The sequence below is a fragment of the Sorex araneus genome, chromosome 3 (genome assembly GCF_027595985.1).
Source record: "Sorex araneus isolate mSorAra2 chromosome 3, mSorAra2.pri, whole genome shotgun sequence".
NCBI lineage: Eukaryota > Metazoa > Chordata > Mammalia > Eulipotyphla > Soricidae > Sorex > Sorex araneus.
The window spans coordinates 217,503,902-217,641,815 of NC_073304.1; the positions used below are offsets into that span (position 1 = coordinate 217,503,902).

Genomic DNA, 137,914 nt, shown 5'->3' on the forward strand with positions numbered 1-137,914 from the left:
GCTCTCCGCTCAGGAATCCCTCTTGGCGGTGCTCAGGGGACCATATAAGATTCTGGTTATTGAACCCAGGTCAGCCACATGCGAGAAAAGAGCCCTACCTGCTGTATGATCCCTCTAGCCCCAGCTCCCCCATTTTTTTTTCTTTTTTGGGTCACACTCGGCGATGCACAGGGGTTACTCCTGGCTCTGCACTCAGGAATTACCCCTGGCGGTGCTCAGAGGAACCATATGGGGTGCTGGGAATTGAACCCAGATCAGCCCCATGCAAGGCAAATGCCCTACCTGCTGTGTTATTGCTCCAGCCCCATCCCACACCCCCCTCAATTTTTATTTTCCCTGTTCATCTCATTTGTTGCTGTTGCTATGGCACAGCCCTGCTGGAGATGCTTGCACACTTGCTTGCAGTGGGACACAGACTGCTTGCTCAGTCGTGGCACCAGGGACTCCAAACAACAAAGCTAAGGGCGATGGAATTGAGGCATGTGGGACTGTGCTGGGGGCTGAGCTGGCAGCCTCAGGCTTGCCAGCAGGTGCTCCGCCTTTGAGCTAGCCCCCCACTCCCAGCCTCCTCACCCAGCTTCCTGTTTGGGAAGTATACTTTATTCTGGCAGTCATGGGGCCTTTCTCCTTGTTTCTCTCTGTGGGGAAGGCCCTGGGCTCAAAGAGCAGACAGCCCTGCAAGGCTCAGCTGCTGTGACCTACATCAACTCTCCGAGGGCCTGGATGTTGACAGCTGAGGTTTCTTTTTCCACGGTCCTTTCGCAGAGCTAGGGATCCAGCCCAAGATCTTGCAGCTGCAAGGTGAGTGCTCTACCACTGAACAACATCCCCTGTCCCAGGGCCATACATTTCAAGTAGGACCTTGGGGATCTGCCAGAGGTCTACAGAAGTGACACCCAGGCATCCCACAGGACTGAGTGCTCCTTTAGTCACTGGGAAGATCAGAAGATTCTCCAAACCCTCAATGTAAACACATTTCTGAGTACTGGTCACTTTGGATCGGTGCCCGAGGAGTCTGACATACCTGCTCTCTCCGTGAGCTTTGGGACTAGCATTGTTTGGGGACCACACCTGGCAGTGCTCAGGATTTACTCCTGACTTTGTGCTCAGGGGGTCACTCTTAGGCTCAGGGGACCGATCATACAGGATGCTGGGGTTGGATGCATCCAAAGCAACTACAACCCTATTTACTTCCCCCCTCCTTTTCCCCCCTTCTGGGCAGCAGCCGGTGGTACTCTGGACTTATTTCTGGCTTTGTTTGTAGGACCGACCGTGTGTGATGCTGCAGATGGAACCTGTTTGACTGCGTGCAAGGCAAGTGCCTTACCCGCTCTCGCCGTGGGACTGGGTTTTGTCCCACTCTCACTGAACCCACTCCAGCCAGGTGCAACTTCTAGAAAAATTTCCTTGATCTTGATATATGTCAGTGAGTTCAGAGTTCAACGGATTTCTTCTAGGAACTCCAAGGCTAAGCAGAGGTGGTCAGATAAGCAGAAAGCTACCCTCACGTTTGGCCATTTAGACACTCACGTCATCTGTTGTGTTTTGCTTTGTGGCCACACTTGGCAGTGCGCAGAGCTTACTGCTGGCTCTGAACTCAAGGATCGCTCTTGGCGGAATGCTCTGGGGACCATATAGGGTGCTGGGGATTGAATTCAGGTTGACTGTGGGAAAGGCAAGCACCCTGTCCTCTGTACTGCCTCTCTGGCCCTCTATCATTTCTTGATCTAAGGGCTCCCTGGAGCAGAGTAGAATTGCAGACCATATATGAACCCCTTATGCTAGCGCCCTCTCCTTCCAGCGCCAGGCCCAATGGAACAGGGAAGGCAGCACTGAAATATGCACTTTCTCTCCGGCTGCAAAACCGCGGTGCCTAGGATGCTTACTACCTCACTGTGGATGTTTTGCCCTGGTAAGGAAATCCTATTAAGGGAGGAGGAAATTAGCCGGTGGTGACAGAGAATGACAGACGAGCGCCCTGCTTAGCCGAGCGAGCAAGCAGGCTAGCTAGCAGGCCTTGGAGTCAGGGTGACTCGGGTCCAAAGGGCTTCCCTTCAGCCAAGCCCCACCCCAAAGCCCAGGAAGCGCAGAGCCTGGCCCCCAGCCAGGGTGAGAGCATTCCTCCAGACTCCCCACCAGCGCGGGAGGGGAGGGCGGCGTTCCCACCACCACCGTGGGGGAGGGGAAGGAAGCGAACCGGGGAGGAAATGACCGCAGAGAGGGGAGAGGGAGAGGCTGAGAGGTGAGGGGCCAGTTCCCAGTGCCACAAGTCCTTTTGAAAAGAGCAAGGGTGAGCTGGGTGCCTTCCCCACGGCCGTGCAAAGGATCTGTAGCTTCAGAGCAGATGGCAGATGACCCTAGGTCACTTCTCTCTTCTGGGTCATCACAGACTGCCCCTAAGAGGTTCTCCCCTTTCTCTCCCCCCTACGTTCCCTTCACCCCCCCAACTTTTTTTTTCCCTGGGGCTGTGGTTGGGCTCGGGAGCCCCCTAGTGGCTGAAATATAGAACTGCAGTTGGGCTGGGGGGAGGAACCTATCGGGTCTCCCTCTCCCAGGGCCCCTCCCGTTCATCCCCAGGGCCAGGACTCTGGAAATAGCACCTGGTAATAGGAGCGCTGACAGATGCTGAGTTATAGGAGAGCAAGTGTTCCTAGTCCTTGACGCTGTAGCTCCAGGGCTTTGGGGCCGTTTCCTTTGAAAAATAGGTGCCAAGGACGCCGTCCCTTCACTTAACACGCCCAGGTGACACTTCACGCTACACCCAGGTCCCTCCCTGGGGGTCCAAGACCGGTAACTACCGTTGGGCTATTTACTGCTTGTGACCTCTGTGATTTTGGAGGGACGAATGGCCCCGTGATATTCTGATGTTAAATTTACCCGTCCTTCTTCCAGCACTGCCTGATGTCCTCTTGCACTCAGCCAGCGCCCAGCCGCGTGTACCTCCCATCACCACAGTTCCTACCCATTCCCTCAATCCCCCGCAGCTCAGGAGGGGTCAGAAGCCCAGGAGAGAATTTTCTCCTGGGAAACCGTTTTCCTCTGGCTTCACTGCAGTCCGTTTCCTAGCTTTTCCTGGTTCGTCCCTTTGTTCAGTGCATTGAGCCTTACCATCAGGCTCATTTTTGCTCCATTCCACTGCCCCCTTCTTCCAACGTCACCTGCTGGGGCCCTTCCCACCCAGGACAAATGTTCCCGAGGGTGAGAGGAGGAGACTCCATTTTGGAAATTAATTAATTGGGATCTGAGCCCTTCCACGGGGGGAAACTGTTTCCATGTTGTTTGGGGGAAGGGGAGGTGGCTGAGGACTCGGCCCGCAGAACCCTGGTTCTACGGGAGGTTGCGTTCCCATTACCCAGTCCGTAATTAGCGGAATTCTTGGCTCTTGTCCGCTCTTCCATTGGGTCTCAGATCTTTGCCAACACCATAAAGAATCGTAAAGGAAATAGAGTTGGAGAGAGGAAACCAATCTGTAGCCGGGGATTACAACTTGACCCAGTGCCACCCCTACAGTGGTTTTTCCTTGATGATACGCCTTGTCTTGAATAGGATCCTTAAGAGCGTCCAGGGAGCTCTTGCAGATGAAGTCATTTTTAGCAGAGGCGGCCACACACACACACACACACACACACGCCCCTCTGGTGCTCACACACACACACACACACACACACTCTGGTGCTCTTTCATCAACTTACACACACACACACACACACACACACACTGGTGCTCTTCCATCAACTTACACACACACTCTGATGCTCTTCCATCAACTTACACACACACACACACACACACACACACACATACACACTCACACACACTCTGGTGCTCTTCCATCAACTTTCCGGTCTGTTCCGCGCTGCTGCCCCACATCCACCCTGAAGGGGGAGCTTTTGATCAGTCACTAGCGGCTGCCAGCAGAGAGGGAGCCCCAGGAAGGAAGCACAACAATTGGTCACGTGGTGGGGCGGGGGGGGGGGGTGGGGATTTCGCAGGGGCTGCTGGGACGGGGAAGGGAGGTCCACGTGGAGTGGGCGGGCCTCGCTGAAAGTTTTGGCGGGGCTGGCCTGGGAGAGGGGGACCCGAGTTTGAGTTGTGCTTTCATTTATTTATTTTTAAAAGGGCTGCAGCGGGGAGGGTGTGAGCAGCCCTCGGAGAGGCCCCCGCTGCTGGGCGTGAGGTTCTTGGCGGGGGGGGGGGGTGGGGGGGCCCTGCCAGGAGGAGCCCCGGGGGCCGGGTGAGGCTTCGCCGGAAGCCTCCGTGGCTCCGTACTGGTTCCCCAGCTCCTAGGGGAAGGTGCCGCCCTCACCCCTTGGTACCACGTAAGTGCCGGGTGGGGCTGGGCCATCGCCAGCCACGCAACCCCGGTCTTTTATTTACTTTTCCAAGAGCCTCGGGAAGCGGCCCAGAGGATTCCTCTCTCCCTGGGGAGAGGCCCAAACAAGTCTCTTTTTACTAGCTAGTTCTGCCCCAAGGTTTGCAGGAAAACCGAGCAGCACGGAGCCTTTGAAGCCAGAAGGGGGTCGTGAAGATGATTATGTCCCATTTTCCTTTCGGCTTCGGGCCAGTTGAAAGGCCTGCTGCATGCCCTTGGCACAGCATGGCATCCACTCCAGAGAACCAAGGACCTAGGAACGGAGCCCCGCAGAAAGTGGGGGGACCATGCTCGTAGCAAGTGGAATGGCCTGTAACCTGGAGTAGTAAAATCCAGAGACTTCACTAAGTTTAGGGACTTACCAAGGTCCTGCTTTTCTAGGATTCCTCAGAGCTCTTTATCTGTTTTTAGGGGTGGGGCTATTCCCTATTATCTTTTTTATTTTCTTTTTGGGGTCACACCCAGCATGGCTCAGGGGTTACTCCTGGTTCATGCACTCAAGAATTACTCCTGGTGGTGCTCGGGGGACCATATGGGATGCTGGGAATCCAACCTGGGTTGGCCGCGTGCAAGGCAAACGCCTTATCCGTATCCACTGTGCTATCGCTCCAGCTCCCCCCACCCCCCAAGATCTTTTGAGCCACTTCTCAACCTTGGGTTTCCTTTTTTATGGTGGGTGGGTGGGGAGGGTGTCTCTTTTTGGAGGACACATCCAGTGGCAGTGCTCAGGGCTTACTCTTGGCCCTGCCTCTCAGGGATCCAACCCAGGTCAGCCTCCTGCAAAGCAAGTGCCATTATACGACAGCTTACTGTCGCCTGGGCTTCCTTTTTTTAGGGGATGGGGGAGTAAGCTAGAGACCCCAACTGCAGTGCTGATAGGGTCCCCTCAGGCCAGCAAGGCAGGTAGCACTCATCACCAAGCCACTTCCCCAGGTCATAAATTATCATATAGGGAGGCAGGGCAGCACATTTTGGTTTGGAGACTGCATAGGTGGTGCTGGGACTAACCCAGTGTGTGATGCTGGGAGTTTCTCCATGTAAAGCACATGCAGTCAAGCCCTTTAAACTATCTCTCCAGCTCTTGTACACATTTTGTTTGCAGTGCCCACTAGAGTCCCACACTGTACTGTGGTATTCATGCACTTAGTGTTGGAGGTGGAACATGGGAGGAAGAGGTTCAGGTTATACCTGAGCAGTGTTCAGGGCTTGGAATCTGGGGTGGCCACATGCAAGTCTTTTTTGTTTTGTTTTGCGTGAAAGGCAAGTCCCCAGCAATGCTCAGGACTTATTCCTGGCTCTGCACTCCTGACTTATTGCTGGCATTGCTTGGGGGAACATAAGGGATGCCAGGGATTGAACCCCACTTAGCCATGTGCAAGGCAAGCACCTTACCTGATGCACTATCTCTCTGGCCTAAGACGAGTCTTAACTCTTCCAATACCTCTCTTGTGCCATCTTAGTTTTTTTTCCTACAGGGATGCAGTGCTGGTATTGAACCCGAGCCTCACCCATGCAAGGCATGTACTCTGCCCAGGCCACAGCCCAGCCCATATTGCTGGAACATTAACTTAGATTTGTTTGGCTATTTTTTCCCCCATGCTCAAGGATTACTCCTGGCTCAGTGCTCAGGGATCACTCCTGACAGGGCTTGGGGGACCATATGGAGTGCCAGGTTCAAACTTGGGTTGGCTGTGTGAAAGGCAACTGCCTCAGCTGCTGCAGATCTTCAGCCCTGATTTTGGACTTTATAGTGGTAGGGTTACAGGGACTGACCAAAAGAAGATTGCTAGGTGTTTTTGTTTTTGCTTTTTTCGACCACACCTGGTGGTGTTCAGGGGTTACTCCTGGCAGTGCTCAAGGGACCATTTTGGGGATGCTGGGGAATTAAACCTGGGTCAGCCATGTGCAAGGCAAGCACCCTACCTGCTATACTATCTCAGCTCCAGATTGCTAGTTTTTTGTTTTGGAAAGTAAGGACAGGACATCTAAAAAATTAGCACGGGGCCCAGGGATGGACTGATGATTAGAATAGAAGTTCCAGGGGTCTAGAGCAATAATACAGTGGGTAGGGAGTTTGCCTTGCATGTGACTGACTTGAATGCTATCCCTAGCATCTCATATGGTCCCCCGGGCACCGCCAGGAGTGTATTACTGAGTATAGAGCCAGGAATAAGCCCTGAGCATTGCCAGGTATGACCCAGAGGGCCAAAAAATAAGTAAAACACCAGCTTTGCAAACATGAGATTATGAGTTTGTTCTCTAGAGCTCCACGTGCACCAAGCAGGGTCTCAGAGGTTCTGCTGTCTGGGATCCCCAACGATGCAAAAGTGTGTGGTCTTTGGCACACAGCTAGGTGTGTGCAAGCGCTACAACTGAAGTATGTGAGTGGGAGCTGGAGCCATAGCACAGTGGGGAGGCGGTTATGCTGCAGGAGCCTGACCTGTGTCTGATGTCCAACATCCCATATGGTCCCCCAAAGCACCACCAGGAGTAATTTCTAAGTGCAGAGCCAGGAGTAACCCCTGAGTATCGCTGGGTGCTTCCCCTTTCCACTCCCCCCCAAACAAAACACGCATAAACTGCAAATAGGCAAGTAGGGAGAGAGCTCAAATGCATACTAGTGTGTGTGCTTTGCATGTAGCAGTCCCAGGTTTGCTCCCATCAATGCAGGTCCCCCAAGTTCCACCAGGAGCAACCCCTGAGCATCAAGCTGGGAGTAGCCCCGAAAACTGAAGATGTTGGTCCCCCCCGGCTCTTGAAAGAAAGGTTCACTCTCCTGAGACCTACAACTGAAAAGGATGCACACGCATTGTGACCTCAAGTGCACCCTCAGTCTGACAAATGTGTGAGCGCCACAGCGACCCCTGGCGAGCAGTACAACCAGAATGTGTGTGAGCCTCCAGAAGGCGACCCGCTAGCAAGCACCACAACCAAACGTGTGTGACAACCAGTTACCACAACAGCAACAAAGGGAAACTTTGATTTAACTTTTGATTTAAACTTTATACCTATTTAAGGCATAGAAGTTATTTTTTATTAAAAAAAATTCATCGCCCTGGTTTATAAATTTTTTTTTGCCACACCTGACAATGCCTGTACTCAGGGATCACTCCTGGGGACCATATGGTGTGCCAGGGACCCAGCCTGGATTGGACACATGCAAAATAAGTGCCCTACCTGCTGTACTATTGCTCCAATTCCTATAATAATAGTATTTCAGGAAAATAGTGTTGGTGCATTATATCCACCATTGAAATACTAGTGTCCCCTTCACCGTGGTCTCTGAAAATACAAGAGCTGGAGAAATAGTACAGTGGGTAGGGCACTTGCCTTGTACGTGGGAGACCCCAATTCCTTCCCTGACATCCCATATGAGCACCTGAGCACTGCCAGGAGTGATTCCTGAAAATTGCCTGGCATAGCCCAAAAACAAAGGGAAAGAAGGAAGGACTGGAGAGATAGTTCAGGGGTTTAGACACGTGCCTGGTGTGTGCTTGACCCTGGTTCTTCCCTTGCACAACACAGTCCTTTGAGCACCACCAAGAGTAATCCCCAAGCACAGAACCAGGAGTAGCCCCTGAGCATTGTGGGGTGTGGCTGTACTCGCCCCTTCCCCCAAAATAAAAATACAAGAAGAAACTACCACTAACTTATTACCACAAAAATTTCACAAAAGCATTTTTTGGGGTCTTGAAGCCACACTCAGCAGTGCTTAGAGATAACTTCTGGTTCTATTCTCAGGATTCACTCCTGGTGGGGCTCAGGGAACCCTACGGGGTGCTGGAGATCGAACCCAGGTCAATTGTTTCAGGCAAGTCTAGTCTAGCTCTCCAGCCTACAAAACCAAATTTTAACACACAAAATAGGAAGTATGTAATCTCAAAATGAATCTGCATTGCTTTAAAGGGGTGCAATGTGGTGTCCCCTTTTTTAAATTTAAATCTTCTTTTTGTAGGTTGACTCTGGTTTGGTTGATTGGTCTTTAAAATTTACAGCCAAGTGCCAAGTCCAGCCCAATGCCTTTTCATATGTGCCATGAGCTAAGTATAAGCTGAGTCTTTAAATAGTTGGAAAACCTAAAATAGTTTTTCATGACACGTGAAATTATATGAAATTCAAATTTCAGTGTCCCTGAATAGTTTTCTAAGATGGCAGAACTGTGATTGTTGCTTGCAAACTTCACACCAGCCTTTGCTCTTAGCCATTGAGTCTCTCAGCCATCAGATTCCCCCTTTATCCACATTTAATGGTTCATCCACAGCCCCACCTTCATTTGCATAGTGTTTTCTGTTTGTTTTTTTTTTTGGTGGGGGGGGACATACCTACCAGTGATGCTTAGAGGGTTTACTCCTGGTTGTGCACAGGAGCTTGATTTTTTTTTTGTACTATGTACTATCACGCCATCGTAGTTTGGGGTTTTTGTTAAGGGGGGGGCGGTCCCAGCAGCCGGTAGTCAGTGGTTACTCCCAGCTTTGGATCATGTGATGCTGGGGATGAACCCTGAGCCTCCAGTAATGCAAAGCATGTGCCTTTGAGCTCTCTCTACCCCTACGCATTGTCTTTTTTTATTAGGCCACACTCTGTGGTGCTCAGGGGTTATTTCTGGCTCTGTGCTTAGGTGTGACCCATAGCAGTGGTGCTGGGGATAAAATATATGGTGCTGAGAATAAAGAGGAGTAGGCTGAGACAAGGTATGTGCCTTGCCGGCTGGCTGTACCATCTCTTTGGCGTCTTAACATTTTCTTTCGCACCAGAACAGCACTGTGTAACAGCAAAGAGACTGATGGCTATGAAAGCCTAAAATATCTGCTACTTGTCTCTTTAAGGGTAGATCAGCTACTGTCTAGTATAGAACTCAAAGTAGTTATTTCAAACTTGAGGTAGTTTAAAAATCACCTTAAACCACAGACTACTGACTTGGGTTCTAGAATTTCTAATTCCTTAGCTCTAGTGAGGGAACCAGTGATGTTCAGGGATTACTCCTGGCTCTGCACTCAGGAATTACTCTTGGCCGTGGTCTGTGGGCCATATGGGACTCTGGGGATGGAACCTGGTTTGCCCGTGTGCAAAGCAAATGCCCTAACTGCTGTACTGTGTTCTGGTCCTGTATTTTTTTGTATATTTTGCTTTGTGTATTTTGGGCCATACTCAGAGGTGTTCAGGGGGTATTGCTGGCTTGGGGAACAAGCTGTGCCAATAATCAAACTGGATTTGTTTTTGGGACACACCTGGTTGTGTGCTCAGGGATCACTCCTAGCAGCACGAAGGGGACCATGTGGACTGCTGTGGATCATATGTTCTCTGTGCTACTTCTCTGGCCCTCAGACCAAGTTTCTTTTTTTTTTTTCTTTTTTGGGTCACACCCAGCAATGCTCAGGGGTTACTCCTGGCTTTGCACTCAGGAATCACCCCTGGCGGTGCTTGGGGGACCATATGGGATGCCGGGGATCGAACCCGGGTTGGCCGCGTGCAAGGCAAACGCCCTACCCGCTGTGCTATCGCTCCGGCCCCGTCAGACCAAGTTTCTTACATGTATAGTATGCACCCTAGCTTATTGAGCTATCTCTCTGGCCCAAACTAAGGTCATTTTGCAGATGTCGAAACAGAGAAAGAATTGAGAATAGCGGTAGAACTACAATTACAAAAAGGGGCAGGAACAATAGTACAGCAGGTAGGGGATTTGCCTTGCATGCAGCCAACCCAAGTTTGATCCTAGACATCCCATATGGTCCCTTGAGCACTGCCAGGATGGTTCCTGAGTGCAGAGCCAGGAGTAACCCCTGAGCATAGCTGGGTGTGACCCAAAAAAAAAACCATGTACAATTGCTTTTTGTAGTCTTACTCCAAAGAAGCCTTTCTTTTTTGGTTTTATCTGTTTGTTTTGGGCCATTCCCAGGTGTGCTCAATACTCACTCCTGGTTTTGCACTCAGAGGTCACACTCCTGGTTGGGGTTTAGGTGACCCTGTGGGGTGCTAATCCAGGTGGGCTGTGTGCAAGCAAATGCCTTTCCTGCTGTACTATCATTCTAGTCCTCTTTCTGCTTATTTATGGTGCCACTGAACCCAGGACTTCACATGCTCAAGGCACATATGACCTCCCACTGAACCACACCCCTAAGCCAGAGCCTTTGCCCTTAACCACGAATTTCCCCGCTGTGTGTCCTCTATATTCCCATACCACTAGGTTCTGAAATTGTTCATAGGAGACACCCACTACTGCTATGGGAGCAAACTTGGGACTGCTACATGCAAAGCATGCACACTAGTATGCATTTGAGCTCTCTCCCTACTTGCCTATTTGCAGTTTATGTGTGTTTTGTTTGGGGGGGGTGGAAAGGGGAAGCACCCAGCAATACTCAGGGGTTACTCCTGGCTCTGCACTTAGAAATTATTCCTGGTGGTGCTTGTAGTTCTACAAGGTTAATGGGCCGGAGTGATAGTACCGTGGGTAGGGCATTTGCCTTGCTTGCGGCTCACCTAGGTTCAATCCCTCCCATTCCTTATGGTCCCCTGACCACTGCCAGCAGTAATTCCTGACTGCAGTCAGAAGTAACTTCCAGGCATCGCCAGATATGACTCCAATCCCCAAAAAAGCCCAACAAAATAAAATGGGAAAATTAAAGAAAATTAAAAATAAAGGTCAATGGGGGCTGGAGTGATAGCACAGTGGGTAGGGCGTTTGCCTTGCACGTGGCCGACTCAGGTCCAATTCCCAGCATCCCATATGGTCCCCTGAGCACCGCCAGGAGTAACCCCTGTGCATCGCCGGGTGTCACCCAAAAAAAGCAAAATTAATTAATTAATTAATTAATTAAGGTCAAGTGTGAATACTTTTGCTTAATATGATAAACAAATAATTTACTCAGTAAAGTCCTTTGTACTAGGTGTGGTCCCCTGTTGAGAATTTAGCAATGAACAAAACCTGATGCTTATATTCTACCGGAAGGGATAATAAGGTCAAAATGCAGATGGGTCATGTTAGGTGCTCATAAGTACAGTGAAGAAAAATGAGGCAGTGAAGGGGAAGAGTTCGGAGGGGATTGTTCTACTTGGAGTAGACCAAGGAAGTCTTATAAAAAGACTTTTAGTGAAGAGCTGAAGGAAGTGAAAGAAGCAGCCATATGATGCCTGAAGGAAGAGGTCCAGGTGCAGGAACAGCAAATGAGAGGATGTGAGTAGGTGTTTGAAGGACAGCAAAAAGGGTCAGATGGTGTTGCGGAGAGAGGGACTGATTGATGGAGGCAGGTCCCGTTAAGCCAAAACAGTGACTCGTGTGTGTGTGTGTGTGTGTGTGTGTGTGTGTGTGTGTGTGTGTGTGTTTATGTGTTTGGGGACCACACAGGGCAGAGCCAGGCTATTCCTGACTCTGTGCTATGGAGTAACGGCTGGTGGAGCCGGAGTCAGAGAAGCAGGTAATCTATGTAGTGCCGGAGACTGGAACCTGGGTCAGTGGCAAGCAAGGCAAGCCAAGCACCTTACACCCTGTTCTCTCTGACCCAGTGATTTTATTTTGATTTCAAGTACACGGGAAAGCATGCTAGCTTTTTTAATGAAAAACATGATCTCACTTTTAGTCTTATCAGGATCGCTAAGGCGACTGTATGGAGAACACTTAAATGAAGGCAAAGGTCTAAAGCGAGAGACTAATTAACAAGGTTACTGCAATAAAAAAAAAAACTGAGAGGCCGCCACTCAGATAGCTCAGGAGGCTGGAGCACATGTTTTACATGTGGGACCCTGGGACTGGATCCCCAGCACCGTATGGCTCCCCTGAGCAGAGCTGGGAGGGACTCTTTTGCCCACTGGGTATGGCCCCCAACCCCTCCCCCTCAACCAACCCCTACACACGTCCAGAGAACCCAGAGAGATTATCACTTAGGGTGGTGTTTCTCCACCTTTTCCTTTCTAATCTTGATTCCTTTTTTTTTTTTTTTTTTTGCCTTTTTGGTTACATCCGGTGATGCTCAGGGGTTACTCTTGTAGGTGCTCAGGGGACCATATGGGATGCTGGGGATCAAATCCGAGTCAGCCGCTTGCAAACACCTCACCCACTATATTATTGCTCTGGCCCCCCTTGTTTTTTTGGGGGGGCACACCTGGCACTGCACTCAGGGATCACTCCTGGCAGTGCTCAGGGACCATATGGAGTGCGTGGGATGCAACCTGGGTTGGCTCCGGGAAAGGCAAGAAACTACTCACTGAAGGACTGACCCAGCCCCTGGCCTTTTTTTTCTTTCTGTGCACTGCCCCCTCCACTCTAGGATGGCCCCTTAGATTTTTACTGTGGCACCCAAGGAGAATCTTGGGGGCCCACAGAAGCCATACAGCCCCCAGTTGGCTTAGACTAAGGTAGGAGTAGTGGCAATGGAGGTGCTGTAAAAGTGTTATTCTGGGGGCCAGAGAGACAGCACAGCAGGCAGGGCGTTTGCTTTGCACCTGGCATAGTAGGGCTGAATCCCTGGCACCCCATACGGTCGGTCCCCTGAGCCTGTCAGGAGTGATCCCTGAGTGCAGAGCCAGAAGCAAGCCCTGAGCAGAGCCGGGTGTGGCCCAAAAACAAACAAAAAAAGGTGTGTTATTCTGGTTAGGTATTTTAAAAAGCATGGCATTGAAAACAGATCAGCTATGGGGTGAGAAAGATAGCATTTGGGTGGAGAAAATTCAGTCTTTTTTTTTTTTTTTTTTGAGTTAGAAGTACCTACTAAACATGCAAGAGCAGTGTGTCTCCTCGGGAGTTGGCAACATGAACTCAGAACTAGGGACTGAGTCCAGGAAGAAGATAGAAAACTTGGGAGTTCTGGGCCTAGAGATGATACTGAAAGTCCTGACACTGGAAGAGATCACCACATTCTCTCTGCCTCCCACCCACACCTCCTTTCTCTGGTAACCCCAATACTTTCCTTGCAGATGGGAGGGGCTGGGGCTCGCTTGGCTTCCCAACATACTCACACCCATTTGTTTAAAATTTCCAGTGCTTCATGCTTTGACTCTACAGGCAGAGACACAATTTTAATGAGAGGTTTTCACACTAGGCCAAAGAATCTTAGTCATCTCTATCTCCAGATGGGTGGAAAAGCAAAAGGAAAAAGAAAAGCAAAACAAAACCACCTCGAAAGAAAAGAAAAACAATCAAAACGATTCCAAAGTTATTCCACGAGGAATTCCGTGGATTGGCTGACTCTAGCTGCCCGCAGATGAAAACCCACACCCACGCGCACACACACACACACACACGCGCGCACACACACGCGTGCGCGCGCAGACACCCGGAACCCGCCGCCGGGGGATCCTCTCCAGCCGTCCCGCTCCCGGGAAAGGCAGGGATCCCTCCGGCGCCGCGGGAAGCGCCCTCGCGGGGACGCGGCTCCGGCGGGCGGCGGCAGCAGGGCCCGCCCTCCCTCGAGGCCCCCGCGGGCCCGCCGCGTCCGCTCCGGATCCCTGAGGGACAAAGAACCTCATTCTCTGCCATGCCAGTGTCGGGGTGCTGGAGGGGGACGGGCGCGCGGGGGGGCGGGGGGGCAGGACACGCGCCCGACAATCCGACCCCCCTGGAATGCCCCCTCGCCCCCCGCCGGGCCCCGGGGACGGGGGGCTGCCGGGGACTCCGGGCCTAGCGACCAGGACCGGGCTTCGTTGCCAAGGCCCCCGGGCCCAGGGCCTCCCGGCCCCGCGGCGCGCTCGCACCCTGCCGGGGGCCCTACGGCCTGCGGCCCCCGGCTCCCGCCGAGCCTCCGCATTCTCCCGCTCCCGGCCGCCGCCCTCGCCCTTTCTTCCCTCCCGGGCTCGCCCCTCCCCCGGCAAGCCCACCTTCACCCCGCTCGTCCGAGGGCTCCTCCGTGCGGGCCCCCCGCCGCCGCCTCCCCGCCCCCTCGAGGGGGCGGCGGCCCCTTTCACAATAGCGCGGCCCGCCTCCCCGCGCGCGGCTCCCGGTGCGCGCTCGCCCGCCCGCCCGCCGTCCGTCCCGCGCATGCGCTCTGCGGGTGGCGGCGGCGGCGGCGGCGGCGGCGGCGGCTCCGTGCGGCTCCGTTTTTTTTAAAGGGAAACGCTGAGGCGCCGGGGGTGACTGTGGGGGAGGGGGTCCCCCGAGCCGCGGAGACCCTCGGGAAGGGGTGGGGGGAGGCGGCCGACCCCCGCCGCCCGCTTCCCGGAGGAGGAGGGCTTGGGGGCGGATCCAGCCCTCCCACCCCCTCCGGAGCCGGAGGGGTGGGGGGAAATGGAGGCTCGGGGCGGCTGAGGCGAGCTCCGGGGCGGGGGGCCGGGGCGGGGAAGGGGGGGTTGTGGGGTGGGGAGACGAGGCGGGCCCGGCCGGGCCGGTGGTGGGGGGGCCGAAGCGAGCTCCGGGGATGAGCTCGGGGGCGGCTGGGTGCGAGCTCCTGCCTGTGAGGCGAAGGCGGCGGCGGCTGCAGCAGAGGCGGCGGCGAGGCCCCCATGGGCCGGCGACGGGCCTCCGCCGCGGCCTCCCCTTCAGCGCACGCCGGCGGGATGGCGCCCGGGCCCCGGCGGAGCCGCTCTAGCCGAGGCCGCCGGCCGCGCTGCTGAGCCGAGCCCGCCAAACTCCCCTCCCCCCCGCCGTCCTCGACCCCCCGCTCCGCGCCCCCTCCCCGCCCCCTCCTCCGTCGCGGTGCCCGGCGCCGCTCCGGACCACTATGACCATGAGATCCGCAGTGTTCAAGGCGGCCGCGGCCCCTGCCGGCGGCAACCCTGAGCAGCGACTGGACTACGAGCGGGCGGCGGCGCTGGGCGGGCCCGAGGACGAGCCCGGGGCGGCCGAAGCCCACTTCCTCCCCCGGCACCGTAAGCTCAAGGAGCCGGGGCCCCCGCTGGCCTCGTCCCAGGGCGGGAGCCCCGCGCCCGCCCCGGCCGGCTGCGGCGCCAAAGGCCGGGGCTTGCTCCTGCCGGCCGGGGCGGCCCCCGGGCAGCAGGAAGAAAGCTGGGGGGGCTCGGTGCCCTTGCCCTGCCCGCCCCCCGCCACCAAGCAGGCCGGCGTGGGGGGAGAGCCCGCGGCCGCCGGCGCCGGCTGCAGCCCCCGGCCCAAGTATCAGGCGGTGCTGCCCATTCAGACGGGTTCGCTCGTGGCGGCGGCCAAAGAGCCGACGCCCTGGGTGGGGGACAAGGGTGGGGCGGCTCCCCCAGCGGCCACCGCCTCGGACCCGACGGGACCCCCCCCACTACCTCTGCCCGGGCCGCCCCCCCTCGCGCCCACCGCCACCGCCGGCAGCCTGGCTGGCAGCGAGGGCCGATGGAAGAGTATGAGGAAGAGCCCGCTCGGGGGCGGCGGCGGCTCGGGGGCCTCCAGCCAGGCCGCCTGCCTCAAACAGATCCTCCTGCTGCAACTGGACCTCATCGAGCAGCAGCAGCAGCAACTGCAGGCCAAGGAGAAGGAGATCGAGGAGCTGAAGTCGGAGCGGGACACGGTACGCCAGGGGTTAATGGGCGTTCGGGGCCCCGGAGCGCGGTGTGCGCATGCTCGGGAGGAAAAGGGGGGGCTCGGGGAGGTTAAGGGCTCCCGGGGTTAGGGGTAAGGTGGTGGCCCACCCGCCCTGCGTGTCACCTGGGGCAGTCAGGTCCCCGGACACGTTGGGACGAAGAAAAGGGTTAAAGGGCAACCGAGCACGGGCGTGGGGTGGGGTGGTGGTGGGGAGTTGTTTCAGGCGCGAAAGAGTTAATTTAAAATGACAGCCCCGGAATGGTGGGAAAGACGTTTGGCCTGGGGAAAAGACTGCCCGCGTGCGGGGTGGGCCGGGAAAGGCGGCCCCACGAGGGTGGCGGCCGGGCGGGAGAGGTCCGGGGTGCCGGTGGGAAGGCGTCCTGCACGGAGCAGCTGTTGCTGCGGCCGGGAGGGAGCATCTTGACCGGCGAGGGCAGTCAGATCCTCCCATTGGCGGCCAGGTAGCGGTGATTTCACCGCGCAGCCCTAGTTCAGGTGTCTGAAAACACCCCAGGAGCACGACCGCCTTTGATGTCAGGCAGTTCTTGATTGGTATCTGAGTTGTAAAACATGACCCACTGACCCTCGTGTAAGCGCAGTGGCGTGGGGGCCGGAAGATAATTTGAGGCGGCAGGGAAAGTTAAGTTTGTTAAGTGGACTGAGTCGACCCTCCTAACCCCCAAGGCCCAATTTCAGTGTCTTAAGGTAGTGGAGAAGGCATCTCTGTTCCTTCACTCCTGAGGAGCGTGGCTCTTCCAGGCATTTTCCTGCAGCAGGAATGAAGAGCTCCTAAAGAGTTAAAACATATTCCTTCAGATGTCAGGAAAGCTGTGGCGGGGTAGTACTGTGCTAGCATACCTTACAGCTGCCTAAAAATAAACATGGTTTCTACAATTGTGTTCAGGCTGCAGCAGTCTCTCTCACACTCTCCACCGCCTCCCCCCCTCCTCTGGCGCTCTGTGCACCACAGCCTGAACAGGGGAACCGCGGGCTATTCATCTATTCATTTTGTCTGCTTTCCCCATGAATGGCATCAGGCAGCACTCTTTCATGAGCCTGCATTCCGTAAGGTGCAATGGGAGCCAGGACAGGTCTCAATAAAATAGCTCCTGGTGTCGATTTGTGGAAGTTACTCAACATGGCACTGCTCAGCCGCTGGACTGCAGTCCAGGGGTGTGATGGTACTGTAATTACAACACTTCACATCCTTACCGGGCTGGGGGGGGGGCGGGCAGTGAAGAAGAAGCCAAAATACCCCACAAGCCTGGGTTAAGTACTGTTAAGGCTGTGAATCAAAACAGAAGGATATGAGATGACAAGTGTGACTGACAGGGGGGCTCTTTGCTGATATTGGAGGTTTCTCCTCAGCTCCTGAGGGGAACGGTCTCTTTGCAGACTTTTCCTAGGCAGTAAGAGTGGGGTGAGTTAAGGATAGAGTGTCAATCTGAACTTGTCGTTCACTGGCTCTGTAGTGTATTGTAGTCTTGATGTTGCTTAAGCTTTTTTTTCTATTATCCCAGTTGTGTGGCTTCTCCTGAAACCTAAGCATCTGAGTGGATGCAAAAAAGACGACCTTAATATTACTTTCTGTCTAATCCAAATAAAATTCTTGTTATAGGACATAAATAACACAGTTGTCACCTTTTCTCAGAATATGTAATGTGATGTTTTAGATGATAATCTCCATTTTCTGTGTGATTATGTAGACCTCCCTTTAGTTAGAATTAAGACTTATAATAATCAGTACTTGGGTATAAGGCATAAACTTTCTGTTATCACAAATGCAAAACAGTGTGCATAGCTCATGATCTTTGCAATTTAAAGTTACCTGGTTTCTTACAAATTGAGTATTCATTGTTTTGGTGGCAGCCCACACCCACGTCCCCAGCACATACACATCCTCTTTAAATAACACTGAATTCCCTAGTGACAGTGTGAAAGTGAACTTTTTATTCCCTTATGCCTTGTGTTTGCCTGTGTACAGTTTTGGAGTAGAAGTGGAGAGGATAGAATTTGAAGAACCTTAGAGCCTCCTGAAAAAAAAAAAATAAAAGCAAGGTTAATTCTGGAAACTCCCAGACTGACTTGGAACCACAAGATTTAGCAGCAGGAGCAGAGTCTATGCCATTTAAAAGGCAGGATGTGGCCCCTCTCAGTACAGAGGATCTTCTTTCAGAGGGATGAACTACTACAAATTTACTCATGCTTTTCCCCATTAAGGATAGTCCCTAAAGTGAAGCAGTGTACTTTGTCTTCTACATTTTAAGGAAAACTTTTGAGATTAGTACCTGCCTATTAGAAGTATGTGAACTTGATTAGTTAAAGAGTGAGACAGAAAACCAAACTGATTTCTGAATGAGGCTGAGTACTTGTGTTTAACATTTTGTTTTAAGTCTGCATTTTGCCACTCTGTCTTTTAGCTTGTTGCTCGGATTGAACGTATGGAAAGGCGGATGCAGCTGGTAAAGAAGGATAACGAGAAGGAAAGGCACAAGCTGTTTCAGGGCTATGAAACTGAAGAGAGAGAGGATACGGAGCTATCTGAGAAAATTAAACTGGAGTGCCAGCAGGAGCTTGAGACCTCCCAGACTCTGCCTCCCAAGCCTTTCTCATGTGGGCGGAGTGGAAAGGGACACAAAAGGTGTGCTGATGTCTTTGTCATGCTGTCTGGATATGAGGAGAACACTTGTGTCCAGTGACCAAGAGTGAAGGATTTGGACGTAGAGATTAGTTTTAATTCAGTCATATCCTGAATTATGATATCTTCTGTTTCTGAGAAGCTCTTATAGAAATTCTGTGTGGTCTATAGAAATCTGTTACAAGCGCCAGAGACAGCAAGTAAGATTCTTCCTTTGCAAACGGCTTACCCAAGTTTGATCCCTGGTACCGAATATGCACCCCACCTCCACCCCACCCCACCCCAGCACAGCTAGGAATGATCCTGAGCACAGTTGTGTATGGCCAGAGAAAAATCTATTACAAATGTTTTGGTCATAGTAGTAATTAGAGAATGCAGAAACCATCCTAAAGAAAACGTCTGCTGGGGCCAGAATGATAGTATCATGGTTAAGGGTATTTGCCTTTCACGCAACTGCTTCTGGGTTCCGCAGACCCTCTTTTGGTCCCCTGAGCACTGCCAGGAGTGATCCTTGAGCTCAGAGCTAGGAATAAGTCTTGCAATTTGCCATATGTGGCCCAAAAGCCCCCAAAGAAGGGGACCGGAAAGGCGCTTGTCTTGTAGGCAGCCAACCCAGAATTGATTCCCAGCAACCCATGTGGTTCCCTGAGCCTTGCCAGGAGTCAGCCCTGAGCACTCTTGGGTGTGGCCTCAAAACAAAAAAGGGCAACTAATGTCACAGTTGTGTTGCTTTTTTTTTTTCTTGCTTTTTGGGTCACACCCAGTGATGCTCAGGGGTTACTCCTGGCTCTGCACTGAGGAATTACTCCTACTTTAAGTTAACTAAGTATAAGCCTCTGGTAGATATAAAAATGTTAAGATCTAGGGCCAGAGATGTGGTTCAATAGAATACTTGCCTTTCATATATGAGGCCCTGGGTAACAAAACAAAAATAACAAAATCTAATCATCCTGTTAAAGATATGATTGTCTAGCTCTAAAGGTGGTATACATTTGAAAATTCAGGATTTGATTGCAATAAAGTAGATTACAATGACATAGGAGTTTTTATTTTATGGTTTTGAAGCCACACCACTGTGCTTAAGGTTTACTCCTAACTCTGCTCAGAGGCCTCAGAGGCATTGCTTAGGGGATGATGTGTGGTGCTACAGTTAAACCTGGGTAGGTCACACACAAGGCAAGTACCTTACGCACCCACTGGACTATCTCTCTGGCCTAAGATATGGGAACTTTGAAAAGTATTCTGAGAGAGAGTAATGAAACTTTAAGGAGACGATTCTTTATAAAGAAGTACAGAATTTAGGATGGTAGAAATAAAAGATAACATTCTAGGAATGTGGGGGAGGGGTGGGAGAGAGCAGATAGATTGCAAGAAAGGATTTTAAGTAATATGGTATAGGATTTGGAGTGGTAGATGGAGATAAGAGACTGGTCTCTGCTTGACAGGAATGAGCTAGAAAAGCCACAGTCATGGCCCCTAATATTAGCTAAAAGGAGTTTGTGTTGTGTTTTGTTTTAGGTTTTGGGTTTTGGGCTACACCTGGTGATGATGCTAAGGTGTTAACTTCTAGCTCTGCACTCAGGAATTGCTCCTGGTGGTACACAGGGAACCATATGGGATGCCCACTGGACTATTGCTCCAGCCCCAAGGAACTTGAGGTTCTATTTATTCATTTATTTATTTATTTATTTATTTATGGCCTTTGGGCCACACCCAGCAGTGCTCAGGGGTTATTCCTGACTCTGTGCTTGGGGATCACTTCTGGCAGTGCTTGGGGAACCATATGGGATGCTGGGGATTGAACCTGGGTTGACCACGTGCAAGGCAAATGCCCTGCCTCCTGTATTATCTCTCCAGCCCCTCCCCCTCTCCCTTTTTTTGCAGGGGGACAGGAGGTCATACTCAGCTGCACTCAGGGCTTACTGCTGGCTGTGCACTTCAGACATCAGTTCTGGCCATGCTCAGTGACCATATGGGTTGCCTGGTATCAAACCTGGGTTAACCACATACAAGGCAAATGCTTTACCTGTTAACTATCTCTGGCCCCAAGCAGCTTGAATAAAACAGGAATCTTTTTTAGATTTACTAGGCAATAGAATGCTATCCAGGATCCTTAAGCATGGAAATTCATTCAGCAGATGTTTACTAAGGATCAAATTCAGATCAGCTATGTGCAAAGCAAGTGCCTTACTCACTGTACTATCTCTTCGGCCCCCAATCATATATATATATATATATTTTTCTTTTTTGGGTCACACCTGGTGATGCACAGGGGTTACTCCTGGCTCTGCACTCAGGAATTACCCCTGGCGGTGCTCAGGGGACCATATGGGATGCTGGGAATTGAACCCAGGTTGGCCACGTGCAAGGCAAACGCCCTACTCGCTGTGCTATTGCTCCAATCCCAATCATATATACTGTTTTTTTTTTTTTTTGGTTTTTGGGTCACACCCAGCAATGCACAGGGGTTACTCCTGGCTTATGCACTCAGGAATTACACCTGGCGGTGCTCGGGGGACCATATGGGATGCTGGGGATTGAACCCAGGTTGGCCACGTGCAAGGCAAACACCCTACCCGCTGTGCTATTGCTCCAGCCCCACCAATCACATATACTCTTTTTTTTTAAAATTTATTTATTTTTGCTTTTTTTGGGTCACACCCAGCAATGCACAGGGGTTACTCCTGGTTCTGTACCCAGGAATTACCCCTGGCGGTGCTCAGGGGACCATATGGGATGCTGGGAATTGAACCTGGGTTGGCCGAGTGCAAGTCAAACGCCCTACCCGCTGTGCTATTGCTCCAGCCCCCAATCATATATACTCTTAAGCATGAGACTATTCCTGCTCATGACTGCTTACGAAAACATTTAGGTATGTAGGTATTGGAAATTTGGGGGCAAGAGAACTACTTTGTTTTCTTGTCCCCAAATGTAATAGTTTAGTTTAAGAGTCAATAAACCTTATATTTTTTTTCCCTATCTAATAGGAAATCGTCATTTGGAAGTACAGAAAGAAAGATTCCTGTAAAAAAGCTGGCTCCTGAATTTTCAAAAGTCAAAACAAAAACTCCTAAGCACTCTCCTGTTAAAGAGGAACCCTGTGGTTCCTTATCTGAAACTGTTTGTAAACGTGAATTGAGGAGCCAAGAAACTCCAGAAAAGCCCCGCTCTTCAGTGGATACCCCACCAAGACTCTCCACTCCCCAGAAGGGACCCAGCACCCATCCGAAGGAGAAAGCCTCAAGTGAGATAGAAGATTTGCCGTACCTTTCCACCACAGAAATGTATTTGTGTCGTTGGCACCAGCCTCCCCCATCACCGTTACCATTACGGGAATCCTCTCCAAAGAAGGAGGAGACTGTAGCAAGTAAGGCATAGAGAACACTTGCTCTTATACCCTAGTGGTGGCGGTCAAGCTAACAAGTGTGAAAATGCCCTTGGCATTTTTTAAAAAGTGCAATCAATAAAGCAGAGTTCTGTCAAGAATGAGTAAGTTAACAGCCAGAGACAGACACTGTGCAGGCATTGCAAATAGATGGAATCACAGCAAAATGTGCTCAATGTATTTGCCTGCTTACAACACTGGGAGATGTGTTTGCCAGTAAGTTGCTCATCACAAGAGCACCAGACTTGGGGGTGTAATCTCCAGCAACTTGCATGCCCTCTGAAAGAAAGGTTTTCTGTGCTGTGAAATGCATAGAACTTATACTTTGCCATACACGACTGTTCTGCAATTGATACTGTGTGAAATCTTGGAGGGTGGTCTTTGGGTAATCTCAGGGGCCAATGGTAATTTTTGGGTTGGGGAGCCAGCTTGGGGTGGGAAATTTCACCTGGGCCTCCGCTCTTTAACTATATAAACATTTATCTGTATCTCTATGTCCCGGTTGGGGGGGGCGGGCAGGAGGAATCTGCCAAAGACCAACAGTCTTACTTATCTTACTATACTTCACAAAGGTTCTAAATGTGAAGAGTTTACTTGGATTGCAGTAGCCCATTGGTTGTTCATATATTTAAATAAAATGGTCTACAAACTATTTTTCAAACAATAAGGACTATCTTGGGATATCTGAGCTGCTTGGGGACGGTGTGGGGGTTATGGGACTTGTTCTTCATTCCCTTTTTTTCTTCATGGCTCCCATACAGAAGCTTCCCTATCTCCTACATCAACCAGTAACTGGAATGTGCCTTCAATCGTGTAATGTTAGTCTATGACAGTCACCTCTGGGTGCTTCGGGTGACTGTGGGAGAAGCTTTCTTGGATAGAACTGAGCTTCCAGTTTCTACCACTATGTCTTGCCCTAGCAAGGATGGGGATGGGCATTCCAATAAGATGAGTATTCTCCAGGCTTTGTTTGGCTGTTCTGGTGACAAAATTATGTGGGGGAAAGATAGATGACTCTTCTAATGATCTAAAATCCATTTGGTCTCACACTTGAGTACACGAGATAGGCCAGGATCCTGGTCTAGGTTTGGGTTCTTTGTCGGTTCAGTCAGTTGAACAGGTTTATCCTTAATGGTTACCCTTCTTGCTGCCATGGCAATGCTGTGTATCAACTTAAGGGAAATGGTGAAGCAACTTCCCATCCGGGATTGGGAAATGGCTTGGTCCAGAGCTCTTCTTGTGACTAGCTGTTTTTGAAAACCTTTTCTGCTTAAGTACAGAAAATAACAAAATACCTCTGAGATTGTTGGCATTTATTGTGGTTCAGAAAAGAGTGATTCGGGGGGAGTCCCAGGCCCTTTGAGGAGCCTAGTTGTAAATAAATGTGTGAATCCTTATTCTTGATGCCCCTATCTCAAGAGGACTTCTCAATGGCTTGTTCTAAGGAAGCCAAAGGCTTTTGTGCATGTTGTTCAGGCTGGACCAGCAAGTTAGTTTGTTTGCAGGGAGGAGGGAGCTGTTGAAGAAGACTACATATGTAAGTTTTGAGAACACTGATCTGTTATTTGAAAAATAGGGTCAACTTTTACTCACCTGCCATGTTCTGAGTTTAAGGTTTGATATCCTTGGCCATCAACTGTTGCAGGGAAACCACCCTAAATAATGAAGAAAAGAAGTCGTCTCAGTGTAAAAAAAAAAGTGGTGGGCTTATTTTCTTTTCTTTTTGTCTGTTGTTCCCTCTTCCCCTCCCCCCAGAAAGAGATTCTCAACAACTCAAAAAAACCAAAATGGCTTCTTAGAGAGAACTTCAGTGATGATCCTTTCCTCCATTTTGGGTACGGGCTTTTTTTCTTTTTACACTGAGATGATTCTTCTTTCCTGCATTATTTAGGGTGTCTGATGCCATCAAGTGTTGCAGGAGAAACTTCAGTCTTGGCTGGTGAGTAGAATAGGAATTGTGTTGGCTGGGCCTGGGGGTGGTGGGAGTGGGTGGGGTGGTGGATGGTTGGGAGCTGCGTTTACCATCAGTTGGATATGGGAGAGAGAGCGAGAGAGAGATTCCTTGGCATTTGATTACACTTTAGACTTCAAAATGACTATAAATTTCAGTTGTTTTTCAGGAACTGCAGTAGCATCCATTATATGAATTGTCAGGTATTGGCTTAGGTTTTCTTGTGATTCTGTGTTTGGCAGATTGCAATGGCATGAGGTTGCTTTCATAGTCTACCATAGTGAGGACACTGAAAATGGCTTCAAGTGAGGCCATAGAACAGATTCCTAACCATTGGTAACTTGATCTTCTCTGGGGAAAACTTCTTGTCCTAGTGAATGGTAGGAGGGTTGTGTGACCTTGGATTTAAGGGTGGTTCCACCCCTCCTCCCTTTCTTTTTCTTTCTTTTTCTTTTCAGTTCCTTCTTGGAGGGACCACTCAGTAGAGCCTCTAAGGGACCCAAATCCTTCAGATCTTTTGGAGGTAGGTACCAGAGAGCCATCAGTTGGAGGGGGTAAGAGACAGAGAAGTGGTTGTATAGTTTGACAATATATCATAATCATTCTGTAAATGAGTTAAATAGAACTTTAAAGCCAGAAGGGAATTTGAGAGAATGTTATAGTCTTTTTTGTTTGTTTTGGACCACATCCTGCAGTGTTCAGGAGTTACTCCTGACTCTGCACTCAGGAATCACTCTTGGCAGACTAGGGGTACCAAATGGGATGTGGAGGGTTAAATCCGGGTTGGTCATGTGCAAGGTAAACATCCTACCTGATGTACTATCTCTCTGGCATGAGAATATTACCTAGTTTAATTCTTTTTATTTTAGATGGAAAAACAGGTCCACAGGTCCAATGTAGTTAGGTGATTTATTAAAAACTATGAATAAGTAAAAAAGTTAGCATATTCTACTCGGCAACAAAACGATATATTCTAAGGTCTTTTGGTTCTTTAGAATTTGATAGTTTAAACTCTTAAAGAGATATGGAGGGACCAGAGAGATAGTACTGTGGTAGAGTATAACCCAAAAAAGAAAGAAAAAAAAGGTATGGAGGTAGGAAAATTTTAAGCATTTCTCAAGATTTGTTTCAGGGCCGAAGAGATGGTTCTGTGTATAGGGCACTTGCCTTACACGCTGCTGTTCCAGCTTCAGTCCCCAACACCCTATATGGTTTGTTTCCCCAAACCTGCCAGGAGTGATTCCTCAATGCAGAGCCAGGAGTAAACCCTGAGTACTGCCACATATGGCCCGAAAAAAAAAAAAGTGTGTGGGAAGGGTTGTTTCAGTTTGATATGATTTTCAACTTGCAAAGTTATGGAATGATTTAGAAATTTGGAAATTCCATGAGGGCAATAGTGGGGAAGAGTGCGTTATTTTAATTTTGAGGTCACACTCGGGGGCGCTCATGGGTTACTCCTGTCTCTGCACTCAGAAATTATTCCTGGCGGTACTCGGGCGGCCATATGGGATGTTGGGGATTCGAACCTGGGTCGGCCACATGCAAGGCAAACATCCCACTTTCTGTATAATCACTCTGGCCCTGACTATGCATTACATTAATTTGGTTATCAGAGATTCCTGTGGATGTTTATAGAACTTACAATTGGGACTGAGGTGAAACTTTTTTGTATTCCTACAAGTTGGGAATGAGTTAATACATATATAACACACGATAGTGTGATAAATAGCTTTCATAGCTGCTGTTCTTTACACAGAACCTGGATGATAGTGTGTTTTCGAAGCGGCATGCAAAACTGGAGCTGGACGAGAAGAGAAGGAAAAGGTAAGGCTAGAAAAGCTCAATCTGAGAACAACAGGCCCTTAGGTTTCTAACCTTTCATTCATGTTTTGGAGAGTTCTTGGATTTTTAAATACTTAAGAAATACAGGCTGCCTAATTGATTTAGTGTTTTTGTTCAAAGTAATAGTTGTTGTAGGTCAGGATGTTTGGCCCCCTTTTTCTTCATGTGTGGTCTTTCTCAGTTGTACTCAGTGGAACATCAGTACATGATCTAAATTTCTATATGTAAACAAACCAAACAGGCATTCTCTTTACCACCTTTTCTGCTCTACCCTGTCAGGAGTTGGCCAAGATCTCTGTAGTGTCTGCATTGTATATGTTGCTTTTATAGAGCAGGTTTTCAGTAATGTTGGGTTTGTTTTGTCTGGTTTGTTTTTTTCCCAGATGGGATATTCAGAGGATCAGGGAACAAAGAATTTTACAGCGACTGCAGCTCAGAATGTATAAAAAGAAAGGAATTCAGGAATCTGAGCCTGAGGTTACCTCATTTTTCCCTGAGCCGGATGATGGTAAGTTTTGTTTGAGAATGCACAGTTTTAAAAGTTAAAGGGGTACAAGGCTACAGGATACAAATTGCTCTGAATGAGTGAACAGCATTTTGGAACAGGTATAGTTGCTAGTCATTTCCTGTCTGTGTCACTAACACAATACTATTTGACTTTCTTCTATAGTTGAAAGTTTGATGATTACCCCCTTCTTGCCTGTTGTAGCATTTGGACGACCATTACCAAAATTAACTCCACAGTAAGTAAAGGCTTTCCCCCTCCTTCCCTTTTAGCTAGCCTGCACTTCACCTCCCTTTCATACTTCATGAGAACCTAGATAAAAGTGGAACAGATGACTAAGCGATAGCCATGGTTCCTTGACAGAAATAAGGCTACCTGGGCAATCAGCCTTTGTAATGATTTTCCTGGCCAGAAACTAGAAGGACTGTATATTTTTGTTTCATTGTTTTTTGGGGATTTTGTTTTTGTTTTTGTTTGGGGGCCACACCCAGTGGTGCTCAGGCTCACTCCTGGCTCTGCACTCAGGAATTATTCTTGGGAATGTTCAGAAGACAACATGGGATGCCAAGGATTGAACCTGGATCAGTTGCATGCAAGACAAATGTCCTATCTGCTATACTATCACTCCAGCCCCAGAAAAAAAATCACTTTACTAGCATACTGTTATTCTGGGTTTTTGTTTTGTGTTTTGGGCTGTGCTCAGGACTTACTACCAGCTCTGCACTCAGGGATCTTTTCTGACAGGCTCAGGGGCCATGTGGGTTGTGGGAATTGAACCCAGGTTGAATGCGTGCAAGGCAGAGGCCTACCTGCTATAGTATCACTCCAGCTCTGTTACTCTGTTTTTTGTTTTTGTTTTTGGGCCACACCTGGTGATTCTCAAGGGTTACTCCTGACTCTGCACTCAGTAATTAACTCCTGTTAGTGCACAGGGAACCATATGGGATGCCAGGGATTGAACCCCTGTCAGGTGCATAAAAGGCAAATGCCCTACCCACTGTAGTATCGCTCCTGCCCCTTGTTGTTCTGGGTTTAAAGCAGAAAGTCACTCCAAACTTGGGACTTGAAAGTAGGAACTGAGGAGCAGTATCTTATTTGGAGTTAATATTATACTTGCACTAAATCCCTTTCAATCTTAAAAGTGTTCTTTTAACTTTTTGTTTTTGTTTTTGTGGGGTGGAGGGAACTACACAAGTTTTTGCTCATGGACTTATTCTTAGCTCTGCACTCATGGATCATTCCTTGAGGGCTCGGGGGACCTTATAAGGTACCAAGATCGAACCCAGGTTGGCTATATGCAGGACGCAGGATAAATGTTCTATCTGCTCTACTATCTCTCTAGCTCCTCCATATTTTTAAAGTCAGAGTGTTTTTAGCCAATATGAGAGATTAGGGAACCTCATGACTCGAAGAAAGGAATTACGCATTCCAGCTTGAGATGCAGGCAATTCCAAGTGGAATGCTGCAAGTTGATTTTCTTGTCCTTTTTTTGACAGGAATTTTGAATTGCCCTGGTTGGATGAACGTAGCCGATGCAGGTTGGAGATCCAGAAAAAGCAGACACCTCACCGGACGTGTAGGAAATAGCTGTGCTGGCAAGAACCGTCTGTCTTCAGATAGTTGTAGCTTGCCATTCCCAGAGGGTGGCAGAGACCTGTATATGTGACCTATGTCCTCATGTATGTTACTGTTCGCTGATAATGCCCTTCCATATGCTCTGATCTTGGTTTTGTTTGCATCACTCTGATTTCACAAAAAACTCTTTTAATGGGCTATTTGTGAATGATAGAGGGTGATTGGGATTTCTTTTTCTTTTTTGGGGAAATGTGCTCCCAAACGATGGCAGATTTGGAAGCATCAGGGTTCTGCTTCTGTACATTTGCCTTTGTTAAAGGGGTCAAAGGGCTCTCTTCATTCAGCCTTGTGGAAGATGAAGCAGCCCCCACCATTAGAGCCGTGCCTGCTTGGCACTCTTCTCACCCTGGTATATCCTTCCTTATGGTTTTCAGTATAATGGTTTTTACCCTAAAACAAAACAAAAAAACCTCACCAAAAACTTAAGGACCAGCTGAGGAATAACGAGTGAAATGATGAAACAAGTCATCTTCACAGGGTAGAAAAGAGATTGGAGAGTTATGTATGAAAAAAGTTTTCCCTTAAAGATTATTCTGTGACATAGCCATGTGGAAAGGGTTGCTTGGCTATCCTTATTTTCTTAGTTAATGGATAACTGAATTTCTTTCCCACTCCTCAAAAAATAAAATTGTTATAAAAGAGAATGGAGATAGTTTGGCTCTAAATGAAAGCAGTTGGCCTTTGGGGATGGCATGCCAGACCTGTATAGATGTCATTGTGTCACATCACTTTTCAAGTATTCCTTAGTCAGGCTTTATCCTTTGAGCTGAGCTCTTGGTGGAGGGATAGAGATTTAGGAGGGTGGGGGGAGGGGTGTATGTGGAAATAAATCCTTCCTTTGGCTGGCAAATGTCTACATCTTCAAACAAACAGATGTACTTAATGAGCTTCTCCATTCACTTTGTAAACATAGATTTGTATGTATAACATCTTGGTCTCCCTTTTCTCCCCCATTTTCTTTAAAAATTTTCAGGACAGCACTCCAGGCCACTTTGGTCTCAGTGTAAGATCCCTTAACTATCTGGAAGGAAAACAGAGCCAAGACCTCTGGTCTTAAATATATAGGAATTGCCTTTCTTTAGTCTTCAGGACTATTGTGTGAAAACAAGTAGGGGCTTAATCTCCTAGAAGGTAGGGGCTTTTATCCTTGAAGAGAGTATGTCCCCAGTTATTAGCACTTTTAGAGGAGAAGCCAAGGTATGTAGGGTGTGTGGCCGGCCCATCCATGGAGCCTGAGAGAACGGGATACCATTGTGGGAAGAAAAGGAATGTTCTTCAGGGGCCTTCCACTGCTGAAGTTTTTTGTGGATGTTGATCTATGCTCCCTGGGTTTGACTTTGAAAGGAATTATTCTGGCAGCACATGTAGTATACTTGGATAATCTTGCTGCTCTTATTTCTGTGTGCGTGCGTGCGTGCGTGCGTGCGTGTGCGTGCGTGCGTGTGTGTGTGTGTGTGTGTGTGTGTGTGTGTGTGTGTGTGTGGCCATGGGTTTTCATTTGTAACTCCATCTGCTTAGGAGAGTGGGCTCTTGGCAAGGGAACCTGCAGTGACTTCACTGCAGTAAGGATGTAGAAAGAATAGGATTTACTCCACTAGGGGCTCTCATCTCACACCTTAAGGAAAGGAAGGAGATTTTTAGAAAATCTGGGCCAAATTTTCTTTGTTCTTTATCTTAATTTGGCAAGCTATTTGGCTTTTCTACCCTGACCTGTGTAATATTCCTTTACCACTTGCCCAAGAAGAAAAAGATCAATCAATATCTTTTTACTTTGTTCCTTGATTCCTCTCAGTTCCTTGATTTTTTTTTTTTTCAGCATTTGTTGGATTCCTAATCTGGATATGGGCTAGAAAATTTAACTTTTGTGCTTGTGCCCTACCCAGGGAACTCCTCAGATTCTGAACTTGAGCTCCACTAAGAGGAATACATGAGGTGCTATCTGGCCAGACATAAATGGATCCTATTTTCTTGGTCCTCCCTCTACATAGGACCTCTTATTTTTTGCCCTTCTTCTAGATCAGTTCTCCTTTGATTTGGGTATGTTGAGGTTTGTTGAAAAGGAGCATGGAGAGCAGATGAGCTGAGCTTCAAGAGGGAGATCACAGTTTGTTAAAGTGTTGGGGAGAAGTCAGTCTAAGTTTTTCCCCACATAGGATACACACTGTGAAAGTCTGTCATCAATGGAAGGCCCTGCAATTCTCCGAAAACATAGTTCTTTGTTTCTTTCTTTAACAAAGTTTAAGCTAGTGTTAATAAATTAAAAAGAGAAGTTGCTTGTCTGTCACTTCAGCTTTGTTTCATGCCCATTTCATATTGTTGTCTGTGTCGTAATTCATACTTTTGATACCATTTCTGATGTGTAAAATTGGTTGTCTTGTAAATATCTTATAAAGAGTTCAATTGTAAATAAACTATTGTGGCTGTTAATTTTTGAACTTCTGCTTCAATTTATTAGTTTATTGGGAAACAGTAAATGATTCTGCTTGAATTTTTTTTTTTTTGGCTTGAGTAATTTGAAAGAATAGAATGGAGCTGGAGATATTGCTCGATGGTCTGGAGCACATTCTTTGTATACAGGTGGCCCAGCTTTGATTTCTGGTACCGCAGATGGTCCTTGTGCCCTCAAACAGTGACCTGTGAGCACTGAGGTGGGAATAGGCCCTCAGCACCTGATTGCCACTGAGTGTGGCCCCAAAGCCAAAGAAGAAAAAGTAAGAAATCTGCTTTCACAAGATAACAAAATACTATTTCCCCCCTTACATAAGATACTTCCATTAATATAAGGGTAAAAGTTGTATTCATCCTCTTTGTCCTGTGTTCTTTCATACACTTAAGTGGCAAATTTAAAAATAGGATTATAGGATATTTGGTGCCTGGGATTTAAATTGATGAAACATAGTTTAAGGGTGCTGGAGAGAGTACAGCAGGTAAGGTGCTTGCCTGGTTTGATCTCTGGCACCAGGTATGGTCCCCTGCACACACCAGAAATGGTGTGCCAGGAGTAAGCCCAGCCAGAAGTAAGAACTGAGTGCCTCTGGGCATAGCCTAAAAACAAAATAAAAACTAACAAAAAACCTGTCATAGCTGGAAGATCATCATCACTGATTTATATTTCACCTTCATTAACTTCATTAACTGGCAAAGAGCCAGGAATAATCATTGAGCACTGCCGGGTGTGGCAAATAAATAACAAAAATTATATCTGTCACATCCTCCACTACCTCCACTACCCAGCCACTGCCACGCTCCAGGCTGCTTTCTGGACACTCGAGCTGAACCTCATGCATGAGTGAAGCCCCACAGAACCAGGTAAAACAGAACTTTGTAACCTTGGACTCTAGGCTCAACGAGACCCTGAAACAGAGATCCTCTGTCTGCCTCCCCCAATCTCTGGTGCCCTACGAATCACACCCAGACAACCTATCCTACTGGCGCCAAATAAATACCTCATCAGCCAACCTCCACTACCTCCACTACCCAGCCACCCCCACGCTCCAGGCCGCTTTCCAGACCGCGCAGCTGCAACATCATAAGACATTTAATACCCATTTTTCTTAATTGCCACACTATATTTGATGGGGTTCAAATATGGTGTGAACCAATGGGAACACTTGTAAAGGCGATTAGACGCCGCCCTAAAAGCCTCCATCCCTCTCAGAGAGCCCGGCAAGCTACTGAGAGTACCCCACCCACACAGCAGAACCTGGCAAGCTACCCATGGTATATTCGATAATGCCAAAAACAGTAACAACAACGGGCCTCGTTTGCATGACACCAGAAAAGCCCCCCAATATGGCAGCATTAAGAAGGATGAGCAAGGGGAGACTGATAAAATCTCAGGGACAAACTAGACTGCCAAAACAGAGAAAGACTAAAATGACTGTACTTTCAATGCACGTATGCTGGCATCGGAAGAATCCATTGAGGACCTGATGGTGCAAGCACAGAAGATCAAGTACATCATTGGTCTGACTGAAATAAGAAGGTATCGATCACATCACGCCATTTTCGACACTGGAGAAGAACTGTTCCTCGGAATGACAATAAAGGCGTTGATGGCGTTGGTGTCCTTGTCAACATGAACTTGGCCATGAGCATTGATTCATTCGGATGCCTAAAAGCCCGATTACGCTTGAATAGAAGTGGTTCACTGCCAGCAGTTTCTATCTTCGTCGTCTATGAACCAACATTCAACTATGATGAAGAAGAAATTGAGAAGTTCTACATGGAGGTGGAAAAGTTCTACAAAGAAGACCACACCTTCTACAAGATCATTGTCGGTGATTTTAATGCCAAGATAGAACCGAGAAGGTGGCTCAAAGAACACATCGGGACCCATGACCTAGAATGGAACGAACAGGGTGAGAGACCGAGTTCATCATCTTGACCAAGAGCATCCATGGTAACTCACAGTTCCAGAAGGCCAAATCTAAACGTTGGACCTGGGAGTCTCCCGGTGGACAGTTCCACAATGAAATTGACCACATCATATTCAACCGATGGTTTTGCCTGACTGATGTCGCTATTGTCCCAAAATTCCAAACAGGATCAGGCCACTGTCTCCTTCGTGCAAAATTCTACTTCACAGAGCAGGGAGAAAGGAGTGCAAAGTTTAAGTTTAAGAAGATAACTCCCAGAATGACCACCAACTGGGAGCTCTTTTAACACTATTGCCGCAATGTGGGAAGATGCCGTTGTTGACAACGTCGATGAGGAATACAATAGACAAAGAATATCTTTGTCAAATAAGACAAAAAGTTAGCCTTGCATGCAGCTGACTGGGGTTCGATTCCCAGCATCCCATATGGTCCCTTGAGCACTGCCACGAGTAAGTCCTGAGTGCAGAGCCAGGAGTAACCCCTGAGCACTGCCAGGTGTGCTCCACCTCCCTTCTACCGCTCAAGGCCCTCCCCCGCCATCAAAAATTTAAAAAACAGAAACAACTACTGAGTTTTAATTGGAGGATATGTATCACTTGTCATCCCGTTGATCTTCAATTTGCTCGAGTGGGCGCCAGTAATATCTCCATTCGTCCCTGGTGCATGCTACTGTAGCACAGTGATATCTGCTCGCTCCAGGAACATGAAAAGTCTCAAACCATTCAGGTTTTTTTTTTGGGGGGGGGGTCACACCTGGCGATGTACAATAAATCCTGGCAGTGTTTTGGGGATCATATGGAATGCCCAGGATTATCTTTTTTTTTTCTTTTTCTTTTTTTTTTTTTTTTGCTTATGCGCTCAGGAATTACTCCTGGCAGTGCTCGGGGGAACATATGGGATGCTGGGAATCCAACCTGGGTTGGCCTTGTGCAGGGCAAACTCCCTATCCGCTGTGCTATCAATCCAGCCCCTGTAATGCCCAGGAGTTAACCTGGGTCATACAAGGCAAGCGCCCCATCTGGACTTGCGAGTGGTCACATTTGGCCACTGGTTTAACCAGCTGAGAAATCTGTTTAAATACTGATTCTATCTCCCAAAGCATCTAGAATAACTTGTTTCTTTTTTTTTTTTTTTTTTTTTTTTGCTTTTTGGGTCACAACCATCGATGGTCAGGGGTCACTCCTGGCTCTGCACTCAGGAATCACCCCTGGCTATGCTCAGGGGACCATATGGGATGCTGGGAATTGAACCCGGGTCAGCCGCGTGCAAGCAAACGCCCTACCCGCTGTGCTATCACTCCAGCCCTAGAATAATTTGTTTCTTATTGTTTAGACATTTGATAGTCTTTGGAATCCCTAACCTTTGTGATAAAAATATTCACAAAGGCTAGGGAGAGGAATCAAAGGTCTGGAGCCCTGTTTGGATCCCTGGCATCACTTGATCTTCCAAGCCCCCCTGCAATGATCCTTGAGCACAAGACGAGGGAGTCCCTGTCCCCCAGCATTGCAGTGTGTGCCCCCCCCAAACAAGAATTTCACTGTTGTTTCATCTAGTCATAGTAGGTGTTTTTTTAGTCTTGAATATGTTTACCATGATCCAAAGAAAATATACTATTTAATTTTTTTTTCTTTTTGGGTCACACCTGATGATGCACAGGGGTCACTCCTGGCTCTGCACTCAGGAATCACCCCTGGCCATGCTCAGGGGACCATATGGGATGTTGGGAATCGAACCTGGGTCAGCCACGTGCAAGGCAAATGCCCTACCCACTATCGTTCCAGCCCCTCCAGCCCCTATTTTTTAAATTTCTGACCAATGTATTACCAAAATCAAAGTATTCCCTTCTCTACTAGTCCTCTGGTAACCTTTAGCAAGAATTAAATCATGTCAGGATATTGAACCCAAAGACCGTTCCTAAGGTCGTCTCTTTGAATGGAAAACAAAAAGGGCTCTAAAATCTTGCTTGATAAGGCTAATTACACCTGCCAGCACTTGGTGAGAGGTGATGGCTGGCGCTGGAAGTCATGAGAGGAAAGAGAAAATTAAAGCTTAGAAAAGATTTTGCATTCCCTACAGATAATGTTTGCTGCAATCGGGATTAGCTTAAATTGGGCTGGTGCGATAAATGTGATGCAGCACAACGTCTTTGGAGCTTTGCATGCTTTTTACCAAGCACACCCATGCAGTAAAATGACAGGCTTCAAAACGTAGGTCGGAAGGAGAAACGGAAACTGAGAACTACGAAACAGCGCCAAAGCCGCAGCGATACAGTGACCCTGTGGCAGGTTGACGCCTTCCCTTCGGGAAAGCTCAAGATGGCCGGGCGGGGAACCGGAGGAGGCTGCCCCAAGCGCAGCGCCCCACGCCCGGGGACCACACCAGGCGAGCGCACCCCTCGGCGCCCCTGCCCGGCACAGGCTTACGTAATGCCGCTCGCCCGCAAACGTGCCGCAGGGCGCAGGCCCCGCCCCGGACCCGCCCCTAGGGGCGGGGCGTTCGGCGCCGGCCGCGAAGCCTGCCGGGATTCGCTCGCGGGCCTCCCGGCAGCCTCTGCGGCGGGCGCGGTACGTCAGGAGCTGGGCGGCGACGGCCGTTCTCCGTAAGATGGCGGACCGGCGGCGGCAGCGGGCTTCGCAGGACACGGAGGACGAAGAATCTGGTGCTTCGGGCTCGGACAGCGGCGGCTCGCCGGCGCGGGGCGGCGGCAGCTGTAGCGGGAGCGCGGGGGGCGGCGGCAGCGGCTCTCTGCCTTCGCAGCGCGGAGGCCGGGCCGGGGCCCTTCACCTGCGGCGGGTGGAGAGCGGGGGTGCCAAGAGCGCCGAGGAGTCGGAGTGTGTGAGTCCGCGCGGGGCGCCCCCGCCGTGAGGGCCGGGAGGGGAGCGGCGCGGGCGGCCCCCGGGGGCGGGGGCGGCGTCGGGAGGTGGCGACGGGGCGAGCGGGCGTTTGTGGAGCGGTTGGGGCCGGGCTGTGGGTGTGTGTGTGTGTGTGTGTTGGGGGTGGGGAGAACCCGGACGCCCCTCGGGGGCTGTTCGACAGGGGGGGACCCCTCCCGCGTGTCTCTGTTCAGCCGTTTGGCGCGGAGTCTGGAGGCCTTCTCCCCGCGCAACCCCGGCGCCGCTAACGCCCGGCGTGTCTGTCTTCTTTCCCTCAGGAGAGTGAGGATGGCATCGAGGGCGACGGTGAGTGAGGAGCTCGCGCGCGGGCTCGGGGCACCCAGTCCCGGGACTTGACATCGGACTGTGAAGGGTCTGGTGGCGGGGAGGAAGCCCCGAGTGGTTCTTGGTTGCCTGGGCTGCGGCGGGCCGGGGAGGGCGGGGGGACACGGCAGCCTCCGCTCCCAGTGGTTGCGGCCCGTTTTCCCATCTGCAAGGGGCGGGGCGGGGGTCTGCGGTAGCAGCTTGTGTGGGTCGAGGAATCAAATGAATGATCCACCGTCGGGAAACGGGGTGATGATTTCTGTTACCTTTTAAAATGTACGTAGAGGCGTAGATGTTTACACCCGCGTGTATATTTCTGTTTTCTTTTCAGCTGTCCTCTCGGATTATGAAAGTGCGGAAGACTCGGAAGTGAGTGCAATTGATTTCTGTTGCGTGTAGGCTGGGGATTGTGTTTCAGAAACGCATGCACGCCTGTGATTCAGGAGTACCCTCACCTGGCGCGGTAGATGGCTCAGCAACGCTTTTTTTTTTTTTTTTTTTCCTTTTTTTGGGTCACACCTGGCGATGCTCAGGGGTTACTCCTGGCTCTGCACTCAGGAATTACTCCTGGCGGTGCTCGGGGGACCATATGGGATGCTGGGAATCGAACGCCCTACCCGCTGTGCTATTGCTCCAGCCCCTCAGCAAGGTTTTTGATTCCTGATGCGTTATGCCCCTCATCACTGCATGTCACCCCTCTGAGCCCGCCCCCCAGCTGGGAATATCCCCAGGCACCACTGGGTGTGCCCCGCCCCTCCCCCCTAGTTCTTGTGAATCATGTGTTTCTGAGAAATCTTTTAGAAAAAAAATTTTTATGCGGTTAGAATGAGAGAAACTTGAGCAAGCCTCAGGTAGCAGTTCAAAATCACCCTTTGTGAACAGTAGGTTCTGAGGGAGATGTGAACTACTTGAAACCCTCCTTCGGGTGTGTTTGATAGTTTATTTCTGTTTGGGGGCCACCTCAGGGATAGTTCATTATATGCTGCCTAAATAGTGAAGCCAGCCAGTTGGATTTTGCCAGACTGGGGTGGCAGTGCTCGGGGGCTGTTTCTTGTGCGTGGGGGTGATTAGGGAATCATGTGGGGGTTGAACCCAGGGCTCCTACATACAAAGCATGGGTGCCTTCTCTTTGAGCCATCTCCCCAGCTCTGGTTTTTTTTTTTTTATTTTTTTATTTATTTTTTTGCTTTTTGGGTCACACCCAGCGATGCTCAGGGGTTACTCCTGGCTTTGCACTCAGGAATTGCTCCTGGCAGTGCTTGGGGGACCATATGGGATGCCGGGGATCGAACCCGGGTCGGCCGCGTGCAAGGCAAACGCCCTACCCGCTGTGCTATCGCTCCGGCCCTCCCCAGCTCTGTTTTTGTCATTTTGGTCTTTGGGCCTCACCTGGCAATGGTCAGGAGTTACTCCTAACTCCTGGGGTTGCTCAAGGAACCTTATGTGGTGCTGGGGATTGAACCCAGGTTGGCCATGTGCCTTGTTGGCTGTACTCTCTCTCTGGCCCCTCCCCAGCTCTGATTGGGATATTTCTCCTCTACCTAGTCTTACTCCCCTTCTACCCCCCCACCTGCCAGTGTATCTAAAGACCTAGAAAGGCATGATTTAAAGTGATGTGTATAAGGTGCTTCCCTTAGCTTTTAGAACGGTTTTCTCTGTTTAGGAGAGTTTCTTTATACCAGCCTTTGGGTTTACTTGTTTATATTGGATAAGCTGCTAAAGATTTTCAGTAGATTTCTGAGTTCAGAATTTTGACTGCTGGGTTATATATGGGAACAGTTGGATTATAAATCAAGAGCCATTTTATAAAGTTTGTATAGTTGTTACATTATATTCTTTCTGTTGAGCCCTGGATATGCATCAGTGAACACTAGGGCTGGAGAGATAAAGACCGCTAAAGCACTTGCCTTATTGAACCTGAAAGGTACCTTACCTGTTGTATTCTCCAGCCTCTAGCCTCTGGGTTTTTTTTTTTTTTTCTTTTTGGGTCATACCTGGTGATGCAAAGGGGTACTCCTGGCTTTGCACTCAGGAATTACTCCTGGCGGTGGTCAGGGGACCATATGGGATGCTGGGAATCGAACCCAGGTCGGCCACATGAAAGGCAAACGTCCAACCTGCTGTGCTGTCGCTCAAGCCCCCTCAGGATTTTTAGCCCCTTCTTTTCCTTAAAATTAATGTGTTGAAGATTATTGTGTGTGTGTGTGTGGTACTGGAGGTTGAACCTATTTCTCCTAAATGCATTTGCCACTGAGCCACATCTTAGGCCTGAAAGATTCTGAATATTTGTTCATTCATGGAACAACTTTACATATTCGCCTCTCCTTTTTTATTTCCAGTCCTAGGGAAGATGTGAACCTGGTATTTTATCTTGAACCAAACCAATGCTTGCCCTTCTTTTTTTTTGCTTTTTGGGTCACACCCGGCGATGCACAGGGGTCACTCCTGGCTCATGCACTCAGGAATCACCTCTGGCGGTGCTCAGGGGACCATATGGGATGCTGGGATTCGAACCCGGGTTGGCCGCATGCAAGGCAAACGCCCTACCTGCTGTGCTATCGCTCCAGCCCCATTGCACTTCTTTTTAAAAGTTATTTGCTGATACTGTTTTTGTGGGTGTGATGTGCTGGGGATGAAAATCAGAATCTCAGGTGGTATGGTTTATCATAGAGCTTCATCCCTCAGAAGTCAACTTGGATGGTTTTTTAAATTTATTTTTTGGATTTGAAGTCACCTCGCAGTGCTCATGGGACCAAGCAGTGGTAGAGATTGAGCCAAGTGGAGGTACTATCGCTCCAACCCCTCTCTGTTTTGAATCTGCATTTTCCCACATATTTTCTTTAAGGTCCAATCATTTCGTTAAACTTTATTTTGGTCATTGGTTAGTGTTCGTTTATATAGAAGTGCTCTATAGTATGGCATAGAACTTGTATATCTTAATATTCTTTACCTATATTCACTATTTAATGCTTTATCTCCCTACTCCATCCCACTCAGTGCTTAGGAAACTTAAGGCCTGTGATACTAGTCGAGCCAGATGGTCTTCTCAGGGCTAAAGCCATTGGTGCGGGGGTGTGGGTAGGGAGGGGGGTGGGTGGAGGGAGTGGTTCATGAAATGTCCAGGTTTGAACTGGGTAACTGCAACCCTAACTCCTGTACTATCCAACCCCTCTTCATTTCCTAATTTTGCACTAGTATATGTGCGCATGTATGTGTGTGGGGGGTGGGGTGGAGGGTGTTGCTAGGCCAAAGCTGGTATTACTGGTGCTATTCCATTTTACTTTTTTTTTTTTTTTTGCCTTTTGGGTCACACCCAGCGGGGTGCTCAGAGGTTACTCCTGGCTTTGCACTTAGGAATTACTCCTGCCAGTGCTTGGGGGACCATATGGGATGCTGGGGATTAAACCCGGGTTGGCCACTTGTAAAGGCAAACGCTCTACACGCTGAACTATTGCTTCGGTCCCCCGTCACACGCAGTGGTGTGCTCATGGCTTATTCCTGACTCTGTGTTCAGGGATCTCTCCTGGTGGGACTCTGGGACTGTGTGTATGCTGAGGCTCAAACCCTGGTCGGCTGTGTGCAAGGCAGGTTCTTTACCTGTTGAACTGTCTGGTCTCAGACTGGCCATACCTCTGTTTAGGGTTGACCCCTGGGGAACACTCAGGCACTATAGATAGTAAAAGAAAATCATCTGAGGTTGGTCTGCCAGGCAGACATCTTACCTCCTGTGTTATCACTCCAGCCCCTAATTCTTAATTTTTGTTTCTTTGAGTTATAAATGGCGGCACTTAGGAAAGCGTGTACTTCAGCCCTTTGCACTATCTTCTGTCCTTTAATTTTTCATAATGCATTGTAAAATAGAAGTTTCAAATTTGACTTGATATATTGATGTTTTTCTGGTTGTTTACTTTGTGAAAAAAAGTTTTGTTTTTTTTTTTTTTTTGGTGTAAGGGATCAAACCCAGGTCTCATGCCTACCAGGTATACCTGTTACCACTGAGTATCCTAATTATATTTTGAAAAATAACTTTTTTTTCTTTTTGCTCTTTGGGTCACACCGGCATTCAGGGGTTACTTCTGGCTCATGCACTCAGGAATTATTCCTGGCGGTGCTCGGGAGACCATATGTGATGCTGGAAATTTAACCCAGGTCAGCCGCATGCAAAGTAAATGCCCTACCCGCTGTGCTATTGCTCCAGCCCCAAAATAACTTTTCTCTTTTGGAGGAGGTCTTTTTGTGAACCATCACACATGATGATGGTTCAGGGGTTACTCCTTGCTCTGCACTCAGAAATTACTCCTGGTGGTGCGCAAGGAACCGTATTGGATGTTGGGGATTCAACCCAGGTTGGTTGCGTGTGGCCAACCAGGTTTAGTCCTAAGCATCCCATATGGTCCCCTGAGCAGAGCCAGGAGTATGCCCTGAGCATAGCTGGGTGTGGCCCCAGGTGGTAAAATCTCAATCCTCACAGTGTATATAAGATCAAGCAATCTTTTTCAAATATGTGAATTTCATAACAGCAGTACATTTCTGGGAACCCAATCCCACAAGCAGAGATCAGAATCCTCAGATGCTGATTAGGAAAGTATGGAAAAGAAGAATTTATTGGTTCATCAGGGAGGAAGACTCAGCTTCTATTTGAAAAAGGGTAGCAATTTTAAAGCAGTAGAGCTTTTTGTTACATCAATGTGTCTCAGTAAGTCTGATCAGATTTCTGTGGATAGCCTAGGGCTGGAGTGCTGAATTCAGAACATGTGACTGACTGAGGAGGAGAGTAAAAGATCAGTCGGTGTACATTATCTGCCGGCCAGCTCTCACTTGGAAATTGGGACTGTACCTTTAAGTCTATTTCTTTGTGTCTTCACAGGTCACTATATTCACTTGCCTATTCTTTTCTCTTTCTCTTTAGGTACAGTTCATAGGAGGACAAGAACATAATTAGGGCTGGAGAAATAGTACAGTGGTTAGTGTTTGCCTTACACACAGCCAACCCTGGTTCAATCTTCTGTATCCCATATGTCTACAGAGCACTTCCGGTTCCTGAATGCAGAGCCAGGAATAAGCCCTGAGCACCACCGGTTGTGACTCCAAAGCCTCCAAAACTATCTTTTTTTTTTTTTTTTTTAAAGGCATTACTCTTCTAAAACCTTTGCAGGAGTCTTAATGAAATAACTCCTTTTCCCTCCGTAGAACTAGCCAACCTTTGTTACTGTTCTGTGGCTAAATCCAATTCTTTTGTTGTTTGGGCCAAACCTGGCAGTGTTTAGGGGCTGCTCCAAGGTTGGTGTGTTCTGGGGTCAATTCTAGCTGTGCTCAGAAAATTATACTGTGCCAGGGATATCAACCTGCTCATAAGGCATGTGAGGCACCTGCTTCAGTTTGTTGTTGGAGCCCACTCAATCTCTCTGGCCCCTTCTTCCAATACTTTCTGTCATAAGCAGCAGTATCAACTTTGCTTCTTTCTGTTTTGGTCTTGGTTTTGGTTTTGGTCCTCGTCCTCTCCTTGCAGTGCGTGGAACCTATTCCTGACTGCTCAGGAGTGATTCTTGGCCATGCTTAGGGTGGTGCTAGGGAATCAAGAGTTGCAGCCACATACAAAGCAAGTGTCTTATCTCCTGTACTATCTCTCTGGTCTCGAGGAAAGGGGGGGTGGGGTGTGTGTGTGTTGGGGGTAGGGCGGGGTGGGGAGGCAAATGACTGTGCTCAGGGCAAGAAGTGGAAAAAGATGGTGAGGGGAGACAGAGAGAGCACTTGGACTTTAAGGTGTGATAATGGTTGTACAAGTTGTTTCCTAATGTGTTCTGGATCAGGACATACTGGCAGCATTTAAATTCCTGTCTTTGCTTCAGGGGTGTCTCTCTCTCTCTATCTCTCTCTCTCTCTCCCTCTCTCTCCCCTGCCCCTCTCTCCCCTTCCCTCCCTCTCTACTATTTCTTCTCTCTCCCCTCCCCCCTCACTTCTCCCCTCCCCCTCCACCCTCTTTCTCCCTCTCCCTCCCTCTCCCCCTTCTGCCCTCCCTCTCCCTCTCTCTTCCCCTTCTCTTCCCTTCTCTCCACTTGGAGGACAAGTGCCCTCTTCTATACTGTCTATCTGACCCCTTAAACCCATTATATTCTTTATACTCTCTGGCCCTCCAAGTAGAATTTTTATAGTTATGTAACTCTAAAATTAGTGGCTGGGGCTGGAGAGATAGCACAGCGGGTAGGGCGTTTGCCTTGCACGCGGCCGACCCGGGTTCAAATCCCAGCATCCCATATGGTCCCCTGAGCACGGCCAGGGGTGATTCCTGAGTGCATAGCCAGGAGTAACCCCTGTGCATCGCCAGGTGTGACCCAAAAAGCAAAAAAAAAAAAAAAAAAAAAAATTAGTGGCTAACAATCTCATACTCCAATTTAGTTGTGGGTTTTTTTTTTTTTTGGGTCACACCTGGTGATGCTCAGGGGTTACTCCTGGATCTGCACTTAGGAATTACTCCTGGCGGTGCTCAGGGAACCATATGGGATGCTGAGAATCGAACCCGGGTCTGGCCGTGTGCAAGGCAAACGCCCTACCCACTGTGCTATTGCTCCAGCCCCTGCAATTTAGTTTTCATATTAGAGATTCAAAACACATAGCCCCTCTTCTAGAGGGTAATAGTGCTTTGGGATTATAGAATTTATTAAAAGGAGTTTAAAATACCAGCTAAACTCTTATTTAAAGACTGAATACAGACTACTTAAAATACTGTTTAAATTAGTGAAGTGTCAAGTAGCAATTGTAGTTCATTTTGTTTCTCAGTGCATACTAAACTACTGTCTCATGGAGATCCATGAAAGCAAATTTCCTTTGAGGAAGGTGTCAACACCCAGTGGTGCTCAAGGATTACCCCTGGCTCTATGATTGGTTCTGGGGATCGAACTAGCATTAGTTGCATGCAAGTGCCTTAACCCCTGTGCTGTCTATCCAGCTCTCCATCAAAATTCTACATATTAAGTGTTCACAGGGTCGGTAAGAGAGTTTGTAGTGCTAGTGCATATGCGTTGTGTGCCATTGGCCTGGATTCAATCCCTGGCAGTACATTGTCCCCAAAGTGAGCCTTGGGAGATACACCTGGAATAGCCCTTGAGTACCATAGGGTAACCCAAAAACCACAAATCTGGGCTGAAATGATAGTATAGTGAATAGGGCATTTGCCTTTCTTGTGACCCATCTGAGTTCGATCCCTGGCATCCCATATGGTTCCCTAAGCACTCTCAGGAGTAATTCTTGAGTGCTGAGCCAGAAGTAACTCCTGAACAATGCTGGGTGTGACCCAAATTCTTAAAAAGGGGACTGCAGCTGGAGATGAGAGTACTGAGATAAGGCACTTATTTTGTATGCAGCTGCAGCAGCCTTGACCAGGACTCTCTGCCAACACTGCCAGAGGTCACTCCTCATAATAGAGCCAGGAATAGCCCTTGAGCAAAGTGACCAGTAGCATCCCCCCGGCCCCCAGAAAAAAAGGGGTCCTGACTGGAGTACAGTCAGTAGGGTACTTGCCTTGTAGGCAGTTGACCTGAGCAATCCTTGGTACTACATATGGTATTCAGAGTCCTACTAGGAGTGTCCCTGAATGCAGAGCCTGGAGTAATTCCTGAGCCTTTTGGAGTGTGTCTCAAACAAAAGCAGTTGGGGAGGAGGTGGGGAGAAATCCACACAATTTTAAAAGGATGGGGATCACTACATTGAGCTGTTTTGAGTTTTTTTATTTTTGGGCCACACCTAGCAGTGCTCAAGTCTTACTCCTGGCTCTGTGCTCAGGGATCACTCCTGGCAGGGTCAGGGGACCATACGGGATACTGGGGATAGAACCTGGATTGGCTACGTGCAAGGCAAACACCCTATCCGCTTTACTATTGCTCTAGCCCCTATCGTGAGCCATTTTGAGATTGGAGAATTCATAACTTGAATGTAGTTAATTAGGTACTGTATGTTTAAGAGAATTCATTAAAAGGGGAGTGATTAATCAACAGTGTGATTAAGCTTCTTTGGTAGACGTTTGTCTCCCTGTCTCGTCATGTAATGCCAATAGGCTCTCACTGCTAACAGTGCTGCATATCTTTTTTTGAAAACACGTGGATCTGTGTAAATGTATATGTGTGACTTTTTTTTTTTTCTTTTTGGGTCACATCCCTACGATGCACAGGGGTTACTCCTGGCTCTGCACTCAGGAATTACTCCTAGCAGTGCTCAGGAGACCATATGGGATGCTGAAATTCGAACCCAGGTTGGCCGTGTGCAAGGCAAACGTCCTGCCTGCTGTGCTATCGCTCACACTATTTCATTTAATTTGTTTTGTTTTTGCCACACCCAGCAATGCTCAGGTTACATCTACTGTGCACTCAGGGATCACTTCTGGTACTCAGGTACCTTACGAGATGCCAGGATAGAACCAGGGTCAGCTGCATGCAAGACAGATGCCTTACCCACTATGTTATCTCTCCTGCCCCTGTGTTGTTTTTGGGGTCATCAAGGCTCTGCTCAGGGAACACCTGGTGGTGCTTGAGGGACTATATGAAGTGCAGGGGATCAAACCTGGGTTGGCTGTGTGCAAGGCAAACACCTTGTCCACTACTATTTCCCTGGCCCCACTTTTTAAAATCCTTACTTAGGGTCCAGAGAGATGGGGGTGGAGGAGAAAGTGTGCAGATCCCTAAGCACCATCAGTGTGGCTAAAAGTAAACTTTCTACACTGTGGGGCTAGAGATAGTACAGGAATTAAGGTACTTGCCTATGTGCTGCTGGCTCCAGATTGATTAACGACACTGCATATGGCTCCCTGAAGCTCTGTCAGGAGTGATCCCTGAGTACAGAGTCAGTAGTAGCCAGGTGTGGCCAAAAATAAATTAATTTTGATGTATTAAAATTTTGTTAGGGGGCTGGAAAGATAGCACAGCGGGTAGGGCGTTTGCTTTGCACGCGGCCGACCCGGGTTCAAATCCCAGCGTCCCATATGGTCCCCTGAGCATGACCAGGGGTAATTCCTGAGTGCAAAGCCAGGAGTAACCCCTGTGCATTGCCAGGTGTGACCCAAAAAGCAAAAAAAAAAAAAAAAAAAAAAATGTTAGAAAATGTTTTCTTGGAGCCAGAGGAATAGCACAGCGGGTAGGGCGTTTGCCTTGCACGCGGCCGACCCAGGTTCAATCCCCGGCATCCCATATGGTCCCCCAAGCACCGCCAGGAGTAATTCCTGAGTGCAAAGCCAGGAGTAACCCCTGAGCATTGCTGGGTGTGACCCAAAAAAGTTTTTAAAAAAAAAAAGTTTTCTTAACCAATTGGAAAATAAAAATGTACCATTAAAATCTTGTCCTCATAGCTGACACGGAAAAGCCTTTCTATTTTTTCTTTTCTCTTTTTTTTTAAGGGTGAAGAGGTGGGGGAGTACAGTGAAGAGGAAAACTCCAAAGTGGAACTGAAGTCAGAAGCCAATGATGCTGCTAATTCTTCAGCAAAGGAAGAGAAAGGCGAAGAAAAGCCTGACACCAAAGGCACTGTGACTGGAGAGAGACAGAGTGGAGATGGACAGGTCAGTGTCCATGGAAGGCCACTGGGGAAGAAAACTGGGATAGGTGATTTCCAGTGACCTTGGAAGAGTAAGGAGCCCCTCCTGTCCTCTAGGAGAGCACAGAGCCTGTGGAGAACAAAGTGGGGAAAAAGGGCCCCAAACATCTGGATGATGATGAAGATCGGAAGAACCCAGCCTACATCCCCCGGAAAGGGCTCTTCTTTGAGCATGATCTTCGGGGGCAAACTCAAGAGGAGGAAGTCAGGTAAGAGCCTCTCATACTGTGTAGTGTGGATGTAGTGCTCAGTGTCGCATCTCCCCTCCATGCTCTCCGTGTATTGTCCCACACACTGCTTACAGCATTGGAAATTAATTGTCATTATCCCTCTGGTACAGATAAGGAAAGCAAAGTTTACAGATTTTGTAATTCTTGGTGAAGGAGCTGGGATCCAGACTACGCTTCCATGCCTGCCATCCCCTATGAAACATGTGCATGGGCAGTGTTACAGGAGAGAAACTCTTAGGTGCTGAGGAGTTTGAAGTCTTTCCTCCTTTCTGTTCCCTTTGCATTGGTGCTACGATACACTCTTGCTTTTGGTAGGTTTTGGAGTTGTGCTGGAAAGATGGGGAGATGACCTGATGTTTCTATTCTCCTGCCTGCCTACCATGAATATTATTTGTGTTGGGTTGGGGGGGAGATGCCAGAGGTAGGATCCAGGGCCTCACATATGCAAGGCATGTACTCTACTACTGAGCTCCCTCTCTAGGCAGTGAACATCTTTACTTGGTAGATGCTGCCAACTGAAGATACTTTTCCTTCTAGACCTAAGGGGCGTCAGCGAAAACTGTGGAAGGATGAGGGTCGCTGGGAACATGACAAGTTTCGGGAAGATGAACAAGCTCCAAAGTCTCGACAGGAGCTCATTGCTCTTTACGGCTATGACATTCGTTCAGCCCATAATCCTGATGACATCAAACCCCGAAGAATCCGGAAACCCAGGTTGAGAAAATTTGGGGCCTAGATTATTTATTTCTTTACTATTTTTGTTTATGCCAAGGATTGAACCCAGGACCTGCTTCATGTGAGGCATGTGCTTTACCACTGAGCCATGTATCTGGCCCCTAAATTTCTTATTTTGGGGCCACACCCAAATGGTGCTTATAGCTTACTCCTGCGCACGCAGAAATTGCTCCTGGTAGGACCACGGTCCACCTGCTGTGTTCTCTTTCTAGATTTTTTTTTTTCCTCCAGCCTCCCAGGCTGTGCCCAGGGCTTGCTTCTAGCTCTGCACTTAGGAGTCACTACTGGCAGTGTTCAGGGAGTCATGGGGATTTAACCTGGGTTAGCTGTGTACAAGGTAAGTGTCCTACCTGCTGTACTATCTCCAGCTACATAGTCCTGATTTTTTTTTTTTTAATGGGGTGGGGGTGTGGACCTGTCACACCAGGCAGTGCTCAGGGATTACTTCTGGCTCTTCTGCTCAGGGATCATTCCTGGTAGGTTCAGGGGACCATATGGGATTCTGGGCATCAAACCTGGGTCAGCTGTGTACAAGTGCCCTATCTTCTGTACTATCATTCAACCCCTTATGTGTGTGTATATATATATATATGTGTATATATATATATATTTTTTTTTAATTTAAAAATTGTGGGAGGAGGGGAGGGCACTTGCCTTGCCCACGACCAATCCCCAGCATCCCATATGGTCCCCCAAACATTGCCAAGAACAAGCCCTTACCATCACTAGTGTGGCTCAAAAGCAAAATATGGGGTAGGGGGGTCACATCTGACAGTGTTGTTTAGGGACTACTCCTGACACTCAGTGCTTAGGGATCATCTCACTAGTGCTCAAGAGACCACGCAATGAAAGGGATTAAACGTGGGCCTCGTGCATGAAAGAATGTATTCCAGCATCTTGAAGCATCTTTCTAGAGTCTTACTGGGTTTTGTTGTTGTGTTTTTCTTTTTGGGTTGCACCCAGCAATACTCAGGGGTTACTCCTGGCTCTGCACTCAGGAATTGCTCCTGGTGGTGCTTGGGGGGATCATATAGGATGCCGGGGATCAAACCCGGTTAGCCGCATGCAAGGCAAATGCCCTACCCGCTGTATTATCACTCTGACCCCAGGTAAGATTCTTTCCCTCCATTTCATTTTTTCCAGGTTTGGAAGTCCTCCACAGAGAGATCCTAACTGGATTGGTGAGCGACCAAACAAGTCTCATCGCCACCAGGGCCCTGGAGGTCCCCTGCCACCAAGGACGTTTATTAACAGGAATGCTGCAGGTACTGGCCGGATGTCTACTCCCAGGAATTACTCTCGATCTGGGGGCTTCAAGGAAGGTCGTGCAGGTTACAGGCCTTTGGAGACTGGTGGGCAGCATGGTGGCCGATCTGGTGAGACTGTTAAGCATGACTCTGGTTACCGATCACGGCGCTTAGAGCAGACTCCTGTGAGGGATCCATCTCCAGAAGCAGATGCTCAAGTGCTTGGCAACACTGAGAAGGAAGAGTCAGCCTCAGAGGTACCCGCTCCTCCTGCTGAAATTGTGCCACCAGCCCCAGACAGACCTGTTGAGAAGAAATCCTATTCACGAGCAAGAAGAACCAGAATCAAAGCTGGAGAGGCGGTCAAGGTTGCTGAGGAGATGCCGCCTCCACCCGAGGGGTTAGCCCCAGTACCCTCTGTCCCTGAGGCCACCCCACCGCCACCTCCTAAGACCGGCAGCTGGGAGCCTCCAGTGGAGTCCACTGCAGGTGGACTTGAGCAGGACATGGCACAGCTAAACATAACGGAACAGAATTGGAGCCCAGGGCAGCCTTCATTTATGCAACCACGTGAGCTTCGAGGTATGTACTTGAAGCATTTTCTCCTTTGTTGGGTTTCTGAGCATGGGACTTGTCTCAGGGATCTACGGTTGCTGACAAATAACTGTTACATTAACTACAGGAAACAGATGGGGTCATAAATATATTCAAAGACCTCCAAGCGGCTGTGACTGTTACCCAAGACTACCCTTTGCCTCCTAGTAATTGCTCAGTCTTGAATTTTGAACATAGATCCTCAAATCTTTTTTGAAAGGGAAGCTTTTCTAATATTCTCTTCTGGGTTTGGAGGCGACAACCTGGGGTTGTTCAGAGGCTATTCTTGGCTCTGTGCTCGATAGTGACCTTGATAGTGACTCCAGGGGCCATTCCATGCCGAGGATCTAACTGCTGTAGGCAACATTGCAAAACAAACACTTTCACCCCTTATACAGTCTCTCTGGCCCCAGATAGGAGTTTTAAATACCCAAAACCTAGTATATCCAAACTACTGGATATTTAGTAGACCCTAAACTGGACCTTGATTGATGTTTGGAGCATATACTCTTAGCAATATCTTATTGCCATTGGAAAGTCATCTTTACATACTCTTTTCCCTCCCCTGAGCTTTTTTTTGGGGGGGTCACACCTGGTAATGCACAGGGGTTATTCCTGGCTCATGTACTCAGGAATTACTCCTCGTGGTGCTTGGGGGACCATATAGGATATGGGAATCGAACCCGGGTCGGCCACGTGCAAGGCAAACGCCCTACCTGCTGTGCTATTGCTCCAGGCCTGCGCTCCCTGCCCCCAGCTTTTTGTTTTACTTTTTTTGAGCTTTTTGTTTTAAACTCTTGTTTTTTGTTTTGTTTTGGAGCCACACTCAACTATAGTCAGGATTTGCTCCTAGCTTTGTGCTCAGAAATTAACTCCCGACAGTGATCAAAGGATCAAAGTGCCAGGTATCAAACTGGACTAGCAAATTTCAAACAAGCACCTTAACCCTTAAATTGTCTTTGTGAACCCTGTACTGAGTTGTTTATAGCCAGAAATGAATCAGTCTCTTTCCAGGAGCCAGAAATGTGGCTCCCTGGCAGGGCATTTGCCTTTTATATATGAGACCCTGGATTTGAGACCCAAGCATTACCAGGAGTAGCCCCTGAGCATGACCAGGTATGGGCCCCCCTTCTCCCTCCCCCCCCAAAAAGTCTCTATCAAATTTCCAACCCAGATTTTTATGACCAGGGATAATCAGATAGATTTACAGACTATACCCTTGTCTATTGTTGCTCAAATTTTGGGGCGAAGATTTCTATTTATTTATTTATTTTTATTTCATAGTGTGAGTCACAGTGAGGGTACAGTTACAGATTAACACGTTTTTGTTCTTGTTTTTCCCTCATGCAATGTTTAAGAGCCCATCCCTCCACCAGTGTCTGTTCTCCACCACCAATGAACCCAGTATCCCTCCCACCCCCCCAGTACCATCCCCCCACCCCACCCCGCCTCTGTGGCGGGGCATTCCAATTTGATATCTCTCTTTGCTTTTGGGTGTTGTGGTTTGAAAGTATATTTGATCATGTAATATGCTGGGTATAATATCCCAGGGACTTTATTCAAGAAAGTACTTCATGGGGGAAATTCTAACTTTAATATTCTCACTGAAAAAAATTAACGTTAAACAGGCTTTTAGGGCCATAGCGATAATACAGGGGTTAAGGCCTTACATAGACTGACCAGAGTTTGATCCCTGACAGATGATATCTCTGAGTACCACCAGGTGTGATCCAAAACTGAAAAAGACTTTGATAGATATATTATGATGGAGAGCAATGGGAACAGGTTGTTTTGTTTTATTTTTAAATGCTGGTATTAACAGGAAGCCAAAATAATTTGTAAGAAATTTTATTTTGGGACAGGAGCAATAGTACAGTAGGTTGGGAATTTGCCTTGCACATGACCGACCTGTGTTCAATCCTGGCATCCTGTATGGTCCCTTGGCACCACCAGCAGAAATCCCTGAGTACAGAGCTGGGAGTAACCCCTGAACATCACGGGGTCTGACCCAACAAACAAACAAACAAATTTTTTTCAAAGCTAGAAAGCAGTGACTGTGTTGGGTCCTTAAATCTGTTGTCATTCCCTTGGTGCTGTCCTTGAATGTCTCCTTCCCTTCAATCTGCTGTGCAGCAGTGACCCTCTCGGTTTATTGCAGGCATGCCCAACCACATACACATGGGAGCAGGACCTCCGCCGCAGTTCAACCGGATGGAAGAAATGGTACAGAGGGGAAGGGAGGTTAGGGAGGGAATTCAGAGTCATTTTTCCCATTTATTACCCATGTTTCTTCTATTTTTTTTAACCACATGTATGGAGTAGAATATAACTTCAAATTGTTTTTCATTGATTACCAACCCCCCACCACCTTTTTTGTAAAATGTAAATACCTGCCGTGCATATGTTGTTTTATAACACCTAAGAGGGAGATCAACTTGATTTGAGAGACAGATTACAGAATTCTCTTTATTTCAGGGTGTCCAGGCTGGGCGAGCTAAACGCTATTCATCCCAGCGCCAGAGACCTGTACCAGAGCCCCCTGCCCCGCCTGTGCATATCAGTATCATGGAAGGACATTACTATGATCCATGTGAGTTTTCCTTCCTGCTGGGTTCCTTTCTTGGCAGACTGCAGTGAACTAAGAAACAAGCCTATTGCTTGCTGAGTTTCCCTTTGTGACCTCTTACAAGTGATTCTCAAACATTGTGTGTAGTTTTCTTCACATAGAAAATTGCAAACATCTTGTAAAGGGTTTGCAGGGACCAGAAGACTTACCTCTGTGGTATGAGGAGTGAAGGTTTATGAGCGTCTTAATGTGATATTTTACAGTGCAGTTCCAGGGACCAATCTATACCCATGGTGACAGCCCTGCCCCGCTGCCTCCTCAGGGCATGATTGTGCAGCCTGAAATGCACCTTCCCCACCCAGGTAAGCCTTGCACTTCTTCCTTTCATGCACCCAGTACTTGAGGCTATATGTTAGAGCCTTCACAAACCCCATTCTTTTTGAGCTTTGTGCTGCCTATGAGGCCGGTCACTCTGGTTGCTGGGGCAGCAAATTCCTTCTGGGACCATCCTGAGTACTTCCATTTGTTTGTTCTGAGCAGTCCAGCCATCCTGTCCCATGGAAATGGTTATATCTTCTGCTTCAATTTTTGTTTTCCTCTCCTTGTCTAGGTTTACATCCCCACCAGACACCGGCACCTCTGCCCAATCCGGGCCTCTATCCCCCACCAGTGTCCATGTCTCCAGGACAGCCACCACCTCAGCAATTGCTTGCTCCTACTTACTTTTCTGCTCCAGGTGTCATGAACTTTGGTAATCCCAGTTACCCTTATGCTCCAGGGGCACTGCCTCCCCCACCACCACCTCATCTATATCCTAATACACAGGTGAGTTGACTAATGAGCAGATGCTAAGTGCTCAAATCATACAGGAATGTGGTATGAGGGCACTGTTCAAGGAATTAAGAGTATTTCAATACAGCTTGTGGTGCTAGGATGCCCCATGGTGGTCAGAAACTGGAAATGCAGCTTATGTAATGCCCATCATTTGTTCTCTCCAGGTTTTTTAATGATTTTTTTTTCCCTGGGGATCATGTGTTGCTAGAGCCTGGCAAGCTATCCATGGCATACTCAATATGCCAAAAACAGTAACAATGACAGTCCTCATTCCCCTGACCCTGAAAGAGCCCCCAATGCGCCATCGGGCTACACTAGCACGTGACAGGGACAAATGGAGACATTACTGGCATCCGCTCGAGCAAATTGATGAACAATGGGATGACAGTGATACAGTATAATGATGTGTTGCTACGGATGAACCCAGGACTCTCACATGCAAAGCACATACTCCCAGCAGCCCTTTGAGCAATCTCCCCTGCTTAATAATATTTCGCTCTAGTACTTTGATACATCTTAGATGACCATGTCACTATTTATTCAACTGCATAAGACTGTATTCTACTTACCAGCCCTACCCCTCCTGTACTGCTTAACTCCCAACAGGTTGACACCATCTGATATCTGGAGTGTCACCACTGTGTTCAGCCTCTTCCACTTATCAGCTGATGGTAGGAATTAGAGAAAGCTGGGGAGTATTTTGAAGAAATAGGAACCAGAATATAAATAGGGAAAATTAAGACAGAATTTGTTACTTTCTTTAAAGGGGGGGCATCTTAGAAATTTAAAAAATAAAACATTTGTTAGTACTCTATTTTTGTGACTGTTTTCATTTCATCGTGCTTTAGATGAATTAATTTCTTTTTCTCCTGACTTATTGGGGGTCATAGGCCCCATCACAGGTGTATGGAGGAGTGACCTACTATAACCCTGCCCAGCAACAGGTGCAGCCAAAGCCCTCCCCACCCCGCAGGACTCCCCAGCCAGTCACCATCAAGCCCCCACCCCCTGAGGTAGGAGCCGGCCTTCCCAAGCTGGGGACCCCTGTTAGCTGCTGTGGTCTTTTCTTTTCCCAGAGACGTTCCCGCCTTTCCTGCATGTGTGGAAAAGAACGTATTTTTTTGTTGTTGTTTTGTTTTGTTTTTTAAGGTCTGATAACTAATTCCAGCTTGATTATTTCAGGTTGTAAGCAGGGGTTCCAGTTAATACAAGTTCTGAATATTTTTGATGTAACATCATATAAAAAGTAAGTGTTATAACTTACTGAGACCTATAACATTTTAAACTCACGCTTTCTTGCTTAACAAACAAAAATCACTTAATTAGTACTTTGCGATATAATTATGGGGTACCTTGTAGGGGAAGCTTTAAAGGTGTCTCAGAATTTGCGAGTTTATTTTGTGAATGCATTAGCAGGATTGGAGTAGAAACCATTGTCTTTTGTTGTTATTTTGATTTGGGGGGGTCATACCCAGCAGTGCTTAGGGTTTACTCCTGGCTCTGCTTTCAGGAATCACCCCTAGAGGGTTATGAAAATTGTGTCAGGAGCTTTACCTGCTGTACTATCTCTTTGGCCCCCAGAAAAACTATGGTTAACTTGGCAGAATTTTATTTGGGGAGCTGTAAGAGAAAAATATATGGAAGGATAGTATTCTTTATTGAGGAAAGTGGAAGTTTTTAATTTGAGGTATTAAGCAGAACCAATTTTAAATGTCACTGAGGAGAAAGACCATGGGTGTTTTATTGCTTTGCTTTGTTAGGGGTATTAAAACACATAATTTAGAAATGTGACTTTTTGAAAATAGCTTGTACGTGGCCAAATGGTCCACTAACTCTGGTGGTTTTTCCTTTTCCCCCCACCCCTGTCAACACAGCAAAGGGGAGAGCCTGGGAGAGAAGAGAAATACAAATGGCTGCCCAGTACCCGGAGGGCCTCAGAGATCCAGGGTGGCTCCTGCCAGCAGGCAGCTGACTGAGGCGCCCTTCTTCCTCTGAGGACAGGCTCTGTTGGAGAAAAGCAGCCCCAGTGGACCTGCTCCCTCTCCCTTTTTGACTTGAGTTGACTGTGCTCTGGGGAGCAGAGACCCGGACAGCCTAAGCTTCGGAGCCCGCAGCTGGAAGCCCGGGTCTTTGTGTGCTCTGCTTTCACCTGGGAACTTCTAGCCAGCTCCCAGGGATGCTCCTTTCTGTTTGTTTTGTTTTCTAAGTTGTTCATTTTTAAAGCCTGGCTTACTATCCTTAACATTTTTTTTCTTGTTTCTTTCTATTCCTCTCTGCTTTTAAATGAACAAGTTTGTCTTGGTTTCCTAGCTTCTCGGGGCTCCCTTTTGACTCTCCCTACATCCCAGTTATTGACAGTGTACCAGTGTCCCCCTGCCGAGTCTACCAAGAGCTGACCTTTTCTTTGTGGTTGACCTTAGCTGTTGTATTCTTGGATTCTCTTACTGCCTCTTCTCCTCTGGAAACACAGCTAATCTGCACAGAGTGTCACAGACCCATCCTCTACACTGCATGCACATTGTGGAGAAATGCTCCAAGAGGGTAGTGGTTTTTCTTGACGACTTCATGTTTCAGGAGCCTGAGCTGCCTTTCATCTCTACTCTGCCAGACTTCGATCTTTACTGAGGGAAGTCTTTACAGTGGAGTGAGATGGCAAGCCATGTGCTTTTGTGACAGAGTAGGATTGGGTTCCATCTATGGCATCCCAAAAAGGGAGACAGAGTAAGGGTCTTTATGATTTAGGGGTATATATACACACAGTCTTTGAGGTTCTGTTTCCAGCCCTCCTGCTACACACCTTCTTTCCAGTTGCTGTGGACCAATAATGCATTGATAGAGGCAGATATTACCTAGCAAGCGATTTAACCTGTCCTTTGCACTTGCTCTTGGTGTCTTTTGTACTGCTAGTGTTGTAGATACCTTTTTCCCTAAATTCTACTCTCGTCTTTGCAAATGGAAGAAAATACCACACTTGAGCTTAAGGCCTAAGGAAGCCCCTCAGATTGGGGGCAGGGCCTTCATCCTTTTCATCCTCACTTCTGGCGCTAAACCACTTCCCTCCTGCCCCTGGGTAAGCAATTCCTACTGCTGCAGCACTGAGGTCTGCCAGGGGCAACTTGGCCACTCTCCCTGTCCTCTTGCAGAAACAGAGGGAGAAGGTGGGGGCTGTATCTCACCCCCAGTAATGTTGTCTATTTCTATTCCTTCACTTCGGCAGCTCGCTTAACCACTCTGAGTCACAGGTGTGGGGTGGGGAGAGGGGAGAGGCACTCAAGCTGTAACCCCCAAGGAGGAAATACTGAAGATTCTTCCATGGGCGGTTGGTGGTTGTGCCTTTTGTAGGCTGTTCCCTTTGCCTTAAACCTGAAGCCGTCTCCTCGGGTCTGCAGGCAGCATGCCCAGGTTCCCAGACCCAAAGACACTGTGACAGTTGTCTCTGTTGGTTTGCTGTGTTTTGTTGCAAGAATTTCTCCATGTGTGTTGATTTTTGTTACTGTTTTTAAAGGTGCACATTTGTGATCTGCGTTGTGACTTGGAGATAATAAAATTGAGACTGTAAACTTGGCCTCCTTGCGAGTTCTTTGTACAAGAATTGATTTGAGAGGGAGGAAATGGGGGGTTTCCTGATTGTCATTCACCACTACAACCAGCTCAGACTTGTGAAACGAGCCCAGAGAGATGAAGTGCCTTATGAAGCCCTTATTATGTCTGCTCTCCCCATCACTGTCCCACCTCACTACATTGCCCCATGGATGCCAAGATGTCATGCAGCCTTGTATTGATGATCTTTATTTGGGGTCAAGCCAGGCAATGAATGGAGGTTACTCCTGACTTTGTGCTTGAGGTTTGTTCCTTGCAGCATGAGGCATCTTACAGTGAAGGATCACAGATCACTCATATGCAGAATGTCAGTCTTTATGTGGGGGAGGGAGGTTGTGGCATGATTTTGGGCCACACCTGGCAATGCTCGGAGGCTACTCCTGGCAGTGCTGGGAATTTGCTAGGGTTAGGTAAACACCTTCCCTCCTAAATTAGCTTTTCATGCAGTTTTTAATATTAAGTGGGAGTGGGGGACACACACCCTACAGTGCTCAGGGGCTATTACTGGCTCTGTTCAAGTGTGACACCTGGCAATTGTTGGTTGGGGATTTGAACCAGAGTCAGCCACATACAAGGCCAGCTCCTCACACAGTCTTAGACTTGAAGTCTCAGGACAGGAAAACCAGTGAGCTGCTGCTCACTCATGAACATCTATTATTCCTCATACAAGTTTCCCAGGATAATGAACCAAAAGTCAGTAACCCTGTAATGTCCAGTGGGGGGGGGGGGGCAGCCCGGCAGCTAGCTTCTTACAAAGTGGGTTTACACAGGCATTGAAGAACCTCCAGTCACCACTATTCTGTGCTGCTCCCCTCCAGCAAGATGGCCTCCGGTGAGTATAGGACAGTCCTGAATTCTGAGCTGTTTTCCTGCTCGACTGAGTGGGATGAGATTTTCTTCAGAGGCTGTTCCCAATGTGGGAGAGGAATTTGGAGCTTGCAGCATCTGTTCCTGGTTTCCACAGATCCCTGTACGTGAGAGCATGGGCATTAAGGTGCATCTTAAAGTGACATCTGTTGGGATTCCGTATACTTTAGGCAGGGGCAGGGGGCAGTGCTGGGGATCAAATCCAGGGCCTCACATATGCAAGGCACATGCTCTGTCATTGAGCCACATCCCTGGCTGCATATACCTCACATTGGAACTGCTAGAGCTGGAGACTGACTTCACACCCATCCCTTAAATCCCTTAAAATCTTGTCCCTTGGGGCTGGAGCAATAGCACAGCGGCGGGTAGGCTGTTTGCCTTGCACTCGGCCGACCCGGGTTCAATTCCCAACATCCCATATGGTCCCCCAAGCACTGCCATGAGTAATTCCTGAGTGCGTGAGCCAGGAGTAACCCCTGTGCGTCGCCGGGTGTGACCCAAAAAGAAAAAAAAAAATCTTGTCCCTTGTTGCCCTTCTCCCCAACAGGGTGATGGGTAACTATGGACCCTGCTTGGGGTCATGTAAAGAATGTCAGTTGGCTTTGGGGGGTGGGTTGCTGGCAGGAAGAATGAGCATATTAAAATGTTCCCTCACCCCTGCCTCTTCCCGGTCCTGCAGTTAGATACCATTGCTCTCTCTGTTGCCCTGGTAACCAGCTCAGCAAGAAGAACTCAAGCTCAGCAAAGCCCCCAGGTTCTGTCTTCCCAGCCTGCTTCTCGATGGGCAGGAAGGAGGAGGGGGGAGTGTAACGGGCACTCAGGGTAGACAGCACAGATCAGCTTGCCGCCCATTCTCCTAGAAGTTCCCAGGGTACCCTTGAAGTTGTTTGCCTGCCTCTTCAGAGTCAGTCTCCCTCTTCCTCTTTTTTCCATGATGGTGAGGTACCAGCCATCCTCCCCAAAGTCAGTTCATCCCAGGGCTGAAGCGATAGTACAGCGGGTAGGGTGTTTGCCTTGCACATAGCCGAACCGGGTTCAATTCCCAGCATCCCATACGGTCCCCTGAGCACTGCCAGGAGTAATTCCTGAGTGCTGAGCCAGGAGTAACCCCTGAGCATCGCCGGGTGTGACCCAAAAGGAAAAAAAAAGCCCATCCCTACCATGTGGGTGACAATATGAAGGACTTAGAATCCCTGAATCATCTTCCAATCTCTACGGCCCATTTGGGTAGAGTTTCCCGACCATCCCCCCCCCCGCCCGCCACACACACACCAAGAGTTTTTTTTTTTTTTTTAATTTTTGGGCCACACCTGGCAATGCTCAGGGGTTACTCTTTTTTTTTTTATATTGATTTTTTTTTAATTTTTTATTGAGTCACCATGTGGAAAGTTACAAAGTTTTCAGGTTTAAATCTCAGTTATACAATGCTCGAATACCCATCCCTTCACCAGTGCTCATATTCCACCACCAAGAATCCCAGTATAGCTCCACCCCGCCCCCTCACACCCCAAACCCCCCCACGCCCCTAGCTCCCCCACCCTAAGCCCCCCCCCCGCCTGTGTAACTAATAAATTTCACTTTACTTTCACTTTGATTGCATACAATATTTCAACAAAACTCACTATTATTGTTTGGAGAGTCTCTCCTCAGGGGTTACTCTTGACTCTGCACTCAGTAATCACTCCTTGCAGTGCTTGGGGACCATACAGGATGCTGGGACAGAATCCAGGTCAGCTATATGCAAGGCGAACACATTACATGCTGTGCTGTCTCTCTGGCCCCAGTTATTTTCAACTGTGACTTAAAGATTTATGTTGGGGCTGGAGTGATAGCACAGTGGGTAGGGCGTTTGCCTTGCTCGTGGCCGGCCTGGGTTTGAGTTCCCAGCATCCCATATGGTCCCCTGAGCACCGCCAGGGGTAATTCTTGAGTGCAGAGCCAGGAATAACCCTTGTGCATCACCGGGTGTGACTCAAAAAAGAAAAAAAAAAGATTTATGTTGGTTTTTGGGCCATGCCCAGTGGTGCTCAGGGGTTACTCCTGGCTTTGCACTCGGGGATCAGTCCTGGCGGGGCTTGGGGATCATATGGGATGCGAAAGGTCAAATCCAGGTTGGCCACGTGCAAAGCAAGTGCCCTACTCGCTGTACTATCTGGCCCTTCAACTGAATCCCTTTAAGATCTCTTTATTCATCTTGGTATTTTTGGGCTATACCTAGTGGTGCTCAGGGCTTACTCCTGGCTCTACTTAGGGATCACTCCTGGTGGGGCTCAGAGTACCACATAGGGTGCCAGGAATTGAGCCCAGATGGGATCCAAGCACCCTATCCCCTGTACTATCACTCCAACCTTTTTTTTTTTTTTTTTTTTGCTTTTTTTGGGTCAGACCTGGCGATGCACAGGAGTTACTCCTGGCTTTGCAGTCAGGAATTAACTCCTGGCGGTTCTCAGGGGACCATATGGGATCCTGGGAATCGAACCCGGGTCGGCCGCATGCAAAGCAAATGCCCTACCTGATGAACTATCACTCCAGCCCCACTCCAACTCTTTTTAAGAGTACCACAAATTCAGCTAGAGAGATAGTACAGAGCAATAAGGTCATGCAGTCAATCATAGTTCAATTCCCAGCACCTCCAGGAGTGAACCCTGAGACCACTGAGTTGTGGTCTAAATCCCCCCAAGCCCCAGAGAAAAAATATACCGTAAATCTTGGTCCTACCTCAGAAATCTAATGTAATTGATTTGACTTCATCTGGGTGTGGTCAGGATATGAGTTATTCTGAAAAGTTCCGCTGATGGGAACCATTTTCAGCAAGCCTTAACTAGCTACCGGCTTTCACCCATCGCTGAGTCTGTCTGATATCTTGGATCACTTGCTCCAGGTTTCAGTTTCCCAAAGTCTCTGCCCTTTTTATTTCCAGCTCCCTCACCCTCCGCCCTCCCCAGTTCTTTCCCCTTCCCAACCAACAATCCCAAATCCTGCCCAGAGAGGATGTTACCAAGGCAACCAGCTTAATCTGGTAACTGTGGCATGTGCTGGGAGGGGAGCCCTCCCTTCTCCCCATTCGGTTCATAAAATGCCTGGTCGCTCCAAGTCACTTTAGCCAGTTCCCCCTTGTAGCCCCTGGGGTATTGGGGTAGCCAACAGGGAGCCCAGGAAACATCAGTTTGTTTGAACCAACATCCTTGACTGTCTAGTCCGGAGATTTCTTCATCAAATGATGCTCTCCTTTTCATCTGCTCCCCCTGCACATTCACAAACAGATGGGTATGCAACACTCCATCTCTGTGAACACATGTTCTAGCATACATGGGATCAGATATGCACAGTGACATGTGTACAGTCCGCGCCTTGTTCAGTGCCACCGCCACTCTCACAGCCTTTAGCATTCCTGTTCCTGCCTGGTGCCAGTGAATAAACGGTGACACTGGGTCCAAGGAGCCTCACCCAGCCGGAATTTGGTGCCAGTGCGCCCCCTCACTACACTGTGCTTACACTGTGCGGTTCACTAACTTTCACCCCAACACACACACACACACACACACACACACACACACACACACACACTCTGGCGCCCTCTGTAGACAACGAACAGCATGTGCTTGGCATGGGCAGCTGACTCGGTGCAAATTTAGCACTTTTCCCCACTCCTCAGCTGTAGAGCTGGGGGTGCTCTGTGTGGCTGATGTGGGTGGGCCATCCTGGAGATGGAGCGAGGGAGCCGCGAGGGAGCGCGTCTCCAGCGCTATGCTTTCTCCTGCCGCCAACTCTCTTCAAGTGCCCCTGTGCACCCCTCCCCATGGCCTCCTGCTTCTCCTCACCCTAACTAGGCCTGCCACAACCTGCTGCTCCCTGCCTGGCTCCAAGCTGCCTGCCATTACCTGCCCCTCGAGGCCAGGCCCTCACCACCTTTTATGCCCTACCAGAAAGGGCAACTGGGCACCGCCCCTAGCACTCACACCCATTCGCCCAATAAGAAGCCAGCTCTTCTCCCAGAAAGAAGATAAAGACCACGTACTCTCGTGAATATGACCACAGAGCAGGCTGCCAGGGCTGAGAGAGATGGACACCCAATCAGCGATCCTGGGGAGCCCTCACCTGGATACAGGTAGGTAGTTCCGAGCACCCCACCCGGGAGCCCTCACCGGGACACAGGTAGGAGGAGCAGAAGACGGGCCAGGTGGAACAATACTGAGTCCAGGTCAGTCCCCCTCCCCGCACACCCCCGGCAGGGACTCGCCTCCACAGGGCAGTCACTCCCTGCCCGAAACGTCTGCCACCGCCCTGAGCCCGGCCGCACGCTGGCCCACTCGCCGTCAGCCCCCGCGCCCCAGCTCGGCAGTCGCGCGGCCCGGGGGGCGGGCCCGGGCAGGGCGGGGGCGGGGCCTGGCGCTGGGGGCGGGCCCGGGGCGGGGCCTGCGGCGGGGGCGCGGTCTCGGCTCTGCCACCTTCCCCCGCGGCCAGGAGCGCAGCCGCCGCCGCCGCCGCCGCGTCCAACGCCCGCTGCCTCTGTCGCCGCAGCCCGGCCCAGGAGCACAGAGCCGGTGGGGGGGGGGCCCTGGCCCCGCAGCTCCCCACCCTCCGGGCCGCGTGCGAGCTGCCGCCGGCATGGGGGGCTGCTGAGAGCGGCCACTCCTGCCCGCTGGCACCTCCCCCGGCCACTGGCCACTGGACTCAGGCCAGCGAGCCTCGACCACCTCTCGCCCCCCGTCCGGCTCCTGGCACGGCCCCGCGATCGGTCCCCCACCCCCGGCTCTGAGCACCGTGTCCCCGCCCCCCCCGCCCGCGCCTGGGACACCTGGGTCCCCCGGCGGCCCTGGAGGACAGGGGCGGGGTGGGGGGGGCATGAAGCCGCTGGAGAAATTTTTGAAGAAGCAGACGTCGCAGCTGGCGGGGCGAGCGGTGGCGGGGGGTCCCGGCGGGGGTCCGGGTTGCTGCGGCGGGCCCGGAGGGGGCGGGGGCCCCGGCGGGGGCGGCGGGCCGGCGGCGGGAGCGCGGCCGCTGCAGCGGCGTCAGAGCGTGTCTCGCCTGCTGCTCCCAGCTTTCCTCCGGGAGCCCCCCGCAGAGCCGGGGCTGGAGCCGCCCCCCGAGGAGGACGCGGGAGAGCCGGCGGGGGTCGCCGAGGAGCTCGGCAGCGGGGCGCCCTGTTGGCTGCAGCTGGAGGAGGTGCCCGGGCCCGGGCCGCTCGGGGGAGGGGGGCCCCTGCGCTCCCCTTCCTCCTACTCTTCCGACGAGCTGTCCCCCGGCGAGCCCCTGACTTCGCCGCCCTGGGCCCCCCTGGGCGGCCCCGAGCGGCCGGAGCATCTCCTGAACCGGGTCCTGGAGCGGCTGGCCGGAGGGGCCACCCGGGAGAGCGGCGGCGCCTCAGGTAAGGAGCAGGCTCGTGTAGAGTGGCCGGGTGGAGGGTCGTGTGGGAGAATGGGGCCAAGGCAGGCCCGAGCCTCGGGTGTCACCTTGCGTGGTGAAGCTGGGGAGGGGGGGTCCATGCCAGGACCAGAAGGGGAGTGACAGTCCCAGCCTCCTCCCTAGCAGCCTCACCCACTGGACAAGACAAGGCGCTGAGCCCTCTTTCTCTCCGAAACACCCCCTTCTCCCTCCCCCACCCCCGCATATTTCGGCTGCTCCTTCCAGGGCCCCAAATCAGGGCCTAAGGCACAGAGATGGAAGCTGCCACCTGGAGACCTTCCGGGAGCCCCCAATAACAGAAGCTGGGGCTGGCCTCCTTGGGGGCCAGTGACAGGCAGGCCCCGGCCCCCAGCTGCCTCTGGGTTCAGGAGAAGGGTTGCGATGTCCTCAGCAGCTGGGGCAAAGGGGGGCGTTGGAGTTGGGGGCTGGTGCAGAAGGTGTTTGTTGGAGGAGAGGGGCTGGCCAGAGATCATGGGCTTGCAGCCTGCTGGGGTCCTAGCCCCTCCTGGTTCCTGCCCTTCTGGACGAGGGCCTCCGCGCATGGCCTCTTTAAAAAAAAATCATAACCACACCCTGAGAGGCTTAGTCCCAATGCGATGATGCTATTTCACCACTCCCCACCGGCACCCCTGCTAAGGGGAGGTGGAGGAAACCGATGCCCCAAATTGCCAGTTAGTAGCTGAAGTTGAGGTTTCTGGTGTCACTCTGGGCATTGCACTAAGCCCATCAGGGTCTGGGGCTTGGGAGGCAGAAGGCCTTGGAGGGAGGGGGGGGGTTCCTCCTTAGCTTCTGGAGGACCTCTCTGCCACGTGCCCTAATCACGCTGTGTGGAACGGGGCTCCACTCCCTGGCTTCGCGCCAGACCTGGGCCCTCTTTTTTGGCTCTGGCTGGCGTTGCCCTGGGGAGCTGACACCTTTTGGATTTAATTAGAAAAATATCAGACACACGGAGCTCTCCTAACCATAATTTCCCGCCTACACCACACACCCGAGTCTCTGTGACACATTCCCTGGGGAGGCTGTGCCTTGGACCTGTGCCTGCCTCGGAAGAGACAGATGCCAAACGGTAGCCCCCAGAGCAGCGACGCCCCCACTCTGCCCCGGCTCCTTTGCCTCTGGCCTTGGCTCAGCCGTGAGCAGAGCACTGGACGCATGTTGGGTGACCCCTTTCCATGTCCCCATTCCGGAGGAGCTGGCAGTCAGTCCGAGGTGGGCCTCCGAGACTCCCTGTGAGAACCCAGCAGGACGGCCAGGAAAAGAGAAGTAGGGAGAAATGGTCTCCCCTCTGCCATGAGGGCCGGGTGCTTCCGGGGGGGAGACTGCTCAGTCAGCTGACTGCCACCCATATCATCTGGCCAGGCAGGCTAGAGCCCCAGACTAACTGGTTTGGGGAACCCTGCCCCAAACCCATCTCAGAATCTCACAGTGACAGAGAATCAGCCTAAGCGGCCCCACCAACCCTCTCCAAAATAACCAGGCCGCCCCAGGGGGAAGGGTGGGGGAGCAGGGGGCGAGCAGGAGTCAGCCCCAAGCTAAGCCCGAGTCTCCCAAATGTCTGCTCGGCCTCCTCAGACCAGGAGCCTTTGCCCCTGGTGCCCTGCGTGTCTCCCACTGAGTACTGAGCCTCAAGACGAGACTCTTCTTCAAGCCCGAGACAAGTCCTTCCCAGCTCAGGGCCTCAGTTTCCCTCTTGTGAAATGAAGAGTAGAAGTAGAGGATCTCCTGTTGGTTCTCCTCCTCCACCTTCTGGGCTAGAAGTGGGGGCTGGGGAAGAGCCCTCAGAAGCCTGGATTCCGTCTAGGGGCAGTGCCTAGGGACCTAGGCCCTAACCCGTCCCGATGAGGACACCTGGCTCCCTCCCTGGGCCCTGCCCCACCCCAGGGCTGGCTGCAAGTCAGGGCGACCTTGTACCTGGCTGACTGGCTGGGCCAGGCCCCATGGGGGTGTGGAGGGGCAGAGGTGGTGAGAGGAGCCACTCCCCTCCGCCCTTCCATCATTAACCCTTCCAACTCTGGGCATTCGGAGACAGGGCCTCTCTGGGCTTGGGGATCAAAGAGAAGGCAGTCGCTCCCTCTCCTTGGGAGGAGACTGGTTCCCACCTGCCCAGTTGGAGCTCAGAGCTGTTAGGGAGTCCAAAAGGGGGAATAACACACTCAGACAGTCACACTCACAACCACACACACACACACATACACACACTCACTCACACAGCCACACACACATTCATACTATCACACTGTCTCCTGCACAGTCACATACACACTTGGACTTACACACTCAGAGTCACACTCACACAGTCACATACACTTATGCACTCACTTATACACTCACATAATTACATACACACACACATACACACGCTCCTCTGCGTTGGGAAGTTCTCTTGATCTGTAGCACGGTCTACCTCATTTTTTTTTCAGACAGATTTCAATCTTGATGTATTATCTGACCAGCCTCCCACACAGCTAAGAGAAAGTGGGAGTGGCCTTCAAGGGCACCCCCCTCCTTCTCTCCAGCTGCCTTGGCAGCTGCCAACCCCCACCCCCGCAGCGGCTGCCCAGAACCTTCACACACACACACACACACACACACACGCACACACGTGTGTGTGTGTGTGCGTGTGTGTGTATGCGAGAGTGTGTGTGTGCATGTGTGGTATATGTGTGCTTGTGTGCCAAACACGATGGGGCAGGTGTGGCTGGGGCTCTAGCCTGGCTCCTGAGAATGTGTTCTCCCAGGCAAGGCGGAGGGGTGGGGGTGCGGGGGAGGTGGCGAGTGTCCAGCCAGAAGAGGCCTCCTGAGAGCAGTTGGTACCCATTGATCTCCACAGATATCCTGCTGGATGACATCGTCCTCACCCATTCTCTCTTCCTCCCCACGGAGAAGTTCCTGCAGGAGCTACACCAGTAATATCCTTTCTGTGGAGCTAGCCCCGTGGGAAGTCCGGAGGGAGCCACTTCCCCCCACCCCCACCCCAATCCCTGAGGTCAGGGTTTAAGTTCCCCTAGCAAACACTCTCAGGTTTCAGTCCAGCCTTTCTTCTCACTTTTCTTCTCCTTACCAGTCAGTCGTGCGACTCACTCCACTCACTCGAGGCAGCTCCTCAAACCTCCTGGGGCCTCAGTTTCCTCTTCTGTAAAGCAGAGGGAGGTGGCACCTGTCTGCCTGCCTGGGGGCGGCTGTCTGAGGCAGAGGGCAGAGTGCTTTGGAGACTGCAGGGCCCTGTGCTGAGTGTAAGGTGCTATTATTCTATTAAGAGTGCCTCTCTCCCTGCCCAATTACTGCTCTAAACATCTGGTGGCCCAGCGAGTTATTGCCGGTTGTGATGTAAACATCAGGGCACGCCTGGGCCTTTGTCGGGTGGGCTAGAGACAAGCCACTGGCTGGGCTATTCATAGGGTCTCCTGTAAACACAGAGCTTCTCGCTGAGTTATTTTAGGAGCCGATTGTAAATGGCAGCCTGGGAGGACAGTATCACCGCTTCTCTCGGCAACGGCCACACCGGCCCTTGCGAGAAGGGATGGTCAGGTTTGCAGTGAGCACTGTGGTTTCAGCAGCCAATCAGAGGCCAGGTGGGCACAGGCAGGGTATCCTCAAGTAAGATACCAAGATCCGGGAGCTGGATGTTGTGAGGAGGTGCCACCCCCACCTACTCTCAGCAGAACGCTGGGCTGGGTGGGGAGGGGGCGCTGACTCCTTACAGGTTCCCTGTCCCTAGAGGAGATCCGGGAAGGTGATTGAACCTCCCATCGCCTCCCACTTTCCTTCCCAGTCTCCCCAACTCTGTCTGCCCGCTCCCCCTCCCCACCGCCCGGGCTTTTTCTTAACTTCGGGGTCAGCTTTGTTAGGGCAGGAGGCGAGGAGGGCCCAGAGGGCCTGGGAAGGAAGCAGGCCTGCCTCGCCATGCTCCTGCATTTCTTAGACACCTACCAGGGGCTGCTGCAGGAGGAAGAGGGGGCCGGCCGCATCATCAAGGTGGGTGTGGGAAGGGATGGCGGAGAAGCAGGCCGTCCCTTGCGGATCGGGCCCCTTTGGAGGAGCCGGGCTTCTCTCCCTGTCCTAGCTGAGAGCGTCGACGTGGAGCCCCTGTGTTGGTCTGGAGGGCAGGGTGCTGGGGAGGGGCCCCGGGGCCTCACCGCCTTTCTCTCTGCGCACCAGGACCTGTACTTGCTGATCATGAAGGATGAATCCCTGTACCAGGACCTCCGGGAGGACACGCTGAGGCTGCACCAGCTTGTGGAAACGGTGGAGCTGAAGTGAGGAGAGGGCCCGGGAAGGCAGGCCCCGTCCCGGTCCCCACTGTGTTTCTCTGTTACCGGGGCTGCCTCTGGTCTTTGGGCCCCAAGACAGGTTTTTTTGGGCTTTGTTTTGTTTTGTGTGTGTGTGTTGGGTGGGGGAGGAAGCTGCTTACACTTGGCAGAGCTCAGGGATTACTTTTGCCTCCATTATTAAAAATAATCATTCCTTGCAGTGCTCAGGGGACCATAGAGGGTGGCAGGGATCAAACCCAGGTCTGCTACATGCAAGATAAGGGCCCTACCTACTCTAGTCTCCACAGGCCTTGGGGTTTGGTTTTGGTTTTGGATCCAGATGTGCTCAGAGCTGGCTCCTGGCTCTGTGCTCAGGGACACTCTTGGCTGGCTTGGGAGAACCATACTGGGTGCCAGGAACCAAATCTGGGCTGGCCACATGCAAGCAATAGTACAGCACCCTATATCTTTTTTTTTTTTTTCCTTTTTTCTTTTTGGGTCACACCCGGCGATGCACAGGAGTTACTCCTGCATTCAGGAACCACTCCTGGTGGTGCTCAGGGAACCATATGGGATGCTGGGAATCGAACCCGGGTCGGCCGCGTGCAAGGCAAACACCCTACCCGCTGTGCTATCGCTCCAGCCCCAGCACCCTGTGTCATGCCAGCACCATCCCCTCTGTTCTCTCACTCAAGACCCACACCCCCACTCCCGATTACAGAGTTTTTTGTTTTTTTTTTTTTTTTTTTGGTTTTTTTGGGTCACACCCGGCGATGCACAGGGGTTGCTCCTGGCTCTGCACTCAGGAATTACCCCTGGCGGTGCTCAGGGGACCATATGGGATGCTGGGATTAGAACCCGGGTCGGCGGCGTGCAAGGCAAACGCCCTACCCGCTGTGCTATCGCTCCAGCCCTACAGAGTTTTTTTTGTATGTGTTTTGGGTCACACCTGGCGATGTACAGGGGTTACTTCTGGCTTTGTACTCAGGAATTGAGTACAAAGTACAAACTGGTGGTGCTCAGGGGACCATATGGCATGCTGTGAACGAACCCGGGTTGGCCATGTGCAAGCACCCTATCCTCCGCTGTGCTATCACTCCAGCCCCGGCAATTACAGTTTTATTTCAGTCACTTTCTCTCACTGCAGGGTAGCACAAGCTCTGTTTTCAGGCAGGGTTGTTGGTTGGTTTTTTTTTTTTGTTTTTGTTTTTTTTCTTTTTGGGTTCAGGGGATGCCAGGATCAAACTGCTGTACTGTCACTCAGGCTCCTCTGGGCAGTTTTTGCCATTCTCCATCCACTCATTTAGTCCGTTCAACAGTAAATATTTAACCACTAACACTTCCGGGAATAGAGGCCTGATCTGGAACTTCTGCTGATCCACATGGAGTAAGTTCTTTTGCCATTGACTGCTTCCAAGTTACCAACATGGTGTTTCCAAATAGGCAGTTAGGAGAAGGAATAGTCCGTAGCAGGTTCAAGAGCATATATTTTTTAAACTTTTTAATTGAATCACTGTGAGATAGACCATCACAAAGCTGTTCATGATTGGATTTCAGGGGGCTGGAGCGATAGCACAGTGGGTAGGGTATTTGCCTTGCACGCGGCTGACCCGGGTTCTAATCCCAGCATCCCATATGGTCCCCTGAGCACCACCAGGGGTAATTCCTGAGTGAAGAGCCAGGAGTAACCCCTGTGCATTGCCGGGTGTGACCCAAAAACCAAAAAAAAATAAAACATGACTGGATTTCAGTCATACAGTGTTCCAACACCCATCCCTCCACTAGTGTATATTTCCCAGCACCAGGGGCCCCAGGTTCCCTCCCATCACCCCCACCCTCCGCCCCCTGCCTGCCTCTATGGAAGGCTGTCTCTCTCTCTCTCTCTCTCTCTTTCTCTCTCTCTCTCTCTCTCTGTCTCTCTCTCTTCAAGAGCATATTTTTACCAGATAAGTAGGATTGGTATAAATTACCCAAAGAACATAGATATCAGTAAAACAAGAAGGAAACTAATTTTTTGTGTAGTTTGGCTGGACACATATTTCCTTTTTATTTTTTGGGTGTTTGTTTTTTTTTGTGTGTGTGTGTGGCTCACGGACTCGGTGGTACTTGGGGGGCCATGCAGTGTGTGGGGATGGAACCCAGGCTTCTACATGCAAACACATGCTCATGTCCTTTGAGTCATCTACCACACTCGTTTTGTTTGTTTTTTGGGCCACACCTGGCAATACTCAGAGGTTACTCCTGGCTCTGTACGCAAAAATTATTCTTGGTGGTACTTGCGGGGGCCACACGGGGTGCTGGAGATGGAACCCAGGTCATCTGTGTGCAAAGCAAGTGCCCAACCCACTGGATTATCACTCTGGCCCTAAAACCAGAAAATTCTTATTGAGACTTAGGAGGATGTGAGAGGAAAGACTAGAAGTACATAGAAGTACATGTTTAAGGGAGACAGAAAACCTTTTTTTTTTTTTTAATCTTTCTTTCTTTTTAAGGACTGGAGCGATAGCACAGCAGGTAGGGCCCTTGCCTTGCACGCGGCCGACCTGGGTTTGAGTCCTTTGTCCCTCTCAGAGAGCCCGGCAAGCTACTGAGAGTATCCCGCCCGCACGGCAGAGCCTGGCAAGCTACCCGTGGTGTATTCGATATGCCAGAAACAGTTACAAGTCTCACAATGGAGATGTTACTGGTGCCCGCTCGAGCAAATCAATGAACAACGGGACAACAGTGCCACAGTGCTTTCTTTTTAAATGCTTGTGTTTAAAAGTCAGTTGTAGAAACTAGAAGATTAGTACAATGATCAGAGCTCATGCCTAACATGTGCCAACCGGGGTCTGATTTATGGCACCACGTGGTTCCCTGAGCGTTGCCAAGTACAACCCTGAGCACGGCCGGGGTGGCCTGATGACTCATGACACCGAAAGGTCCGAGCAGCACCGAATCCTTAAGTCCTTGCATTGAACTACTGGCCCTGGTGGTGGGGCCCCACTGGTGAAGCCTCTGAGTCTCTTGAGCACTGCTTGGCAGGTATTCCCCACCCCAAGGCCCCAAAGGTGTCAGCTGGCTAGATGACTAGAGGTGTGGCTTAAGCACACGCTTTGCATATTCAAGGGTCTGGGTTTGATGTCTGGCACGACAGTCCCCTGAGCACTGCCAGGTAGGCCCACGTGCATTGACTGATTTTTTTTCAAAGTCATCGGGCCAAATTCTCCCACATTCAGCAGTTGGTTCTCATGAGCTAAAGTAAGCAGATTTCAGAAGACCACTGAATCCATGTGGCCAGCCGCCAGCCGCCAGCCACTGTCCACCACCCACCGTCATCCCTCTGGCCCTTGCAGCGTGTTTCCGCCCCACCCCTCCTCCACAGCCCTCCTGAAGGCCCCTTTATCTCCTCCCTCACCTGCGTGTTGCCACAGTCTCCGCTCTCCGGCTGGAGCTTAGGGCTTGGCGTCCCTCTTAAGATAGCATCAGAAAGGTCTTTCCAACTTGACATCATGCTCCTGTCCCCCAAACAGTCACAGGGCCCCCACTGCCTACGAGGCAGATGCAAAATTGCCTCGACATCCTCACATGGCCTTCAGGGTGCCTTCTGCCCTGTCCTCTGCTTAGCCTTCCCATCGCCGGGGCCCCTCCTGGCCAACACCCCCCACACACACGCCCCCAGCACTCCTGGCCAAACCTGCCTCCCCCTCCCCTTCCCTAGGCTCCTATATACTCCCACCTTTCTGCTGTCACCTGTGTGGGGCCCACTCACAGTGACAGCTTCCCAGTTCTCCTTTGGGGGGCGGGCATCCTCCCTCCTGTACCCCGCCACCCCCAGCCCGGCAGCACGCTCTTTGTGCCTATGCTCTTACCTAACGCTTCCTGCCTGGTGTGAGAAGCCGCTGCGCGCATGTCTGCCTCCTTCCCAGTCTCTGAAGTCTCGTCAGCACATTTCAGCAAACAGCTGATGCCCTACACCTGCCATGTGCCAAGCACTGTGTTCATCTTGCAAGATAGAAAACCGGGGCCGGACTGTTAGTACAGCGGGTGGGGCGCTTGCCTCGCACACAGCCAACTTGGGTTCGATTCCCACCACCCCAGATGGTCTTCTTAGTCTGCCAGGAGTGATCTCTGTGTGCAGAGCCAAGACGAAGCCCTGAGTAATGCCAGGTGTGGCCCCAGCACCCACACCCACCCACCTACCCCACCCCCTGCCAAAAAAACCCTAGTAGGTAGTACAACGGGTAAGGCACTTGCCTTGCAAATGGCTGACCCAGGTTTTATCCCAGGTACTACATACCCAAGTGGGACCAGGAGGGATTCACTGAGCACAGAGTCAGGAGTAAGCCCTGGGTCAGAGAGATAGTACAATTTGTGGGACGCTTGCCTTGCATGCAGCTGACCTGGGTTGGATCCCCAGGATCCCCCAGCACACCAGGAATAATCCCTGAGCGCAGAACCAGGAGTAAGCTCTGAACAATGCTGGGTGTGATCCCCCACTCAAAAAAAAAAAAAAAGGAAAAGAAAAGAAACTCAGGGCTGGAGCAATAGCACAGCAGGTAGGGCATTTGCCTTGCACTCGGCCAACCCAGGTTCAAGTCCCGACATCCCATATGGTCCCCTGAGCACTGCCAGGAGTAATTCCTGAGTGTAGAGCCAGGAGTAACCCTGTGCATCGCCGGGTGTGACCCAAAAAAAAGCAAAAGAAAAGAAAAGAAAAGAAACTCAGTAAGAATTCAGAACGGGCCAGAGAGATAGGACAGCCGGTAGGGCTCTTGCCTTGGCATCCCATATGGTCCCCTGAGCCCACCAGTAGTGAAGTCTGAGTGCAAAGTCAGGAGTAACCCCTGAGGACTGCCAAGTGTGGCCCCCTGACACACACACACACACACACACACACACACACACACACAAACTCACACCCAGTCCTCCAGAGCTCTCAGTCTTATAGATGAGATGCAAATACAAACATTAACTCCTGCAGTTAAGTTATTTATTCATTTATACTAGTTGAGGCAAAAAAAAAAAAAGACCCTTTTGTTGGTGGGGTGAATGTAAGAGGCATTCAAGGAAGAGGTGGCACTTCATCTGGGTGACTTGGACAGTTGTCCCGTTGGTCACTGTCCTCTCTTCTGATCCCCTTCCGTATTCCCTCCACCCGGTCCAAGTGCCTTGGACCCAGTCCCGGTGTCCTTGCTGTCGCCTGCCTGCCTGGTACACCCAGGCCTGGCTGTGCTTCCTGATGCTCCGTGTGCCCCTGCCAGGACCCCAGAGGAGAGCCAGCCGCCCAGCAAGCAGGTGAAGCCCCTCTTCCGCCATTTCCGCCGGATAGACTCGTGCCTGCAGACTCGAGTGGCCTTCCGGGGCTCCGATGAGAGTGAGTGCTGGCCTTGGTGGGGCGGAGCCAGCGAGGGGCTCAGGGGAGGTCGGGCCCAGGGGAGGTAGAACGGGGCCATCCTAGTGGGATATGGGGGGCTGAGGGATGCCGGGGTGCCCAGAGGGGACTGTCCAGCACCGTGCTCTGCCGTCGATGAAAAACCTCCTTTCTGTCTCCGTGCAGTCTTCTGTCGGGTCTACATGCCCGACCACTCCTACGTCACCATCCGCAGCCGCCTCTCGGCCTCTGTGCAGGACATCCTGGGCTCCGTGTCCGAGAAACTGCAGTACTCGGAGGAGCCAGCGGGCCGAGAGGAGTCCCTCATCCTGGTGGCCGTGGCCTCCTCCGGAGGTGAGCGCAGGGCTGGAGTCGGGGCAGGGCAGGAGAGGAAGAGCCTCACAAGCCTTGGGGCAAAGGTCAGGACTGAATTCTAGATCTTGGCCAGAACTACAGGTCCAGCTTCTTGAAGCATGTCCCAGGATGACCACTGCCAAGTGTCACCTGGGAACTTGTTAAAAATGATGCTCATAGGGGCCGGAGCAATAGTACAGCGGGGAGGGCATTTGCATTGCATGTGGCTGACCCGGGTTTGTTCTCCAGCATCCCATATGGTCCCCTGAGCACTGCCAGGAGAAATTCTCCTGAGTGCCGAGCCAGGAGTAACCTCCGAGTATCACTGGGTGTGACCCACAAAGCTAAAATAAATGAATAAATAACAATGATTGTAGGCTGGAGAGATTGTAGAGTGGGGAGGACATTTATCTTGTACGCACCTGTCCAGGGTTTGGTTCCTGGCACCCCAGATGGTCTCCCCAGTCCTGCCAGGAGTGATTTCCGAGCACAGAGTGAGGAGGAAGCCCTGAGCACGACTGGGTGTGTACCCAGAACAAACAAAAGAGCTTTATTTCTGGGGCTGGAGAACTCCCTCAGTGTATATGGGGCTGAGTACACGCCTCTGTGTATCCCCCTCAGGCTTTGCATGTGGGAAGTCAGGGCTGATTCCTGAAGCCCTGAGCACAGCGCTGGGAGTCGGGAATGACCCCCCAAAACAAAGTATTTCTGGATCAGGGAGATAGCCCAAAGGGCTAGAGAGTATGCTTTACACTCGAGAATTCTGGATCCGTTCCACAGCACTGAATGGTGCCCTCAACAGCCCTGGGGGTACCCCCCCCAGCACTGACGGGTGTGGCAGCCCAAAATTAATACAAAAAATAAATCCCAAACCCAAATCAAACAAACCAGCATTTTATCTGAGCTCACTCCAGAACTGTGAATCAAAATGTGCATTTCATTCTTTTTTGTATTGAAAAAATCTGGGGGGAAGCCTGGAGTGATGGTACAGCAGAAAGGCACAGCTCACCCAGGCTCAATTCCCATCATCCTGTATAGTCCTCTGAGCCTGTCAGGAGTGATATCTGAGCACACAGCCAGGAGTAAGCTCTGAGCACCGCTGGGTGTGACTAAAAATCTGAAAATAAATAAAGAGGTTAGAAGGCCAGGACATTTGCTCTCCTCGTAGAATCCCTGGGTTCTACCCTTGCCACTGTCTCCTTCCCCAAGCTCTATCCCAAAACAAATTAAAATGAAGTGATGAAAATCATGAATTTACAAATTCATGAGAGATTATAAGTGACATAAATTCTAATACTTAAAAATTTCAGACAATGGGGCTGGAGCAATAGCACCACCGCGGGGAGGGCGTTTGCCTTGTATGTGGCTGACCCGGGTTCGATTCCCAGCATCCCATATGCTCCCCTGAGAACCACCAGGAGTAATTCCTGAGTGCAAAGCCAGGAGTAGCCCCTGTGCATCACCAGGTGTGACCCAAAAAGAAAAAAAAAATTCAGACAAACACAGCATGAACTGGTGGGAAGCTGAGCCCCCATTAGTCTAGAACAGAGATTCCCAAACTTGGGTCAGAGAGGTAGTGCAGCAGGTAAGGCGGTTGCCCTGCCTGTGACTGACCTAGGTTCAATCCTGGGCATTCCAGGTGGGTCCCCTGAGCAATGTGATCTGTGAGCACAGAGCCGGGAGTAAGTTCTGAGTACAGCTGAGTGTGGCTCTCAAACCAACAACAACAGCAACAAAATACAGAGATTCCCAAACATGTTTCGGCTTCCTATACCTTTTTTTAAAAAAAATTTTAAAAAAATCAGGGGCTGGAGTGATAGCAAAGCAGGTAGGGCATTTGCTTTATACACGGCCGACCTGGGTTCGATTCCCAGCATCCCATATGGTCCCCCGAGCACTGCCAGGAGTAATTCCTGAGTGCATGAGCCAGGAGTAACCCCTGAGCATCACCGGGTGTGACCCCTCCCCCGCCCAAAATTAATTAATCAGCAGCTTCCTGAATATCTACCTTTTTTGCTTTGTTTTGTTCTTGCACCATACAACAGTGCTCAGGGGCCCTTCCTGGCTCCCCCCCATCCTGGAGGTGCTGGGGGACCAAGTGGTGCCAGCGATTAACACACCCCTCACCCTGCCTCTTGTGTGCAAAGCAGGAGACCAGCCCTTGAGCTCTCTTTCCAGCCCCTGGCAGTCTGCCTTCTTCCAGCCAACAAGAGAGTGCTTAGCAATTGCCCTGAGGATGCTACAGCCCCCCTGGTCCTTTCCGGCACTCTCGAAGGAAAAGGCTGGTCTAAAACATGTGGGTTGGGAGTTTGTGGGACCCCTGAGGGGCGGGGTGTCTCTGTGGCAGTGGGGGCAGCCCTGCTTTCCCCTGCAGAGAAGGTCCTCCTGCAGCCCACCGAGGACTGTGTCTTCACCACGCTCGGCATCAACAGCCACCTGTTTGCCTGCACCCGGGCCAGCTACGAGGCCCTGGTAAGAGCTCCTTCGTGCAGCCGCGGCTGGGCACAGGGAGGGGTGGGAGCAGAAACTTCTAGAGTGGCGCTTAGCCCCTGTGTCCTTCCAGGTGCCCCTCCCTGAGGAGATTCAGGTCTCTCCAGGGGACACAGAGATCCACCGAGTCGAGCCAGAGGACGTTGCCAACCACCTTACTGCCTTCCACTGGGAGCTGTTCAGATGTGTGCACGAGGTGGGCACTGGGGCTGGGAGGGGGGTTGTGCAGGGGACACTGCAGAAAGATGTGGCATGTGGAGGGGCACTGGTGCTAAGAACCCGGGCTCACCTGGAAGCCGCCACCCTCTGAAATTGAAGGTGCAGAGGGTGCCCCGCTAGGGGAAGATTCAGGTGCTGCTACCACTAAGCCTGACCCATTTCGGGCACTCTTATATTTATTTGTGTATTCTTTTGGGAGGTCACACACCCAGTAGTGGGCTCAGGGTTTACTCCTGGCTCTGTGCTCAGGGAATCATTTCTGGTGGGCCTGAGACCATATGGAGTGTGCCGGGAATCGAGCCTGGGTTGGTTGGCCAGTGCCTTACCCGTTGAACTCTCTCTCTGGCCCCAGTGCAGTCTTTTAGAAATAGCTGCCGGGGTGGCGGTGGCTCCGGGGCCCTCTCTATGGAGCTGGGCTGGGCACAGGCTTTGTACGCAGAAGGCTTGGAGTCCATCCATCGTACTGCATGTTCCCCTGAGCTCCCCTAGGAATGGCCGCCTGTGTGTGTGTGCGTGCGTGTGTGTGTGTGTGTGTGTGTGTTTGTGTGTGTGAGAGAGAGCTTTATATGGCTGCGTGCAAGGCAAGCCCCTTGCCCCCTGCAGTATCTCCGTGGCCCGTCTATAACCACTTTTAGGACCAACGATGTGGCTCAGGGTAGAGCACATTCCTTGCATATGTGAGGCCCTGGGTTCCAGCCGGAAGAGCTGAAAAACAAAATTAAAAAAAAAAAAAAAAGAAATCTACTCAAAATAAGGCAGTGCCAATCCCGGCTGTCAGATGGCTGTGGTGCGGATTAGTCAGCCTTTGCAAATGCCTCAATAGCTGGTAGAATATTGATGTCGCTTCTCTCTCCGTCCCCCTCTTCTGCTGCATTCTGTCTTCCCCACCCCCCGTTTTTAATTTTTCTTTTGCTTTCCTGTCCCCCCCTTCCCCGTTTTTAAATTTTTTTTCTTTTGCTCTCCTGTCCCCCTCCCTCCCTCCCCCCATTCCCGGCTCTCCCGCCCCCGCCCTCCCGCCTGGCCCTGCGTGTCCCCCGCGCCCCCCCGCGCTGGCTGTCCCCCGGGGGCGCAGCTGGAGTTCGTGGACTACGTGTTCCACGGGGAGCGCGGGCGCCGCGAGACCGCCAACCTGGAGCTGCTGCTGCAGCGCTGCAGCGAGGTCACGCACTGGGTGGCCACCGAGGTGCTGCTCTGCGAGGCCCCGGGCAAGCGCGCGCAGCTGCTGAAGAAGTTCATCAAGATCGCGGCCATGTGAGTGCGGCCCGCCCGGAGGAGGGGGCGGCGGGCGGCGGCGGCCACGGCCACGGCCACGCGCGCGCGGCTCACCCGCCTCCCGCCCCCGCAGCTGCAAGCAGAACCAAGACCTGCTGTCCTTCTACGCCGTGGTCATGGGGCTGGACAACGCCGCCGTTGGCCGCCTGCGGCTCACCTGGGAGGTGAGTCCGGTTGCTCGACGATCTCGCAGGCAGCAGCGGGGCTAGCCCGCCGCCGCCGCCGCCGCCTCCAGGTGCCCGCCAGGTGTGCCCCCGCCGGGGCTTCCAGGTGGCAGGAGGCGCCCTCTTTTGGCACTGTCCTGGACTTCCCCAGGCCCATTCATTCTGCCAGGCGAATTCTAAACCCCCAGGACCCCGTCACCACCCTGCTGGCCAGCCTCTTCGGGCTCCCTGCAAAACTCAGGCCCTCCCCCCACCTGCTGTGGATTGGTCCAAAACCCTCCCCGGAAACCCAAGGAGCCCCACTCCGACATTCCTTCTCCTTCCTTCTCCCGCAGAAGCTGCCAGGGAAATTCAAGAACTTGTTCCGCAAATTTGAGAACCTGACGGTGAGTGGGTTTGGCTCTTGGCACCCACCGGCCTGGGCCAGCAACTCAGTGGCCAAAGACCTTCTTCCTTCGGAGCGTTTTTTTTTCTTTTTTTTTTCTTTTTGGGTCACACCCGGCGATGCACAGGGGTTACTCCTGGCTCTACACTCAGGAATTACTCCTGGTGGTGCCCAGGGGACCATATGGGATGCTGGGAATCGAACCTGGGTTGAACACGTGCAAGGCAAAATGCCCTACTCACTGTGTCATCGCTCCAACCCCTGGAGCATTTTTTGTGCCCCCAGTTCCCTCCCTGCCCCTCCCCTCACCACCACCAGGAGGCGGGGGGTGGGGGGGTGGGGGGGAAGGATTGCTGCCCCGTTTACCTGGAGGAAAGAGGAGAGCTGCCCAGCCCAGCCCCCCTGCTATGTGATGCCCGTTTGACAGGGGCTCTGGGTAGGGTGCAGGGAGTGTGGGGGTTGGAGAATTGCGGGGGGCGGGGGGGACACCGGGCCTAGCAGTGCCCTTCTCCCCAGGACCCCTGCAGGAACCACAAGAGCTACCGAGAGATCATCTCCAAGATGCAGCCTCCCGTCATTCCTTTCGTGCCGCTGATCCTCAAAGGTGAGGCCCCTCTGCAGCCCCGCCCTCCCAGCCCCCCCGCAGGAGCTCCCCCCACATACACACCCCACCGGAGGGGCCTTCGGGAGGCGAGGGGCCCTGGGCTGAAGCCTCCCTCCCTCCCACTCACGTGGGACCCCTGCCCTGTGCCCTAGACCTGACCTTCCTGCATGAGGGGAGCAAGACTCTTGTTGATGGCCTGGTGAACATCGAGAAGCTGGTGAGTGGCAGTGCCAGCTCCGAGTCCCACAAGTGGGGGGCTGGCATGCTCCCCGCAACCCCCTCCGCCTCCTGGCACCTCCCCAGGATCACAGCCTTGCCCCATGGCGCCCAGCTTGCCTGACAGACTCCCGGCTGTCTCCCTGGTAGCATCTCTGTGGCAAGCCACCCACGGGTGGCAGAGCTGGCAGGCAGCTCGGGGGCCACTCTGCCTCCACCCCTCCATGTCACCCCCTCCTTACACCCTCTCCTTTGATTTTTTTTTTTTTTTTGCTTTTCTTGGGTCACACCTGGCGATGCACAAGGGTTACTCCTGGCTCTGCACTCAGGAATCACCCCTGGCAGTGCTCAGGGGACCATATGGGATGCTGGGAATTGAACCCGGGTCGGCCACGTGTAAGGCAAACGCCCTATCCGATGTGCTCCAGGCCCCTCCTTTGATTCTTTAGCGACCCTCCAGACTCGGTCCGGGAGGGGGTGAAGTCGAGGCAATTGGAGGAGGAGGGGGGCGCGTGGGAGAGGGACACATTCCTGTGGCTCATTCTGGGCTCATTCCTTTCCCATCTCCCAGCATTCAGTGGCCGAAAAAGTGAGGACGGTCCGCAAGTACCGGAGCCGGCCCCTGTGTGAGTAACTGCTCTCGAGCACTGCGAGGCCAGGGCCCCCATCCCCCCGCCTCCCCATGCCCCCCCACCCCCAGCGGCACTCCCAGCGGGCGTGGGGCGAGGTGGGGGTGCGGCTGGAAGCCTGAGCCCCTCTCCCTGCTGCCTCCCGCCCCCCAGGCCTGGAGATGGACGCGTCTCCCCATCACCTGCAGATCAAGGCCTACGTGCGCCAGTTCCAGGTCATCGACAACCAGAACCTCCTCTTCGAGCTCTCCTACAAGCTGGAGGCGAACAGTCAGTGAGCTCGGGCTCCGCGCGGCCCCCGGGCTCCAAGGACACCTGGCACTCAAGCACTTTGTACCATGTCCCGGCCCACCTCTGGCCCCTGTCCCCGGACCGACTTCCTGCCCACAGGCAAGAGTTGGGCAGACTTCTCCCTGGCCCTCAGGCCTTGTCCACCCTGCTGAAAGCGCCTGCCCCTTGCTCCCTCAAGTCCGGACCACCAGGGAAGGCGGGCAGGGGGCCTCTCTGTGTGCACCTGCTCGTGCTCTCTGGTTGGAACTGTGGGTGTGTCAGGCAGACTTTCCCCCGACCTGTCCTCCGGCTCCTCCCTAGACAGACTGGGACCCCCCTGGATGTACCCCCTGGAAAGATGGTGTGTGTGTGTACGTGTGTGTGTGCGTGCGCGAGCATGTGCACTTGTGTAAGTGTGTCCGCAGTGATCCTTCTGGTTGGTGCTACCCGTGTCCTCTCTGCCCCGGGGCCAGTGAGGAGGGTGTGTGCTTGCCCCACCCCGTCACTCCCTTGCCCGCCGTCCCAGGCTGGTGGGCGAAGCTGGAGGCAGCAGGTGGGAGGGGTTACCGGGCAGCCCTTGGGGGTCCCCCAGCCGAGCCGCGCCAAGGAGAGGGTGAACGATGCTCAGGGAAACAGGCCTCAGTTGCCTCCAGGACCCTCCCTCTGCAGAGCAGTGGCGTGGGGTGCGGCAGAATCGAGAGCAAAGGGTACCCACAGCCCACACCCCGATTCTGGGGGGGGAGTGTCTCACTGCGCGGAAGGGAATTACCATTTCCCTTCTGGCCCCGGTGAATGACCCCACAACACCATCTCTGCCCTTTTCCCTGTCTTGACTCTCCGTCTGTCCTCCCCATTAGAACCGGGGTGGGGTGAACCCCTGAACCCGGGGCAGGCAGTCCCCCAAAAGTGCAGGGGGGCAGAGGGAGGGATGGCAGAGCCGGTGAAGGTAAAGCTAGCCTCTCGCCAGGCCTGCAGCCCGTCTCCCGCCCGCCCCGGCCTGCAGCAGCGTCCAGGGCAGAAGGGCTGCTGGCGGCTATGGGCGAGGTTCCCCCCGCCTCGGGGACCGCCTCTTTCCCTTCTGAGGAGGCTGCGGTGGCAGCCGCAGCTGTTCCTGCTCTGAGGGTGTATATATTTTTTACCCAAAGCTCTGGAATTGTACATTTATTTTTTAAAACTCGAGGAGGGAGAGAACCTTGTACCATATGTAAACAGTGTATCATAGGTCATGTTGTACAGTCCCTTTTATACAGCCCCTGTCTTGTTCTTGCCCCCCACCCCCACCCCCGCAGAGCCCCCGGCCCTACCCATGCACACACAGGCGCAGCCCGAGACCAGGGCCCCCCTTCCTGTCCCCAGACTCCTCCCTGCAACTGGCCGTGTCCCTCCTGCCGCCTCCCCACGTCCGGCTCCTACAGCCCTCCCGAACGAACGCTGCCACCCCCAGCCCTGCCCCTGCCGCTCCCCACCCCGCACCCCACAGCTTTAACAGAGTGAACCCTGTGTACTGCCCCTCCCAGCTGTCGTTGAAACTACTGGGTGGAGAAGGCGATAAAGTCTCTGAATCAAGACTCCTGCTGTTCTTCCTTCCGTCTTTGCACCGGGAAATGGGGGAAGGACTGTGCTCCAGGTTGAACAGGGTGGTCCTGGGGTGACTTTGAAGTGTCGTAGACGTGTCCCTCAGAGTGTGCACTCAGAAGAGAGGAGGGGGCCCGGAGCGATAGTACAGAGGGGAAAGTTCTTGCCTTGCACAGGGCCAACTCGGGTTCAATCCTTCGCATCCTATAGGGTCCCCTGAGCACAGAGCCAGGAGTAACTCCTGAGCATTGCCAGGTGTGGCCCCATGACAAAACAAACCAAAAAAGTGACTTGTACCATGTCCCGGCCCACCTGGGAGATCTGGGATCCAGTCTGGTTCTCAGCGTGAGGGGATGTGGGCGCAGATGGAACGGTCCCCGCCTGCGGTCCGAGTTACAGGGCCAGTGAGGAGCATGACCGGATCTGCCCACTGTGGACAGTGCCCGCACTTCACACAGCTCTGTGGACCCCAGTGAGCACGGAGCTCTGAGCGCCCTGGACACGCCCTTGTCCTTCCCACACATCCTGCAGTCACCTTTGAGTCTGTGCTCAGGATTATCGCCCTCCTGGGCCTCAAGGCCAAGGTCTGGGCTCGTCCTCCATGCTCCTCCATGCTCCTGGCCTGTCTCCTGCCAGGTAAGTATGTCGGCCCCTTCTAGGTGTCTCCTTCACTCTCTCCCAGCTGTCTCATTGGCCAGTCCTCTGGCCAGTGGCCAGTTCCAGGTCCTGGACAATCCCATTCGCAATGGCTTGTTCATGGGCACAGAGTCCAGAGGCTCTTCTGCCCTGCTGGGTGACCATGCAGCCTTTGGCCTGGCCTCTCGGCTGCCTTTCTCAGATCCACCTGGAACCCCATTCCTTGGTCCTCGATGGGGTCTCACAGGGCTATCTTCCAAATCTGAATCAGATGGGACCTGAAAAGAGGGGTGAAGCTGGGGTGGGGGTGAGCACAGGCCTCAGGGGGTCTGCTTATATGTGAAGACCCCAGTGCAATCCCTAACACAGTGCAGAGCCCCGGAGCACTGCTGGATATAGTCCTTGAAGCCCCCTGAGTATTGCTGGGGTGACCCTGGGGGCCTTTGGTGCCTCAGGGCCCCAGCAACATGGAAGCCCCAGCATCAAACCATTCAAGCCAGTTGACTGGGGGAGCATCAGGAGTGACCCCCAGGAGAATTCTCTCCACTTCTACCATACTCCCTAAAAAAAAAAAAATTGAGGAGGAGGTGGAGTGATAGTACAGTGGGTAGGACGCTTGCCTTGCACATGGCCAAGGTGGGTTCGATCCTCAGCACCCCAGATGGTCCCCAAGCCCTGCCAATAGTGATCCCTGATCAAGAGTCAGGAATAAGGCCTGAGCACTGCCAGGTGTGATCCCAACGTCCCCCCCACAAAAAAGAAAAAAGAAAAAGAAAGTTCAGAGAAAAGGTGGCAAAACCAAGTAGCAGGAGGGTGTGGAGTAACCAGAATCTTGACACACGGCTAATGGGAGTGTGAACTGATGCGGCCACTTTGGTAAGATGTTCAGTGTCTACTAGAAGGAACACCCAAGAGCCGCCGGCGAGATAGTACAGGGGTAGGGCGGTAACATGTGTCTGACCCCAATTCCACCCCCAGTACCAAGAGGGCCCTGAGCATCACCGGAGTGATCCTCATCCACAGAGCCAAAAGTAGCCCCAGCACCATCAGGTTGGTCCAAAAACCAAAGGGGAAAACAATTAGAAAGGAATAGCCCATGGTCCCCGGAGGACATGCCCAACAATGACAACCATTCACTTATGAGGAAGAAACTTTGTAGGGGTTTTGTTTGTTTGGGAGTTTTGATCTTCTTGGGTCACACCTGGCAATGTTCAGGGGTTACCCCTGACTCTGCACTCAGGAATTACTCCTGGCGGTGCACATTAACCATATGGGATGCCGGGGATCGAACCTGTGTCAGCCGCATGCAAGGCAAATGCCCTACCCACCATACTATCACTCTGGCCCCTGATTCTGTTTTTGGTCCATACCCAGTGGTGCACTGGGTTTACTCCTGGTTTTTGTGCTCAGGAATCAGTCCTGACCAGACTCAGGGGGATCCATCTGAGTTGAACCCTGGTTAGTCGCATACTGCTATACTATGGCCTTAATCCTCCTCTGTTTTCTTTCCTTTTTTATTTTTTAATAGTGTAGGAGTACTGCTATTTATTCAGTCATTGATTAAGCTGATTGAATTGGGCATGAATTCCACATTACTTTTTCTATTTTTTATTCAGAATGTTAATTTTATTTTATTATTTTATTATTATTTCTTTCTACCCCCCCCTTTTTTTTGATTCCCCGTGAGATACACTTACAAAGCTTTCATGTTTGATCTTCAGTCATACAATCATCAAACACCCATCGTTTTCTTTCCTTTTTGGAGGAGGTTTGGGCCACACCTAATGGTGCTCAGAGCTTACTCTTGGCTCTGTGCTCAGGGATCACTCCTGGCAGTGATTGGGGAACTATATGTGGTGTTGGGACTTGAACATGGATCAGGCATGTGCAAGGCAAGTGTTTTAACCCTTATACTTTTTTTTTTGCTTTTGCTTTTTGGGTCACACCCGGCGATGCACAGAGGTTACTCCTGGCTCTGCACTCAGGAATTACTCCTGGCGGTGCTCAGGGGTCCATATGGGATGCTGGGAATCGAACCCAGGTCGGCAAACGCCCTACCCGCTGTGCTATTGCTCCAGTCCCATTAATCCTATACTATTTGAATTTTCTTGAAATTTCAAGAAATTTTTACCACCCACTTTTACCAGACATCTTACACACTTTGTGCATCGGCTTCATTCTCAGGCACTCACCAGAATGAGCCCCTGTTCACTGGTGCCTACCGGGTATCTGGCATGGGGAAGGCAGTGCCTAACAAATACATTCAGCCGGTTAAAATAAGAGCCTCAGGGCCGGAGCGTGAGCACAGGGGGTAAAGATGCTTACTTTGTGTGTCCCTGACTGAGGTCCAATTCCCCATATCGCAGATGGTCCCCTGAGCACTGCCAGGTGTGGCTCAAACCTCCCCGTATGCACACACACACACACACACACACACACACCCCTACACACACACCCTCCACACACACACACACACGCACACACACACACACCCTCCACACACACACACACACACACACACACACACAGGAGCCCACAACACCAGAGCAGACACAAGCTGGTAAGTGTTCTAGGAATTAAGCCAAGGAGATTCATCACTGGTCTGTGGAGAGAGGGTGGGGGACCATGAGAGAAAACTGCTGAAAGCTCTTCTTGAGGAGAACATGACGGCCAAGGCGTCGAGTCGTGGATGAGCTTGGGGAAATCTCTCGAGCTCTGCACCGCCCTGTCCTGTGGGACCAGAGACTAGTGGAGCCTTGTGGAGAGGCGGGGCCTGCCCAGCCCTCCTCCAAAGGTGCTGGTCACCCCCTCAAGGACTCTGAGCCCTAGAACAGGGTCCTGGGGCCCAGGCCTTTGGTCCCCGTTCACTCCCCTAGGAGGGCAGAGGAAGTCAGAGTTGTTGCCTCATTCCTGGCTCAGCATCTTCAACCCCTTTTGCAGGTGATGATAATAGTGAGGGTGAAAGAACACAAGCCTTGCAGGGGTGGAGCTCTGGGTGTGATCCCCAACACTCACAATAACAGAAACAAGCAGAAGTTGGTATTCGAGCAGTTTTTTGTTTGGTTTTGTGCTCATTTTCTTCTTCTTCTTCTTCTTCTTATTTCTTCTTCTTCTCCTTCTCCTTCTCCTTCTCCTTCTCCTTCTTCTTCTTCTTCTCCTTCTCCTTCTCCTTCTCCTTCTCCTTCTCCTTCTTCTTCTTCTTCTTCTTCTTCTTCTTCTTCTTCTTCTTCTTCTTCTTCTTCTTCTTCTTCTTCTTCTTCTTCTTCTTCTTCTTCTTCTTCTTCTTCTTCCTCCTCCTCCTCCTCCTCTTCCTCCTCTTCCTCCTCCTCCTCCTCCTCTTCCTCCTCCTCTTCTTCCTCCTCCTCCTCCTCCTCCTCCTCCTTCTTCTTTTTCTTCTTCTTCTTCCAGAGCCCATCTAGGAGTCCCTCAGCCCCATTTCCCAGATGAGAGGTGAGATCTTGACGTTTTCTCCACTAAGCTCGGAGAGGCCAGGATGGAGCCCAGCTACTGGGAGCCAGAGCCCAGGGTCGCAAGCTCTGCATGGTCAGGGCCAGCGCCCAGAGACCCCCGCCAGCTGCCCACCCAGGTGGGGCCTTTCTGTCCTCTCACTCACCTGTGTTCGACCTCCTTGTGCAGACGTTAGCTGAGAGTCAGGGGTGGGGGTCTAAGGGCTCTGCGGAGGGTCGGGGAGATAGTGCAGCCGGGAGGACGCTTGCCTTGCAGCGGCTGATCAGAGATCCTCCCCAGCCCTCCAGACGGCGCCCCAAACCGCCAGGAGTGATCCCTGAGTCCGGTGTGCTCCTCTTCCCCCCCTCCCCAAATAAAAACGGGCTGTGTGGGCTGTGTGGGAGAGAAGGAACGTCCCTAACAGCCTTGCATCTCATCTATGCTGGCCTAGCCCCTAAGGAAAGGGTGGAGACCGGGAGGCGTGGGAAGATCAACTAATAGCAGCCCCCTTCGCGCGGGCGGTGAAGAATGTATGCAGTACCCTCTCTATCCACTAGGTGTCGCCGCCGCAACGACGGTCTCCTCACCCTTGGGGCTGGGAGGAAGCAAATTGCCGCCAGCGGGTGGAGATGTTACTGGGATCACCAGAAATCTCTCTAGAGGTCTCACCGCAGGCAGGAATCAGACACGTGGGAAGATGGACTCTAAGTTTCCATTCTCCCCCTTGTCTGCTGGCCCTTTTCCATTCATGTCGTCTGAGGGGTGTGTGTGCTTGGGCCACACCCTGCTGTGCTCAGGGGTTACTCCTGACTGTGCAATCAGGGATCACTTACGGCAAGAGCTGAAGGGACCTAACATGGTGCCAGGGACCGAGCCCAGGTCACCAGTGTATAAGGCAAATGCTTGCTTGGACTATCTCTCTGGCTCCCCATTTAGCAGTTAAACCGACTATACATACATACATATATGATAGCACAGTCATGTCACTGTCATCCCATTGTTCATCAATTTGCTTGAGCGGACACCAGTAACGTCTCCATTGTGAGACTTGTTACTGTTTTTGGCATATTGAATGCGCCATGGGTAGCTTGCCAGGCTCTGCAGTACAGGTGAGATACTCTCGGTAGCTTGCTGAGCTCTCCGAGAGGGAAGAGGGACAGAGGAATCGAACCCGGGTCGGCCGTGTGCAAGGCAAGTGCAATACCCGCTGTGCTATATTTATTATTATTATTATTATTATTTTATTATTTGGGAAATCAAACCTGGGGCTTCCAAATACAAAACATGCCCACTCATTTATTTTACCATCCACTTCCACTCTCTCTCTTCAGCTCATGGCCATATTTCTTCAAAGACATATATCTACTTACTACTATATTTTTTTTGTGTGTGTGTGTGGCGGGGGAGCGGGGAGGCCCACCACTGGCCATCCTCAGGGCTTGCTCCTGGCTCTGCACCCAGATATCACTACTGGCAGGTCTCAAGGGACCACGAGGGGTGCCAGGGATGGAGGAGGTTTGGGCCTCACCCAGTGATGGGCAGGGCTTACTCCTGGCTCTGTGCTCAGGGACACTCCTGGCAGTGCTTAGGGGATTATATGTAGTGGTGGAACTTGAACATTGAGTCAGCCATGTGCAAGGTAAGTGCCTTAATCCTAACACTATCTCCTTAGGCCCTCCTGAATTGTTTTGTTTTTGTTTTTTGGGCCACATCGGCCAATGCTCAGGGGTCACTGAGCATTGAAACCATTTGTTCCATCGCTGCAGTTCCCCACACAGAAATATAGTGATGAAACCTAAGGCCAGTGGTAAGAGGGGAAAGGATGCTAGGCCAGACCAGGGACTCAGGGGTCACTCCTTGCTCTGCACTCAGGAATCACCCCTGCTGGTGCTCAGGGATGCTGGAGATCAAACCAGAGTCAGCTGTGTGCAAGGCAAACACCCTACCCACTGTGCTCCTGGATTTTCTCGAAGGCAACCACATTATGGGCCATCTTACACACTTTGTGCATCAGCTTCATTCTCAGGCGCTCACCAGAATCAATCCCTGTTCACTGTCTAGTGCCTACTGGGTACCTGGCATCGAGAAAGCAGTGCTGAACCTTCAGCTGGTTAAAATAGGAACCTCGGGGCTGGAGCGATAGCACAACGGGTAGGGCGTTTGCCTTGCACGTGGCCGACCCGGGTTTGATCCCCAGCATCCCATATGGTCCCCTGAGCACCGTCAGGAGTAACTCCTGAGTGCAAAGCCAGGAGTAACCCCTGTGCATCGCCAGGTGAGACCCAGAAAGCAAATAAATAAATAAATAAAATAAAATAAAATAGGAACCTCAGGGCCAGAGCGCTAGCACCGGGAATTGTTCCCATTGGTCCATCGGGGATCCTCTCCGCGGAGGTCCAGCAACCACCTGGTGCCAGGGATGGAACCCGGGTAAGCCCCGGAACCCCTGCACTAGCTCTCTGGTCTCCTCATGGGAAACTCTAATAACTCATGGCTTACCTTCATGGTGCAGGGGTTCAGGGACTTACCCAGGTTTCATCCCTGGCACCACTCTCCAGGGCTGACGCAGGACATGAAACCCAGGTCAGCCGCATGCAGGGCAACCTACTTCTAGTATGTTGGGTTTTGTCGCATGGTGTTTCCCTTTCACTGTCCACCCCAGAGCAGCTGGCTTCCGTCCTTGTTCCTCCCAGAAAGTGTCTCTCTGAGATCACTGACTCCCTCATTCCCAGTTCCGAGGGTCACTGCTCCTCTTCTGTCCTGGCCCTTTCTGCCTATTCCCTCCTTCCTGAACATGCGTCACGGCTTCCCAGACACTCTGCTCCTCGGAGTGCTCTCTGCACCCCCTTTCCTGGCCACGCTGTCCTCCGTTAGGGTGGTTCCACTCAGGAACCACCCCTGGCAGTGCTCAGAGGACCATATGGGATGCTGGAAATCGCACCCAGAGTCCCTGGTCTGGCCTAACATTCTTTCCCCCCTTTCCACTGGCCTTAGGTTTCATCACTATATTTCTGTTTTTTTTTTTTTCTTTTTGGGTCACACCCAGCAATGCACAGGGGTCACTCCTGGCTCTGCACTCAGGAATTACCCCTGGCCGTGCTCAGGGAACCATATGGGATGCTGGGATTTGAACCCAGGTCGGCCGCGTGCAAGGCAAACGCCCTACCCACTGTGCTATTGCTCCAGCCCCTCATCACTATATTTCTGTTTGGGGAACTGCAGTGATGGAACAAATGGTTTCAAATTTGGTGGCGGAAAACAGCTCTTATCTTTCTTTTTTTTCTTTTTGGGTCACATGCAGCGATGCTCAGGGGTTATTCCTGGCTTTGCTCTCAGGACTTACTCCTGGCAATGCTGGGGAGACCAGATGCAATGCCGGGGATTGAACCCGGGTTGACGCCCTACCTGCTGTACTATCGCTCCGGCCCCAGCTCTTACCTTTTCACTCATAATTTTCTGGGCTCAGATGGACAGTTTGATCCTCTCCCAGGATGTATGAGAGGAGGTTCTCCTGTGACTGCAGTTAGAGGGTGCTGGTGGTTGGAGGTTCGAGATGACCGGTTCATATTAGCACACCCTGGTGCAAACAGCTGGCATGCCGGGCTCTCGTGATCATTACAGTTAAATAGCTCAATTCCTTTTTTTTGGGGGGGGTGTCGCACCCAGCGATGCACAGGGGTCACTCTTGGCTCTGCACTCAGGAACCACCCCTGGCAGTGCTCAGAGGACCATATGGGATGCTGGAAATCGAACCCAGGTCGGCTGCGTGCAAGGCAAACGCCCTACCCGCTGTGCTATCACTCCAGCCCCAGTAGCCCAATTCCTACCAGAACGTTCCCAAAGCACACAGAAACTACCAGATTTTCTTCACGCTTGGTTCTGGGCCCAATATAGGCTCCTGCAAACATCATCCCAGATTCTTTGCTTTCCTCCCACTTTTTCTATTTTTGGGGCCACACCTGGTGGGACTCAGTTTATTCCTGGCTCTATGCTCAGCAGTCACTCCTGGCAGGGCTTGGAGAACCATATGGTGTGCCAGGGTCAGAGCCGTACGGGCCTGGGCCAGCTGTGTGCAAGGCAAGCATCCTTCCTGCTATACTCTTTCTCTCTCTGGCCCCTCCCCCGTTTTTATTTTGCTGCTGCTGTTACAGGGAACCAAATGGTACTAGGAACGGAAGCGAAGATTTCACTCGGGGAAAGTGTGTGCTCTATCACTTTTTTGTTTTGTTTTTAAGGCCACACTAGCTATGCTCAGGGGTTACTCCTGGCCCTGTGCTCAGGGGTCACTCCTGGTGGGCCTCAGAGGGCCAAATGGGATACTGGGGATGGGATCAAACCTGGGTTGGCCACGTGAAAGGCAAGAGCCCTACTCACTGCACTATTGTCTGGCCTGTGCTTTACCATTTTAGCCACATCCAAGGTCCCACATACGAAGTACAACAAATCTGAGGAGCCTGGGGCCTTGGGGGAGGCTGTGTTTTGTTTTTGGTGGGGGGCACACCTGGCAGTGCTCAGAGCTTACTCCTGGCTCTATGCTCAGGGACCATTCTTAGCAGGGGTTGGGGGACCCTATGGAATGACGAGGGTGGAACCCAGGTTGGCTGTACGTAAGGCAAGTACCCTACCCTCTGTACTATCTCTCTTGCCCCAGCACATTTATTTATTTATTTGTTTATTTATTTATTTATTTATTTTTGCTTTTTGGGTCACACCTGGCAATGCACAGGGGTTACTCCTAGCTCTGCTCTCAGGAATTACTCCTGGCGGGCGGTGCTCAGGGGACCATATGGGATGCTGGGAATGGAACCCGGGTTGGCCGCATGCAAGGCAAACGCCCTACCCGCTGTGCTATCTCTCCAGCCCCCCACCTCCTCGCCTTTATACCCAGTGAGTATCCAGCTATCCGTGAAGTGCAATCACCCTCTCACTGAATCTTCCTCAGAGGTCTTAGGCATCTCTACCTCCATCCTGGGTGTCCCCCAACTAATCCATTCTTCATGTAACAATCATAGGGATCTTTTCAGAAGGCAAAGTAGGTCAGGGTTCTTCTCTGCTTAATTTTCTCAATGGTTTCCCTTTGGCACTGAGGCTAAACTCTAACGTAGTACAGATAATAAGAGATAATAAAAGTCCTTCACAGTTAACCCCGTCAACTTTGACAGTGGTTTCATGGGGTCATATGAAAAATCGTGGAGGCCCTTTTTTTTCCCACATATTAAAGAAATGTTCCTGGTTTTTGGTACACAAAGGACAGGGACATAATAAAATGCTACAATGTGAGGGATGGATTCACTTAACTTGGAATGATCCTGGGTTCCACATCATTTTCATTTACTTTTTCTGGGGAGAGATCATACCTGGCAGTGATCAGAGATCACTCCTGGTTGTACCTGGGGGGCCAAGTGCAGTGCTGGGAATCAAATAGGGTTCAGCCATCTGCAAGGCAAGAGTCTTCACCCCGGTACTATCTTTCCAGTCCCATATTATGATTAAGTTTGTCTTGGGTTTTGTTTTGGGCCATACCTGGCAGTGTTCAGAGCTTACTCCTGGCACTGCACTCAGGAACCAGTCCTGGCAGTGGTTGGGGGCCCATATGGGGTATTAGGGATTGAAACTGGGTCAGCCACATGCAACACAAGTGCCCGACTTGAGGTACTATCTCTCGGGCTATAAGTAAGTCTTGACCTAATTTTTGTTTGTTGGCCCACTCAGCCTGGCAGCTTGGGGGTTCCTTCTGGTAGTACTCTGGGGTCCATGTGACGCTGAGGATTTATTGCATGTAAAGCAACTATTCCCACCCTTTGATCTATCTCCCTGGACTAATTTTGAGCCACAGTCACACGTGCTCAGGGGTTATTCCTGTCTCTGTGCTCAAGAATCACTCCTGGCGGGGCTTGGAGGACCATAGGGAGTGCCAGGGATCAAACCTGGTTCTGCTTTGTGCAAGACAAATGCCCTACCCATTGTACTGTCACTCTGGTCTCTCCCTAGATTCTTGCACTAATTATTTTTTTTGTGTGTGTGTATGTGTATGTATATATGTACGCACACTGTTAGGCATAAAACCTAGAGCATCACACATGTAAGGCATGTGCTTGACCAGAGAGCTGTATCTGCAGCTCTTGTCCTAATTTCTTACCCTTCGTACATTCTAGCTCTTAACCAGTCAAAATACTTTCAGCTGTTGGAATATGCAACCATTTGTCTGGTTTCACACCCACATACTATTTTTGTGCCCTGAAACGCTGTTCCCTTTCTTCTGCCCTGGACAATTCCTACATACCCATGGGGCTTCCTGGATTTTTTGTTTGTTTTTATTTGGGGGCCACGCCCAGGGGTGTACAGGGCTGACCCAGGAGATCACACCCAGGTCAGCTGCAAGGAGGGCAAGCTCCCTGGTTACTGTGCTATCTCTGTGGCCCCTCTGAATATTACATTTTCTTTTTTGTTTGGGGGAACCTCACATTTTCTTTTTCGTTTGGGGGAAACTTACATCTCGGTGGAATACCCCTGACCTCCCCACCCGGGGGGCTGCCCTTCTCATGGAGTGATGGTATGGAGAATAGGGGGACTGGAGGGCTTACATTAGCCTTGGGGAATGGCCACTGTAGGAGAGACCCTTGAGCTAAGGCCTGCGCTAAATGAGGGAAGGAGAAAGAGGCAGAGAGCACAGCCAGGACAAAGAACCACTTGGCGTGGGGATGGAAAACAGATGTGCGTGGGGTAGAGCGAGTGAGGTGGGAGGAGAGTGGAGATGAGACTGAAGAGCTGGGAGTTCACATCCCCCTGCCTCGCACCCAGTGGCCTTCAGACATGCAGGACTACATACCTCAAAGTCTTTCCCACCCACTGATCCTTCTGCCTGGAATGTGTTCCCGGCCTTCTCTCTTTAGTAAGACTCTTCAACTCATCCTTCAAGGCCTTCAAGTCCTAAACTGTTTACGAAACCTTCTTTCAGTCTTTCACAGGATTAATCATTCTCCTTTCTGACGTCCTACAGCCTAGATGTCCCCATGGCTCTAGTCACCTGCTGACATAGAGCTCAGCTGCTTATTTACATGCCAGTCTGCTCACCAGGTAGAGTTCCCCGAGCGCCTTAGTCACCCCTGGAGTCATATTCTGGTGCCCAGCCCCGTGCCTGGCCCAGAGCAGGCATTTGTAAACGCTGTGACTGTGACTTGGCTAGTGGGTGGTACAGAACACAACTCATGGCAGATCAGAAGAAAAACAATAATAATAATTCTACGCTTATCACGTGCCTTCTCATTCACTCCCTGATTCCAGCCTGCCCACAACTTCAGGAAACAGCAGGGACAGGCCCAGTTAGGCTCTATTATGCATGGGGAGATGAGACCCAAAGGCATCTGGCTGCGAAGCATTAGGAACTTAGACCCTATCTTGTGCCTTCACTTGGGAATCAGTGCAAGCATGTAGGACCCAAGGCACATTCTGAGGCAAGAAGGCGGTGGGTTGGGTTGTAGTGGAAAATACTTCTGTGGGTGGAGAGAGATTCTTAGCTGGGGCTGAGTTGACAAACAGCCCATTGAGGAGTGCACAGGATTCACTGCCCCAGGTGGCTTCATCAGCGGCCCTAGAAACTGAGGAACCCTCCCGGAGCACCAGCCTTTTGAGAAGGTGAGTGTTCACAGCCTCGAGGACAGCAAGTGGCTATGATGACCTCAGCAAGGGAAGGCTCCCTTCTGTTGTTATGCCAACAGGAGCTTGACTATTGGGACCCTTGCAAAACTAGGCTAAGGTGGGTTTTTATCTTGAAATTTGGAGAGGTCATTTGTGGTAGGTGTGTGTGTGTTAGGGTGCGAAATCAAGCCAATAATATATTCAAGACCCTCTTCAGCTCCGTGACCTTCCAAGTCAGCAGATATTAAAAGCCCTAATGCTTATGCTATTATTGCAGATCTATTAAATCAGACTCTCTAGGGCAAGAACTCAGGCATGGGTAGTCAGTGGGCTCCTTCCAGGTGATGCCCATGGCAATCCTCTCTCCCACTCCTCCCCGTCTGCTGGGGCCGTCTAGCGACCTTCCCAAGATGGCGGCGACAGCCCGCTCGCCCGCCCGTCCGTGCGCCGACGGGGGCGGGCTCTCCGGCTGCGCCTGCGCGCAGCGTGCCTCCGCTCCCGGCTCCCTCCTCCGCTTTCCCCCGCCTCCATTTTGTTCGCGGACGCTGGGAACGGTGGGAGCAGATCCATTTCCGGGTTGGCAAAAGGGGCGGCGGCGGCGCAAAAAGGGAGCTTGCTGGGGGCCGAGCAGGAGGGGACGAAGCCCGAGTGGAGGTGGCGGAGGATTCGCTCCCGGAGCAGCCGCGGCCAGGTCAGAACGGGACCGGGGAAAGGCTGGGGTCGCCGCGCCAATGACCTGCGGACCTGAGGGGGCCGGAGGCCCGGGGCGGGGCTTGAGGAGCGAGGGGGCGCCTGGGAGGAGGGGCCTGGAGGGGGTGCGCGAGGGTCCGGGGGGCGGGGCCTGCGGGCAGGGTCCGGGGGCGGGGCCTGCGCGCCTGGCGCCGCGGGGGCGCGGGGGGCGCGAGGGAGGGGGCCGCGCTCGGGGGCTGGGCGGGGGCACGAGCGGCTGGCGGGGCCGGCCGGAAGTGGGGCTCGTGCCGGCCGCGCCGAGGGGAGGGAGCCGGTGGGTGCGCAGGAGCGGGAGCCGGGCGGGAGGACCTGTTGGGAGCCGGCGCTGCGCAGGAGGATGCTGGCGGCCAGGAGGTCGCCGGGACGAGCCGGGGCGGAGCCGCGGGCCGGGGCAGGTGCTCCCGCCCCGGAGCCGGGTTTGAGGAAGAATCCGCCGGGAATGAATGGAAGGTGGGACTGGCCGGAGGCTTCTGGTGTGAAGGGAGGGGGAGATAGAAGTCGCCGGGTTTTAGACGTGGGCAGAGGGATGGGCAGCTTGCAAGAAGCCGGAGTATGCTGGAATGCATGGTTTTTTTTTTTTTTGGAGGGACTGTCAGCTCTTCTGCTGGACCACCTCCTCTTCCCTTTCTGCTATGCTAGGTTGGCCCTAAGGTTTCTCGGTGTTTTGGGTGCCTCTCTCTCTCTCTTTAACAAATCAGTAGGCCCTCAGAGAGTTAAGGATTCTTCTAGCCTCCAGTGGATTTTGCTAAGTGACTTTGAGGCAGTCATTTGAGGCACTTTTGCCTCCGTCCCTGCTCCCGTTTTTGATTTTTTTTTTTTTTTTTTTGCTTTTTGGGTCACACCTGGTGATGCACAGGGGTTACTCCTGGCTCTGCACTCAGGAATCACCCCTGGCGGTGCTCAGGGGACCATATGGGATGCTGGGAATTGAACCCGGATCGCTGTGCTATTGCTCCAGCCCCATGCTCCCGTTTTTGAAATGCAGCTTTGGGCCCATTTGACCTCTGAAAATTGTATTAACCAGGTGGGATAATTCAGAGTGGTAGCAGGTAAGTGATCTCAGAAAACAGGATGGAGAGAATTTAAAGATGTGACTTCTCAGATCTTCTCAGCTCGACTGTGTGTGTGTGTGTGTGTGTGTGTGTGTGTGTGTGTGTGTGTCTTGGGTGAAGCAAGGTAGTTTTTCTTGAGTGAAGCTTAAATGTGAGAGAAGAGAAAGAAGTTGGAGAGAACCCCAGCTTCTCTATAGAGTGGAAAAGCAAGCCAGCAAGCAAAGATACATAGAGACAAGCAAATGAGATACAAGTTCTAGTGAGAAAGCTGGCTTTGAAGAGCAAGCTGTAATTCAGTTTTTAAATTTATGGTAGGATAATTTTAAGTAGCAAACAAAAGTCAGGTGACTGTTACATTGTAATGGCTTCATCAAGATGGGGAGAAGGAGGTTAGAGTTGGGATGAATGAAACTGATTGATGGAGAATATAGTGTTTTCTAGCCACTAGCTTCTTTTCTTTTCTTTTTTTGGTCTTCATGAACTCTTGAGAATTCATCCAAACTAGTATTTTCGATAGTTTATCCTTTTTTTCTTTTTTCCTTTTGGTCACACCTGGCGGTCCTCAGGGCTTACTCCTGGTGCTGCGTTTAGGGATCATTCCCAGAGGGCTGGGGGCCTCTGTGGATACTGAAGAACCAGTCTGGGTCAGCCGCGTTCAAGGCAGGTACTGTACCCACCGTACTATCTCTCTGGCCCCAGTTCAGCCATATTTTGGTATAGTCAGTATCTACCCATTGCTGGTTTGTGAGTACTGATGTGCTTATGGACTATTTTAGCTTTTGAAAACTTATTCCTTCTGATAAAATGTTTCCTTTGGGCATAATACTTTTAAACACTTTGCCCATAAGGTGAACTTGCTTAGAAGACTTCTGGAAGTTTGGTATTTCTTTTTTTTTTTTTTTTCCTTTGCTTCTTGGATCACACCTGGTGATGCACAGGGGTTACTCCTAGCTCTGCACTCAGGAATTACTCCTGGCAGTGCTTAGGGGACCATATGGGATGCTGGGAATCGAACCCGGGTTGGCTGCATGCAAGGCAAACGCTCTACCCGCTGTGCTATCCCTCCAGCCCCAGTTTGGCATTTCTGAGATCTGATGTGGCTTTGCTTAAGAGGACACAGTAAGTCTACCTCACATTTAATCTTAGAGTTTTTTTTTTTTTGCTTTTTTGGGGGGGTCACACCCAGCGATGCACAGGGGTCACTCCTGGCTCTGCACTCAGGAATTACCCCTGGCCGTGCTCAGGGGACCATATGGGATCCTGGGAATCAAACCCAGGTCAGCTGCGTGCAAGGCAAACGCTCTACCCTCCGTGCTATGGCTCCAGCCCCTCACACTTGACCTTAGAGTAGTGTTTATCTTGGTGGGTCCTGATTAGTTAGGTGGTGTCAATACAAAGGTGAAATGCAGGAGAAAGTGACGGTGTGGAGAACTGCGGCGTGGAGAACTGCGGCGTTTTTAAGTCAGCGAGGACTTAGGGAGAGAGGAGGCCTGTTCCTATTGAGGATCAGATTGTCAGATGTTCTTTCTTAGATCTGTTGTACTTAAGTCTGTTTTCCTGTTGCTAATTCTGAAATTTACAGGCTGTTCGCTCAGGCTGTTTCAGCAAACCAGTCTGCACACTGAAATCCAGGAAAAGCTGCCGGTTATGTAGCAGGTTACATAGTGTATATGCTTTCTTGGGGGTGGTCAAGACCTTCATGTCTGCTTCATTTCAACCTACAGTGTGTCCTTTTGACTGGCTATTTTTTGCATTTGGATCACACCTGGTGGTGCTCAGGGTTAATTACTCCTAGCTTACTTTGAGTTTAGGGTTCACTTCTGGGGCGCAGAGGACCATCTGGGGTGCTGAGGATCAAACCAATGTTAGCCACATGCAAGGAGTGCCCTACTCTCTGTACTGTCTCCAATCCTGGTTTGCTTTGGGGAACCATGTGGGGTGCTGAGGGAATTGAACCTGGCTGACCATGTGCATGGCAAGTACCCTTCCCACCATCTGTCTCTCCAGTCCCACCTGGTTTGCTTTCATGAGGACTTTGGAAATAAGTTAGGGCTCAAAGCTCTAGACTTTTGGTGTAACCTTCTTTTTAAGTTTAAAATTTTTTTTTTGATTTTTAGACCACACTTGGCGGTGCTCAGGGTTTGTTCCTGGTGGTGCTCAGGGGACAAGGCCGTATGAGATGGAACCTGGGCCTCTCACATGTTAAGCCTACACTCTAATCCGTCAAGCCTGCGCGCTCTGTCCAGCCCCAGCCCGCCTGCTTCTTTAGCATAATGATCTTGTTTCTCCGCTGCTGTGCTTAAACCAGCGCTAAGTGGGAAACAACAAATTATACCTTTTCCCCCCCTCTTAGTCTCTGGTGGACATCTTGTGTGTGTCACAGTTTGAGACCGCCATATTGAAAGGATTCTCGACTGCTTCAAATGGGGAGAGTGACACCAGCCGAGCTGAGCCCCCTGGGCCAAAGAATGGGCTCAGTCAAGGCAAAGAATAGTGACAGGGACACAGACCGGGACCTTGACACTGTTACTAACATTTTGGCAACTTGCGTCCTTTTGCCAAGTAACTTCTTTTCTTCTGGAGCGTGATTGTTGATCTCCTTCTCAAAGTAGGCTCTTGTTGCCACTGTCTTTCACACAGCTCCCTGGCAGTAGCTGGCAGGGTTCCTGCTGGCGAAACGTCTCTTGGGGGATATGTCCCAGATTAGAGTGGATGGGGTGTTCCATACAAAATGAGGTTCGGTGGGGAGCTGCTCTGCAAGGAAATAGCAGCATCGCTCTTTTTTTTTTTTTTTTTTAATTTATTTATTTTTAATTAGAGAATCACCGTGAGGGTACAGTTACAGATTTATACACTTTTGTGCTTATACTTCCCTCATACAAAGTTTGGAACCCATCCCTTCACCAGTGCCCATTCTCCACCACCCGTAAACCCAGTGTCCCTCCCACCCTCCCCAATCCCATCTCCCCCCCACCCCACCCTGCCACTGTGGCAAGGCATTCCCTTCTGTTTTCTCTCTCTAATTAGCTGTTGTGGTTTGCAATAAAGGTGTTGAGTGGCCGCTGTGCTCAGTCTCTAGCCCTCATTCAGCCCGCAACTCCCTTCCCCCACATGGCCTTAGACTACAATGTAGTTGGTGATCGCTTCTCTGAGTTGACCTTTCCCCGGAACGTGAGGCCAGCCTCGAAGCCATGGAGTCAACCTCCTGGTACTTATTTCTACAGTTCTTGAGTGTTAGTCTCCCACTCTGTTATTCTATATACCATAGATGAGAGCAATCTTTCTATGTCTGTCTCTCTCTTTCTGACTCATTTCACTCAGCATGAAACTTTTCATGCCCATCCACTTGACTACAAAATTCTTGACCTCCTTTTTTCTAACAGCTGCATAGTATTCCATTGTATAGATGTACCAAAGTTTCCTCAACCAGTCATCCGTTCTGGGGCATTCGGGTTTTTTCCAGATTCTGGCTATTGTAAACAGTGCTGCGATGAACATACATGTGCAGATGTTGTTTCGATTGTACTTTTTGCAGCATCGCTCTTGACTCGGTGTTCTTGCCCTCCGTTCTCAGTTCAGATCTGTTCCTCATTCATCTGGCATTTGGATTCTGAATCATTGCCTTGGCCCAGCTTTGAAAGTTTAGGGTACTGAGGAAGAGACTTGCCTGATTCGTACTCAGCCTTTGCGTCTGGGGAGCTAGAACTTCGGGGTATTATTATGGAGGGTACCGAAAGATGCCCAGAACTCCTTGGGTTAGGAAAACTGATTTGAAGCAAAACAGTCTCAGCTCTCAAGATTTTTGTTTGTTTGTGGGCCATGTTTGTTTGTTTGCAATGCTTAGGGGTTACTCCTGGCAGTGCTTGGGGCATGCCATATGGAATTCTGGGGATTGAACCTGGGTGAGGCAAACACCCTACATGCTGTACTACCACCCTGGCCCCTCAGCTTTCAGAGTTTGACTTAACATGTGGAAAGAGGCGCTGTAGTGATAGTACAGTAGGTAGGGCTTTTGCCTTGCAGGTGGACAACTCAGCACCGCATATGGTTCCCCTGTGCACCGCCAGGAGTAATTTCCTGAATACAGAACCAGGAGTAACCCTTGAGCATCACCAGGTGTGACCCAAAAAGCCAAAAAAAAAACCCCCCAAAAAAACCAAAAACCCCAATCATGTGGAAACAGGACTGGCAAGACAGTAGAGGGGTTAAGGTACTTGCTATGCACAGTGCTGACCCTAGTTTGATTCCCTGCACTGCCTACGGTTTCCTGAGGACCACTGGATGTAATCCCTGAGCACAGCTGGCCCAAAAGCCCAAAAACAAAACAAAACAAAAAATAATAATAATAAGGGCTGGAGTGATAGCACAGCGGGTAGGGCGTTTGCCTTGCACGCGGCCGACCCGGGTTCGATCCCCAGCATCCCATATGGTTCCCTGAGCACCGCCAGGAGTGGTTCCTGAATGCATGAGCCAGGAATGACCCCTGTGCATTGCCGGGTGTGACCCAAAAAGCAAAAAAAAAAAAATAATGATAATAATATAATAATAATAATAAGAAGAAGAAGAAGTGAAAAGAGCCAGTGTAGGCAAACAAGTTATCAAAAAGGGAAGCCAGGAATTGGCTTCTAACTTGCCATTTGAGCTTGGCAAGGTTACGACCATTTAATATGACTGTTCTGCATACTTAGTTCTGCTTAGTAAATGCCCTTTCAGTGTGCGCTTACTTAGTAAATAATACCCTTCTGTCTCAGGTGATAATTAGTTGAAGGTAACTGTGTCTTCCATAGATTGTAGGATGGGTTATGAAAACCATTTCTTGTAGTGGAGGGCCCTGGTTTTTGTAAAATTGGAACTAGCTCCCCGATGAACCCTCTTGATTGGTGGTCCTGGTTTCAACTTTCTCCTGCCATCATTTGTCTAGGGTTTTCTGTTCCTGATAATGCAGGTTCAGATCCAAAGAGGTTCTTTTTTTTTTTTTTTTTTTTTTCTGTTGTCAGCGTGGTGCCAGAGGATTGCACTTACTGTGGTGCTGAGATTTGAAGCGGGGGACCGTGTGGTGCTGGGGATTGAACCTGGGACTACAGCATGCAAAGCCTGTGCACCTCCCTTTGAGCCATCTCCGTGATCTGACAAAAGTTTCTTTAAATTATATTTCAGCCACTGTGGTTTATAGTACCATACTGTCAATGGTAGGGCTTCGTGCTACATTCCAGCACCACACCCGCCACGCGAGTGCCTGTTTCCCTGCACTTTTGTCTCAGCTGACATTTTTGAGCTGTGTCTATGTGCCAGGCTCTGTGTTGGGCGCTTTAGAGACTGCACTGAACGAGACCAATCCAGCCGTGCGCCTGGGGCACTGGGGTTGCAGCGGGGAGACATCTCCCAGGGATCCTCGCTGGGGCTGTTAGTGCTCTTGTGACGGTGAGGGGAAGCCTGACGTGGGCCGCTCAGGAGGGTTCCTGAGGACTGACTGGCTCTAGGCATTGAACTCAGAGCCTCATGCATTTGAAGCACTGTATTTTTGTTTGTTTGTTTTTACTTTCTGGGTCACAAACAGCGATGCTCAGGGGTGACTCCTGACTTTGCACTCAGGAATTGCTCCTGGTGGTGCTTGGGAGACCATATGGGATGCTGGGAATCGAACCCTGGTCGGCTTCATGCAAGGCAAACACCCTGCCCACTGTGTTATTGCTCCAGCCCCAGCACTTTTTTTTTAAATCAATTTTTTTATTTTTTTAATTTTTTATTTTTTTGCTTTTTTTTGGGTCACACCCGGCGATGCACAGGGGTTACTCCTGGCTCTGCACTCAGGAATTACTCCTGGCGGTGCTCAGGGGACCATATGGGATGCTGGGAATCGAACCCGGGTCGGCCACGTGCAAGGCAAACGCCCTACCCGCTGTGCTATTGCTCCAGCCCCTAAATCAATTTTTTAAGCACTTACTTCACCATATCCCAGCCCCTAGGCTGTATATCTCAATACAAAGGAGTCAGCAGTTCAAAGGCCATTGTTACTGAATATATGAAAACTTGTGTTGGGGCCACACCATTGGTGTTTGGGGCAACTCCCACTGATACGCAGGTTCAGATCCAAAGGTTTTTTCTGTTGTCGATGTGGTGCTGGAGGATTGCACTTTACTGTGGTGCTGGGACTTGAAGGGGGGACCGTGTGATGCTGAGGTGGGTGGGCGGGGAAACCCTGTGTCTCTGTGGTTGAACCCGGGGCTCAGGTGAGGCAAGTATGCACTCCAGCCCTTTGAAATACCTTCCCATCCCAGAAAGTTTTTGTTTTGTTTTTTGAGCCACACCTGGTTCTGCTCAGGATTTACCCTGGCTCTGTGCTTGGGGATTACTCCTGGCATGGCTTGGGGAACCATATGGGGTACTGGGGGTTGAACCTAGCCTTGTACAAGGCAAATGCCCTACCCACTGCCCTATCGCACTCCAGCCCAGCCATAACAGCACTTTTATCTGCAGGTGTATTGACTCCTTGCGGGGTGGGGCAGATTGAGCCATACCTAGTGGTGCTGCTTCTGGCTTTGTGCTCAAGGGTCACACCTGGGTGGTGGTGGTGGCGGGGTGTGGTCAGGTGACCATATGGAGTGCCAGAGATCAGACCTGAGCTGAGCATGTGCAGTGCAAGCACCTTAACCTCTGGACTCCCTGACCCGAAGTGTATTGGCTTTTATTCTGAAGCAGTCGTAGTCGTCACAGCCCAGATAGGCCTGTGTGATTTAGTACCTTTCTTGTGTAATTGCATTCGCTTGCCCCGTTTTCATAACTTAAAGTAGACTCTTGATTTAGCAGCCTATTGCTAGTGATAAAAGGATGAAAATGTGCAACATTTCCCAGCATTTGAGTAAAGGGCAGCTGTGTTTCTGGTGGCTTAAGGGTACTAGAGAGAGAAGAGAAATTGCCTGACAAGGAAAGTCACAGTTTAGCTATTCCATTATCTGTGGTGAGTTGGGACTTGATCTATGAAAAGAAGCACAGCACTTCTTTCCATGTGGTTTGGACCAACATTTTATAAAGCATCTGCTTCAGTTTTCTTTTTCACCTTTTTTTGGGGAGGGGGTCGTGTGTGTGTGTGTGTGTGTGTGTGTGTGTGTGTGTGTGTGTATGCGCATGCACGCCACATCTACTGGTGTGGGAGCTATTCCTAGTATAGTGCTTGGGGGACCAAACCTGGGGCTTCTACATGCTAAGCCTGTACTCCAGCCCTTTTGACCATCTCCCCATCCCTGAAGCCTTTTCTTTTTCTTTCTTTAAGAAAAAATTTTGTATTGTACCTGGCAATACTCAGGGGTTGCTCCTGGCTCAGCACTCCGGAATTAGTCCTGGCGATGTTGGGGCCATACGTGATTCTGGAACATTTTTTTTTGGGAGGGGGGGGGTCACACCTGGCAATACACAGGGTTGTTCCTGGCTCTGCACTCAGAGCCCTGGCGGTGCTCAGGGGACCATATGGGATGCTGGGAATCGAACCCGGGTCGGCCGCATGCAAGGCAAATGCCCTCCCTGCTGTGCTATCTCTCCAACCCCTGGGGATTGGAACTTTTAAAGATATGTTTGACAACAGATATTGTTTCTGCTTTTTCAGTTAATTCCATAAAATTGAAAAGTCTTAAGAAGCTAACATAATTGACTTTCAGAATTATCCCTATGTTTGCTTTTGGTCAGGTTTCTTTCTCTTTTCTTTTTTTTTGGTTTTGGGCCACACCGGACTCTGTTCAGGGCTTACTTCTGACTCTGCGCTCAGGGATCACTCCTGTGTGCGGGGTTAAACTCTACAGCTGCGTGCAAGACAAGCTTCCTAACTGCATACATGTACTCTGTCTCGGACTCCTTGGTTGAGATTTCTTACCTTGGCTTGAATTTTCTCCACATACGTGACCTGTGGCGGAGTGAGCTCGGGTTGTGAGTGTTGTTTATAACACTTGGCTGTGGCAGACATTTAGGCCATGTTAGGCAATCTGCTGCCATTAGAGTTGAGTCTGGATACAAGTTGTAGCAACAAGCAGAATAACCTTTTAATTACTTCTGTTTGTTCAGGATTTTCTGCATTGGTAACTGCACCATTATTGACAGTGCTAGAAGCTGTGGTCAGTTTGAAACTATTTTGCTTGTCAGTATTAGAATTCATTTGACTTACAGTAGTTCGATGATTTATCAAAGTAGTAAGAGTATGATACTATTTTTATTTGTTTATGGGACCATAGCCAGTGGTTTTCGGGGCTTACTTGTGGTTTAGCACTCAGGGGTTACTCTTGGCAGGGGAACCATATAAGGTGCTGGGGATTGAACCTGGGTTGGCTGTGTGCTATCTTTCTGGCCCAGGTATATATGTAAATATATGATACTATTTTTGAGTCATACCTGGTGGTGCTCAGAGGGCAACTTCTAGCTCATTACTCAAGGGCTGCTTATGGTGGCAATAGAAGTAAAAAGCTCTTTGTTAATGAGTTGTTTATCCAGAACAACTCACTAGAGGGGTGTATATTTTGAGGTCTTGCATGTGCTCAGTGCTAGAGCGAGAGAGAGAGCTCAGCTATGCGGGCTGGGGATGGAACCAGAATTGGCCATGTGCAGGGCTTAGCAGTCTACTTATGTTTTAGCCCCTCCTACATCGCTTCATCCTGTATCGAATGCCTCAACCTTCAACTTTTTTTTTTCTTCTTGGGTCACAGCTGGTGATGCACAGGGGTTACTCCTGGTTCTACACTCAGGAATTACTCCTGGCAGTGCTCGGGGGACCATATGGGATGCTGGGATTCGAACCCGGGTCGGCCGCGTGCAAGACAAACGCCCTACCCGCTGTGCTGTGGCTCCAGACCCCTGCCTCAACCTTCAAGCCTTTTCCAAGATTTTTCTGGTGGGATCTGCTAACTTCTTTCCTCTGCAACATTTTGGCTTTTTCCCTTCTGTGAAATTTTCTCTAGTGCACCTGCTTCTGAGCCTCTAGAATTTTGTTGACATCTCTCACTTTGCTCTTGTCTCCTTTACTATTTATTTTCTTGGTTTCTTAAGATTTGAATTCCCTTTGGCGTAATTTTAATGGTATATTAATGAGAGAACATTGCAGCCAGCGTATTTGAGTTCACGCAGTATATTCTTAGCTCTCCTCTGCACTGTGCATCTGTGCTGATTGACGCCATTGAGGGCAGTGCTATTCCAGACCTCCCTGCCACCAAATGTCAGTTAAGATACCCGTTGAACTTGGACTCCCAGCCTACAAGCACTCTGGTTTTCGAGGCCTGACTGACTGCATGGATGGCACACCATGCAAGCTGAAAGTGTAGAGTTCACCCTCCCCCCAGGGCTCCCCGTGTGTTCACGTGGTCCTGGCAGCCTGCTCTTGAAGCCTGGTGCCGCTGCTGTCCATGATCCTGACCATTGGAGAGATTCCTGGTGGCACAACAGCTGGATATGCATGTACACCATAACTAAAGTAGCATGACTTGCCCGAGTACCGCTAAAGGCTGTGCGGACCGTGGTCAGGAAGTGCCATCCCCAGCCAGCATGTGTGTGGGCACTGGGGCCAAGTATGCAAGTGGCATAGCCAGGGGAACTTGTGACAGCCTTTGACCTATTTTTTTTTTTTTCAGTTTTGGGGCCATACCTGTCTTCCTAGGGTCAATTTTTTTTTTTTTTTTTTGCTTTTTAGATTACACCTGGCGATGCACAGGGGTAACTCCTGGCTCTGCACTCAGAAATCACCCCTGGTGGTGCTCAGGGGACCATATGGGATGCTGGGAATCGAACCCGGGTCGGCCGCATGCAAGGCAAACGCCCTACCCTCTGTGCTGTCACTCCAGCCCCTCCTAGGGTCAATATTTTTTAAATTTCGTTTTTGGATCACACCAGGTGTGCTCAGGTCTTATTCCTCGCTTGTCACTCAGAAATTACTCCTGGTGGTGATACTTGGGGGACCATATAGGTTGCTGGGGATCAAACCCAGGTCAGCTGCCAGGTCATCTGTGTACCAGGCAAGCAGGACCAGCTGTACTATTGTTCTGGCCCTTTTTTTCTTTTTTTTTTAATCACTCAGATACAAAGTTTCAAAGTTGTTTATGATTGTGTTCCAGTCATACAGTGTTCCAGCACCCATCCTTCACCAGTGTGTATTTCCCACCACCAGCCTGGGGTCAGCTTTGAATTTAGTACTCTGGGATTACTCCCAGTGGTGCTTGGGAGACCACGTAGGGCCAGGGTTGAGTCAAGCACGCCCTCCAGAGCCAAGACACAGGGTAGGGTTTAAGGTGCCTGCCTTGCATGTGGCTGACCTGAGTTCGACCCTGGCAGTGCATGGTTCCCTGAGCACTGCTGGGAAGTTGTAACCCTCAATCTGTGGTGTAGCAGGAAATCACCTGTAGGGAGGGGCATAGGCAACAGAACTACCAAACACAAATAGTGAACCTGCCAGGGTAACACTTGGAACATGTGGACTGCACTGGGGATCAGACTCGGGGTCTGAACAAGGCAGGTTTAGCCATGGAGGGAGCCATCTCCTGGATTTCCTTTCTGGTTTCGGTCCAGACCCAGTGGTGCCCAGGTTTGGCTCTGTGCCCTGGGGTTCCTCCAGGTGGTGCTCAGAGAACTCACAGTATTAGGGATTGAACTTGGGCCATGCAAAACACATGTGCTAATACTTTGAACTATCTCGAAGTCCTGCCCCCCAGCATCATGGGGTATGCCCCCAACCTAGTAGAAACCAAAAGCCAACAGTTTTAGAGAATGAAGTCACAGAACAGTGCTAAATCTTTGTTCAGGCTCATTGTTGGCCTCTGTCTCTCTAGGAGATCTCTGTCCAGCCTGCCCAGACTGTCTGCACACCCCACCTGTCCAGTCTTGGTGCTTTCAGGGTGGCCGGAGGGCAGGGGAGCGGGACTGTGCGGGGTGAGGGCTCCTTGACTCTGTTTAGGAAGATTTTCAGACATTTAAAAAAAATTATCTTTTAAGGTTTTTTTTTTTAAATTTTTTTCCCCATTTATTTATTTATTTATTGATTTTTTATTTATTATTTTTTTGGTTTTTGGGTCACACCTGGCGATGCACAGGGGTTACTCCTGGCTCTTCACTCAGGAATTACCCCTGGCGGTGCTCAGGGGACCATATGGGATGCTGGGATTTGAACCCGGGTCGGGTGTGTGCAAGGCAAACGCCCTATCCGCTGTGCTATCGCTCCAGCCCCCCCATTTATTTTTTTGATTCTTAGACATCTTTGTTTAGGAAGATTTTCAGACATTTAAAAAAAATTATCTTTTAAGGTTTTTTTTAAATTTTTTCCCCATTTTTTTTTTTTGATTCTTAGACATTTATAATTTCTTCTGTGTTGGTGCTGGGGATCTAACCAGGGTTTGCTGCGTGCATGACTGGTGCCCCAACCCCCTGTTCTGTCCCCCCAGTCCTGATTTTAAAAATTTTATTTAGGGTTTTAGGGGCCATACCTTATGGTGCTCAGGGGCTATTCCTGCTCTGGGCTCAGGCATTACTCCTGGTAGTGCTTGGGAATCATTTGTGGTGATGGTACCTGGGGTGGGTTGAGTGTAAGGCAAGAACCTCTCCCCCATACTCTGACCTCAGTTTGCTAACGTTTTATTTCATTATTTTTCTTTGTTTGTTTTTGGGCCACACTTGGCAGTGCTCAGGGGTTATTACTCCTGATTCTGCATTCAGGAATCATTTCTGGCAGTGCTCAGGGGACCATATGGGATGCCAGGGATCGAGCCCAGGTTGGATGCGTGCAAGGCAAAGGCCCTCTCCACTGTGCTATCGCTCTGTCCCCGGCATTAGTATGTTTTCCTTGTAGACAGAAGCAAGTTGATGGGGCCCCCTCTCCTGTAATCCCGGGACACAAGGAGGCCTGTTCCGAATTCTGTGTAGTTTTCGGGTAATTGGAAGCACCTGTTTGGCTTTCGCTGTCAGTTTCCTAGACTGGCCTATGCTCTCAGGTAACTCCCTGCTCTTCTCCTGTGTCAGGGACCCGCAGCGCCTGAGCTGGGTGCCGTCATGCCCCTGTGCGCCCGGCCTCCTCGCCCTCCTCCCCCCTTCTCTCCTTTTCAGGAACCAAGTTGATGGGCAGGTGAAGACAGATAGATTACCATCTGGTGACTTTTGACCCTGGAAGGCTTCCAGTTAGTCCCTGTCCCTGCCTACCTGCACTTAAATCCTGTGGGACTGAGATCACTCACTGAACCTCGATTGGCTGTAGGTGTGAAGCTCTTGCTTCACAGACTTTTTTTGTTGTGTTTTTTTTCTAGGCCACACCTGCTGTGCTCAGGGCTTCCTCCTGGCGCTCTGCTTAGGGATTGCTCCTGGTGGGGTGCCCCTTAGCCACTAGACTGTCTCTGGCCTCGTCGAGAGGATGCTCTGTATTATTGGCACGTTGGACGAGAGGGATACCCCCTGGTCTGTAGATTGCATGTTCACTGGCTCTCTTGCTCTTATCTGATTCATGAAGCTTATTCCCCACTCGGGAGTTTTCATTTGCTCTCTGTTAATTCTTTTTGAAAGACTTTACCCAGAGTTTTCATGAAGAGAATTCTTTGGTGAGCCACCCTCCAACGCCCAACCTGCAATCTTACATCAAAACCACTGCTCTACCTACTTTCTTTTTCCTTTTTTTTTTTTCTGTTTTGGGGTCACACCCAGCAATGTTCAGGGGTTACTCTGGATCTGCACTCAGGCATCAACCCTGGTGATGCTTGGGGACCATATGCCGTATGGGATGCTGGGGGTCTGACCTGTGTTGGCTGCATGCAAGGCAGACACCGTATGTGTTGTACCATCACTCCAGCCCCTCCACCCTACTTTCACACTTGCCCTTCATGGCACCCTCTCTCTGTTTTTATCAGTAACTGAGGTGCTGAGATTATGTTTTTTTTCTTTGCTTATATCTTTTCTCGCGGCGAAAGAGAAGAAAGAGAGAAAGAGAAAAGAGCTATAGCACAGCGGGTAGGACGTTTATCTTGCATGCAGACGACCCGGGTTCGATTCCTCTGCTCCTCTTGGAGAGCCCGGCAAGCTATCCAGAGTATCTCGCCTCCGTGGCAGAGCCTGGCAGGCTACCCATGGCGTATTCGATGTGCCAAACAAGTCTCACAGTGGAGTCATTACTGGTGCCCGCTCGAGCAAGTCGATGAGCAACAGGACGACAGTGATACAGTGATAATCTTTTCTGAATTGACCACTTGATCTCTAGTCCCCTGCTTTCAGTGAGTTTGACTGCAGGAGGGTCTGAACCCAGTACTGGTCCCTCTATAACCAAGTAACTGAGCCATATCTTTTCTAGAATTAAGTGTAAGATTGTAGAAATTTGTCTTATTCAGTTTCTGGAGCAGCATTAATCAACCTCAAACTCTTGACTTTTTGCGGGGAAGGAGTCATACCTGCTGATGCTCAGGAGTACTCCTGGCTCTACACTCAGTAATTATGCCTAGCATTGCTTGGGGGACCATTTGGGATGCCAGGCATCTAACCCCACTTGAGTGCATGCAAGGCAAACACCTACTCAGGAATTATTCAGAAAATATTCCTGGCAGTATTTAGGGGACCATATGGAACCCATGCTTGCCACATGCAAGGCAAGTACCCTTGCACGCTGTCCTATTTCTTCAGCCCCTGCTGAGGGTTTTGTTTTGGGGTCACACCTGGCAATGCTCAGGAGTTAACTCCTAGCTCTATGCTTAGAAATAATCCCGGTGAAGGTCCCTGCTTGAGGAACCATATGAGGTGCTGGGGATTGAACCTGGGTTGACCTTATGTCAGGTAAACGCTCCACCTGCTGTATTATTGCTCTAGTCCTTCTCGAGTCCCCCTTTTAAAAAGTTATTGTGGGGGCGACTCCTGAAGGTACTCAGGAGATCATGGGTTGCCAGGGATCAACCCCAGAGCCTTGAATATCTAGGACACATGCTGTCCCACTGGGCCATATTCCTGGCCGACACCCTTGTTTCTGGGTGCCAGTAGTACCTGTAGTAGTGACAGTGTGTGTTCTAGACATTGGCAAACATCTCCTTGGAGGCAAAATCACTCTTGCCGAGAACATAGTTACAGAATAGTGCTTTGACACCTAGTGAATTTATCATCATAATTATTTATTGAATTGATTCAGTGGGGTATATGCTCAGTAAATCTTTTTTTGGATGAATTCAGGGAAGAATGAAGCAGTAAAGTGCTCAGGAGCACTGGGCTGTGCATAGCCTTGTGTTTCTTCCTCCCTCTTATGGTAGGCACCTCCATTCGTCTGTCTGCCCTGCTCCCTGCACCGTGATCCATAGGTCAGTGTTTGCTGCCACCACTTAGACTTGCAAGCTCTTTCAGCCAGTGTAGCTCTTAAATTTACATTATTCAGCTCAACAGGTCACTAGTGAGCATCTCCGCTATGCTGTAAAAGAACAGGAGAGGGCTGGAGAGACCATACGGCTGGTGGAGCGCTTCCCTTGCATGCATCTGACTCTGATTCAATCCCTGATGCCCCACATGGTCCCCCATCAGAGTGATCCCTGGGCACAGAGCCAGGAGTAAGCCCTGAGTACCACTGGATATTGCAAAAAAAAAGAAAAAAAAAAAAAGGAACCCTCCCCCCCTCAAAAAAAAACAAAACAAAACTAGAGACCTATGGGACGTTGTGTAAAGTGGATGTTGCTACAGAAAATGTTTAAAATTTGACTTAGTTCAGCTTGAATTTTTTTTTTTTCTCTTTGGGTCACACCCAGTGATGCTCAGGGGTTACTCCTGGCTCTGCACTCAGAAATTACTCCTGGTGTGCTCTGGGGACCGTAAGGGATGCTGGGAATCAAATCCAGGTTGGCCTCGTGCAAGGCAAATGCCCTCCCCACAGTGCTATCGCTCCAGCCCCTCAGGGTGATGTTTGACTGGTACTTAAGGGCAAACATTAGAGGCTTTGAGTCTTGTTAAGTGCTTATCAGGACGGGGTGAAATTGCATCTGAGTTTGGAATCGTTTTTATTGAAAAACCTTTATTATTTCAAGCTAGAGTAGGGGCTGGAGCGACAGCACAGCGGGTTGTGCATTTGCCTTGCACCCGACTGACCCCGGTTCAATTCCCAGCATTTCATATGGTTCCCCGAGCACTGCCAGGAGTAATTCCTGAGTGCATGAGCCAAGAGTAACCCCTGTGCATCGCTGGGTGTGACCAAAAAGAAAAAAAAAGCTAGATTAAAACTGATAAAATGCCTATTTTTTTGGACAGGAGGTAGGATTTATTTTAATGGGTCGGGAGGAGGGGCGGGCTCTCAGGAGCGCAGTGCCCACCACCTGGCTAGAGTGCTGTACTTAGACGCGTATGTGACCCCACAGCCCTCTGGGGTGTGCCACTTCTCAGTCTTAGAGTCATCTGCGTTAAACACAGTGCAGCCCAAAGGGGCTGAGCAGATAATACAGTGGGCAGGTGCTCGTCTTGTACACGGCCAACCTGAGTTCCATCCCCAGAGTTGGATGGTTGCCTTAGTACCAGGAGTAATTCCTGAGTGCAGAGCCAGGAGTAACCCTTGAGCATTGCTGGGCATGACCCCCAAACAAAACACCCCTCCCCCCAAAACAAAACAAAACCCAAATGTGGTACAGACCCACTTCTTGGATTTGGCACAGCCCTACTTCTGGAGGCTTGGGAACTTGAACTTGGCCCAGAGTAGAGCCTCAGTATTCTGCTCTTTGAGACTTGGTTTGGATGGAATTGGTGACTTGGCTGATGGAGGCCTTCAGCCATCCAAATGCGCCCTCAGCAGTTGGAGCTAAGATAGGAACTGTGTGAGAGTAGCTTTGAATGGCCAACACAAAGGACTGTCCTCAAGGGCCTTAGAGACTGCTACACAAGCCACAATCTGCATTTCCTGCCTCAGGGAGGCTGTCACCAATAAGCCCCTTGGTGGTTTATTTGTTCTGGGGAGGAGGGAGGGAGGGCACACTCCTTGGTGCTCAAGGTTTCCTTTTGGCTCTGTGCCCAGGGGATGATGAGGGACCGTCATGGAGCAGGGGTTCTAACCCAGGTTGGACTTGTGCAGGGTAACCTCCCTCCCTGCTGTACTGCCTCACTGGCCCTGTGTGATACTTACAGGATTAATTAAGGTCCTCCAAACTTTGCTGAGGAAGGCTCCTATTAAGGTCAGGTTGGGTTCTTTTTTTCCCTTGTGGGATTTTCCCTTGTGTACTTTGATATAAAAGCTATAATTCATTCTGTAATCAAAGCTGAAATAAAAAAGAAATGTGTTACCTAATGTCTTTTGCAGGAAAATTGATAGCACAAGATTTAGGGTTGGTTTTATTTAGGTTATTTATTTATTTTGGGTTTGGGGCAACCCCCAATGATGCTCAGGAGTTACTCTTGACTTGATACTCAGGAATTACCCCTGGAGGTGCTGGGAGACCATGTGGGATGGGGGGGTGGTCAACCTGATCGACTGTTTGAAGGGCAAAGGCTCTACCCACTGTACTATTGCTCTGGCCACTAGGTTTGTTTTTTTTTTAAATAATTTGCAGGGGTTGGAGCAATAGCACAATGGGTAGAGTACGTGCGGCCAACCCCGTGTTCAGTTCCCCAGATTCACGCTCTGAACACTGCCAGGGGCAGGGGTGGCCTCTAAATAAAGAGTAAAATAATAGCTCGCAGTTGAAATACAAATTTTTCTAACAGTGGAATGCCATTTGAATGAAGGCCCCAAATTGAGTAGCTAAAGATACCTCATGTACCATTGTAAGTATGTGGAAAAAACATCAACTAAATTGGGTTCTTCCTTTGTCCCATGTAAAAAGCAATAGTTGGTGTCTTTATTCTTTTAAATACAAAGCAAGGCTTGTTGGAAAGTAGACAGGAAAGGAAAGGAAACTCCCCAGATGGGGAGGGACTCAGTATAAAACTAAGTTCTGGTTGGTGTCTTTTACTCAAGAAATTTACTTTTAAAGGGTAGTAATATTTGGAATTAAATGTTTGGAAGCTGAGTAGAAAAAAACGGGAGTTGCGGGGCTGGAGCGATAGCACAGCGGGGAGGGCGTTTGTCTTGCACTCGGCCAACCCGGGTTTGATTCCCAGCATCCTATATGGTCCCCTGAGCACTGCCAGGGGTAATTCCTGAGTGCAGAGCCAGAAGTGATCCCTGTGCATTGCCGGGTGTGACCCAAAAAAGCAAAAATAAATAAATTAATTAAATTAAAATAAATTGGGAATTGCGGGGGACCACACCGGTGATGCTCAGGGGTTACTCCTGGATTTGCAGTCAGTACTCCTGGAAGGGCTCGGGGGACCATGCGGGATGCTGGGATTGAACCTGGTTGAGCCACTTGCATGGCAAGTGCCCTACCTCGCTGTGCTATCTTCCAGCCCCTCGTAGAAAAAATGTTTCTGCATTTTGAGAAAGAGGAAAGCAGTTTGCTTGAATTTTATGACTGATGTGCCTGAATTCTGTGGTAAATTTGGCATTGGGAAGTTTGAAGTAATGCTCTGACATCTTTTTTTCAAAGAAACTGATTCATAAGGCTGTGAAAGCTTATGATATCATGGTCTTTAAGATGGATGAGTTTAAGGGAATGAGAATTACTGTTTCAGAAAAGGAAGAGCTCTGGAAAGTGTATACACAATGAAGTTTCTAGTTCTAATTTATTTATTTTGGTTTTGGGTCTATACCTGTCTGTACTCAGGGGTTGTGCCTGACTCTGAACTCAGGAATCCCTCCTGGCAGCCTTGGCAGACCCATATGGGATGCCAGGAATTGAACCTGAGTCAGCCGTGTGCAAGGCAAATGCCCTCCCTGCTGTACTGTCTCGCCAGCTCAGTGTAGTTCTAATTTTAGTTTAGTTTTTTTTTTTTTTTTTGGCTTTTTGGGTCACCCCAGCGATGCTCAGGGGTTACTCCTGGCTTTGCACTCAGGAATTACTCCTGGCGGTGCTTGGGGGACCATATGGGATGCCGGGGATCAAACTCGGGTCGGCCGCGTGCAAGGCAAACGCCCTACCCGCTGTGCTATCGCTCCAGCCCCAGTTCTAATTTTAATAGATTGGAAAGGAAAGACCTAAGAATCTGTAGGCAGTCTTTTTTTTCACTTTTAACTTTTAATCTCAGCTTTTTATTCTGAGGCTATACTCTGCAGAGATCCCTGCTGGCCAAGGACATCTTTCTGTCCTCCCCAGAAGACCCCTGATAAAATGCTTTGGTTCCCCACTGCCCCACCTCTTCCTGGCAATTTTTTTTTTTTTTAGATATTAGGGCCAGAGAGATGACTCAGAAAAATTTGAGTTTATGCTTTGCATGCTGGAGGCTCGGGTTTGGTCCCCAGTACCTCCAGAGTGCCCTCAAAGCACAGAGACAGAAGTAGCCTTTCCCCCAGTTCTTGACAGGTGTGAGCCCAAAGTAAGAACTAAAAATTTAATCTCAATTTTAACTATAGGAATGTTGGATTTTTTTCTGTTTGTTGTTGTTGTTGCTTTGGGGTCATATCCAGTGGTGCCCAGGGCTCTCCTGGCTCTGCACTCAGGAATTATTCCTGGCAGGGCTCAGAGGACCGAATATAGTCCCAGGATTCAAACCTGGGTCAAGTGAGTTAAGGCAAGCTCCCTACCCACTGCACTAGCTCTCACTCCTGAATGTTGGCATCTCTGTTTTGTTGTTGTTTGTTTGGCTTTTTGAGCCATACCCAGCAATGTTCGGGGGCTACTCCTGGCTCTGCACTCCGGAATTACTCCCGGTGATGCTCAAGGAACCATATGGGATGCAGGCGGTCAAACCCAGGTTGGCTACATGCAAGGCAGGCGCCTTTCCTGCTGTACTGTCACTCCGGCCCCCTGATCCTTGGATGGTGCTTCTAGTCGGCCTGGGTTTTGTCTTTCCATTGGAAGCAGTTGGTCATGCAATTTCTGTCTTAAAACCGTATCTTACTCTCTTTTGTTTGGGTTTTGGACGACTTCTGGAAGTACTTGGGGGCTACTCTGTGGTTCAAGCATTGAACCTGGGCTGCTCCGTGCAAAGCAGGCGTTCCCACGCTTCGCGCCATCTCTCCGGCCCCTGATTAGAGTCTTTCATGAGCGGCTAGTGAGAGGAAGACTCAAGAGACTTGCTCTGGAGTCCGAACCCTGCAGGTGCTTGTGAATAATTCCGCACTGTTGCCTTTTGCTCAGCTGGTCTCTGTCTAGACTTCCCTTCCCCTCCCCTCCCCCTTGAAAACCCAGAAAAAAGAATTTTGAGGTGACTAGAATTGAGTTGAAAGAGTTTCTGAATAGACTGTTATTTTCCCTATTGTTAGTCTTGTGTGGGTTTGGAATGGAAAGATCTTAATGAACCCAAAGAATTCAAATAAAGGTTCCCCTCCCCCCCACCTTCTCCTTGTGTTTCTATCATTTTGAATTTGCCTATTGGTGATAAGTGTTCTGCCTGTAAGCTTTGACATATTTTTAAAAGTTTTGGCGGAGAGTTCGAACAGAAGGTCCTTGCTTGCACCCAACCCATGTTCGTTCCCAGGCACCCCAGATGGTCCCCTGAGCACTGCCAGGTATGGCTCTTGTGGCCCTGAACACCACTGGGGTGGCCATAGTGGCCCCCAGCACTGCTCGGCCTTAGCATGGACTCCAGACTCTCTGTGCACTCTTTGGGGGCCTCATCTTCTCCACACCCAACCCCCCCCATAAAGTTGGTTAAGCCCCAGCCCCTGTCTCAGGGGAGGTGGGAAATGAGGATGGCCTGCCAGCCTGTCAGTCTCCTGGTAATCAGTGTGGCCAGGGGCCAGGGTTGCTCATGGTTTCTGTTTCCTTTGCAGGTATATGAGTGACCTAAAGCTGCAAAAGAAGACGGAGAGAGAGCAGTGCCAGCTGCGAGCAGGGCAAGGATGCCAATTCCTCCTCCCCCTCCGCCCCCGCCTGGGCCGCCTCCGCCTCCCAGCTTTAATCAGGTGGGCAGCCCCCACCCCTCATTCAGTATTCTAGATTTGCCCACCCAGAATTCTTCCTCTATAAATCCAGTTGGTTTTTTGTTTGTGTTTTGGTTTTGGGCTTTCTGAGTCTCACTCCTGGCTCTGTATTCAGGAAGTACTCTTGGTGGTGCTTGGGGAACCATATGGGGTGCCGGGGATTGAACTGGGTCAGCTGTGTGCAAGGCAAATTGTAATATTGCTCCAGGCCGCCAGCGTTTGATTTTTTTTTTTTTTGGTTGTTTTTGAGCCATACCTGGTGGTGCTCAGGACTTTCTTCTTTCTGACTCTGTGCTTAGGAATCTCTCCTGGCGGTGCTTGGAGGACCATATGGGGTGCTGAGGACTGAACCTGTATTCAGTGACATGCGAGGCAGGCGCCCTACTTGCGCCAAACTCTCACTTCAGCCCTTACAGCTCTGTTTGTAACACCCTAAAGTTTGGTCCTAGTATCAATGGATACTTATGGCTTCCTAGTATAAAGTAGCATCTTGTTTTGTTTTGAGGCCACACCCAGCAATGCTCAGGGCTTATCCTTGGCTCTGCATTCAAGGTGGTACTTGGGGAACTATATGGGATGCTGGGGATCGAACCCTGGTTGGCCATGTATGAGGCAAGTGCCTACCTGCTGTACTATCTCTCCTGCTCTATAAAATAGCATATTTAAAGACATGTGGTGAAGGAAGATGTAGAACAGTCTTTCCTCTTTAGATCTGATTTCGAAAGGTCTTCTAAGGACCATAAAGAGGCCAGAGAGATAATCTAGCGGGTCTGGCACTTGCCTGGCACGTGGCTGACTCAGGTTTGATCCCCAGCATCTCATATGGTCCCCTACGCACTGCCAGGAGTGATTCCTGAGTGCAAAGCCAGGAGTAACCCCTGAGTACTGCTGGGTGTGACCCCTAAACAAAACTGAGCAAGAAAAGAAAAAGAATCACATTGGCTTGTCTTGTTCTGTTTTCTGGTTCAGTCTAAATGGAAATTTTATTTGTGTATGTGTGCGTGAGAAAGTATTACTACTTAAGACGAAGGTAGTGTAAGAGGTGAAACTTGGGGGACAGGCTGAGGCAAGGGCTTAAATGTTTTTCCTCGTGATGACGGGAAGGTGTTGAAGTATTTTAGCCAAGAAATAACTGGATAGGGTTTTTACTCGAGAGGTTCTCTTAACAGTGTAGACAGGGGACTCGGATTGAGGCCAGGCACAGGAGGTCAAGACTAGAGACAAGAGACCAAGGGTTGAGTGACAGTATAGTATGGAGGGCTTTATTGGCGTGCACACTGCCAAACCCCATAACACAGGGTTTTTCTTTTTTTTTTTTTCTTTCTTTTTGGGTCATACCCGGCAATGCACAGGGGTTACTCCTGGCTCTTCACCAGGTCGGCCGCGTGCAAGGCAAACGCCCTACCCGCTGTGCTATCGATCCAGCCCCCACCACAGGGATTTTTAAACCCTGCCAGGAGTAATGCCTGAGCACTGTGAGACCCTAAAATAAAAAAAAAAAATTAAAATCGGGAGGATAAATGATCTTGAGAATACCAGTCGGGTCAGCATTCAAATCTCAGCCGTGCATTTAAGTCATGTGATGTTAACTTTCCTAAGCCTTCATTTTCTTATCTTAGGAGTGGGAAGTCTGCTTCTTGGTGTCATTCAGAAGATAGTCTGAAGAGGGAGACAATAGGGCACCATGTGCGTTGAGGGAAGGTGTGTCAGTTTGGCTTCTTGCTTTCCTGTTTACCTGGTAAAGTAAGTTTCTTAGTGCAAGAGCTTGTGAAATTACACAGCTTTGGACGCACACTTTTCAGATGGGTAATGATGACCTCATCCCATAGGGATAGTTTGGGATTTAGTTCTGTTGTCGTCATCATTGTTGTAGAGCGTGGGGACCCAGCAGCACCAGGTATTGTTGCTGATGAGGTGCTGGTTAGACAGGGGCGTTGACCCAGGACCTCACATGTACCGGGCATTCCGTGCTCTGCCACTGGTGCCAGATCCCGTCTCTGTTTTAGGTTTAAGTGAGATTTTGTGGTGATGTGCTTAGCACAGTGCCTGAGGTACACGTCTCAGGGACTCAGCAAATGTCTGCCTTGATGGTGAGGATAACATATAAAGGACATAGCACACGAGCCTGGCACATCATAGGTACTAGGTAAGCAGTAGTGTAGACCAGGGCGGGAAACATCCATGTAAGGAAGGCCTGCAGCGTCATGTGGTCTAGCCCTGGGACCTGACTGGACAGCCAGGTAGGTTTCTCAGGGGCAGCTGTCTCATGTATTGTCTGGCCTGCAAACGTCAGAAGTACCCACACGGAGCTGGAGAGATAGCATAGCAGATCGGGCACTTGCCTTGTACACAGTTGACCTGGGTTCAATCCCTCGCAAGCCATGTTCCTTCATATGGTCCCCCCATAACTCTCCCCAATAACAATAATATCCAAACAGCCCTTGGTAGAAAAAAGGTTGTCAGCCGTGGCGTCAGCCTCTGTAGAGTTCTTGAATCGGAGAGATACACCCTTCACAGGGTGAGCCAGGAGGGGTGGTATGGGAGGAATGACAGGGAGTGAGTGGAATACCATTCATTTCGGCCCTTTGTCCAGGCTTTGCTGAAGGCTGTTTCCCTCTCCCTCCAGGCGAGCACAGAGCCGCCCAAGCTGAGCAGGGAGGAACAGCGGGGCCGCGGGGCTCTCCTGCAGGACATCTGCAAAGGGACCAAGCTGAAGAAGGTGACCCACATTAACGACCGCAGTGCTCCCATCCTCGAGAGTGAGTGAGCTTTCTCCCCTGGGGTTGGCCTGGACACTCGGCCAACGTGTCGCTTTGGTTGTCGGGCCTTGAGTGTCCCAGCGCGGTCCTTTGGGAGTGTTTCCTGTGGCTGTTCCTTCACTATCTTCTCTTCACTCTCTTCTTCCTCACACTCGAGAGATTCCTTTCTGACCTTTCGGAAGCGTTCTTGGATCTCAGATAACCCTCTCCAGCTCTAACACGAGCTGGGTATTTCTTGGCTTTTCTCTCTGGAGCTGCCATACCTGGGAATTGGCCTTCGGGAACATGTGATTCTTTTATAATTGCCACAAATATCCAGTCTGATAAATCTTTGGGGTGTTAGCTCATACATGAGTCAAAAAAAGTAAGTTTTTCTAATTTTCATTTTTGTTGGGGCTCCCAAGAACTGCCCTGAGGCGTCATGGGCCCCTCTAGGCAGTGCCTGGCCAACTGGGCTGGTAATTCAATGCAAGGGCCCAAAGATGATGCCCAGTGGACCCTGCAGTGTTGGGGTTTTCCTGTGCACCCCTGGTGGTGCTCTGGGGCCTCCAGGGCTGCTTGGGGACCAGGGACTGGGGATCAAGCCAGGTTCGACTGCCTGCAAGCCTTGTATTGTCTCTCTGACTCCTAACTTTTTTTGTTTAATGGAGTCACAGCCAGCAGTGCTGGAGCCCACCAGGGGTACACAAGGGGATCATGAGGTGCCTGGGGTCAAGTGGAAGGCCTCATGCGTGCTTTACCCTGAAGCTGTCCCTCATCCATATATTTGTGTGTGTGTATACATACACACACACACACACACACACACACATATATATATATATATATATATATATTTTTTAATAAACAAAAGCAGGGGTTTTTTTGGGGTTTTTTTGTGTGTTTGTTTTTTTTTGCAAAGTTAAAACCCAGGCAGAGGAGGGGTTTCTCTTCAGCACTGATTTGGTCACGAAGTGAAAGCTCTTTGGTGTGTGTTCTAGAACCCAAAGGGAGTGGTGGTGGTTATGGCTCCGGAACTGCGGCCCTGCAGCCCAAAGGACCTCTCTTCCAGGGCGGCGTGCCCAAGCTCAGGCCCGTGGGCACCAAGGACATTGCAGGTAACGCGTGTGTTCGCGTCTAGGTGTTCCCTAAGCGGGTCGCTACTCTGCTCCCCGGCGGGCAGGATGTGGTTGGGGCGTGATGTGGGGGCAGAGGGGAGTTAGAGCCAGATACAGAAAGGCCGAGGGGCCGGGTCAGGCTTTGGGGCGGCCTCTCGGTGGGTCTGAGCCTGGAGCGAGAGGAGAGGCCACGTTGCCGCGCCCAGGCACCCCGGGCCTGGGGGACGTGGACATCCTGAGGGAAACGCTCTAGCTCTGCTGACCCAGTGCTGTCCCGTGTGTTTGTAGAGAACCTGGCTGGGAAGCCCACCCTGCAGGCCCCCAGTGCTCGAGCTGCTGCCCCCCGGCCCCCCGTGTCAGCAGCCGGCGGGCGCCCTCAGGATGACACGGAGAGCAGCCGCGCCTCCCTCCCCGAGCTCCCCCGGATGCAGAGACCCTCGCTGCCAGACCTCTCTCGGCCCAACAGCACCAGCAGTAGCGGCATGAAGCACAGCTCCTCCGCCCCGCCGCCGCCACCGCCAGGGCGCCGGGCCAATGCGCCCCCCACCCCTCTGCCCGTGCACAGTGGCAAAGGCCCGGCCTACAACAGGGAGAAGCCCTTGCCGCCCACCCCCGGACAGAGGCTTCACCCGGGCCGCGAGGGGCCTCCGGCTCCACCCCCCGTGAAGCCACCTCCTTCCCCTGTGAATATCCGAACCGGACCAAGTGGCCAGTCTCTGGCTCCTCCGCCGCCGCCTTACCGCCAACCTCCAGGGGTCCCCAACGGGCCCTCCAGCCCCACGAACGAGTCTGCCCCGGAGCTGCCACAGAGACACAATTCTTTGCATAGGAAGACACCAGGGCCTGTCAGAGGCCTGGCGCCTCCTCCACCCACCTCAGTGTCCCCCTCTTTACAGAGTAACAGGCCGCCCCCCCCAGCCCGAGACCCTCCCAGTCGGGGAGCAGGTAAGTGCCGACAAGCGCTCCCCTCCCCATAAGTTTGAGAGTTGACTTTTATTTTCACCCTCTTCCCCAAAGCTCCTTCATTGATGGGAAAGCGTGAGATACTCAGGAGGTGTATTGAATGTCAGAGGGTCGTTAAATACGTAAGATAAGCATATTACCTCCACCCGCTTCCCCCAACAATGTCCCGTTGTCTTGAGCAATTGGTCAAAAATAAATAGGTGAGTGGCACCAGAGCGATAGTACAGCGGGTAGGGCGTTTGTCTTGCATGCAACCAACCCCAGTTTGATCCCTGGCATCCCCTATGGTATCCCGAGCACTAACAGGAATAATTCCTGAGTGCTGAGCAAGGAGTAACCCCTGAGCATCACTGGGTGTAGACTTTCCCCAGAAAATTAAATAGGCCAGGGATGTACCCCAACATCAGGGCACTTTACTTGCCTTTGATGTGTAAGGCCCCGGGTTCAATCCCTGGCACCACCAAAAGCCAAAACACAGTATATCTAAATATATATAGCGGGGCTGGAGCAATAGCACAGCGGGTAGGGTGTTTGCCTTGTACACAGCTGACCCAGGTTTGATCTCCGGCATCCCATATGGTCTCCTGAGCACCGCCAGGAGTAATTCCTGAGTGCAGAGCCAGGAGTAACCCCTGTGCATTGCTGGGTTTTGGGCCCCCCCCCCGCCGCCAAAAAAAAAAAAAATATATATATATATATAGAGAGAGAGAGAGAGAGAGAGAGCGCACGCGTAGATGCTTCCAGGAAACAAGGCAGAGGGCTAGGCAGTGCATGTTTTTTTTGTTTGTTTTTGTTTTTTTGCTTTTTGGGTCACACCCGACAATGCACAGGGGTTACTCTTGGCTCATGCACTCAGGAATTACTCCTGGCGGTACTCGGGGGACCATATGGGATGCTGGGAATTGAACCCGGGTTGGCCGAGTGCAAGGCAAAAACCCTACCGGCTATGCTATTGCTCCAGCCCCAGGAGTGCATGTTTTGTGCACGTGGAACCCTGGGTTTGATCCCTGGTACTACATGGTCTCCTGTACACCGCTGAAACCAAAAAAGAAAAGAAGACACAGCAGAGAAGGGAGATAGGGTATTGAGGGGGGGAAGGGAGGGAAGAAGGTCGGGGGGAGGGAGAGAGAGGCGGGAGGCAGAGGTTGAAGGCAGAGGTGTTGGCTCACACCCAGTGGTATTCAGAAGCTATTCCTGACTATTTAGAATTCTAAACTAGGGTCATGCCCGGCATAGTCATTTACAAGGCCCATGTATAACTTCCTGCACTCTTTCTCCAGTCTGTGATTATAGTTTAAGTTGAGGGATTGGGGGTGAGATAGGGTAGTGTCAAGGAAGGCTTACCCACTATACCATTGCTTTAGCCCCACCAGTTTGTTTTTGATTTTGTTACTCTGTTTTTCGGTCACTACCTAGCATGCCAGGCTCTGCACTCTGGAATTACTCCGGGAGATGCCCGGGGCATATGGGATGCCAGGGTTCGGGTTGGCCACATACAAGGCAGGTGCCCTGTCTGCTATACTATCCTTTCCAGCCCCAGTTTACCTTTTTAAAAGATCACCAGCCTAGCTGTCAGAGAGATAGTACAGTGGATAAGGTGCTTGCCTTGCACGCAGCAGACCCAGGTTTAATCCCCAGCACCTTTGTAAGGCCCCTCAGACACTATCAGGGGTGATTGCTGAGTTTAGAGTCGGGAGTAAATGCTGAGCACTCCTGGATCACACACACACACACCACCCAACATATGAGCACTCCTGGATCACACACACACACACACACACATACCCCACACCCAACACATGAGCACTCCTGGATCACACACACCCAACACACACCCAACACACACACCCAACATCTTATAACCTGGGTTGGCCACATGCAAGGCAAGGACTTGTCCCATGGCCACACATAAACACACACACACACGCACACACACCACCTTATAAGCCCCTTCAAAAACTACAAGGGGTGATTACTGAGTTCAGAGTCGGGAATAAATGCTGAGCACTACTGGATGTGAGACACACAACCCGCCAGCTTACACACACACACACAACCCACCAGCTTAGACACACACACACACACACACACCACCACCACCACCACCACCACCACTACCAGCTTAGCTATTATGAACAGATTGCAAAGGAATAAGAGTGGCAAAAGGAGGGCCGGAGCGATAGCACAGTGGGTAGGGCATTTGCCTTTCACGCGGCCGACCCAGGTTCGATCCCCAGCATCCCATATGGTCCCCCACGCACTGCCAGGAGTAATTCCTGAGTGCAAAGCTAGGAGTAACCCCTGAGCATCGCTAGGTGTGACCCAAAAAGCAAAAAAAAAAAAAAAAGTGGCAGAAGGAGACCTCCGAAGGAGACTATTGTTGGAACTGGACAGATGGATAGGACTATCAAAAGTTTGGGGGGGAGATAGGTGCTCAGTTTGGGACAATTAAAGTCAATTTTTTGTTTTTTGGTTCTTTCGGGTTTTGTGCCACACCTGGAGGTGCTCAAAGCTTACTCCTGACTCTGCACTCAAGGTTTCACTCCCAGAGGGACTCATGACTTGGGCGACCACATGTGGTGCCGTGGCTCGAACCTAGGTTGGCCACATGCAAGGCAAGGACTTGTCCCAGCTTGTTAAGTTGAGAGTGCCTACAGCACTTCCAGGAAGAAATATGAGTGACCACATCCGGAGTTCCAGGGAGAGGGTTGGGCTCAGAAGAGAAAGTGAGTGGAACTGAAAACCCCACGTGCTAGGTGTGACTGGCTCAAACTGAATGTCCATAAGGTCCTGAGGCCGTTGGCCCTCCTGCCTTTGCGCTCAAGGGAGGTAAGTTAAGCAGAGGATCCAGAAAGACCTTAGAGAGGGACGGAGGGAGCTGGAAAGAGGGAGGGAGGGGAGAGCGCCTGCCTCCGCTGGGCCCTTGGAGGCAGGTGGGCAGGTGAGTTGTAGAGTGACTTTGTTCTGGCAGCTTGGGAGCCCTTTATTGTGACCACCCCCCCAGCCGCTCGGGACTCCTGTGACTAGTGGTGCAGGGTGAAGGTGAGAGTGCTTGGGTGGCCGCAAGAGCACAGGAAAGACAGGAACTGGAGAAGGCAACTCGGTGAGAACTCGGTAAGGAGGAGTTTGCCGTCAGGGCAGCCGGGAGGCAGGCAGATGGAATGTTTGCTGGAGGAACATGTGGGCGTAGGGGTCCCCCCGCCCCCCACCGTGCAAGATGGGAGATAGTTCCATCTCTTGTGTCTGTGCCGATGGAATGATACTCAGGAAGAGTTGTCCGAGTAATGTTCTTGCAAAGGCAAGGAGTAGAAATCTGACCCTTAGGTAATGTTGACCTTTGGTAAAGATGAGAGTCCAGATAATTATGACATCCATCGGAAAGGAGGGAAGTAGAGTCTATCAACAGAAGTGGGTCAGTGGGGGCTGGAGCATGGCACAGAGGGTGGGGTGTTTGGCTTGCACGTAGCCAACCTGGGTTCCACCCCCAGCATCTCATAGGGTCCCCGGAGCACTGCCAGGAGTAATTCCTGAGTTCAGAGCCAGGAGTAACCCCTGCCCATTGCGGGGTATGACCCAAAAAGGAAAAAAAAAAAGTCAATGGTTGTGGTAGGAGCATGTGGGCCTGGTGGTTCACAACATGCTTTGGCCTGGTGGTGCCAGAGGCCCTCGGGGCCATACCTGGCAGTCCTGTGGGGGAAACGTGGGATGGGGGGGGTGCAGCTGAGCCTCACATGTCAGACATGGGTGTGTTCTTCCCTGGAGCCCTGGAGAGGGAGATTTGGAGGCAGACAGAAAGGGCCAGAGATGCTTAGACTGAGTTGTGTGGGAGAGAGAAGGGACTCGGGGAAGGTGCCAGGCCTAGCAGCCCCTCAGAAGACCCACTCGAGATCGGGCCCATAGGCTGCCTGTGAGGCCGGCACCTCATGTGCGCTCCGTGTCTGCAGATACTTCTGAGGGATAGAATATGTGTGACCAGGGCTAGTGGCCGGGATTGTAGCTCATTGTTCCAACACTTGGCCTTGTGATCGCTTGTGAGGCCCCGCGTTTAATACCCAGAGATTGCAAAACAAAATACATTACCCCCCTCCCCACAAGAAAAAAATCCTTGTTAGCCAGGGTTTGTTGGAGTGTGTATGTGAAGCGCTTGAGAAGTCCTGTGTCCACCCAAGGATCATGAAACAAATCACCCCCCCTCAGCCACCCCCGCCCCGCTCCCCCAAAATCCATGCCAGCCAGCATTAGCATGTGTGTGTGCATGTGTGCTGTGCCCAGCGGTGCCGAGGAGTTATTCACTGTTGGTTCTGGGGACGAATCTGGGGTCGGTCACCTGCAAGGCAAGTGCGATAACTCCTATACTTTCTGTCTGGCCCAGGGTTCGTGTTTTTTAGGCACGTGTGACTCTTAAGGGGGAGAGGGAGGTGGAGGGATTAGGGTTGTGTGGAAGGGAGTAATTGTTGCAGTGGGCCGTGGTATTAAACTGGGTGAGGAGGGGATTAAGGAACCCTGAAAAAAGTAGAAGTTGTGTAATGGTTTTATAGACTGGCTTGACTGAAATTAGAGCTTGAGGAAGGCAGACCAGGTCAGCTCTCTCAGCTCTGTGGCCCCGCATCCTAGATCAGTGGACTTCGAGCCACATCCCGCAAAGATGGCTTTGCAGCTTTTTCCTGTGAACAGTCCCAGTAGGTACTGATCATTGATTAGGAGGCTGTGTTACCTGAAGCAGTGTAAAAGCCTGTTATCTATATGTGCTTGTTAGGTAACAGCTTTGCATTCTGCGAGCAGGCACTTGTGCAGCAGATAAGGTTTGAAATTCTTTTTTTTTAACATAGGGGTTTCTTTTAAGGTTCTTTTTTTGTTTTTGTTTTTTTGGGTCACACCCTGCAATGGACTGAGGTTACTCCTGGCTCTGCACTCAGGAATTACCCCTGGCGGTGCTCAGGGAACCTTATGGGATGCTGGGAATCGAACCCAGGTCCAGGTCGCCGCATGCAAGGCAAACGCCCTACCCGCTGTGCTATTGCTCCAGCCCCTCTTTTAAGGTTCTTTGTGTGAACACAGAGTTTGGGATGACTCAAAGGGTGTGAGCGCATGCTTCCTGTGTGGGAGCCATGTTCAGCCCTGGCACAGCGTGATCTCCCAGCACCTCCAGGTGTGGCTTCACCCCCTGAAGGGAGACCCTGTACACGAACAGAGTCTGGCCTTTCTGACCCCATCCAGGAATGGAAGTGAAGAAAGGTGCGATTCTGTGGGTTGAGCTGAGGAGTTTTTAAATGTCTGCCATGGGCCAGCAAGCGTGTTCAGGGGGTTGTGCGCACACACCCCAGGTAGGGCCCCCAAATGAAAAAGATCACTCGGTTTGCTTCTTCATCTTCGATTGCTTTTCACAGAACTCCCAGGGGTGGTTGTAAAAGAAGCCCTGTATGAAATGCCGTGTAAACTCAAGCATATTCATGGCTTTATGCAAAGGACTTCCAGCCTGTTCAGGGACTTTTTATTATTTTCTTCTTTTTTTAAAGAGAATTGATGTTACCGCCTTTTCCTCAAAATTGAGATTATCATGATAGTAAGAGGACATTTCCCACCCCAAAGTTGGTTTTTTTTTTTTTAACTAGTTGTTTCTTAGGGTTCAATTTTGTCACACGACAGGATAGTTTATTTTTCTTATTTTTGTCTTGGGGCCACACCCAGTGATGCTCAGGGTTTACTGCTGGCTTTGCTCAGGAATTACTCCTGGAGGTTCTTGGGGGACTACATGGGCAGCCGGGGACAGAACCCAAGTCAGCCAGCCACGTGCAAGACAAACTGCTCCCTGCTGTAACTGCCTCTCTAGCACTTGACAGGATCTTAAAGCTGGATCTGGCAGAAGCGCTCAGCCTTGACTAGATCTGCAGTACCTGGCTGGGGTGACCGGGGTGGGGGGCGGGGAGGCACTGAGGCTGCCAGGCAGATCATACTTATTTTTTTCTTGTTTTTGGGGCCACACCCCACTGTGCTCAGTAATTACTCCTGGCTCTGGGCTCAGGGATCATTCCTGATGTGCCCAGGGGATCATGTGATGCTGGGAGTCAAACCTGGGCCTCTTGCACAAAGAGCTTGTGTTCAGCCCTTGGAGCTGTCTCCTTTGCTCTGTCTGTCCAGATTGCTCTGATTCCTGCCGCCTGCCTGGCTCTAGTGCACTTTGCTAATCCTGTCTTTCTCTCCCTCACCCTGCCCTGCGGGTAGGGACGAATTCTCAGGGCTCTGAGAAATCTGAGCTTTCAGGGAACTATTTCTAGGATAACCTGAAAGAGCTGTCTGTGGCTTGAACAGTTTGGTTTGGTTTTTCTGCTTTTTGGGTCACACCTAACTATGCTCAGGAGTTTCTCCTGGCTTTGCACCCAGGGATTACTCCTGGTGGTGCTAAGGGACCTTATGGGATGCTGAGGCTTGAACAGAACCCAAGTTAGCTTGCATGCAAGACAAACGCCCTACCCAAACGCCCTACCAGTTGTTGTATCGCTCTGCTCCCGGTTTCAGCAGTTTTGTAATGAAAACAAGACTCAGAGAGTTCTATAATTATTTCCTCTAATGGCCACTATCTGTACTTAAATAAGACCTCGAAAAACGTTGACGGGGCTGGAAAGATAGCACAGCAGGTAGGACTTTTGCCTTGCACAGGGCTGACCCGGGTTCAATTCCCAGCATCCCATATGGTCCCCCGAGCATCGCCAGGAATAATTGCTGAGTGCAGAGCCAGGAGTAACCCCTGTGCATCGCCGGGTGTGACCCAAAAAGAAAATAAAAAAAGCGGCATTCTGCATGCATTACAGGAGTGGAAATGAGCTGGACTTCCGGATCTGGACTCCTTGTCTGTGTTTGTAGTCTCATTGCTCTTACTTGCTTAACTGCAGCTTCTCCCTGGAGATTCTGAGAGTTGTTCAGGAGGAATAGTAGATGTATTACTGAAACAATTAAGCCATGCAATCTTCCTGTGTGCTCTCTTTGGGTAACAGCTATTCCCTGGACATGGCCTGGATTCCAGAGATAGCCTCATTCCATCTCACGAGGTTGTAAATTTGTTGCCGTGAGATACACACACACACTTGTGGTTAAGTATGAGAAGCATAGTGGAAACAGCAGGTGTATGCTGGGTGTAATTCTATTAGCTCTGTGACCTTAGATAAACCTGAGTTTCCTCATTGGTGAAATGGGAATAACAACACATATTTTGCAAGGGTGACTATAAGAACTGCTTAAGATTTAATACTTGAAGGGTGAAGGGGCTGGAGCAATAGCACAGTGGGTAGGGCGTTTGCCTTGCACGCAGCCGACCCGGGTTCAATCCCCAGCATCCCATATGGTCCCCTGAGCACCACCAGGAGTAACTCCTGAGTGCAAAGCCAGGAGTAACCCCTGTGCATCACCAGGTGAGACCCAAAAAGCAAAAAAAAAAAAAAAAAACTTGAAGGGTGAAGGCTTAAGCTTAATCCCTAGTACCTGATCACCCCTTAGAGATAATATAATGAGCTCAGGACAGTTTTTTTTGTTTTTGTTTTTTTTTTCCGATTTTTGGGTCACACCCAGCGTTGCACAGGGGTTACTCCTGGCTCATGTACTCAGGAATTACTCCTGGTGGTGCTTGGGGGACCATATGGGATGCTGGGAATGGAACCTGGGTTGGCCGCATGCAAGGCAAACGCCCTACCCGCTGTGCTATCACTCCGGCCCCCAGGACAGTATTTTTTATCAGGATATCTAAGAATGTAGCTGTTGGGGCTGGGGACAGGGCTCAGTGGTGGAGCAGACAGCTTGCAATGCGTGAGGCTCTGTGTTCAATCCCCAGCACCAAGAAGGGAAAAAGAGAGCTGCTATTATTGTGACCGGTGTAAACAATGGAAGTAATGCAATTCCAGTCATTCCTCCAGACTTGCTTTTGATATTACCTCCTACATTGTGGCAGATATTTGCTCTTCACGGGTGTATTTGAGTTTTGAAGATGACCCCAAAGTAGAGTCAGATGTCAGTACAGAGGAGAGTGGTCATTTAGCAGGGAGGGCATTTGCCTTGCACTTGGCCAACCTGGGTTCGATTTCTAGCACCTTAAGCCCATCAGGAGTGATCCTTGAATGCAGAGCCGGGAGCAACCTCTGAGCACTGTCAGGTGTGGTTACCCCGCCAAGAAAGAGATAGGTACAAATATTTCTATTGGTGCTTGGTGTGGAGCAACTTTAGAAGTGAGATGTGACTATCATCTGATTATATTTATGTATCTGTCTATAAACTAGTTTGGAGCAATTCTGCAGCTCCCAATTTTTGACCAACAAGATTGTCAGTGGAGGTATGAGACTTCAGCAGAAGAACCTACTACACATATTTGAAAAATTACTGAATTTTTAAAATTTTTCTCTCTTTTCATTTTTTTTGGGGGGTCACACCCAGTGATGCACAGGGGTTAGGCTCTGCACTCAGAAATTACTTTTGGCGGTGCTTGGGGAACCATGTGGGATGCTGGGGATCAAACCCGGTTGGCCGAGTGCGATAGAGATAGAGTGATAGAGTACTGTCACTCCGGCCCTGAAAAATTACTGAATTATTTTAACCTACAAAGTGTTAAAATCAGTGACACAGCCTTGAGAAAGCCAAGGCTTGGATCTAGGGCTGGAGCAATAGCACAGCGGGTAGGGTGTTTGCCTTGCACGCAGCCGACCCAGGTTTGATTCCCAGCATCCCATATAGTCCTCTGAGCACCGCCAGGAGTAATTCCTTAGTGCAAAGCCAGGAGTAACCCCTGTGCATCGCCGGGTGTGACCCAAAAAGCAAAAAAAAAAAAAAAAAAAAAGACTCGGATCTAGAAGATGGAATTGCATTGCAGGCCTAGATGAGCTCTATTAGTGCTAATCTAGTCCAGGAAGGGTAACGTGGGGAAACCCCAAGAGCAAAGCACGTGCCCTTCAGTTTATTCATGAGCCCCGTGCTGAGTTCAGGACTGCACACTGCTCTGACTTAGCTCTACTGTGTGCCAGGGAAGAGGCACGTAAGTGGAGTAGAGTGCTCAGGAGAGACAGAAGTAACAGTGGAGGGGTGCCAGGAGGAGGAGCGGGTCACCAGACCTAGGTAGTAGGTTTCTGGGTGAGAAAGGATAGTTCGTGCGACCCAGCGAGCCTGGGAACTAGGGAATCGAAACTTTATGATGTAGGAAGTGCAAAGCCCTCGAGAAAAACAGAGCAAGTATTTCGGGGAGATTAGTGAGTTGGTGGTATGCAGATTGAATTGCAGGGTAAGAGATTAGAAACACAGAGAACATTGGGGAGGATTTTTTTTTTTTTGCCTTAAACTTAATAGGAGAAGGCCCTGAATTAGAATTGTGGAGGAAGGCATGGAAAAGCAAGCAGAAAGATCAAGTGAAGGGATGGGTAGGGTTCTCATCCCTGTCATGGGAATTGGAAAAGGCTTACAGATTTTTTTTGTTCTGTTTTGTTTTGGCGCCAGACCTAGCAGTGTGCAGGACTTTCTCCTGGCTGGCTCGGGTGTGTGTATGTGGATTTGGAGGGGGTGGGGGGTGTATGGGATGCTGGAGATCGAATCCCAGTCAGCCACGTGCAAGGCACTCCCTGCTGTACTATTGCTCCGGCCGGCCCCAAAGGATTATAGATCTATTTGGAGCCTTGCATCTGAGAGACAGATAATGCAGTTGAAGAGATTGGGCGGCAGTGGGGGAGACGAATAAGGTACTTACCATCCCACCCAGGCATTCAAACCCCTCACCATCTCTCCTGCCTCTGCCTCTGAAACTAACTGCCTTGCATTTTCCTTGCAGCCCCTCCACCTCCACCACCCATGATCCGAAATGGGGCCCGGGACGCACCCCCTCCCCCTCCACCATACCGAATGCATGGGTCAGAATCCCTGAGCCGAGGAAAACCCCCGCCTCCGCCTTCCAGGACGCCAGCTGGGCCCCCACCTCCACCCCCCCCACCCCTGAGGAATGGCCACAGAGATTCCATTACCACTGTCCGGTCCTTCTTAGGTAAGTAGCAGGCTCTGTTGCTCTTGGAGTTCCCATGGGGCCCGCAGCGTGAGGTGGCCTTCCATCGTGGAGGTACCTCTCTTGACTTTACCCTCGACTCCTCAGGCCCAGGGCTTTCCTTAGGTGACGTCTCCACACGCTGGTGCATCGTGCTCCCTCAGAAGCCACTCTCGCTCCCCAGGGATAGCTTATTGTGCTGAGTTTTAGGTGTGAGACCGTCCACTCTATTCAGACAGGAACTCTGTATTTTCTGTGAAAGGAGGGGACCTTTTTTAGCACTGTAAAGATGAAGCAAAATACTGTATTGGTATTTATCTGGTTGTTCAAAGCCACTAACGAGCTGTACTCATTACTTTGAAGAAGTCACTTCGCCTCTCTGGGCCTCACTTCCATCCTCTGTGGAATGGAGAGACTGACTGACCCGCAGGAGAGTATCAGCTTTTAACTTTTCCCAAGTTGTGATTGAGGCTTAGACCCCACCTAGGTGATTGTGACTCGGGGCTGGAGACCCAAGCAAAGGTTGTCCAGGCCGTCCTTGTTAGGCCTGGCTTGAGAACCCCAGGAAGATCAGTATAGACCCTTTAGGCCCAGTATTCTAGATTCTGTGATGGTTGATTCTTCTCCACTCTTGCTCCAGTCTGTTTTAGTAGGCGAGGAGCAGGGCTTTTCTTTGAAGGTATCCTTTGGAACGTGACGGAACCATATCCACAGAACATTTGAGCCGTCAGCACCAGAGAGTTAGCATAGGTGGTAAGGGGTATTGCCTTGCATACGGCTGACCCCAGTTCAATTCCTAGCACCGTATGTGGTTCTCCAAGCACTTCAGGAGTGACCCCTGAGCATTATCAGGTGTCACCCAAAACTCACCCCTCAAAAAAAAAAAAGAATATTTAACCTGCAAATGGAAGGGCACGGGAAATAGGAGTGGGGGGTCCATGAGGTGACTGTGCAAGCCGTGTTGCAGGAGGAAACGAGTGACGTGGTTAGAGCTCTTTCTGGCTGGTGACAAATGTTCTCATTTTAGTTGAGTTTCTGCCAGTTTGTGAATCCACTCGGCTGGTTTCCCTGGTGATAATCTATAAGATGACTGTGGCTCTGAAAAACATCTATATTTCTGCTCGCACGCAAACAACTGGGCTCCTTTCCCGTTACATGCCTGCTTTGGGGTGGAAAAATTGCAAGAATCAGTTCAAAGCCTCATTCCTTAATCTAAACCTCGGACCATATCCTTTGTGAATACAGGAGTGACTTTGCTGCCCTGACAAACCGTGGTTTAGTGAGCAAAGCACCCCCCTGGGGAATCTCAGTGTGGGGAGTGGTGCCTGTAATACACATCAGGAAGGGAGCCAGCTGCATGCGGCTGTTCTCCAGGTTCGATCCCCAAGCCTCCCAGGACTGATTCCTGAGCACAGACCCAGTAGGAAGCCCTGAACAAGCCAGGTGTGGCCTCAACCCCCACCATCACCCCCCTGCTTACCACCTAAAAAAGGGGGGGACCAAAGAGATAGAACAACAGACAAGGTATTTGCTGACCCAGGTTTGATCCTTGGTACCCCACATGGTCCCACGAGCCCTCCAGGACTGATCCCTAAGCACAGAGCCAGAAGTAAGCCCTGAGCGCTATCGGTGATATGCTCACAAACAAAAATCAGCAGTGAGTGCGGGGGACAGAGGGTCTGAGTGGCACAGAGGTGCAGAGCTGTCTGGGAGCATAAGTGGAAATATGCATTAACACTCTTCCTTCTGCAGATGATTTTGAGTCGAAATACTCTTTCCATCCGGTGGAGGACTTTCCCGCTCCTGAAGAATACAAACACTTTCAGAGAATATACCCCAGCAAAACAAACCGAGGTGAGAAGAGTAGTCATAAAGACTCTGGGGGCTGGGGCGTTTGCTTTGCAAGCTGACCCGGGTTTGATCCCCAGCATCCCTTATGATCCTCCGAGCATTACCAGGAGTAATTCCTGAGTGCAGAGCCAGGAATAACACCCCTGTGCATCACCGGGTGTGACCCCCCCCCAAAATTTTTTTTTTCAAAATCTTTTTGAAAGGGCTTGGGGCCAGAGAGATAGTACAGCAGGCAAGGCACTTTCTGTTTTGGTGGGGGTGTGGGGGTGCTGAGAGACAGACAGCCCATGAGCACCACCAGGAATAAGTACTATCCTCACCACCCACCCCTCAAAAAAAAGTCTTCCCATCGTCACAGGGAACGTGGAATCGTCGTGTTTTTCTGTGGGGGAAACTTGCTTCTCTTCATCCTCATTTTCTTGGCCAGAACAACAGCAAATGTTGAAACTCCTTTCAGGAGCCTGGCTCGTTGCAGGAGTGTTCGGGTTGTCAGGGCCTCGCGTCTGTAATTTTTCTTTCCCTTGGGATGTTTTGCAGCTGCCCGTGGAGCCCCACCGCTGCCACCCATTCTCAGGTGAGGCCTGGCGTGGTCCTGTTCCTCAGGAAAAGAGCGGAGCCTCTCCTCCCTCAGCGGTCCCTGCCACCCCGCAGCCCTGCATGAGCGCTCCCCGCGTGTTTCGCCAGTGCACCCGCCCCCTAGACTCCAGGCGTCCTCCCGCCCACCTCCATCTATGCATCTTGTCTCTGGATTGGGGGATCAGACTCCGGGGGAGACGGGCCGCAGACCCTGCCCCCGCCGCTCCTCCCGCAAGTCCTGCCGGCCAGACGAGGACGTGCTTCCCGCCTCTGCTTTCCTCTGGGGAAAGGTGCCTTGTTGAGATGAACTGACTCGCTGTCGGAGCAGGAGGGAGAGGGGCACCTCTGCCGCCACCTCCTGCTCGCCACAGGGAAGCTTGGGAGGGCCGTTGTCGTCTTCGTCGTCGTCATCATCATCGCCACCATCGTCGTCGTCATCCTCGGACCACCTCGTCCTCGGAGGCTGGCATGGCCAGGACCTGGGGCGATGGGCACGTGTCACGGGAACGGGAGAGGAGTTTGCCAAGAAGTGATCTGTTTTAAAGGTCGAATTAGGAGAAAGGGCAAGGAAATGGGTCTGCTTTATTTTGGTCTTGATCCCATTCTGTGTCTCCGCCCCGGGATAATGTTGGATATAAACACTAGATACTAATTGGCTGATCTAAGCATCAATAATATTAACTGGGAATCCTTGTAGAGCTAGTCAGTCCCACTTAAGCAAAGGGACCAGGAGCCATTTGAGTCCCCAGTCCCCTAGGGCTCCCCACCCCATCTCCTCAAGATGCTGAGGCTGAAGGAAGGAACAGCTCCCACGCCCCAAGCCAAAAGAGAAAAGCCACTTACATCCATTCCTCCCAGATTCCCAGGCCTCCGGACCAACTCTAGTGGGTGATAGGACAATCGGGCCTGGTCCCTGGCCTAAACGTTGACCTTGAGTCTGCCTGGCCCTGAAGACCACTGACCCTTTTGGTCCCATCCAGAAACTTCAGTTTCCAGGTTGGAAACTGACTCAGTGGTAGAGCACATGCCATAAGCCACCAGGGTTTGAACCCAGGGTGTGAGGCTCTGGGTTCTATTCCCGGCACTCCAAAAACAGGAAAACAGAACAACCCAACACTTCAGCCCCGATGGCTGCTCCAGGATGACAAGGGGAGGGTGAAGCCCCTTGTGGAAGGGGCTGGCTCTGTGAGCGACTTAAAAGTAATTCCTCATTTGAGTTCCTCTTCGTCCCTCCTTCATCCTCGCCTACCTGAACTACGGGGGTTAGTCCAGGGGGAAGAGCCGGGTAGGGAAGCTTCAAACCTAGTCCAAGGTCCCTCCGGGCCAAGAAGCGCTATGGCGTAGGTGAAGCGTTTCTGGGCCCTTGGGCCCCAGCTGCCCGCAGCAGTACATTGATTGACTTTCGGGGCCTCTTTGCTGAAGAGTGCAGGAAACACAGGTGCTCAGACTAGGTGGCTCTGGGCGTGGCTGGGGGGGCCAGCACGGAGGACTGGGTTGACTGCAGCCTTGCTGATCCTGGAGATGCTACAGACCTGGGAGGTAGGGCTGCCGGCTGCCGTAATGGTCCCTGAGAGAGAGCGGGACAGCCAGTCACAGCCTTTCACCAGCTGTGTCACAGGCGTGTGTTGGGGCTGCGGGCTGAGTCCCCAGGGCCTTCCTCTGCACGCTGAGAGAGGCCCGGCTCGGGTTTTCTGTGGAGGCCTTCCCTTCACCACCCCCTGGACCAATTGACTCTTGGCACAAATCACAGTTCGATCTGTCACCAAACTTATTATAATCATTGTTTTCTTCTTTTCTTTTTTTCCATTCCTATTTCCCAATGTTGGCAGTTCTCTCCCGGCAGTGCCCCCTCTTAAAGTGGCAGCACTGAGGGCGGGAAGCGAGTGGAGGGACTAGGAGAGAGGCCCAGACTCCGCAGCTGGGTCCCGGGCAGGTGCTGGCCAGGGCTGAGCCTGGACTGTGACGTCTTCCCATTTATTTTTGAAATGGGAGTTGATGCCTTTTGTACAACGTTATCAAAGTGTTGGTTTTTGTTCTCTTGACTCAAACATAGAGCATCACAAGAAGTATCACAAGTAAAAGCCAAACCCCAGCTTTCCAGTGGGGCCAACCCCTCCCTTCCCTCTGACCTGCTGCCCCGCCCCACCATTGACCCTGTCTTTGAACTGTGTCCCTTCGGGCTTGGTTGTTTTCATTTTCTCGGGGCCTCCTGCAAACAGGACTGGTTGTAGATCTAGCTAGGTGGAGCGTCTTCATAGCACATGGCGGACATAGCACCCCTTTAAATGTCTTTGCCTTATGCATCATTTGCTCCCTCTGTTAATGACAGATTTACGATCATGTATATTTACTATTGAAGAATGGGAATGTGATCCTCATGGTTAATGATCTATTTTTTACGTTGTAAAGAAGCTTATAATGGAGGTTTCAGGTGGACGAGCTGCAAGAGCACCAAAACTTCGAAGGCGACCTTTGACCTGCTTGTGGGAGCCTCATCTCTTCCGTGGAAGATGGGGCGGTCTCATGTTGAGGCTATTGCCCGATCCCCTTCATTCCCCGCAGCCTCTCCCGGAAGGAAGAGATGGTGCCGGGCGAAGCATCAGGAAGCGGTGTTAAGATTTCAGCCCCTGTGTGGGTTTGGTTTTATGATGTCTTTTTCCTTCGTGGGAAAAACTTTGCTAGTTGTTTTTTTTTTTACCGTCCTCTCTGGGAAGCAGGATCGTGGCCCCAGATTTTCCAGTGAGCTTGAGGCCCCTTTTTTCCCCTCTGTGGTCACCGAGCCTGGGTCCCAGTCCTTGGGTACTTTAGCTGTGGCCTTTTCTGTCCAGCTGCAGAGCCTGGGCCTGCCAAGTGCCCAGGGCTGCCCCACCCAGTGGGTCTAAGGCTGCTGTCTCCAGGAACTCACCCCCAATGCCACTCCCCTGCCCCCCAGCAGGCAGAGGCCAGGAGACTACACTGGCCACTGCCATGGGGGCTTCCTTTTACCCCCTGGCTTCCCAGCTTGACACCCAGACTTACCTCCAGGGAGAGGTGAGAAGAAATTGTAAATAGACTTGCTACAGAGCAACTCAGGGCTGGGGTATGTTTGAATTCTCCTGATCACTTGAAATAATTTGTAGACTGAGTGCTTATGGGAGTGGGGGGGGAGTGTGATTCCAGGGTCCGTCTGCAAAGTTATGGGGGGGGGAGTATAGGGCATCCGAGGTCCTTGCATGGCCCTACACTGGGCTGCCTGTCCTGGAAACCCAACCTCCGATCAGCTACAAATCGAATTCTTCACATTCCAGTTATAGTCTTTCCTCCCTGTTGAATCTCCGTCCAGCTACGTGGTCATGGGGGGCTTTCTGGAAGCCTCCCTAATGTAGGGAATGGAAGGCACGAGAACTCTGCTTTCAGGAGTCATCTCTTAAAAGCGAAACAAAAGGAAACTCTGACCACCTTCAAAACAGACAAAAACAAAACATAAAAGACTAATTGTTGAACTGCAAGAAGGGGTTGCTTCCATTTAACTCCACGTTCATTGTGCCTTTACTTGTGTTAGATTTCTGTGCTTGCTTCCTCTTTCCCTCTTTGAAGCAATTAAAATCTTCCTTGATGATTGCTGCTTCCTTCTTTTTCCTCTTGTTTCTGACAGTTTAGTGGGGGCCCCCCATTATCTTCAATCTCATTCCACTGGTGGCAGAGGGGCCCTCGGCTGCTTTTCTCACATCTGACGTATGTCCTTTTCCACATCAGCCAGCATGGACGTCATAGTCAACACTGAATAAAAGGCTAGCTAGAATGACACGTGTGTAGCGCGTGTGCGTGTATGTGTATGGCCGTCTTTGCATGTGGATCCATTGCTTTTAAAGAGATAATTTATTGTCTGATTTATTTTGACATTATACTCTTCGGTTACAGCGCTCCCGCTCCCAACTTAGCATTGATCCTAAACCTCCTTCCCCTGAAATTGTATAATCTGGTCTCAGGTTGGATTCTTTGGTACGATTCTTCTGAATGCTGTGCGGTTTTATTAAAACTTGTTTTAAAACAAAACATACCAAGAAAACAAATGACAACTTTGTACCCGTGTCTGGAATCCTGCCTCAGGTGGTGGCCTGGAGGGGGAAAAAAACTCAGAAGCTCGGGTTGATGAGTGGGTAGACTGAAGCACTCGGTAAAAGAAGTACATTGCTTTGGGCAGTCACGTCTGTGAGCTCCTCCCCTCCTAGGATTTTTGAAAGTCACGGTGGTGGTTAGGTGATGGTTACCCATTCTGATCGCATTGGTCATCTTCCTGCTTTGCCATCTCATGTCCCATTCCCCCATGTTTCAGGAACCCAAGCCCTTCTGGCCTCACGCCCATCCCTTGGTGTCCTTTAGAATTTTTTTTTTGTTCTCTGCTTGCCCGGCAGATTCTCACACTGCGGAGTAGAAACTCATGCGGGTGTACATTTTTTTGTGGGTGTTGGCTGGTTTCTTCATTCCTCTTTAGATCGGAATCTGGGCTGGCTTTCTCAGACTCTGATTTTAGGTGCAAAAACTAACCCAGACGGTCTCAGTGTACTGTGGTCAGCCAACATTAATCACCTCTAGGACTTAATGAGTGTAACTTGCACTTTCATCACTTGAAAAGGTCGGGATTGTTTCCCATCCTGATTCACCATGGGTGTGTGTATGAATCACTCACATAATAGATAGAAAAGCCCATCCGGGAGGGTGAAGGCGGGACGGGGGGAAAAGCCCTCCTTCCATTTTCATCCAGACTTGCCAGGTTGGCTGAGTTTCTGATTATTTGTCCATTGTTATTAATCTGATTAATAAACTACCTATTTATTGATTTGTTCCTCCTGTGACTTGAAAGCTGGAGATTGCGTAGATCAGCCTCACCTCCCTGACTCTCTGCTCCTGCAGGGAGCGTCCCTGCTGGTCCTATGGGGGCGGCTTTGCTAATCTCAGTATGCCGGTGCTGTGTGTGTTCCAGCAGGCAATGAGGACACCAGTTTGCCCTCTTGAATCATTACCGAGACATGGTTGCTTACGGGGAATGTGACTCTTCGTGTTTCCTGGCCCAGCCCAGCCCAGCCCAGCCTGACTGCAACTTCCAGCAAGGCAGCTGCCGATTGGCGACTTCCTGCTAAACTGAGATACAAACGTCAGAGGACTGAAGGTCCACCTCAGGATCTTAACTAACACCCAGAACATAAACATAACCATGGTGAAAGGTGGCACTGCAGACTATACCAGCGCCCGGACCAGCGATTTTTTGTTTGTTTGTTTGTGTTTTAAATTTTTTGCTTTTTGGATCACACCTGGCAATGCCCAGGGATTGCTCCTGGCTTTGCACTGAGGAATTACTCCTGGCAGTGCTCAGGGGACCATATGGGATGTTGGGAGTTGAACCCAGGTAGGCCACGTGCAAGGCAAACACCCTACCCGCTGTGCTGTCGTTCCAGCCCCTGAGACAGGTGTTTCTTAGCATAGAATTGAGTTTGTTGTGCACGCTTAGATTCAGGGGTGTTAAAAATGAAAGTACTATGTATACTCTCGGACCACACAAAAGTGCTAATGCACTTTTCCTTGACTCAAAGCATTTATTGCATCTTTCCTCTGTGCTAGACACCTATAATCTGAAAATCAGTGGACTTGGACTAGCATAGATTTTGGGGCAGCTTCCAGGAGAAATCAGTGCAGCAGCAGATGAAAAGGTGTGGTAATGGCCAGGGAAAGGTGGGGGTGAGCAGCATTCCACAGTGTGGAGGGCACAGGCTCTGGAGGTGTAAGCAGAATGGCAGACTCCGGGGGCCGGAGTGATAGCACAGCGGGGAGGGCGTTCATTTGCCTTGCACGCGGCCAACCCGGGTTCAATCCCCGGCATCTCATATGGTCCCCCAAGCATCGCCAGGAGTAATGCCTGAGCATCTCCAGGTGTGACCCAAAAAGGAGAAAAAAAGAATGGCAGACTCCGCATTGTGTGGTGGACGGTTGGTAAAGGGAAACGTCTGATACGTATCTCAGAAACCATTGAGTCCTCGGGGGTCTGAGTGAAAATACAGTGGGTAAGTAAGATGCTTGCCTAGCATGTGACAGACCATGTTTGATCTCTGGCACCCCGTATGTTCCCCAAGGCCTGCAGGAGTGATCCATGACCCTAGAGTAAGCCCTAAGCACTGCCAGGTGTGGCCCTAAAACAAATAACCTTTCAGTTCCCTGCCTCCACCATGGTCTCTCACTTGTAGGTTTTCTTGGACCAATACTATACTTCCTGGTGAGTATTTTCATAAGTCCCAATATGCACATTGTGTACTTCTGCCTTCTGCTCGTCCTGTAACCGTTACATAGTCTATCCCTTAAGGATGACGGACTGCAAAATACCATTTAAGATTATTAACAGGTTTGGGGCTGGAGCGATAGCACAGCGGGTAGGGCGTTTGCCTTGCACGGGGCTGACCCGGGTTCGAACCCCAGCATCCCATATGGTCCCCTGAGCACCGCCAGTAGTAATTCCTGAGTGAAGAGCCAGGAGTAACCCCTGTGCAATTGCCGGGTTTGACCCAAAAAGCAAAAAAAAAAAAAAAAATAGATTATTAACAGGCTTGAGTATCTGGATTATGGTAATGGATCGGAATAGTGAAGGTTGTTTTCTATTTTATTGCCATAGTAAGATATCAAAAATACGATCTGGTCAAAAAGCCTCCATTCTATAACCGTCCATTCATAGCAGCTAATTCTTCACTCGTTTTTTGGGCCATACCCGGTGGTGCTAAGGGCTCACTCCTGGCTCTGTGCTCCTGGCAGGGCTCAGGAGACCAAAGGGGGGTACTTTGAGGACTGACCCCAGATTAGCCACAGGCAAGGCAAACCACATGTAGTACCTGCTTTACTTTCTCTCTTGCCTCCACTCTTGCTGTTTTCTACTCCTGCAAAGCCTATGGCTGTTATCCCCTCGCTTTTTTTTTTAAATTTATTATTGATTTTGAGCCACACCCGGCAGTGCTCAGGGCTTACTCCAGGCTCAGCACTCAGGGGTCACTCCTAGCAGGGTTCAACAGATCATATGGGGTCCTAGGGATTGGACCTGGGCCAGCCTGCAGGCAAGGCAACTGACCTACCCACTATCCTATCAACTTCAGCCCCTATCTCTCCTTCCTTTAGAAGGCCACTTCAAAACTTAAGTCTGGTCATCCATCCCCTAGGTGTAAGTGGTGGAGTTTGGCCTATTTTCAAACTTTAGTATTTTCACTTTCTAGTTCTGTGACTTTGGGCAAATTTATTTTGCCCCTTCATCTTCAGTTTCCTTGTTCATAAAGAGGTAACTGAGATAAAATGATAAGAGGTAAAACATTTAAGCTCAGTCACTGGCATACTCTTATTTTTTGGACCATCCCTCTATGCTCAGGGATTACTCCAGGTAGTGTTTGGGGGACCATATGAGGGGCTGGAGGCTGAGCTCAGGGCAGCTGTGGCCAAGGCCACTGTACTGTCCCTCTATCCCTAAACTGTAAGTATTGGCCCTGATCTATGAACTGATGACTGTAATGCTATTTTCCTATTCCTTAGCTTTATTGCTCTATAGCACAGCGGGTAGGGCATTTGCCTTGCACGCAGCTGACCCGGACTCGATTCCTCCGCCCCTCTTGGAGAGCCCAGCAAGCTACTGAGAGTATCCCGCCCACAAGGCAGAGCCTGGCAAGCTACCCATGGCATATTCCTACCCATGGCATATTCGATAGGCCAAAAACAGTAACAACGAGTCTCACAATGGAGACGTTACTGGTGCTCATTCGGGCAAAATCGATGAGCAACGGGATGACAGGTGACAAGTGATTAATAAAAGATATTACCATCACATAGAATTGGATACTGGCTTTCTGTGGAGCCTGAGAGTTAGCTAAATTATTAACTTTGGAAGCTGACCTCTAAATTACTGCTCCAAATGATATTTTTTGTTGAATGCTCAACTTAGCTCCCATATAAAAAAGATTTTCAGAATAAGGGACCATAAGTCTCTTCCCCTTGTTTTTTTGTGGAGGCAGAGCTTTTGGGTCACACCCAGCGATGTTCAGGAGTTACTCCTGGTTCTGCACTCAGGAATTACTCCTGACAATGCTTGGGAGACGTTATGTGGGTTTTTTTTTTTTTCCTTTTGGGTCACATCCGGCGATGCTCAGGGGTTACTCCTGGCTCTGCACTCAGGAATTACTCCTGGCGGTGCTCAGGGGACCATATGGGACGCTGGGAATCGAACCTAGGTCGGCCGCGTGAAAGGCAAACGCCCTACTTGCTGTGCTATCACTCCAGCCCCTTGGGGGACCATATGGGATGTCAGGGATCAAACTTAGTTCAGCCGTGTGCAAGGCAAACACCCTACCCTCTGTGCTCCAGCCCTCTCTCCAATCTTAAGTATATGGGTTACAGAATTAATGTTGAGAAGTCTCACAGAATATAGTATTATTTACATAAATAGATACATAGATAAAAGCAAGGACTTAACTTTTTTT

At 50.7% G+C, this 137,914-nt stretch overlaps 4 protein-coding genes across 9 annotated transcripts; all 4 read left to right on the plus strand.

Annotated features, from left to right (window-relative positions):
• Positions 1 to 14,425: 14,425 nt before the first annotated feature.
• MSL1 (MSL complex subunit 1) lies at positions 14,426 to 30,191 on the plus strand. 2 transcript variants are annotated; one of them, XM_004608750.2, is made up of 9 exons: positions 14,427 to 15,786; positions 18,221 to 18,441; positions 21,426 to 21,805; positions 23,715 to 23,762; positions 24,233 to 24,297; positions 25,531 to 25,598; positions 26,000 to 26,124; positions 26,287 to 26,359; positions 27,618 to 30,191. In XM_004608750.2, the coding sequence occupies exons 1-9, from the start codon at positions 15,019 to 15,021 to the stop codon at positions 27,706 to 27,708; spliced, it is 1,839 nt and encodes a 612-aa protein (XP_004608807.2). In that variant the 5' UTR covers positions 14,427 to 15,018; the 3' UTR covers positions 27,709 to 30,191. The 2 variants fall into 2 exon arrangements, with proteins under 2 accessions (XP_054986973.1, XP_004608807.2); XM_055130998.1 differs by lacking the exon at positions 23,715 to 23,762 and having other exon boundaries at positions 14,426 to 15,786.
• Positions 30,192 to 34,687: 4,496 nt separating this feature from the next.
• Positions 34,688 to 54,682, plus strand: CASC3 (CASC3 exon junction complex subunit). 2 transcript variants are annotated; one of them, XM_055131577.1, is made up of 14 exons: positions 34,688 to 34,970; positions 35,287 to 35,314; positions 35,664 to 35,701; positions 44,715 to 44,876; positions 44,969 to 45,120; positions 45,679 to 45,855; positions 47,020 to 47,705; positions 49,876 to 49,940; positions 50,193 to 50,307; positions 50,547 to 50,645; positions 50,894 to 51,108; positions 52,008 to 52,130; positions 52,300 to 52,363; positions 52,992 to 54,682. In XM_055131577.1, exons 1-13 carry the CDS (start codon positions 34,740 to 34,742, stop codon positions 52,321 to 52,323), a joined length of 2,115 nt encoding a protein of 704 aa, XP_054987552.1. In that variant the 5' UTR covers positions 34,688 to 34,739; the 3' UTR covers positions 52,324 to 52,363; positions 52,992 to 54,682. The 2 variants fall into 2 exon arrangements, with proteins under 2 accessions (XP_054987552.1, XP_054987554.1); XM_055131579.1 differs by lacking the exons at positions 52,008 to 52,130; positions 52,300 to 52,363; positions 52,992 to 54,682 and adding an exon at positions 51,724 to 51,931.
• A 5,354-nt stretch (positions 54,683 to 60,036) lies between these two features.
• Positions 60,037 to 78,764, plus strand: RAPGEFL1 (Rap guanine nucleotide exchange factor like 1). The gene is made up of 15 exons (XM_055131540.1): positions 60,037 to 60,952; positions 63,821 to 63,899; positions 64,830 to 64,965; positions 65,149 to 65,246; positions 70,484 to 70,596; positions 70,780 to 70,947; positions 73,322 to 73,419; positions 73,511 to 73,633; positions 74,729 to 74,907; positions 75,002 to 75,092; positions 75,428 to 75,478; positions 75,994 to 76,081; positions 76,234 to 76,298; positions 76,869 to 76,923; positions 77,080 to 78,764. Exons 1-15 carry the CDS (start codon positions 60,430 to 60,432, stop codon positions 77,202 to 77,204), a joined length of 1,992 nt encoding a protein of 663 aa, XP_054987515.1. The 5' UTR covers positions 60,037 to 60,429; the 3' UTR covers positions 77,205 to 78,764.
• A 12,264-nt stretch (positions 78,765 to 91,028) lies between these two features.
• Positions 91,029 to 134,253, plus strand: WIPF2 (WAS/WASL interacting protein family member 2). 4 transcript variants are annotated; one of them, XM_055130717.1, is made up of 9 exons: positions 91,037 to 91,183; positions 92,840 to 92,937; positions 112,036 to 112,167; positions 114,812 to 114,944; positions 115,925 to 116,041; positions 116,330 to 116,986; positions 126,801 to 127,010; positions 128,760 to 128,861; positions 129,396 to 134,253. In XM_055130717.1, the coding sequence occupies exons 3-9, from the start codon at positions 112,105 to 112,107 to the stop codon at positions 129,434 to 129,436; spliced, it is 1,323 nt and encodes a 440-aa protein (XP_054986692.1). In that variant the 5' UTR covers positions 91,037 to 91,183; positions 92,840 to 92,937; positions 112,036 to 112,104; the 3' UTR covers positions 129,437 to 134,253. The 4 variants fall into 4 exon arrangements, with proteins under 4 accessions (XP_054986689.1, XP_054986692.1, XP_054986691.1 ...); XM_055130716.1 differs by lacking the exon at positions 91,037 to 91,183 and adding an exon at positions 91,398 to 91,671; XM_055130714.1 differs by lacking the exon at positions 92,840 to 92,937 and having other exon boundaries at positions 91,029 to 91,183.
• The last annotated feature ends 3,661 nt before the right edge of the window (positions 134,254 to 137,914 follow it).

Bases quoted from the DNA above. Each gene is read 5' to 3' on its own strand.
- MSL1 (XM_004608750.2), top strand. From the start codon at position 15,019: ATGACCATGAGATCCGCAGTGTTCAAGGCGGCCGCGGCCCCTGCCGGC. The intron at 24,298-25,530 runs GTAGGTACCAGA...TTCTTTACACAG, and splicing joins ATCCTTCAGATCTTTTGGAG to AACCTGGATGATAGTGTGTT. The intron at 26,125-26,286 runs GTAAGTTTTGTT...TTTCTTCTATAG, and splicing joins TTTCCCTGAGCCGGATGATG to TTGAAAGTTTGATGATTACC.
- CASC3 (XM_055131577.1), top strand. From the start codon at position 34,740: ATGGCGGACCGGCGGCGGCAGCGGGCTTCGCAGGACACGGAGGACGAA. The intron at 50,646-50,893 runs GTAAGCCTTGCA...CTCCTTGTCTAG, and splicing joins AATGCACCTTCCCCACCCAG to GTTTACATCCCCACCAGACA. The intron at 51,109-52,007 runs GTGAGTTGACTA...TGGGGGTCATAG, and splicing joins ATCTATATCCTAATACACAG to GCCCCATCACAGGTGTATGG.
- RAPGEFL1 (XM_055131540.1), top strand. From the start codon at position 60,430: ATGAAGCCGCTGGAGAAATTTTTGAAGAAGCAGACGTCGCAGCTGGCG. The intron at 63,900-64,829 runs ATATCCTTTCTG...CTTCGGGGTCAG, and splicing joins CTGCAGGAGCTACACCAGTA to CTTTGTTAGGGCAGGAGGCG. The intron at 70,597-70,779 runs GTGAGTGCTGGC...GTCTCCGTGCAG, and splicing joins CTTCCGGGGCTCCGATGAGA to TCTTCTGTCGGGTCTACATG.
- WIPF2 (XM_055130714.1), top strand. From the start codon at position 112,105: ATGCCAATTCCTCCTCCCCCTCCGCCCCCGCCTGGGCCGCCTCCGCCT. The intron at 116,042-116,329 runs GTAACGCGTGTG...GTGTGTTTGTAG, and splicing joins GGGCACCAAGGACATTGCAG to AGAACCTGGCTGGGAAGCCC. The intron at 116,987-126,800 runs GTAAGTGCCGAC...TTTTCCTTGCAG, and splicing joins CCCTCCCAGTCGGGGAGCAG to CCCCTCCACCTCCACCACCC.